The 144,179-nt window shown below is 31.4% G+C and overlaps 2 protein-coding genes across 8 annotated transcripts in view; one reads left to right on the plus strand and one right to left on the minus strand.

Moving 5' to 3' along the window:
- Positions 1–26,048: 26,048 nt before the first annotated feature.
- Positions 26,049–90,304, minus strand: LOC129907742 (NPC intracellular cholesterol transporter 1). 5 transcript variants are annotated; one of them, XM_055984092.1, is made up of 13 exons: positions 89,420–90,304; positions 45,413–45,592; positions 42,035–42,191; positions 41,880–41,956; positions 41,598–41,822; positions 41,338–41,530; positions 38,049–38,174; positions 37,515–37,691; positions 34,567–34,718; positions 32,814–34,503; positions 31,883–32,755; positions 30,433–30,509; positions 28,101–28,231 (listed from the first exon to the last, which is right to left on the minus strand). In XM_055984092.1, exons 1-13 carry the CDS (start codon positions 89,573–89,575, stop codon positions 28,226–28,228), a joined length of 4,089 nt encoding a protein of 1,362 aa, XP_055840067.1. In that variant the 5' UTR covers positions 89,576–90,304; the 3' UTR covers positions 28,101–28,225. The 5 variants fall into 5 exon arrangements, with proteins under 5 accessions (XP_055840064.1, XP_055840063.1, XP_055840066.1 ...); XM_055984090.1 differs by having other exon boundaries at positions 37,515–37,700; XM_055984089.1 differs by lacking the exon at positions 30,433–30,509 and having other exon boundaries at positions 26,049–28,231.
- A 7,569-nt stretch (positions 90,305–97,873) lies between these two features.
- Positions 97,874–144,179, plus strand: part of LOC129916657 (clavesin-2-like) — a 48,081-nt gene continuing 1,775 nt past the window's right edge. Inside the window, exons 1-2 of one of the 3 annotated variants that reach the window (XM_055996756.1) lie at positions 97,874–98,245; positions 142,291–142,901. In XM_055996756.1, the coding sequence (XP_055852731.1) occupies positions 98,224–98,245; positions 142,291–142,901 (633 nt within the window). In that variant the 5' untranslated portion in view covers positions 97,874–98,223. Of the gene's footprint in view, positions 98,246–107,944; positions 108,507–129,571; positions 130,125–142,290; positions 142,902–144,179 lie in introns of those variants that run through there. The other 2 variants (XM_055996763.1, XM_055996771.1) reach the window with 2 other exon arrangements.

Raw genomic sequence — 144,179 nt, forward strand, 5'->3', positions numbered from 1 at the left:
TCCTGCATGTTTTCTTGAAGAGATTTGCACATTTCAAATTTTGATATCCACCTTGTTTTACACTCACTTTTTAATGTTTTATTAAGTAAATTGCACGCACCAGACTTTTTCATATATTTTACTTCAAAAAAATGTTTCATCTGAGGTGTTTCAGCACTCGCTTTCTCCAAAACATTGTTTAACAGATGACCGAAGCAATTGAAACGAAGATTATTTTCCAAAGCTTTGATGACATTGGATCCTCTGTCAGTAATAAAACGAACATAGTTTATGTTCTCTGTGATTCCATATTCCAAAAAAATAGTTTTTATTTTGTCAAAAATATTTTCCCCTGACAATGGTGCTTCAAATAAACTTTCATTAATTACACGGTGTTACAAAAATGAGGTTTTAAAATATACGCGGGCGGAGACCTATCAGGTTTTGTAGAGCTAGTCGCACTGAATACAAAACGGTATTTGAAAATCCCCTAACACCCCCAAAATCTGGAGTTACGGGCAAAAAACGGTTTTTTGGACCTTCACCCATTGAAAAAATTCTAGCTTCGACAATTTTTTACCCATTTTCGATTTTTTTACAGTTTCCGATAGAAGATAAATATACCTTTTTAACAATGTATAAAACATATAACTCGCTTAAACCACTTAGAATTTATAAGATGTCAAAGTTCAAAAATTCAATTTTTTTTGTCATTTGCCTAAATTCGGCATCAATTTAAAGTATATGTTTTCAAAACAATATGCTATTTAAAAAATATATTCTAAAACTATATCTATTTCCCAATTGATCGAGGTATTTTTTATGAAAATCACTTCAAAATTGGCTTAGAAAAAAAAATTTTTCGATTTCAACCCAAAAACAGAAATTCGCACTTTTAGGTATAAAACAAAAATGTTGTTTCGGCACGTAGTAGGATAAGTTGGGCGCCAGGATTTGATGAAGGGTTTTTGTAGAGGAGCTCAATACAAACATTTTTTTTCTTTGGGAGGGGGGTCTATATCCCCCCGTTTAGGTGGGAGGGGCATTTTTCTAAAAAAAAATTATTAAAAAACAACGGCAACACTTACAGTAATAAATGATACCATTTCCAAAAGGCAAAATTGTGCATTTGATTTTAATTTTTAAATCAATATAATATTACTAATAGTTTTTGAAATAATCGATTTCAAAGTTAAAAATAGGGGAACAAAAATTTTTTAAAACTCATTTTATACTATTTTTGTCCAGACTGTGAATTTTAGTAAATAAATTACTTAGACAGAAAACTGCCTCAATTAATTCCTTATCGAACAATGAAAACTATATGTTTCTATGTCTTCTAGTTTTTGAGAAAATTGAAAAATAAAAACAAATAAAAACAAAAAATATTTTGAAAAAAGAAAAATCTGATAAAATAATTTTTCAATTTTCCCAAAAACTAGAAGACATAGAAACATATAGTTTTCATTGTTCGATAAGGAATTAATTGAGGCAGTTTTCTGTCTAAGTAATTTATTTACTAAAATTCACAGTCTGGACAAAAATAGTATAAAATGAGTTTTAAAAATTTTTTTGATTATTTCAAAAACTATTAGTAATATTATATTGATTTAAAAATTAAAATCAAATGCACAATTTTGCCTTTTGGAAATGGTATCATTTATTACTGTAAGTGTTGCCGTTGTTTTTTAATAATTTTTTTTATTTTGATAATTTTTTTTTAGAAAAATGCCCCTCCCACCTAAAAGGGGGGATATAGACCCCCCTCCCAAAGAAAAAAAATGTTTGTATTGAGCTCCTCTACAAAAACCCTTCATCAAATCCTGGCGCCCAACTTATCCTACTACGTGCCGAAACAACATTTTTGTTTTATACCTAAAAGTGCGAATTTCTGTATCTGGGTTGAAATCGAAAAATTTTTTTTTCTAAGCCAATTTTGAAGTGATTTTCATAAAAAATACCTCGATCAATTGGGAAATAGATATAGTTTTAGAATATATTTTTTAAATAGCATATTGTTTTGAAAACATATACTTTAAATTGATGCCGAATTTAGGCAAATGACAAAAAAAATTGAATTTTTGAACTTTGACATCTTATAAATTCTAAGTGGTTTAACCGAGTTATATGTTTTATACATTGTTAAAAAGGTATATTTATCTTCTATCGGAAACTGGAAAAAAATTGAAAATGGGTAAAAAATTGTCGAAGCTAGAATTTTTTCAATGGGTGAAGGTCCAAAAAACCGTTTTTTGCCCGTAACTCCAGATTTCTGGGGTGTTAAGGGATTTTCAAATACCGTTTCGTATTCAGTGCAACTAGCTCTACAAAACCTGATAGGTCTCCGCCCGCGTATATTCTGAGTGTTACACCGTGTTATGTAATGAATAGTAAGCGCCAGGTAGGACCTCATTTTAAAGCTGTCAGTATTTTTAATAAAACCGAGTTCTGTTTTAACTATTTCCACTAATTTGTCTTTAATATTTTTTACATTGTTGCTTATGGTTGTTCCAGTGGGAAGCATGGCTTTCACGTTAACATGTTCTCCGTATTTAGCACCGATTTGTATACACTCTTTAACAAATGCCTGCATTCCAGAGCCTTCTACAGTAGAAAACGGTCTAATATCTTCAATACACAGCTTCACGGACACATCAAAAACTGCTTTCTTATCGGCCATCGACACAATCACTTCTTTGTTTATATTTGGCAAGGTTTATTTAAAACATCTGTGCCTCAAAAGGTTCGTCGTTGTTTTAAAATTTTTCATCATTTTTTTGCACGATCTGCATGCCACAAAGTTTGGTATAGTATCACCGTTTTGATTTTTTATTTCGCCAAAATCCCCCATACTTTACTTCGGCAGTTTCTTTTGTCACAAATAGAAAATATATTATTGTTAAGTATTAAGGTAATACTTTGTTCCGGGTACCTATAGGACGTAGAAATTGGAAGTGGTTGTTTTCATTGTTCAAACTGTTCATGATTTTTCGATCACGCTTTGACTGGCCTTTTTGTATGTTTTGGCTCATTGTCATGCTGACAGACCCATCAAAATGACATTCCATATTTCGTAAAGTGCAACATAGTAACTTTCTGTATTCACAAAAGAAACTTTTAAAGAATCTTGATTTTCAAAATAAGATAATTGCTTTTGCGTCCTTTACGGACACTGTATTTTTGTTCGCGTCCTTTTCGAACAATATGTTCTTGTTCGCGTCCTCTTCGGACACTGGGGTTTGTTTGTTGGATCTATAAAAGATGACGTCTGGTATGGAATAGAAGAGCTGCACAAGCATCTACTTCTATTGATTGCTGAAAGTGCTTTCCATATGCCCAATTCATCCATCTCAAACTCAGTCATGTGACCTGCAAGCTTTGCCATCTCCTTATCTTTCTTATATGTATATTTTGAGCAGGGTTCCCAGGTTGAGGGGAAAATCTCCATTTTTCCGATTTTTTTAAACGAAAGGGATAAAATAGGGGACGGGGATAAAAAAGGGGAAAAAATATCTAAAAGGGGAAAAATCTAAGCTTACAAAAACATTAAACACAATCTTTGAACAATGGAATTTTTTTAAATAAAACTCAATTTCAAAATAACTTATCGTATATTCCACGCTAAGTGGATTTTGAATTCCTCAGCTCTGTTAAAGAATAGGGTGCTTTAATTTTGTATTCACTCCTCAAAATACTTAATACATATTACATTAATTACATTTAATTTTTTTTTGAGTATATCAAACAGATTTGAGCCTGCTGCGCGACGGCAGCCCCAAAAAAGACTAATAAATTGTTACGACACATCGTGGTTGAAGAAACCTGCCTTATACTGTATGTTTCCACCTACCGTAAATCCGAGATTTAGCTAAGTAGATTTAGAACAAATCTCGAGATTTATTTTAAATCTACTTAGCTAAATCTCGGATTTACGGTAGAATTTTTCCTCAAAATAAGATTTATATGTACCTACATTAAAAAGTTTTTTTTATGAATAAATTCATAGGTACAAAATTAGTATTTTTTTAAAAAAGTTTTTAAATGCTTGCATTTTTTTCTTCACAAAAAAAGGTGATTTTTTTTACGAAAAAGGGGAAACAAAAACGTTTTGGTGTTAAAAAAGGGGATTTTTATTTTGAAAACCTGGGAACCCTGATTTTGAGCACAAGGCTGTCAAAACCATACTGGATGACTCCCCCGATTGCCACAACCTCCAGCTTAGCACCTGGCCAGATCTTACCCAAACCATCCACATCAAGCTTATAGAGATGCAACGATCGATAAATCTGAACCCGAGGTGAGCCCTGACGCACAGTGGGACGACCCATAGCAATAAATAAAAAAATCGAATATTATTGCGGTACTTTTGAGTGATTGGTATGTCATCCCAAATATATTTAGGTTCTAACTGCATCAAATTATTTGCGTTGTCCAATTAGTGCAAAAGTTATAGAGTGCTAAGCATTGTCTAGTTTAATTTTTTTTTGGTGGTGAAAAATCAGGTTGTAATTGGTCTTAGTCCCAAAATTTTTTGTGCGGTAAAAAATGAATTTAATAATGGATAATAACACTCATCAAACTATATAAATTAATATTTAACTATAAAAATTTTTTTGTTTTGTTGAATTTTGTTTTTATTAGTGATTTTCCAAGTGTTGGTAGAAAAAAAAAATTTTGACTTTGAGTAAGATTTTCTTTTTTACACCTAAAAGGCTCTCTGCGGTTTTTATTGTTTTATACTCAGGAAAGTGTCCTCTAAAGGAATCAAGAAAAAAATCTTGCCCCAATTTGCCCCAAGTACTTATAATCGCGTTTTTTAGGTTCGACCCCCTATATCAAAAATGGCCAAAATTTAAAAACTTGGCTGGATAGTGCGAAAACAGACCATTTGATGGGTTCTGTTTGAAAATTCAACAACTTCTTGGCTTAGAGGAGTCAACAAGAGATGTAGAAGCTCAAATACAGGAAGTAACTAAATTTTATTGCCTCAAAGTAAAGTAGAAGATGGAGCAGTCTTCTAGAAGACTCAATCGGTTCATGAGCGCTAACGAATAATGGCTGAATTCTAACTGAATATAACTAAAGCTATACATGATTGCGTAAGTGATAACATCAATTTAAAACAAAAAAATGCTCTTTAAACCAATATTATTTATAACATTTTACCATTTTAATCGAAAATGATGGGATCAAATTCTATAAAAATGCAAAAATTCTTAGCAGTTGTCAAATTTCCGGTCAAAAAGTTCACATATATCAAATTATGATCGAGATATATACCAATATTCATCAAAAAATTATATAGATCTTAGTTTTCCCCTAGAATTTAACCCGTACGACTTAAGTTATACTTCCGAAATCTACAATGAATAAAAAGGTTTGTTTCTTTATTTTGTTATTTTCTTATATGTTTGAATATCCAAATTATAGTGTTTTATTATCTATACTATTATTAGTTCTATTTTACATAAATTAAAATTATTTAAAAGAAAAGACAAAAAAATAATAAAAAGAAAATCCTAAAAAAAAGTTCGCTGCTCAACTCTTTTAATTAAATAAAAATGAATTTCCTGGCTAAAACGTTTCCATTTATCTGGTTTTCATGTTTAATTCATAGATTTAGGTGTAAATAGATGTCTTAATGAAACTTTGCGTAGTTTAAGTCACTAAAACACAAGATATTAGAAATGCCGATTTTTCCATACATTCGTCCCACTGTGTGACGTCCGCCAAATGATCAGATGAGATGTTGCCTTCTAAATTGCTCCTGTCGATGACCGCTACAGTAACCTTTTCCCTGACCACATCGCTAATGGTTGACCCAATTCGAAGTGCCGGTGGTTCGCCATCCAACACCGTTGCTTTTTTTTGGTTGAGAATTTTCATCCTCAAAGGACCTTTCACGCTTCGACGTGGAGTCTTCGCTGGTCCTCTCCATTACCTTACGCGCCCACTTGAGCTTGCTGTGTTCCGTACGACTTCTCTCCCCCGTAGCTTTTTCAGCATCGAGTTCGATGATCTTCTTCGCTCGGCGACGCATTAGGATTTGACTCCGTCCTAGTAGACGTTGACAAGGTTGTCGATTCACCTGCTTGCGTAGGCTTGTCAGCTTACTTAGAGCAAGTGGCCGGAAAGTCTTGCATCCCGCCATGTTTTTTTTTTTGTATTGTTTGGTCTCTCTCTTTTGCTCTTAGAGACCAGCTTTCGAATTAAAGATATTGATGATTTTTAATTATTTCTTGTAGAAATATGGAACTTTTGGTACTTAATTTAATCCGTTAAATCGGCGATTCTTTGTTCAGACCAACAAACAACTACACAGTGAAAAAAAAAACATTTTTAGATAACTTTACACTCTACCTTAAATTCAAACATTCGCTGAGTGCTTGATGATTCGGTCTTAGATCTGGCCTATAATTCAGATAATTCTTGATTTCACTGGCAATTTAAAATATATATTAATATTAGCATTGAAACAATTTGAACTTTGTATTTTACTCACATATTTAAGATTGTTAATAATCTTTAAAATCGAAATTAGTATAAGTATTATTTACTCGTTTGCAGTTTCGTTCCTTTCTTCTATAACTCTCTAGCTTCTTATAGGTATTTTCTTTAGCTTCTTACTGATCCGGTTTGTAAAGGGCTGTTACCTTTTGGTCCACGCTGGCATATTTACATCCTTTCAGCTAGCTGATCAGGAGTTCTTGGACTCAATTATGCTCACTACAAAAAAATATGTTTTTTTATGTTATCAGCCAGCCTTGCATCATCAGTAGGAATAGGTGTACTTGAGACCAACCGACCGTTAAACGGTTGAATACATATTTGAATATTTGAAATTTAAAAAAAGGTCAATGTAAGAGGTGCGATCATGTGTTGTATAAATAAATTATTTTATTAGTAAGTCACAAAACCCAACGTACGATGTTGTTTATGGTTGTTTGTAAATGATCGATGCGACACATGGTGTCGTCGTTTGATAGGTATTGCATTGATGTACTGAAATAAGAATATTCTTACTGATGTATAAGTCAACAGGGAATTCTGAATATAAAACTGGTAAGGGGAAAGACAGGTCAAATAATGCACTAAGTGTCAGGAGTGGTAATTCTTCGATTTTTTTTAAATTCATATTAGGGGAAATGACCAAAATATTCGTCAGTCCATACTATAAAAGCAATAGTTGCCTGAGTTTTTGATTCAGTTTTAGTTCTTCAGTGAATACCTACAACCTACAACATGTCAAATTTTTTAAAGAAAATGAAGTCTGCTGTGAGTTTACGCAGGGAGGAGCCGTCAGTTTCAACCCGGAAACCACTCCTGAGCTTATCAAAGATGGTCCAGAAGAGGAAGTTTCCAATAACTTCAGCGAAAAGAATACCTACCAAATACGGCCAGCAAATTTTAGTAGAGCTTGACGACTATGTGGTATGTCTAAATTTTTTTACTTTATTTCGCATTTGCATTTAAAAAATTATAATAAACTTTTTATTCTTAGGTATTTCTACCAAAAAGGTGTAATAGCCAAATGGATGAGGAGGACATCGCGGAGCTACACACGCTCTGCCTGGAGGTCGTGGAGCCTTTAGATCGCTCCTTCGTGATTGATTTCCACGATAAAGAGCAACCAGGACAGTTGCAAAATCATCATCAGCAACAAGCTTATCAACAACAACAACATCAGTTACATCAACAACAACAACAGCAACACCAACAGCAGGAGCAACACCAACAGCAGGAACAACAACATCAACAAGAACTACAAGAACAACAGCAGCATCAACAAGAACAGCAACAACACCACCAGAAACTCCGAAGAGGGAGGAAACAAAAGAATGATGTTATTATCGGTAGAACATATTTTGCCTACACTCTTCTTAAATTCACAAAACGAATTACTTAATTCGCAAATAAACTTTTTTAAATAAAATAAAAATTAAAAAAAAATAATTTTTTGCGGTGTTTTTATTTTTGATTTCAGCGAATTCAAATTTTGACTGATTTTAGTACCAAAATTAAGCGGTTCAATTTAAATGGGCGTAAAATTTCTTTTAAAATCAACACTATTCCAATTCCAAGTCATGAAGAACCAACTTCATGGATAAGAAAGGCGATTGAAGATATGGTACGATTTGCTGTGAAAGGTCTGAATGAATCCGACAAGGTGGGAATAACGTTTTCTGAAAAAAGTTTTGCTCATGAGCGGATGATTTTACGTTATCTATAACATCAGTTCAAATAAGTTAGTAAGCATTCAAAACTTTAACAACAAGGAACTTAAAATGGACTCAGACAAAATAATAAAAGATATTTGTGATTTCTTAAAAAATCATGGATAAATATTTAATGTGTTCATGAAGAGTTTATATGTTCTAGGTATATCTTTTCTTAAAAGATTCGAAAACGGATTTTACGTTGACTCAATTATGGTCACCATTTCTCCAATCGCTTTTGATAATCAAACCAATGTCAACTAGGACCGGATACATGTGCTGTGAATTAACTCCTTACAAATATGAGTAAACGACAGGTTGTGGAAGAGTTGCATAAGCATGCGCGTAGAAATTTGAAACGACGTCATGTTATCATTAAAGGTTATGATGATTTATGGCAGGCTGATCTTGTTGAAATGATTCCCTATAGCTCTCAAAAAAAGGGGTTTAATTATTTAATGACAGTCATCGATACTTTTTCGAAATTCGCATGGGCTATCCCAATGAAAAACCAAATACGAATTACTATTGCAAAAGGAATGGAACAAATATTTATGGATTCTTCTAGAACCACCAAACATTTGCAAACGGACGATGGAAAGGAATTTTTCAACAAAACGTTCAATAGCTTAATGAGAAAATATAAAATTAACTACTTTTAGTTCATTAAAGGCTTCTATTGTTGAAAGATTTAATAGAACTTTAAATGAAAAAAACTAATAAAATCATTTATTTATACAGCACACGATAGCACCTCTTACATTGACCTTTTTTTTGTAATTTCAAATGTTCAAATTTTCAAACCGTTAAACGTTCGGTTGGTCCATAGAGCAGAGTCATAAACAACATCGTACATTAGGTTTTGAGACTTACTAATTAAATCCTTTATTTGTAACATTTTTCAAATTTTAAATATTCAAATATGTATTCAAACGTTTAACAGTCGGTTGGTCTCAAGTACACCTATTCCTACTTGTGTGCGTGGTTTATCCGGTTTTTAGCGTTTTTTGTATTATGAGACATACATAAGACTATAAGACTTGAATTAAAAGTACCATCCAAACCATCCTGTTGATATAAGGTCAGATAAGGGTGTTAAAAATCAATGTAAAGTCGTCCAAATGGATAGTGGAGAGTGGAAAAAACGTGGTCAAATGCATAGAGCACTTTCAACTAGATTACCAACTAATAACAATAGATGTTGGAATAGATGTAGTACCAGTTGCTAACAGTTCCAATAGCCAACTGTGGCAAATTCTTGGGAATATTATTGGTGAAAAAAGTATTTGTATTTCATGCGCACACAAAAACTGACTGTGCAAACAACAACAACTTACAACAAAATGCACCAACTCGAGACCTTATATTGGGTATGTTTTTGTTCTCAATTTATTCTTTTAAAAGGGCAAAGGTAAATAAACATGGATTCAAGAGGATACTACGAAGTCAAGCACGAATTTTCTTCTCATTCCGAATTTGAAAAAAGAGAAACAGAGTTTGAAGTCTCTTCAAGTGATGAATCAACTTCTTGCTTTGGTCTTGAACCAGAAGATGTTTCTTTTGTTGACGTTGAAAATAGTGGAAATAACCTCAACGAACCTGTTTGCAAAGATGTACACTCAGTCACAAAAGTAAGTATATACCCCTAACTTTGTTTAACCAAGACCTCAAAAAAAAGAATCTAACACATTTTCGAAAAAAATTTAAATGTGGTTTTATTTCATTAATCATTGCCTACATATTTACAGAAAAAAATTTGTCAAATAATCAATACTAAATGAAAAAGTGACAAAAAATTAAACACAGTACAAAATTTCGCATTACAAAAGTAAGTATACAGAGAAGAAAAAACTATGAAAATCGATGTTAAAAGTATAAATATCTAAATTTTTTTGGGAATTAATATATTTTAGGCTACCCCCTAGACTTGACGAGGTCAAACTCACTTGAAGGCATTGATTTTACTAGATTTTTTGCAACTTTTGAGCCGAATCTTTTTCACTCTTCCTAAAAGACTCGTTTCAGCTAATCCTTTGAATGCTTCCTTACTTGTCTCACCAAATGGTCTAACAGATGCTAAATAGTATCAAATCGAGTGACTGGGGGACGTTTGGATCTGGTTTTGAAAGTTTTTGATAAAAAATTCACTCAAAAATACCGAGTTTTGCTTAGGGCCGTTACCTTTATTAAAGATAATCAATCCATCTTAGCCTAATTATTCGACACTCTGATGCAGGTTTGTCTATAAAATATCAAAAAAATAATACCCATCCATTGTTTCCTCAAGGAGACCAAATAACCCACACCAAAAGCTATAAGCAAAAACCCCCATACCATAAACGAATCACTGCCGTTTTTACCAGTACCTTCCTTTCTTTTCGGATCTACTTCTTTTATCGGTTTTCTAGAAATATTGCCACATCCATAACTCATATACACGTAAGACGAAGTGTATTGCTCAGATGGACCTGGTAAAATTTGGAGAAAGATACAAAAGTAACAAAATCCCATCAAAAAGCTGGTACTGGTAAAAACGGCAGTGATTCGTTTATGGTATGGGGGTTTTTGCTTATAGCTTTTGGTGTGGGTTATTTGGTCTCCTTGAGGAAACAATGGATGGGTATTATTTTTTTGATATTTTATAGACAAACCTGCATCAGAGTGTCGAATAATTAGGCTAAGATGGATTGATTATCTTTAATAAAGGTAACGGCCCTAAGCAAAACTCGGTATTTTTGAGTGAATTTTTGATCAAAAACTTTCAAAACCAGATCCAAACGTCCCCCAGTCACTCGATTTGATACTATTTAGCATCTGTTAGACCATTTGGTGAGACAAGTAAGGAAGCATTCAAAGGATTAGCTGAAACTAGTCTTTTAGGAAGAGTGAAAAAGATTCGGCTCAAAAGTTGCAAAAAATCTACTAAAATCAATGCCTTCAAGTGAGTTTGACCTCGTCAAGTCTAGGGGGTAGCCTAAAATATATTAATTCCCAAAAAAATTTAGATATTTATACTTTTAACATCGATTTTCATAGTTTTTTCTTCTCTGTATCTATACTTACTTTTGTAATGCGAAATTTTGTACTGTGTTTAATTTTTTGTCACTTTTTCATTTAGTATTGATTATTTGACAAATTTTTTTCGGTAAATATGTAGGCAATGATTAATGAAATAAAACCACATTTAAATTTTTTTCGAAAATGTGTTAGATTCTTTTTTTTGAGGTCTTGGTTAAACAAAGTTAGGGGTATATACTTACTTTTGTGACTGAGTGTATCTTTGATAATGGGAAGTGAAATAGGAAAGTGGTCAGTGGAGCCCAATATAACAAATGAAGCTTCCAATACCCTTATAAAAATAAAATAATGTAAGTACCATCTAAACCTTCCTGTCGATATAAGGTCAGTTAAGGGTGTTAAAATAAAAAGATAGTTGTCCAAATCGATAGTGGAGAGTATTGCCTTGAAGGAATGGACATTCAACCTGATTACCCATTAATAACAATGGATGTTGGATTCGATGGTGTACTAGTATCTAAAAGTCCCAATAGCCAACTGTGGCCAATTCTTGGAAATAATATTGATGATAAGAAAGTGTTTGTTATTGGAGTATTTCATGCGCACAAAACCTGGCTGTGCAAACAACACAACACATCAAAATGATCGGACGTACCAGCTGAAAATACGCTCTTTTCTTGAGAAAATACGCTCAGCTCGAGTCTTAATATAGGCTATTTTTTGTATCAATTTATTTTTTTAAAAGGACAAACGTTAAAAATGTAAAATTTCTTAATGCAAGATATGATTTCATGCAATCTGCCATTTTGTTTTTCAATCTGGAATAGTTAATAATAAAATTTTTTATTTTAATACAATGCAGGAGTGAATCTCTTTCTGGTGACAATAGTTCCACTAAATGCTTTATAAAAGGCGTATATCAGGTGCACAATGACTGTTTGACCCACGCACGGACAGAACTTTTAAAAGGAGGGAAGAAAATTACCAGGGATGTTATTTTAGAAAAAATTAACACTGAGATGTTGTCACAATAGCGCGAATTCTCTTCTCTTTCCGAATTTGAAAGAAGTGAAACAGAGGTTGAGGTCTCTTCAAGTGATGACTCAACTTCTTGCTTTGGTCTTGAACCAAAAGATATTTCTTTTGTTGACGTTGACAATAGTGGAAATAACCCAAACGAACCTGTAGTATGTGAACCTACATAGTTGTTCAAAAAATGTTTTTGTTTGCAAAGATGTATTTTCGATACTTGGAAGTGAAATAGGAAAGTGGCCAGAGGAGCCTAATATATCAAATAAAGCTTCCAATAGCCTTATAAAACTTAAATTAAAAATACCATCCAAACCTTCCTGTTGATATAAGGTCAGTTAAGGGTGTTAAAAATCAAAAGAAAGTCGTCCAAATGGATAGTGGAGAGTGTTGCCATGAAGGAATGGAAAAGAAATGAGGTTAAATACATAGAGCACTTTCAACCATATCGCCCATTAATAACAATGGATGTTTGAATAGATGGTGTACCAGTTACTAACAGATCCAATAGCCAACTGTGGCCAATTCTTGGAAATATTATTGATGAAAAGAAAGTGTTTGTAATTGGAGTATTTCAACACAACACAATGATCGGACGTACAAGCTGAAAATACGCTCTTTTATGTGTAGTGCACCAGCTCGAGCCTTAATATAGGCTATTTTTTGTATCAATTTTTTCTTTTAAAAGGACAAAGCGTATATCAGCTGCACAAAGACTGTTTGACTTACGCACGGACAGAACTTTTAAAAGGAGGAAGACAATAACCAGGGATGTTATTTTAGAAAAAAATAACACTGGGATGTTGTCACAATAGCGCGAACTTTTTTCTCTTTGCGAATTTGAAAGAAGTGAATTCAGTTTTAGTTCTTCAGTGAATACCTACAACCTACAACATGTCAAATTTCTTTAAAAAAAATGAAGTCTGCAGTGAGTGTACGCAGGGAGGAGCCGTCAGTTTCAACCCGGAAACCACTCCTGAGCTTATCAAAGATGGTCCAGAAGAGGAAGTTTCCAATAGCTTCAGCAAAAAGGATACCTGCCAAATACGGCCAGAAAATTTTAGTAGAGCTTGACGACTATGTGGTCTTAATTTTTTACTATATTTCGAATTTTCATTTAAAAAATTATAATAAACTTTTTATTTTTAGGTATTTCTGCCAAAAGGGTGTAATAGCCAAATGGATGAGGAGGACATCGCGGAGCTACACACGCTCTCCCTGGAGGTCGTGGAGCCTGTAGATCACTCCTTCGTGATTGATTTCCACGATAAAGAGCACCCAGGACAGTTGCAAAATCATCAGCAGCAACAACACCAGCACCAACAGAAACTCCAAAGAGGGAAGAAACAAAAGAATGATGTTATTATTGAAGAGGTGGAACATATTTTGCTTACACTCTTCTTAAATTCACAAAACGAATTACTTAATTTGCAAAAAAAGTTTTTTAAATAAAATGAAAATTTTAAAAAATTAATTTTTTCCTGTGATTTTATTTTTGATTTCAGCGAATTCAAATTTTGACTGATTTTTGTACCAAAATTAAGCGGTTCAATTTAAATGGGCGGAAAATTTCTTTTAAAATCAACCCTATTCCAAGTCATGAAGATCCAACTTCATCGATAAGAAAGGCGATTGAAGATATGGTACGATTTGCTGTGAAATGTCTGAATGAATCCGACAAGGTGGGAATAACGTTTTCTTGGAAAAGTTTTGCTCATGAGTGAGGTAGTGGATTCTGATGGCCTAAGCACGGATGATTTTACGTTATCTGTAACATCAGCTCAAATAAGTTAGTTAGCATGTATTCAAACGTTTAACGGTCGGTTGGTCTCAAGTACACCTATTCCTACTTGTGTGCGTGGTTTATCCGGTGTTTGTGCGTTTTTTGTATGTATGAGACATACATAAGACTATAAAACTTAAATTAAAAATACCATCCAAACCTTCCTGTTGATATAAGGTCAGTTAAGGGTGTTAAAAATCAAAATAAAGTCGTCCAAATGGATAGTGGAGAGTGAAAAAAAAACGTGGTTAAATACATAGAACACTTTTAACTAGAATACCAATTAATAACAATGGATGTTGGAATAGATGGTGTACCAATTGCTAACAGTTCCAATAGCCAACTGTGGCACATTCTTGGAAATAATATTGAAGATAAGAAAGTGTTTGTTATTGGAGTATTTCATGCGCACAAAAAAACTGACTGTGCAAACAACAACAACATACAACAAAATAAATTATTACAAAATGATCGGACGTACGATCTGAAAATACGCTCTTTTATTTGTGATGCACCAGCTCAAGCCCTTATATTGGGTATGTTTTTGTTCTCAATTTATTCTTTTAAAGGGCCAAAGGTAAATAAACATGGATTCAAGTGGATACTACGAAGTTTAGCACGAATTTTCTTTTCATTCCAAATTTGAAAGAAGAGAAACAGAGGTTAAAGTCTCTTCAAGTGATGACTCAACTTCTTGCTTTGGTCTTGAACCAGAAGATGTTTCTTTTGCTGACGTTGAAAATAGTGGAAATAATCTAAACGAACCTGTTTGCAAAGATGTATCTTTGATAATGGGAAATAGGAAAGTGGTCAGTGGAGCCCAATATAACAAATGAAGCTTCCACTTCCCTTAAAAAACTTAAAATAAAATAATGTAGGTACCATCCAAACCTTCCTGTCGATATAAGGTCACTTAAGGGTGTTAAAAATCAAAAGAAAGTTGTCCAAATCGATAGTGGAGAGTATTGCCATTTAGGAATGGAAAAAAAATGTGGTTAAATACATAGAGCACTTTCAACCATATCGCCCATTAATAACAATGGATGTTGGAATAGATGGTGTACCAGTTGTTTACAGTTCCAATAGCCAACTGTGGCCAATTCTTGGAAATATTATTGAAGATAAGAAAGTGTTTGTTATTGGAGTATTTCATGCGCACAAAAACCTGACTGTGCAAACAGCAACAATATACAACAAAATAAACCATTATACAGTGATCGGACGTACAAGCCTGCTCGACAAAATGCCAGAAATTTGTACCGAAGAAGTTGCGACACAATGGTGTTTCTAGGGAAAAAACAAACAGGTCTAGTTTGAAATCACACGTTCAATGTTCAGTTTCGTGATTTGTTTTGTGAAGTTTTTTTTTGTAGATAAGCCTGCTCGACAAAATGCACGAATACGAAACTTAAGTCTATCGGAGAAGTTGCGGCCGAATGTTCTTTCTACTGAAAAATAAAATATAAATAAAATAAAATAACATAAAATAAAATAAAATAAAATAAAATAAAATAAAATAAAATAAAATAAAATAAAATAAAATAAAATAAAATAAAATAAAATAAAATAAAATATATTTACACCTAGGTACGATGTTGGCCATGCATTGGACTCCGTATGTCCATATTCTTATGGCCTGCGAATACCAAACAGCAAGCAATGAGAAGCGCCTTAGTTGAATCACAGGCCTATAATAAATTTTCAATATTTTTTTATGATTTAGTAATAGAAGTAGTATTACGTAAAATTGCTTTACGGCATTACGAATATTGACGAAAAACGGTACTTACCACATCTTTTACAAAACCAGATTGGATCCAACGAATGAGCCAAGTGGCAAATGATCTGAAGATGATGAAAATCCAAAACCTATCGTTTACTCCAAAAGAAGACAGGAAAACCATGATGCTGCTGAAAAGCATCCACTTCACCACCAGTGCCATGGAAGTTGAAGAGGAACTTAAAATCGAAGGATTGCTCATCATTAAAGTTTCCCCCTACAGATCAAGAAAGACCTCCAACAAAGAATTCAACAGCTTTGTTGAATTCTTTTAACTTAGCTGGGAACTGGGAGCCCTTCATGGCCAATGATGTAGTCCAGTGTAGGAACTGCCAGCGCTTTGGGCATGTAGCAGTGAACTGCGGAATGAATTACGTCTGCGTTAGGTGCAAGGACAGCCATCTGCCAGGAGAATGCCCATGCAGGGACAACTCTACCCATGATGTTTTGTGCGCCAACTGCAAAACCGAGGGACACCCAGCCAATTACAGAGAATGCCCGAAACTTTAGAAGAAACAAGAAGAGAAAAAAAAGCTCTGACCCAAAAGAAAGCCCAACAAGAGTTCGTCACGAAGTCAGCTTGCACCTTTACCAAACCAGCCATCAGTTTTGCAGCTATTTCAAGAAAAAACCCAGTGCCGCAATCGACAATAAATCCATTTATGAAACCTACTTCCCAGATTCAGCAGCAGTGAGGACCCCAAAGAAGACATCAGTAGCAACACCATCACCTTCTAATGGAGCAAAGAACTCAGGCCAAAACTTAAAGAAGGAGGTTAAACGTCTGTTTGGATCCGATCTCATTACGGTTATGGATAAAGCCCGTAGCGCTGTGCCACCAAATTACAACTATCTAAGCGAAAAACAGAAGTCTGTGGCCCTGGCCATCTTTATCTTTGACTTATACAGCGCTTAATGCGCCTACAAAACCTTTTCCTAAAAAAGAACAACCCGGACATTGCCTTGATCAGCAAAACAAATGTAATGCAGAGGAACAACATTGATTTCGTCAACTACAAGACTTTCAGAACGGAAGAGCGAGGGAAAGAGAGGAACTGCTCTGTAACTTCACAATAAATTTGCCTACTGTTTTGCCCGAAAAGTGACAATTCCCGGCCTAAAATGCTTCGAAGCCACCGCCATCACAATCAAGCTCGAAATGGATGAATCTTCAACCGTTATCAGCACCTACAAGATTGAATGAAATAAGACAGGATCTTCAAATCCTTAACCAAACTGTCAGCAGAAGTACATATGGACTCATTGGTGGCGACTTCAATGCGAGACATCAGCGATGGATGGATACCGAAAACAACAATGATGGAAATACTATTGTCAACTGGCTGGCCGATAACAGTGATCAACATTCCCTAGTCATCATCTCTCAACCTAAGCCCACATTCTCGAGAACACCATCAACGCTAGACTTCTTTCTTGCAACTTCAAACCTAGTATTCAGTCTACCAGAATTGAGAAACTATATCTGCACAACCCTCACTAGTGACTCAGACCACGAAGCAGTTATGCTCTCAATAAATCTACAACACCAGATCCTCACCGCAAACCAGCCAGAAGAAGGATTCATCAACTATTCTAAGCTGTATGTTCCAAGTCTTCAGAAAGTCATCGACAGAGCAATCATTCTACTTGCAGAGAATAGCAATCTTCAAAACAATCAGATCGATGCTGCAATTGACGACTTGGAGAATGCTGTCAGTACTGCTCTAGAAAATCAGAAACAACGAAGAACTTCCATAGATAAATACCAACATCTGCCCATATATATCCAGAACCTCTACCACCATAGACAACGGCTAAGGAAACTGCCCGTAATGAGGCATCTCCTTCATCCTCTATCGGATGGCTACCATTTGAAGTCTCAGGTTTTTTTTTTTTTTTTTTCATCTCGGATGTCAGCCCAGGAGTCTGAGCGTAGGTGCAATTTTAGGACCCTACATCGAAGACTGGTGTTGGCCTTCTTTTGACCACGTCGACGACCAGACATCTTGAAAAGCGGTACGCAGAAGATTTAAGAATTTGAGATGATACGATTAAAATTCAATTTTGCCGTGATTTGAAACACAAAAATTCAATTAAGTTAAAATTAAAGGAGAACTCCAATAAATTGTTCAATTTAAAGAGAACTAGGGTTTTTCAACTTTAAGGTGATTTGAAACACAAAATAATCCAACGGCAAAGAATAAAAAAAATACAGATTTTTGAATTCAGTAAAAATGTGTATTCTCACCCAAAAAAAAAAAAAAAAAAAAAAAAAAAAATATTAAAATAATAAATTCAGAAATAATGAATGCTTAAAAATATATTGAAAATTTCAATTATTTGATTGGCTGTTAAAAAAAATTATTTATACATCAATTTCATAAACATAATACAGTCGAAGCAGAGGAGATGGTTGTGTAGTTGCGGAAGAAACAAGGCGGTTGTCCCCTACTGAAGTACCAGTAGACCACTGCGAACACAATGTAAAGCTTCGATCCTGAACTCGCTTAAGGAGATGAAGATGGCAGTGCACAGTGGCACCTATACCGACTGTCAGTCCAGCTTCAGAGCTCACAAAAATATAGAATAAAATAGTCAAATAACGAATTTCAATTATGGTCGAACAACTAAAGTCGAGTTCACCTCATCTAAGGCTTCGCCAAAAAAAAAATTATTATTTTGAAAAACTCTCATTTAACGGACGATTGTAATATCAAAATAATGTACGAAGATGGAAAATGAAACTTAATTTTGAAAAATTCTACCAATATTCAACTGACGTAAACCGAGACAATTTCTCATTTACCGGACGATTGTAGTGTCAAAATAATGTACGAAGATGTTATTTAAACTAAACAAATCCAGGAAAGAAACTCCGCTCCTGTGTTCTGGATCTACTCTCCTAAGATGAAAAACTAGTATAACTATTTAAGTACATTCGGGCCCCACGTTGGGCGCCACCTGTAACGAAATAGACTGTGCCCCTCTCCACTCCTCGTCTACCACCCTTACAACCTCGTATGTACAGGCACATGAGGTTGGTCCGGGCAGGAGGAGGAAGAGGGGTGTCCAGTACTCCGGCCCCCGTTCGGCATGCTGGCAACCGGCCGTTGCTCGTCGGATGGGGGTGAGTTCTTGGAGCCGAAGCATTGGACAGTTGTTACGAATATCATCATGCCTGTCTATGCTGGAAAAGAGAAATGATGGGAACCCGATGTTTAATATTTAAGGGGCGGGGTGACTCCAGTAGGGCCGAGCGAGGGTCCAGATGTTGTTGGCCCTCGGAGGATTTTCCCACCCATGTATCTTTATGATACCACCATGGCTACCACGACCTCCAGAATTGTGTGGTAGCCCCTAATCCCGAACCACCCTATTCCCTCAATCAACAAAGTTCTTTTAAGTACTTAACCACTAAAACAAAATAATTTAAATTAAAAACACAAAAAAGCCACACCGCCATGTTTGTAGTTTGTTTTCAATTTTTTGTATGGAAAAGTCACATTGTCATACAAAAGCTATACTCTGTCCTATAAAAATTGGCAGCACAGGTCTAATGGGAGAGGTTTTTTTAAATCAGTGGGACCTAACAGTTGCCCAAACGCAATTCACGAAAAATATGCCCCTGAAACACAGAAGAAAACCACAGACGCGGTGTGGAATTGTTGTTGTTATTTCTTTATCAAGCGATGTATGTACATCCCCCTATGACCGATCTGCCACACGATCAGTGGCAGAATTAGGGATGGGAAAAACCGGCCGGTTTAAATCGGTTTCGGTTTTTTTGCTTCGGTCAACCGGTTTTTTTCGGTTTTTATGTCCTTACAGGTTAAACCGGTTTTTACAAAAAAAAAAACCGAAAACCGAAAAGAAACCGAAAGAAAAAAAAACGTCGAACAAAAAAAGACCAGACGAGACAAATAACTGAAAACCGTCAAAACTTTCATTCACTCTCTTAACTAACGATATAAATAAATATAAATTTTCAAATTTTCAAAAATTCTTCAAAACTCCTGCTAAGAGTGAGTTAAGAACTCTTATAACAAAAATCAAACTAATAAAAGCTTTGCTTAGGGATTTTCTTAGAAGAGCTTTTTTTTTGGTTGACAAATTAGGTTAAATTTTTTTTTTACTGTCAAATCAAGCAAGGCGACATGGTGACAAGGCGACATGGCGACAAAGCGAAATGGCCACAAGGCGACAAGGCCTTTCATTCATATTCAGCTTTAAAAATTCTTCAAAACTCCTACAAAGAGTGAGTTAAGGCCCCAGCCCATAGAATCCGTTGCGTCCGTTCCGTCGAAGTTTTTGACTGACAGCTCGATAAAATACACACGTTCTTATGGGAAGCGACCCATAAGCGACGGATCGGACGGAGACGGACGGTTTCGACGGAAGAAGTTGCCCAACTTTCTACTTTTTCATCCGTCGTATGGTTTGACATTGGTTGTCAACAATAGATCTGTTCATTTTTCTGTTTGAGAGTGCACACCGAGGAATTTCAGAACTAAATGAACTGCGTTCTTTTCTTCTCCGATTTTATGAGTTGTGAAATTTCAGTATTCATTAGTGAATTAATTGTAATAAAAGTAACATTTAATGATGTATCTTATAAATTATATCAATTAAATACTCAAATTCTGTTGTAGAGTTCAATTTTACTATGCCAAAGTCATATCTACAAATGATAATCTGTTATTAAAAATTGTTTTTAACTGAAGAGCAAGTAACTACATGAAATCTAGTCGCGCATTTTATTTTATTAAAAAAAAGAACAACAATAATAGTTAAAAATTTCTTGCATCAGAACTTCCTTAGTGCACATTCAGCGATAAAATATCGAACACACCTCGGAATTTGAAGTGAGCTGTCAAAAAGCAATCCGCCGTACGACGTATTCTATGGGTCACCCCTTTCTGTCCCAAACTTCAACTTCAACGGATGTATTGACGGAACGGACGCAACGGATTCTATGGGCTGGGGCCTTTAAGAACTCATATAACAAAAATCAAACTAATAAAAGCTTTGCTTAGGGATTTTCTTCGAAGAACTTTTTTTTTGGTTGACAAATTGGGTTAATTTTTTATTACTGTCAAATCAAGCAAGGCGACAAGGTGAAAAGGCGACATGGCGACAAGGCGATATGGCGACAAGCCGACATGGCGACAAGCCGACATGGCGACATTGTGACAAGGCGACAAGGCAGGCGACACGGCGACAAAGCGACATGGCGACATGCGTGAAGCAGAGTGAGATGCAAATGGCCTATCTTCCCTGTACTGCCAATTTTTATCGAACAGAGTATAGCTAGGTCATCATAAAACAATGATATGTCACCAGCCAGGTGCTTTTTTACTCATGAAACATGAATCTAACAACTAAGTTTCATCAAAGGGGTGCACTTCTCCAAGAAATTTAACATTTTATAGCGCTGAGAATTACTTAACTTATAGCAAAAGCGCTAACAATCCCTCAACAAGGCTGTCACCTCTTAGTAAAAAGGAACACCCTATACCCTTTTATTTTTTTAACCCCTGTAGGTGGGAATGAGATGAAATAAATTTGTTGCTTATGAATTTGTTTACTTATTTGCAGATAAAAAACACATAATTTTAAAGGTGTCGTCGGCGGTCGTGTTGTAGTGGGTCATGTACTTTTTTCTTATTAATTTCTTTTTTTTTGTAGGTAATACTTAAATATTTATAATAAAAAGCCAATTCGGTTACAAAATTAAATCTCAAAAATTTGGTGTTCATCGTTTTTGTTTGTTAAGATTTCAGGAATGATATGAAACTATTATTGACTTACCAGAAAAGTGTAACAAAATCAACTTCTGTATCAGATTTGATTGTGATTGCCAGGGGTGGAATCGGCTAAGGCGGTGGTTGATTGTTGATCATCAAAATATGGTTTTGCTCCACGTAAGGTGATTTTCAAATTGACCATCTATTTAGGTGTCACTTTCATTCATTTTGTTATTTTTTTCTTTTTATTTTGAGAAAGGTAAGTTGTGTCAGAATAAACTCCACTATAAATAGAATAAATTAAAAACAAAAATGTATAAAAATAAAAAACAGAATGTATACTTCAATGCAAATTTTCAATGCCAGAAGGACAAAAAAGTGCAATTGCTCAGAATCAACAAGAAATTATCGGCCCTAGCGTATCCGTCAGAGCAAAAAATTCTCCAATTTCATATGAATCTTGCTTCGAGGAAGCACACTTAAAAACTCTTCGATTTGCATGAAATCGGACAAATTTCCGTTCCGAACCCATTGTATTTAGCTATGAGACTTCCTATAGATATTCATTAAAAAGTTATAATCATTTATTTATGTAAAAAAATTACCGACAGAAATCGAACCTATAGGTTCCCAGCGTGTGAGTCGAATGCTTATAAATTGAATCGTTAGTGATTCCAAGAACCAAACAATTTTTGGTGATCGATTTACTCAGAGCAAATAGTTGATATATGATAATCAAAAACGACAATCAACTATCAACTTAGACGATTCTCTTGACCCTCTTGTCTTTTGGAGCCTGATTAAATTCATTTGAACTCTGTTCGAAATAGGCTGTAGGTTTCCAATAAAAGTTTGATGTAAAAACTTGCATTATATTTCCAAATAAATAAAACAATCATATTTTAAATAACGTTTACCAAAAGAAGAAAAAATAAATTTTATTACCTAAATAGCCACAGTCACACACTTAAAGTATAGTTTTTCACAACTTCCCATTATTTTCCTTCATTTTAAATATTGTTTTAATAACATTTCAATTTATTTAATTTTTTGTTTTTTTTTTTCAATTTACAATAAATCATTTTATAGGTTTGTAATAACATTAACAAAAGAAATTTAACTAATTAATATATCAACCACAGAGAAAAAACCCTTTTACCCACTTTAATTTTTTTTGTGAATATTATTTATAGAATAGGTCAAAAACCAAAAAAAAGAAACTTTTTTGTATTTTGATGAGCAGAAGGGGTTGTTTTTTTGTTTTATCTAATAAATATATATATATTTCTATATCACACAAAATTGTGTAGAAAAAATAGATAGATAATATTTTTATTTTAAATTACTGTGACAATATGCATTTAGCATATTATTAGAAAATAGTGTAAACAATTAAAATGATGCCTAAAAATAAACAAAATACATATTAATTAAATGAATTTTTCTAAGCCATGTTATTTAGACATTTATATAATATCTATCTATCTACACACATACTTAATGTTTTTTTTTTTGTTGTATTTAACATAATGTATTATATAATTTTGTTTTAGTTTAGACTAATAAGATATACAGATATATTTAATTATATTATTTTTATATTTTATTTATTTTGTTTGTTTGTTTTTTTTTTTATTTATTTTTATCAAACATTCGGAATGAGTTGTAGACTTAAAAAAATACACATTTGTAGTTATAATTTTGTTATTTTCACAATTTTTTTCTTAGGTACACTTTGTTTATGTTACTGAATTGTTGCTTCTGTTTAATTTACGTAAAAAAAATATGTTAAATGTATTGTTTGTCCACTTTTTTATATTTTAATTTATTATTATCAATCTTTTGCTGATATATGTATGTTTTTTTTTTTATTTGTTAAAGTGGACAAATGAGTAACTTTGTTGCTTTTGGCTATATATTTAGTAGCTTAGTAGTAGGTTTATGTGTGATTTGTTGTCAAAATGATGTTTTGGTATGTTGGGATTCGTTTTTTTTTATGATTGTACTTTAAAAGGAAACAAACTACCAGGCAAATTATCTTTGAGGAACTAAATTCATTAGATTTCGATGTACTACAACATCTACAGTGGAATTATTGTTTAGAAGCTGAGCTATGCAAAGGTTTTAACAATGAAAATAAACTACCATTTTGATTAATAGAATGCGAAAAAAGGAAATTGATATTGAATTCATGCACAAGATTAATATGTCTATGGAAAATCGGAGGTTTTTATTATTACATTATCAACAATTTTTTTATAAAACGATATGTTTTGACTTTAATAATTTAAAAAAAAGGTCAAATACTAAATATAATATTTTTGACAAGTTCTGACTGTAAATTCTGAATCTTGTAGATTCAAATCACTGTTCCATATAGAAAAACAAAAAAAATAAAATAATAAAAAATAGACTTTAAACAGATAATTTGCCCTTAAGAATATTTTCACTTTAATATATTATTATTTAATTAATTATTCATTTTTTATCCTTACGCAATTATTGTAAAAAACGTTTTATTTTATTATTTTGTTATATGCTTTACATCAATTAATATTTAATTTTAACTAATTTTTTTTTTATGAAGGCCACTTTCATGTTTATTTTGAAATTCGTTATCATCATAAACGCACATTCATTTATTTAAACATTTAAACACTTCTTTAACCTACTTTTTATTTTGTTAAATAATTTTATTTTTCTTTGATTCATTTCGGTAAAAACTGTTACAAGTTTTATTCGCAAAAGTTCATAATTGTTTTGTTTTTCTGCATTTTAACTAAAAATCATATTTTGTTTTAGTAAAAAAAAATCTTTAGTAAGCTTATTTTTATTTCTCTTCACATTTTAATGTTTGTATAAAATATTATAAGCAATAGTTTACTTTTTTTTGTCAGAGACATTTCATTTACGGTTTCAATTTTTGTTTTTCTTTTACAGTCTTGGCGGGTGTGGAGTAAACTTAAAATGAATCATACAAAACAAATTATAATAAATGTTTGAAAAATCATTGAATAAATAATTTGAGGAAATAAAACTAGTTTTCTTGTTATTTCATAAAAATAGGAATGAATATCTTATTGCATTTCTAATCGTATTAGCGCAGATGAAGGAATTGTAATTATTGGTAATTTTATTTAAGCATGTCCTTAAAATTGAACCAATCCTTTGATTTTTATTTAATTTTTGTTTTTAAATTGCAAACAACAGCATTGTACAATTTACTCGTAACGTTTTCGATTTAAAACAAAACATACACAAAAACAATCAAATACAAATATTTTTTGGACCAAACTTTGAGCTGAAATTATGATATTTGTTAAGATAAAAGATGATTTGAAAGATCAGCAAACCCATAGAATCCGTTGCGTCCGTTGCGTCGAAGTTTTAAAATAAAATACACACGTTCTTATGGGAAGCGACCCATAAGCGACGGATCGGACGGAGACGGACTTCCCATAAGAACATGTGTATTTTATCGAGCTGTCAGTCAAAAACTTCGACGCAACGGACGCAACGGATTCTATGGGTTGGGCCCTTTACATTATTCAGAAAGGGTTAACATTCCTTGTGAATACCTCGCTAGAGGCAGAAACCCTGAAAAAATGTTTTTAGTCGGTCGAGGCTGGGATACAAACCCAAAACTCTGACGTCATAGGCCATTGCACGACCCATTGCGCCACGGGGTATACCAAGGGTAAAATAATTTAATAATACATATCACATGTTGAGAAAAATAGTGTCAAAACTAAAAGTGTCCATTTTGAATTAACTCGATATTCGAGTTCACAAGGTTCACAAGTTCTACATTTGTACCAAATGGCGTGACTTTATCTGCAAAACTAACCGCTAAAGAACAGAAGTGTCGTTATCAAATTCATCTGTTTTATATGTAAATTTTGTTTTATGAATTTCTTGGGTTGGGTACGATTGCTCGCATTTTAAAATCTCGTTTTTAAAATCTCGCATCTTAAAATCTCGCATTATGAAATCTCTTATATCGAAAACTCGCAATTACAAAATCTCGCTTAACGAAAGCTCGCAACCTTGAAATCTCGTAAACTAAAATCTCGCAATTTAAAATCTCGCATTGAAATAAAATATTTATTAATTCGCGCGCGCGAATTAATAAATATTTTATTTCAATGAGAAAAAGATAGAAAAGGTAAAAGTTTGTTATATGCATATTAGACTTCTATTTCAGTTGTTCATAGTGTTCAAGATCAACTGGATTTAGGATTAAAAGGACTTAATTCAATCGAATTTGTCGACTTTTACAATGCGAGATTTTTGTGGTGCGAGATTTTGTTATAGCGAGAATTTTATGCAGAAGCGAGATTTTTTCTAAAAATGCGAAATTTTGGTTTGCGGGATTTTGAAAATGCGAGATTTTCTTATGTAAGATTTTAAAAATGCGAAATTTTGTTTTGCGTGAAATTTAAAAAAATGCGAGATTTCGTTATAAGAGATTTAAGTTTGCGATCAATCGTACCGCTCCCGAATTTCTTATTTTACTTCTCCAAAAAAAATCGTGTTTTTTGAGTTGTGACACTATCTTTCTCAACGTACGATGTGTAACTATAATTTTGTTCTAATAAAAAAGAACTTAAAAGAAATTAGGTTAAAAATTAAAAGCCTCTGTGCTAATTGCAAAAACGTATCTTTTTGTTAAAAAAATGATAAATAATGAATAAACTAATGGGATGCTGAATTTTGATTCTTCAGTTTCTAGTAAAGGTGGTCATTAATCGAAATATAAAACCAACTCATTTTATATAGTAGTAAACCGTTTGGATTAGGATGGGGAGTTAGGTCATAGCACCATTTCTCCAAATTACTTAAGAAACATTCGAACCATACAATAGCTATAATTTAAAAGCTATTGTTATAATAAAACTTACATTTTTTATTAAGTTATTATTTTTTAATGTTTACTCAAAGCATTTGTGACAGTATATTTCTTTGTTTTGTAACAAGGAATTTTCTCTTCATACATATATCCCAAGAAATATAATTTATTAATGAAAACCAAACCACGACACAGCCATAGTTGTTTTGTAGGTAAATGTTAACATTCCTAATAATAAATTGATTTATTATTTTTTTTAATTATTATTAATAACTAACTTTCCCCAAGCGTGTTGTTGGTTCAGAAAAGTCTGAAATAAAACCCAAATTTTTAAAGTGTTGCAAGAAGAACAACTTTATGTAAATATATGCCAGCATATATGTATACATTATTTGACACTTTTAACTTAAAATACATTTTGTGTCAGTCTTTTCCAGGTTCAGTTCGACAGACATTCCTCTAGGTAAAATTCAAATTTTAGTTTTTGTTTCAAACTAAAAATATGATTTGTCTTTGGCATCAAACAATGAAAGAACTATTGACATGCACTTGTTCTTTCGGATTTTTGGCAAAAGCACAAAAAAAAAGTTAATCCCAATTGTCTAAAAGTTTAAGGTTTTTTTTTGAAAAATATTGACAATTTACCGGTTTTGTATTCGAAATGAGTTTAAAAAAACGATAAATTAGTTTTGGGCCGGTAGATACAAAGAAAAAGAAGTATGTCAGGAATCGATTTACAAATTATCGAAAATTACACTCAACGGTTCAACGTTCGTGTATTCCGATTCGACAATTCTAAGCCACATGCCATTTCATACTACGATGTCTCGAAAGCACCAGATAAATCGTAGGAATTTAATGAAATCTGGATGCCTTTACATGATAATAAATAATGAAATTGATAACAATCTTGAAAAATGAAAACGAAAAAATAAAAATTAATTCTGTTTAAAACAAAAAAAATTAATCATGTTTGCTAAATTTACAATAAGTTTAAATATTTTTATTTCTTAAGCTATAAAAAAAATGATTGAATGAAATTATCGCAGAAATTGAGAAACAAATTATTCCGGACAGAAACAAAAGTAATGGTAATGGATATGAAAAACAAAATACAACAAAAATATATTAAAAAAAATAATAAAAGAGAGAATGTTTCATGTTTTTTTGTATACTTATTAAATAGGTATCGTTTTTGTTTAACTTACTATTATTGTTTAATACTATAAACGTTAATTCAATATTATTTTAATGCAAAATTACAAAGTTACTTTCAGACATTCTGTGTTCTTGTTTTAGTAGTTGGTTGGTTTACATCCTCAAAGTTCTACTTCGAGGATATATATTTTTTTGTAAATACAGATTTGTTTTATTTTTTTTAACTGTCTTTTCGTTTTTATGTTCAATATAATTAATGTTAGTTTGCTTAATTGTTCTAAATAGTTTTTTTTTGTTTATCATATTTTTACTAATATAAATACTTTTCTTTATATTACATACTTTAAAATACTTCATTCTTATTATTTTCCTGATTGATTTAGTTTTTAGTTTAATTTGCATTATTTTATAATAATTGTAATTTATACACACGCCCTTTTTTGTTAATTTAATATTATATTTATTCTTGAGTGATGGGGGTATACCTTTGGGTTGGATGAAGTATCGTTTCAGAGTTTATACTTCCGTAGGACGATTGCGACGAAGACGGATAAACCGGAGAATAATGGGTAGAAGATGGATTGATTGTGTCGTCTGGATGGTAACTCGTTCTTGGGTTGTTATTGCTGTTTGGCCTGTGTTGAATTCTTCTTCGATTTCTTCGGGGCATCACGCCTATTTGATTTAAAATTAAAAATCACATTAAGTTAATTTATTTTAAATTATTATTTTTTTTTAGAAAATATGTTAACAAGTTATAACATTTCTAAGAAGCCTTTACCAATAAATAAAATAATAGATAAGAAAACATGAGAAACTATCGATTCCGTGAAAGAAAAAATAATAATATTGTATAGTTGTTTGTGTGAATAACACAGGAATCCTGCATCTATTTTTTTTTTGTGTGTAAGAGTCAGTGTGCAAATGTGTGATAACTGTGCAGTAAAATATTCAAAAGTGCAAATTTTAAGCAACTAAAAGGAACATCTATCAAATTTATAACTGAAAATGCTTTCAATTGAAAATAAAAGTGAGATACATTTTAAAATTACCAAATTTATTTCATAGGTTTTTGACAGATTTTTGAAAAATTGGAACTATTCACTTAACTTTAACCTTCTAAGTAGATAAATGATTCCTTACTTGAAAACGTCAGATTTTCTATGGGATTTAGTAGTTTGAGTACTCAAAGTTGTTTTTATTAAATTCAGTTTTTGAAGTGAGCAAGAAGACGTATTTAAATGGTACTTCTACTTGAACATTCTCTTATTTTCATTCTTAATCTTCTCTTTTGACTACTCAAAAATGAACAAAAAATACTCTTTGGCTAGCGAAAAAAAATTAATAAAGACAACCAAAAAATTTTAATCAGCTGCTTATTAAAAGATTAAGGTAGATTAAAAATGCGTTTGCTTGCATTAATTTGTAAAATAAAAAAACATAGAATAAATGCCGAATGATATGAAAATGTAGGCATACGATTTCTGGTGTGGCTCCAGGGATAGTTCCAAATTTCTGTGATGATATGGCCAAATTTTATAAGTATTTTGCAGTCAGCTTTGGGACAGTTGAAAACTGCCATATAAAATCGTTTGCAAATTTCACACAACCTATCGATGCGAGCCTTGTGAAAAAAATAGTAGTAGAGAAGAGATTCCAGGTATCAGGAAGAAAACATTAATATAACCATTCTTTTGGTTTTATAAATCTGTTTTATAAAAAATTCCAGTTTTACTTCTTTTTGCGGTTCATAAATATTTAGATCTCGCTGTTTTGGCCCCTAGTAACCATTGAGTATGACATGTCTGGTTTAGAGTTATTCAATTAATTGTACCTGAGTAAATGAGACTATAACGAACTCGCCTTAAACTACAAGCAATAGCAATTATTGATATAACAATATGGTACTAGCAGATTTGTAGGAGCCAACAACTTGACATGACAATAATAGTATTAATAGCCAGGTTTGGTACTGGTACTCAGTATTTTACTGAGTTAACATTTATTACTGTAAACAGTAACAAACGATTACATTTTTTTATTTTTAATAATTAATAAAAAATTTACAAGTTTAGAAAAAAAATTTCTCTTTAAACCATCAAATAAAAAACTTTTGTTTATCCTTAGCAATAATTTGTTGTTGTTTACCGTGAGTGAAAAAAAAACACGGCTTATAATAGCTTGGTACTTGGGTGAACAAACGAACTGAAATCGATTAAGAATACTTTAGTTAAGTAATCTAAAAAACGACTCGATTTTGAATTCAGAATAAGTTCTCTTTTTGTATTGATAAAAGTAATGATAAAATTGATAATTTATATATGTTGTTGTTTCTACAATAATGTTCTATCACTGAGTGTTCACATTGAGTACAATACACAGGCTCGAAATTATTATCTTACAACAAATATTATTCAAGAAAAACTAAAACTTAAAACATCATAATAAATAAATTATCTAGTTCCAAGTAATGTTTAGCACTTAATTTTACCAGGCAGTATATATGACAATACCAGAAATGAAATAAATTTGGTAAATTAAAATGTGTTCGAGAAGAAAAACTTTGATAATATTATAATTTTGTGTAAAAAAAAAACTAATAAAAAGAAGAAGGGCATTCCATTCCTAATCTAATAAAACATTCAAACACACCAACAAATAAATTAGAAAAATTAAGAAAAAAAAATAATAAAATTAAGTACACAATATTTATGACAGCAAACCAAGACAATGTAGGCATACAGGTAGATTAGGCAGTCATTCCAAGTTTATTTGTTTTTTTTTTATTTATTTTTTTTGTTTTTGTATTTATTGCATTTTCGTGTTTAATTATTTGTTTTGTTTAAATTGGATTTTCGTTTGATTTAAAATCTTACAGTCGAAAGTGATGTTTCTTGCACTTTATAATGCTGACGTCTAAAATTTTCCAGTTTCACTTTATTCATGGGCGCACCTAAAAATATTAATCACAAAAGAGAAAATGGTATGTTTCGAATGAATATGTAAGAAGACAGAGAAATTAAAACACTTTTTTTCTTAAATGAAAGTGTGCTATCAAAAAATCTAAACTAAATTATAAAATGCAATTAATGTAGTCTTGAAAGATATCATATTTCATTAAAATGATGATCGACGATATTATTTCATTTAAAATTATTATATTTTCAATTATTCTAAACTATGCTTTACGGGTTTAAGCCATTTTATGACTAAGAAATTGCTAATAAGCCTTTAAAGCTTTATTGAAATGAATATACAAACAATTTAAACTATTTTTGTTTGATTTTGTTTTTAGAGTAATTAAGTCTAATTGCGTTTTCGTTTGGTAATTCAAAGAACTGTCCGAAACTACCCGATTCGGAATGCCAAACGAATAAATTTTAATTCTTTTTTTGATTCTAAAGTTTCTGTGTCAGTGTATTTGTAATAGAAAAACGACATATGAATGAAGAAAAAATGTATTTGACCCTAATTACACTTTTTTAAATAGGTTACTATTAATTTTTGTACTTTACTTCAGCAAGAAAAAAAACGAATTTACTTCAAAAACAAACAAAAAATATTTAAAGAGATCGTTACTATTTGAAATTTAAATTATGTGAGTGTTTGCGTGTTTCTATTTTCGATTCCTCTGTTGTTCAGAATCAGAACTGTCATTTAGTGCCAAACGAACAGTTTCAGAATCGTTGGGAATAATTCCGGACAGTCCCGGACGAGTAAACGAAAACGCTATAAAAGTGTACAAATTTTATAGGCTTAAAATGTCGCACAAAGTGTGTAATCTGTTTTAGGAATCACTTTATTTAAAAACTTTCCCTTTGCGATTTAATTGATAAATGAGATTACAACATAGGACGGAAATATTAACCACATAGCAATTAATGATGTGGTTGACAACGGATGAACTGCCTTTTTTCTAAATCACAGATGTGGGTTTCTTACAATCATTTATTTTCTAAATTGCCTATTTAGAATTTTTATTCTTCATCTATTTATGTTAAAAATTTCTTATTTTTGATACATGCATGTTATATATCTTACAATACAGTTACTTTTGAATAATAACGCTTAATAAGAAATAAGTATTTAGCACTCTTCAATGAGAGTTCTTACTCATGCGTTATAAAAACTAGGCAAAATGCAATAGAGTGGGAAGTCGTTAAAGGGTCGACATTATTTTGTATGCATTATCGTGACCAATAACGATTTTTTTTTTATTTATTTGGAATGGAAATCCATTGTTAATCGAGCCTTGCGTAAGGGGAATTTAATTAGTTTTAATCGTTATTTAATACCAAACAAAAATTATAAACACAAAATTCTTACCAATATAGCTTAGCAGCACAGGCAGGAAAATGAGTCCATGGGCAGCACCAATCAACACAATTCCCAGGTACATTCTAAAGTAGAATACTTGGAATATCTGACTCTTGGCAAAGGCAAGAACTAAAATTCCTCCAAATTTAGTTAGTGTTATGCCTGAGAAAATTGAACTGCCCATTTTTGTGAGACAATCAGCAGCACGTTTTTCGCGAGTACTTTGCACAGATATAGCAAAACTATGCACCAAATGTGAACAGAATTCAACTGAGATACCAACGGCCATAACAAGATTTACCAACGATACAGCATTTAGAGAAATATTCCAATGGTACATTACGCCACCAAGATTTATCACAATCATTGTTATTGTGATTACTACCACGAGCGATGAGTGAATATCGAAACCCATCAGAAGGTAAGTCACAATAAATATAGCCGTTACAGAGATACTCATGCTTTTTAGAGTATCCGGCCACATGGTCAGGTACTGTTCGTAGAAGACATAAAATACTGAATATGGGAATACTTCTACTTTGAGGGCTTCACTCAAGGGCACACCCTGGGACATCAGTCTGCCTCTAATCATGTTGGTTATGTTGGCTGATATTGTTCGAGCCGATCGAAGTGATAGATAGTAATCAGCTGAAGTTTTTAGAATCGAATGGTAAGCCATAAAGTATGTTGAGCCAACTTCTATAGATTCGTTTGATGTAACTTTGTATTTGACAGCATCACCGTATGCTGGATGGCCACCTTTGGCACAAGAATCATCAGGATTGTCCATTAAGAAGTAGGGTAGATATTTGTTGAAATCATGTACAGTTGGCCGTTTCATATTGCTGATATTTTGCATGGGACATACATCGCATGAAGTATCTGTAACATGAAGAAGGTTTTATTAATTGAAACTTTTTTTTTTTAATTGAAAACTTACCAAAATGTGGACAAAATCCTTTTGTATCTGGATCGACACGACAACACGAACTTGGATTTGTGACCCAATCAAAGAAATCATCAAGCCAGCTTGATGCTGGTCGCGCAATGTATGTTCTATTCGAACGTTTGCTAGCCATGTAGATTTGTGTCAATACACTGTCGTCATTGCAAAATTGTCCCGCACACACCAGGTTCTGTTCTTTAGTTAGAGTGAAATTTAAACCAGATTTGAGTACAAAATATACCGGCGGTCCAATGCCTAAGAATTTTTTCAACGACTGGAAATAATGCAGCACAAAGCTGTCTTCTGGCATTGAAAGTTCTTGATCCAATCCGATATCGATTCGCGGAGCAATCGCAACACTCGAACACAGCCAACCGAAGAAGACAATCATTACCAAAATGCGGATATTCTTCTTCATTAAGAAAGGAACATATACACTTTTGAAGAACTTATAGAGCAAACCTTCAGTGATTGGTGCAGCATCTGTCTTTTTGCCACGTATGCAACAACAAACATCCAGACGATTTTCAGCTTGTCGCTTGGTGTCTAGCGTAAGCAAACTCACGAAACAAGTAATTTGAAGTAAGAAGTCGATAAACAATGCCATACCGGCATAAAGTGCAAACGCCTTTACAGCTGGCATATCGGATAAGCCACCGAGGAAAAAACAGCAACTCTCACTTACCGAAGTGAGAAGCATCGATGGACCAACACGGCCGAGAATACGGCCAATATGTTCCTCATGAGTTTCTGTGGGTTTTCGGGGATCTCGTTGATATGTTTGAACCAAAATAAAGATGTTATCTACTCCAACAGCTAACACTAGGAAGGGAATTACCTCGACGATAATCAGCGTGGCTGGCAATCCAATAAATCCGAAAGCACCAACAGAACAAACAACCGAAGCCAGGACAATTACGACTCCTCCAATACCTAGCGTGATTTTAACATCGATCAATGCACGACTTGTTTCTTGAACATGCCCCAAAGAAATAGCAATATAGAGGAACATTATCAAATATGACACCAAAATTGTTGGCACATCTGACTGTGACTCTCGATTGAGTTCATCTTCAATAGATCGCTCCGATGTAAATGCGATATCCATATGTTTGCTCATATTATATTTGGTATAGTTTTGCATAAGTTTCACGTATTTTTCTTCCCATTCTAGAGCCGGTTGAATCTTGTCTTTGTTGTGGTGATTATTAACAAGGAATGTTAGAATCATAGCATCGGCCGTTTCGTATTTTGTGGATTCAGAAAACTGTTCGCCTTCCTTGAGAAAACCTCCTAATGCAATAGCTGGATCAATTGGACCACCATATTGAGCCAAACAAAGATATGGATTGCCCATGCATTGATATATTGTATCCAAATAGTTTACTTCGTAACCGTTTTCGTTGGAGGTATCATTAAATGTTTCTAAATCATCTTGGAAATAGCCCCACAACGATTGCACAACACAATCCTTTGTCTCTACAGGTCCTGTGTAGGGTGCTGAGAGTGGAGCATAGCAAATCTTTTCCAAACCCTTGCCTTCTTCCTGACCGATGGCTTTAATTGCTTCTTGTAAATAATAAACATCTAAGAGAAATTGCTTATCGAAGACAGGTCCAAAAGTAATTGGACCGTTTGAGGTATTGTGCACGATTTGAGGCATATCAACTGCTTTTATGATTATCTAAAAAGGATTTCAAGTCACATTAGAGGAGTAAATGAAAATTGTTTGGGATTTGTTACTTACTTGTTCGATTCTGTAGAATGGCTGGAATGTTGAGTCGAAGTATTCGCGTTCAATGCGAGATCTGGATTGTGGGGAAGCCCACAATTGGACAGGATCGGTGGTGATGTGCAGGAATTTAATGCCCATTCCAAGGAAGGCAACAAAAAATACACCTAGAAAAGTGAATAGAAAAAAAAGATCATATAAATAAGTAGAATGTTTTTTGATAAATAGAAGTTTGGCAGGTTAAGGTGACTGTTAGGAAAGCAACTGAAACACTTAGGCCAGTAATATGCACATTGTGCATACAATTGCGTGGAAATTCTTTTCCAATTAAACTAGTTGGATGCTTTTTTTAACGATAGAGATTGTTAAACTGTAGATTTTCATCATAATATAATCTTTAAAAAATTCTCTAACGAGTTATCGTCAATATTGTTCTGTTCTGCATGTACGATAGAAATACTCATCGGAGTGACCAGCTTATGGTTATAGTCGAAAAGAAAAAAGCTTTTTTAAATTTTCAGCAAAAAATGCATTTTTGGATATTTTAAGGATGTCTGCTAGGAGGGTTGCTGTAGTCCAGACGTCTGATACATACATTTTTGTAATCAGAAAAAAATAAAGGAATTTCAAAGAGCGGATGGAACTGCGAAGTAAAACTTTTAATTTAACACAAACTAACTTTCCTAGAGCAGTCGTTTTCTTATCGTTTTATTACAAACGGCTTTCTGCAGTGTTACTAGCTTGTGGTTATAGTAGAAAAGAAAAAAAACTGGCGACTGAAGGCAAAACGTGTTACATACATATATTTTTGTAATCAGGAGAATTATTATGATTTTTTTAAATATCATTCGATTGGTTATAGGGTAGAGTTGCCTATTTGCGGCCGTCTCCTTTCGGAAAATCGTTATAACTAGTGATTTCGTAGGCTTTATTCCAAAATTTTGCTCTTATACTGTTCATTTATATGTAAGAACAGCATAAGAGCTTTTGGAATAAAGCCTACGAAATCACTAGTTATAACGATTTTCCTAAGCCTACGAAATCACTAGTTATAACGATTTTCCGAAAGGTGGTCGGAAACTGGAGACGGCCGCAAATAGGCAACTCTACCCCACATTTACGAAAAAAAAGATAAGTTTTGGCATACTTTGGGGCAGGTTGAAAGATGACAACTAAAAGTTTGGCACATATTAATCAGGAAAATTATTCTGATGCTTTGATGTATCACTCATCTGGTTATACCCCTGACAACAAAAGTGGATTTTTCGCTACTTTTGGGGGGAAGTCTGACGAGGGGAAAGCTGAAACTAAGACGTCTGTTAACTATCCATTCGAAATCTATCTAATCTAATCAATAGTTTACATATGAATAAATTGCAGTTGTTATACATTCGACACACAAACATTAAAAATTACAAACGGCAACCTACAGCCCTATCTGAAGAAAATCTGCCAGAATTATCGATTTGATGTATTATCGAGCATATCTACCTACTAGGGCGTTCGTTATTTTTGATTCAAGTTCCTAAGTGGAAAAACTGTTTCTAAATAATAAAAAAAAATCCTCTAATTTTTTCAGATTTTTATTTTGACACTAGATGGCGCCCCAAGAGGGTTAAAGTTTTTTAACATTTGAAATAGGTATGGTATAGGTCTTTTTTTAGATATAGACTTCAATCAAAATTTTTTGATGAGGTCCTTGTCTACGTTAAACAACGTTTTCAAAAAGGTATAAATAATTTTTCTAGGACCAGGGGTTTAGTCAGGGCATGCATGGCTTTTTTGTATGTTTTATGTTTTATTTAAACAAGCATATTAGTAGCATGAAAAATAAAATAAAATCCAACAAAGCCATGCATGCCCTGACTAAACCCCTGGCCCTAGAAAAATGATCTATACCTTTTTGAAAACGTTGTTTAACGTAGACAAGGACCTCATCAAAAAATTTTGATTGCAGTCTATATCTAAAAAAAAACCTATACCAAACCTATTTCAAATGTTAAAAAACTTTAACCCTCTTGGGGCGCCATCTTGTGTCAAAATAAAAATCTGAAAAAATTAGAGGATTTTTTTTTTATTATTTAGAAACAGTTTTTCCACTTAGGAACTATATTCTCAAAAAAAAACCTAAATAACGAACGCCCTACTACCTACGGTTATACCTCAACTATCAAAATCTGCTATGGGTATGGGCTCTTAAACTATAAGTAAGCCTCTTTGTAGAAAATTAAATTTATGGGAAAACAATTAAATATTTTCTGTTTGTTGTTATATTTGTAAATTACCAAAAGTCAGAAGAAACAACTCATTTTTTTTATGAAAAATCGAAAATTCAGAAAAATCATCTAAGAATGCTTTCAAAACCACCTAAAAGTTTTGAAATTAGCTTTAGAATATTCTCAAAAAAAAATATTACGACCGTTGTGAGTTTCCCACGAATAAAACCGAGTAAACCCACAATCCTGCTGAAGGTGGAGGTACAAATCACCAAGGGAAATTTTTTTTGATTCCAAATGGAGCGGGAGTAATAACATCTTCACAAACCATACGAAGACGTTTACAGGAAAATAATCTGCCAAATTCAATGTATTTGAGATAAATGGATAATGATATACTCCATTTCGAGAACTAGATCCCTAATACACAAACAAAAAAAACACCGTCTTGGTGAGACTCCTTCAAACGGGGATTATGCTGTTAATTTGCCTCTAGCCTAGATATTTTTGAAGGATAACGAACGGAAACATTGCTTTCACATTTGAATTCTATTCAAACAAAGTTCTTAAAAAAGCCTGCTCAATTTCACATAAGAAATGTTTGACTCGAAAACCGATGCATAAGAAAAAGATCCAACAGGAGTGGATTAAAATGCTTTTTTTATACGCCTGTTGCATTCCGAGATAGAAAGTATATTTTGTTTTATTGACGAATTTTATAAATTTTACTTAAAATAATCAACTTACCTCCTAAAAGCGTCAGCCATGGATATGTTGCAAAAAATGTTCCCCAAGCAGTAAAGAATGCTTCCAAATATTTTTCAGTTTTTGCACCCAATTGGTCAAAGATACCTGATGGTTCATCATCAATGACATCAATTGTATCTGTTTGCACACCATCGACTTCAGTCTCAACTCCATCACCTGAAATGCCTGTTGTTTTAACAAGGAGTTCATAAAAGTAAGAAAAAAGAACGAACATAAACACCAAAACACAGCACAAACAACAAAAATGATAATGATAAATCATGTCTCAACGAAATAAATTATTGTATTTTAAAAAAAGCAGTAAGAAATCATTGATAAAAATAGTACACAATCCCTGCCACCTTTTTTTTTTTTGAATTAGTAATTTTGCATATCAAACAAAACAATATGAATAACAAATAATATAATAAACCAATAGAATTTATATCAAATACGGCGATAGTGGAGGGACAGATTCATATTCATATGACAAGACATGAGTTTTTTTTTTGTATTTTTGTTTTTAAAACCTACTGGAGCGTTTTGATTGTAGAGGAGAGTCTTCCTGATCGGCTGTCACGTCGTTATTGGTATGTCCTGCCAATCGCCGACCAACAGTTGAATTATAAAGCCGGCTATCCAATACATCACCCATCAAACCTAAATGTGAAAGTGACGATGACGAAAAAGTATTGATAAAGTATTATTTGTGTAAGTACCATTACCAAGTTTAAATAAACAGAAAAAACAGTTTTTATTTAGATCATTTTGATATGTTAAATAATTTAGTAGAAAAGATTGAAAGGTTTATATAATAACACAAATTTTTAATTCACAATAAACTTTTCAGTCTTAACTTTAAAACGATTTACATACTTTGCTACTTATTTTTTTGTTTTCTAATTGCTTTCGTTTGCCTTATATTACAGCATTTGTAGTATTCTTTTAGATATAAATGTTGAAAGCTTGAAACAGCTCTTTGATAAATAAATAAATTTAAGTAGCTTTTTGATACCAATTACCATGCATGAAAACGATTTGCAATTAGTGCGCTTATTGAGAACAGCATGTTGTTAGTTAAAACTCAAACGAACAAAAATCTGAAGTATCATGCGATTCAAATTCTTTTTTCATGGAAATGAGATTCATTCGTAGTGTATATTTTCAAAGGTAGGGAACTCACATTAGGTATTAATTTTTACGAAAAATTGGATGATTGGATTAGATCGGTATTAACAATGTAAACATTAAGTGTTTACATTGTTAAATAAAGAGAAATTCAGAAAATTGACTTATGCATAAGCGTTTGAAAAAGACATTGCCACTTACTGAAAATTCAATTTAATAAACGTTTTATATAAAGAAAAAGCCCTGTAAATTAAATGTAGTTTTAACAAGATGGTGCAAAAAGTCACATAGGAAGGAGGTAAAGATAGCGCCGAATGCTCCATTTTGATACCAAAACTTATGAAATCTGCCCAGAGAGAGTGCTCTATTCTTAGCGAGGCACAGTGTGGTAAATCGCCAATCTAACTGGACAAAATTTAAAAAAAAGTTTAGCCCTTTGATTTGAAATTATGAGTTTAGCTTCTCAATATAATGGGTAACAGTAAAACATGCGTTGTTTTTGGGTCTTTACCTCGGATTTGTGAAAATTATTCTTGAAAATTGGTTCTTTTCAACAGTTGATAGAAATATGAAGTCGTATTTTAATTTTCGTATGAGTTCGGTTGACGATTAAAAACGCTACGTAGCTTTTGATGTCGAAATTTTTTTAAATTATTGTTACTCTATATTTGAAGGTTAAGAACCTCAATTTTGAATTATCACCATTGCAACTATTAAAAAAAAAATAAATTCTATTAGAAGGTTTGAAAATTAAAAAAAATATTGTAGTTTTTCAAATAAAGTTAAAGTTAATTTTTCCGCTTTTTTCCGGCCTAAAACTTCTTAATTATTATTTTTTGGAGTGTCCTTACTGAGATTAGCTATTAACATATTTCCCGTTTTCTCGACCGCCATTCAACTTTTTTCACTTTTCAAAATGAAGTCAAAATTTTCAAAAAAAACAAATTTTCGAAAAATGTGTCAAAACTGCCAAATAAGATCGAAAAGACAGTTTTTTTCATCTTTTAATCTTTGGAACATTTTTGACGATAAAAAAAAATTTAAAAATATAAAAGTTTTGTGCGAAAAAAAAGACAAAAAGGTGGAAGACATATTGCACCGCTCTTTCTACATAAAATTATCTTGCTTGAACAAAATTATGTGGTGACTTAATAAACGAAAACAGTAGATAGTGAAACAAAAGTAGAAAAGAATTTTAAAAAATTAAAAAAAACGGGAAAAATATAACAAACAGATGGTTAAAAATCTCCTAAGTGCAACTATCCATTAGGAGATAGTAAAAACCAGTGAAATCGCTGCCCGCAAAATTGGAAAAGCATATTCGGATAAAACCGTAAAGGATTTATCGAAATTTTCTTTGAGAGAAGGATCAAAATGTATAAAAGATTAAGTTCTGATCCTCTGGAACCACTGAAATTTTTAACTAATGGGGCATTATCATTGATGAATAATGCAAGCAAGCAAGTGCAAAAGGTCAAAAATAGGGTCACGAAGAAATTTTGAGCATTATTTACTTGAAAAACATCGAAGGTAATACAAACACACTTATGTTTCAAGTTTGCATCACACAAAAAGGGGTTACTTTTTTAAATATTCTGCAGATATTTTTAAAGTTGATGCCATTTTGTATGATTGTGAATCATATTTAATTAAAATCATTGCTAAAATTTTAATTTAAAGCACGATATTTAGAAAATAAATCATGCATGTCACCTGTCAAAAACGTGTTTAAAAGTTCTATTTCTTAATAAAAACTGATTATTCTGCCTCTAATTTTTTGTGAAAAACAATAGTTTTTATTTATTGAGATTTTTTCAAGCGTTTTAAAAAATAATTAAATTAAATAATTAAGTATATCCAATCATTTTTTTCTTCACTACTTTTGGCAGAAATTATAGACTTCTTTTTTAAAAAATCTTTCTTTCTTCAAAATGGAAGACCGTTTCTTTTTCTTTCTAGTTCTGCGGTGCTACTAAATTTTTTAGATGTGAATATACATATATATACATATACTGCATTACAAGCTGTCCCATTCCCTCCTACGTAGTTAATCTTATAAACATTATCAGTTCTTTCCATCAGCTTGATTTTGCTCTTGGTGTTGATCAACAATTTATTTCTCGGAGTTTTTTAATAACGTCACTCTAATTGGTGATTTTTCTAACTCATGTATGTTTGTTTATTAATTTTTGTTAATTAAGTCAGAATTACTTCAGTTCAGAAAATGAAATGGAATAAAATCTTTAGTATTTTACAAAAAGATAATGTAAATCTTATGTCTCTCAAAACCAACAATAAATTAAATAATATTAATGCTTTTACTGAAAAAAAAAGTTTTGAGTTATTATGTTTCCCTCCGAAGGAGCACAGAATATCATAAATAAAATTCACATGGCAATTAAATCTTCTTCTGCAACAGTTTGTTATCAGACAATATTTGCAATTTTGGTTCCACGAAATGATTTCGATTATTATACTCATGTTAATGTGTAAAAACATTTCCCCTATTCGAATGCAAACATAATTTGCAATACTTATTCTCAATCTTGAATCGCATGACACTCTTCAGTCTTCTTTTCTCTCTTCTTAACATGCAACTTAGCGTGTTCTTGTAATTTCAAAACCATGCACTTTTTTTTTAAATGGTCAAATTATAAAGTTCACCAATCCATGAAATAAGCTGTATAAAACATACCTTCAGCATTCTTTGATGGAAACAGACAGACACCCATCAAAAAGAGCAAAGAACCAACTAAGAATACTACCAACATTATCACAAAATATGCATCGAAACCGGCAATAGTAAATGGTTGTGGAAGTGGCGGCTGTGGTGGTGGTATCGGACACGATGCTTCACAATCTGAACAGGAACATGGAAGTGTTTTATTCTGAAAATCAAAAAAAAACATAGTCAAACGTTTTACTCAAGTTTTGTGGACGGATGACTTGTCATACATTTAATGGACTGCTGCAAGGAACTGTTAATGGATCAACTGGCGCATAACCGTTAATTATTTGTGACTTATCAGCATGCTGTATATAGTTTATTTGAAATGGTACATAGCCATTGCTTTCGGTATCGCCCAGAAAGTGAAACCACTTTGTTGGACTGCATCTTGAGGCTGGATATTCACCGCACATAAGATCAAATGCTAATTGTCCCGTTGACGGAACAGAAACCTGAAAAAAAATTGATTCGTAAATTATATTCAAGACATCATATTTTGCAAGTCTTACCTGAGAGCAGGATTTGTAAGTAGAATTAAGGTATTCACTGGTTATATGCAAATCCACAGCACTGACATACACTTTACCTGCAAATAAAAATCAACATTATTTTGAAATTCTCTCATACAAAAACAAAAAAAAAATTGTTTTTGAATATAAATTACCACTTTTTGATGTTTGTGTATCATTTACATAAAGGAAATTCGATTGATTGGGCGAACATGTAAAGTCACATATATGACGCACTAAATTACCCATACAGGACGGACATCGATCAAGAAAGGCTCCAGCTTTCGCAATGTTGCTGTTTAGAATTTGTACCTGAAAATAAAACAAAAAAAACAATGAAAAATTCATTTAAGCGAGAGTTAAAAAATAGAATACATAAATAAATAAAACCGTTGGTATTTAAGGATTTAGAGGGTTTTGAATAATTCAGAATGGTTGTACAAGAGTGAAACAATGATTTTCAATGTTTCGCAAATGAATCTTAATTGAAAGATTTTATAAATGCATTTTGATGAAATTTAAATTTTATCAAGTACTTGGTGTCGTAATTGGATTGGTTTTCAGTTAAATGAAGTCACACGTTTTTTTTTTATGTGATGCGATGATTGCTATCGATTTGTGTATGTTTGATTTACTTTTGACAAAAAAACTATTTATTAAATGAAAACGAAAGCATTTTCATGCCTTGACCAAAATAATTATAGATTCTTCCTTGATTATTTTTTGGGATTAAAGATACATTCATTATACAGTAGGTGGCCACATGATTATGACCGATGAAAATTTTCACAAATTTTTTACGCTAAAAACTAATTTTATTTAATTTTTTTATGTACAGTAATTATTATTACGGCTTTCTACTATAACGCTAGAGTATCACGTATTTCCCAAGTAAGAAAAATTAAAGAATAAAAAGGCTTGGTAATTTTCCAGGGATGAATTCCACAAATAACGCTCTTTGGAGGTTCTTAGCGAAATGCTGCAGAAAACCTCATACCAACTGGTGGAAAAGCTTAGAGGTGATTGGCTGAATCATTACAAGCACGGAACAACAACTCATTCAGGTAAAAATGGAGTTCCCGAAAGAATACAGGCAGTTTTGCAACAAAAGGAAAACACACGAAATATTGAAAAAATGGTGGTCTCCTCTATCGTCATCAATTTTTTTGACTTTGCTTCTTTAAACAAAAAATTAGTATTGGCATAATGTTTTATACAACCGTACAACCACAAAGAGCGTTATTTGTGGAATTCATCCCTGGAAAATTACCAAGACTGTTTATTCTTTAATTTTTCTTACTTGGGAAGTACGTGACACTCTAGCGATATAGTAGAAAGCCGTAATAATAATTACTGTACAGAAAAAATTAAATAAAATTAGTTTTTAGCGTAAAAAATTTGTGAAAATTTTCATCGGTCATAATCATGTGGCCACCTACTGTAAAGTTTTCATAAGTTCAGTCAGTGAGAAGTCAAATATTGACTAAGCGAAGGGGATATGAAAAAAGTTGTGACGTCAGTTAAGTTTGGATTTGGATGCAGCATCGTTCTCATTATAAATCTCACTTTGCGTATTGATTGGTTTTGTGGTTTTGTTCGCCATTTTCAAAAAAGCGTATGTCTCAATATATCGAGAACGACTTGTCGCCTAGAAAATGTTCAATGATCTTTCTTATCAGAAATATAACTATGTATCCCAATTTCTCCCATACATTATTTTCTTATAAAAGTTATATCTTCAGAGTTAGATCACCGCAAAGTATCCCATTTTCAGTTCTTTCCCACATAACCTTAGCGGTAATTAAAATCATAAAAAACACACCATTTGCGGTACTGTAACTCGTAAAATTTTACTCCTATAAAAAATGTTCCTTGCAAAATTTCTTTGCGACAAGTCGATCTCGAGATATTGACACCTATGCTATTGAAGCCAAGGCAAAAATGATAATGGGTTGGTTTATGAAAAAATATTAAAAAGTAGGTAATTTCAAAGATTTCAGAGATTTTTCTGCCTTGGAATCTGCTCTAAAGAAAGCATAAGCAAGACAAGGGAAAAATAAGAAACACATTTTCTTTAGAAGCCATTTTACCAGTCTCTCAAAGATTTAGTCCGGTTGGAGCACAGCCATGGATATTTAACAAGTCCATGTCCATCTATCCAGCGGATTGTTTTGAGGAAAAGGTTCTTCGAGTGATGTTCGATAGAGCTTGTATTTTGCAGAGTGTTGAAAATATTTAACAAAGGACTCTTACTTAGGAATAACATCAACAAATTCTATCAAAGGGGTTACAAACAATCTACTCAAGAATATTACTCCATCTATTTGTTTGAGTTATATTAGAGATTTTAATGGAACTCTAATACCAATTTTACCCAACAAAGAAAATATTGGTATACCTATCGCAACGTGCAAACTCATGCTTAAGCAAGAAGCTAAAGAGGCAACAAACATATGATGGATTAAGCAGATCTGGTCTAGGCAGGATCCACAACGTTCAAAAATTTATTGTCTCTAAACAGATTGCATATCAGCTCTATAATAGGTGTACTAACAGGACACTGTCTCATAGGTAGACACGCCATTAGACTTGGCGTAGCCTCTAACGACTTCTGTAGAAGTTGCCTTGATGGGGAAGAATAAGAAATAGTCCAACATCTTCTCTGCTCATGTCCTGTCCTTTCCAGTAGACGTAAAAATACTTGGAAAAATATTTCTTAGAAGATACTAGTGAACTAATTAATACTGACATCTTCAATCTTCACCGCTTCATTAGAAGCTCCAACTGGTATAATTAGTGAGGAATTTCCATGGTATCACAACGGATCAAAAAGTGGTCTAAGTGTGTCAGTTCTACCTAACCTAGTCGAGATTTTAAGTGCCATCATAAATACTTGCTCTTTCAGGTTTTTGGGATGTTAAGCTGATTCCTTATTGCCATAAGTTGTATTTCTGATTCTAATGGATTTAGTATCGAAAGTCTGTTAAAAAAAAATATGTAGGCTGGGGCATCATAAGCAGAATTAAATTTATTAAAAAAAAAAATGCTGTGAAATACATAATATTGTTCGAATAAAAGGTGCACATCCGTGTTTTTTTGGGAGAAGCATGATCCAAAAATTAATATTTTTTATTCAAGAAACTCAAATGTTTTTTAAAACATTGTGAAACAGCTTTTTCAAGCTAAATAATTACATTCACCTCTGAGCTCTCATACTGGATTAGCTTTTGGGTTTCTCCCAGACCCCACAGATATATTATAGAAAAAATTGATTTCTTTATTTTAGCGAACGTTTCTATTCAGGTGACATGCAGTGTACTAAATGTCTATTAGATCAGATAAAACAATAATTTGCAATTAAATGCACACACTGTATTACAAGAGTTTCCACGTTTACTGGTTACATAACAGAAGCTCTAGTTTGAAGTATATTGTAGTTAATAAAACGATTGATAAGATATTGTTAAAAGGGTCTTAAATTGAATATGATTTACATTTGGTATATAGATGAACCAATTGTTATATAAACTTACCTGTTCGGCATCACAGCAAAAGTCTTTTTGGCCATTTTCCAGGAGATGGGGACATCTTTTCCTCAACGCCTCTATGCCATCTGGGGTAATAGTTTTGGGAGGTCCGTTATATTCACAATATTGATTAAGCGAACCCGCTTTTGTGTTACAAACTCCATACCAAACACACTGACCATCCGCCTGTAAGAAAAAAGAAAGAAAATATTATTTTAATCAGTTGAGAAATTAATTTATTGTTTTTTTTTAATTTCATTCTACGCATATCAAATTAATTTTTCGGTTTAAATAAAAACAAAAACAAATGACACTCATTAGTATTTAATTTGTTTGTTTTTCATTTAAAATTGAAATAAAATGAGTAATCTGAGGGTAATGAATAAAACACAACTTAAAATGTATGTACGTGTTTTTATATAGTAAGATCCTACAATTAGTACATACAAATACACCAAAGTGTACAAGTTAACTTTGAATACTTTCGTTATTCATTTAAGTAGAACAAAAACAAAAAAAAAATACTCTAGGTTCGATGGCTTGTTATTAACTTAGAAAAATAAAATCATTTATGTGATACTAGAGAAAGGGATATTTTGTTCGTATTCATTGATTTTGGAAACTGTTGAATCAGCTTGTTTTTTTTTAGCTACAATTTTTTTTTTTTGATAATACTTTGTGCATGTCATCATTTCGCTCTTTGAGTTTTGAAATGAAATTTCTATCTTATCTAAATATATGATCGAAATACTTTACGATTAATATAACACTCTGAGAAAAGGTTGCAAGCCGAAGTTGGCATCTCGTCTAAGGCGTTTGAATGTTCTAGTTAAGACGTAAAGTAGGTACAATTCGAAAACATTTTCAATGTATTCCATAACAGAAAAGATGTTTTTCAAGGGAAGCATTAAAAAATAGAGTTCATGGTTCTAAAAGAGCCCTCACATAGTTTTCAATATGATTGGTGGAATGACATCTGGGCCGGGTTGCTTATCTTTATTGAGACCCTCTGACGTAATGTCAGAAGACAGCAGCCTGACCGCACTGTGGAAATAAACGAAATTTTAATTGTGGCATCGGATCGCTGTTAGGGTTTCAGAGTCTAAAAATGCTATAACTTTGAATTAACGATTGATTTTTTTTTTGCTCTTTTGAAAATGGTGACAAGAAGGAAAAAAATTATAAAATGTCGTGATCCAAGAGCCACACAACGAAAGTTGGTGAACTTTCATGGGAAAGTGTTAACCCATGCATTACGGAGATAAACAAATAAGTTGTAAAATCTCATATAATTTAATGGAAGTCAACAATAAGTAGCTGTTAAATACGTCATTGAAATGCAAAAGACAACAGTATAAGTTGGAACATCAATTAACTTCACTTTGGAAGTTAAAAGGGATATATTGGGGTGCAGGATTATTCTCTTTGCACTATTGAAGGTATAAAGAAGCAAATACGATCAGAGTGTATATCTCATATTTCAAAATAATATAAAAACCTAAAGCGTAGGTATTACAAAATTGTTTTATTTTCTATCACATATACTCGTAATGTAAGACCTTAGCTAGCAAAATTTTGAGTGTTTTTATCTGAAAAAAAACTTGTTGTTATTTAGAGATAACGAGTCAGCAAAGAATTGTAAAGTAAAAAAAAAAAAAAAACACACACACTATGTGAAAAAGGGCAAGGGATTGAATTCTTAATTCAATTTATAACGATTATATTCAAGCAACCACAACTCGTTGAGTTTATTTATTTTTTTTTTCCTGTAAAAAGTACATAATATACAATGTACAAATGTAAATAATATACAAATGTAACAATGAGAAGAGTTACGTCTTGACCTTGTTAAAAAAAAATATGGACGCAGTTGTTTTCGATAATTGTGTTCAAAAAATTCCATCTTGTGGTCAACATTTTGATAAAATGGTCATCTAAGTTCCGGAAAATTATATATTTTTGTTTCCTCCTTTGAACTGCTCTTGTTAAAAGAATTCTATAATATCAATACACAAAATACATTTGTACGTAAACATGTGTATATTACTGTTTACCAGCCTGAAAAATTGTGGATATTGTGGGTGATAAGATCCTGAAAGCAAACATTCGGATTTGCGTTGTGCCGACGATTTCATAAAATCAACTGACAAACAGATAGGCTAACAGATATCAATCATTTACAAAAACAACAAATGTAGTATTCATAGTTAAAATAACAGTTCTAGAAACACCTTAACGATCGATTTCTATAACTCGTCACTTCCCAGGTATGTTATCTTTATTCTCAAATGATAAGACTTATAGTGTGACTGTACCTAGGTTTGCTTACCAATATGTCACCAGTGATTCACATTAATTTTTTTGACTCAGTTTGAAACTTTTATCGATTTAAAGTCATTGCGAACACCTGCGCTAATAATTCCAAATTATTTTCGCAGTGACATCAAATACAAAAAAAGTACCGAAATTGACAAAAAGGCGATAGGAAAGAATGATTGATAAACTATATTCGAACATAATAGGTATGCCGAAATGAACAACTCATTGAAATTTTATGCGATTCGAAGAAATGGCAATAAATTATAACAACTTTGTTGAAAAAATGACGAACTACCTATGATTATTTATGTAGTTTAATTTTTTTGTAGTTGATAAGAGTTTTTTTTTCGTTCATACTTAAACCTTGTTGGTGGATACTTAATTCATTCTAAGGTGAGAATAATGATTCAAAAAAATTAATAATGATTTTAATTCATCACCTGATGAAAGTTTCTTTGAAAAAAGTTGGCTTGTGTTAGTTACCATTCACATTAATTTCAAGTGTTTTGTTGTCATCAATTAAACGGAATTTACGCGTGGTAGCAACTCATTCAGAAGTTATCACGTTGTTTTTTTTTTTCTATTTATGATACTATGTAGGTTAAGATACGTAGAAAAATCGATTTGGAGATAACTTTCGAACCTTACAACGCAATGATAGAGAAGGCGGAAATAATGAATATCATAATTCTGATTAAATGCTTCAAAATCGGATGAGCTAAAGTCCAATTAGAGGAGACATTTTTGTGTAGCTAAAACGGTTAACATTGCTAAAAGATTAATTAAGTTGCAAAGACTATATCAAGTCTAAAAAGGGGTTATGTATTTGACGGGTTTATTTGTATGTATGTTCAACATTAAAGCTTTTAAACTACTAGCCGCAATTTGACAAATGAAGTATAGTTGGGAGCGTTTTGATTTACCACTGATAACATCAGTTCCCTTTAACTGGTTACGTTAAAAAAAAAAAACTGGCGTCAGTTTTTTTTTTTTTATGCGTAAAAGTTATGTACAAGTACGTTTATACGCAAAAAAAGAAAACAAAAATACAAATTTAAATGAATATCAATACAACACTTTTTTTTATTGATTCCGTGAAAACATTTGCTTAGCTGGCTCTAAATGTTTCAAAAAAAAAAAAAAAAAATACTTTTATTGTAAATTTCTTAAAGAAACACAATATGTATTTAGTTATTCATATAGTCCGAGAAAGACAGAGTCTAGGTTCTGACAAATCAATATTGTAACGATGAATTACTGAACTACTTTTAAGATAAAAGTCTGAACACACTACCTACTACTGCAAAGGTAGAAATGTGAACGGACCTTTAGTAATTAAGAAAAATATCTCACTGAACACATCTAAAAATATCCCACTAGACTGGAAGTATGAAGTGCCCCTTCCTGGAAAGGAAGTTTCGAGAGGCAGGGACGAGAGCCTTCGAGGACGTTCTCGAGTCTCGAGATTCCGGTATAAAAGGGCAACGTAGACACCGACCGGGGACAGTTTAATCTTGAAAGTGAAAGAGTACAGTACAAAGTGAAATAAAGTGTTGCGAATTGTTAGTAGTAAATAAAGTGATTTAAAAGTGTGTTTGTTTGAGCGAATAATAAAAGTAAATTGAGTTGAAATAAAGTGTGTTCTTATTTGAACGGAAATATAAGTGGAAATTAAATAAGTTTTATTGGAACCCGGAATAAAACTTTACATTGGTGTCAGAAAAGTGGAATAAAACTTATTTATTTGTGCGAATCAGATAATTTCGCGAATAAAATAAAAAGTGCGCGTGTGTTTTAACAATAAACAAAGTGTAAAACATTTTGAAATAAGTAAAAGTGCTCGCGTTTTAAAAAGTTAAAATGGGTAAAACACTAAATCAGTTAAGTTTGACTGAGTTGAAGGCGGAATTAACTAAGCGAGGTCTTCCTACTGCTGGATCGAAAAATGACCTCATTATTCGCCTGCAGGATTATTTAACCCAGAAGAACGAAAATTTGGATACATTTCAATTCGAAATTGAAATGACAGAAGAACAAGTAAGTAATACTTCCGATATGTCGTCCATGATGGCTGTTCTCCTTGCCAAATTGGAAGAACAACGTAATGAACAGAAGGATGAACAGAAAAATCTTCTCGAAAAATTAGATGAACAGAAAAACATCATCCAAGGTAAGCTTGACGCGATTGAGAACAAGTTCGTTGCTCTTGATGCTTCCATCAAATGCGTTGAAAAGCAATCTCAAGAAAAGTTCGAGAAAGTTGAAGAAAAACTCGAAAAAGTAGAAGGAAAGTTCGAGAAAGTGGATGACAAATTTGAAAAAATGGAAGTTAAAATGCAAAGTATTACTGAAGAACTTGACAAGGTTCGGAAAATTAAGATCCGAGAAAGTTCTGGTGAGTATCCAAAGAAAAAGGAAATGCATCCACCAACCTTTGATGGACAAAGTTCTTGGTCAATCTACAAGAAACAGTTTGAAGCAGCTGCCACAACTAATGGCTGGGATGAAGAAGACAAATGTATAGCGCTGACTCTTGCTCTTAGAGGTCCTGCTGCTGAGTTGTTGCAAACTTTACCACCAGAAAAGAATGGTAACTTTAAAGCTCTTGTCCAGGTCATTGAAAAACGTTTTGGAGATGGGCATATGCAGGAGGTCTTCCGCGTCCAACTCAATACAAGAGTCCAAAAAAGAGGAGAAACTCTGCAACAACTCCAAGCTGATATTGAAAGGTTAGCTCATCTGGCATATCCGACAGCAGGAGACGACATTATCAATCAGTTTGCGACAGAAGCCTTTGTTCGTGCTGTATCTGACATAAATCTTCAGCGAGCGATACGAACAGCTGGAAAACGTTCCCTTCCTGAAGCATTAGCATTTGCACTAACTATGGAAGCAGCAGAACAGGCTTCTCAAGGCGTTCATCGGGTAAGAGAAGTTTCAGTGGAGGAATGCTCTTGTCAAAAACTCGCATTCCAAAGAAACCAGCGAGACGGAGCTGCTCGATGCTGGAACTGTAACAAGACCGGACATCTCCAGCGGCAGTGCAGATTGCCACCAAGAAGAACTGCTTGCGAACACTGTGGAAACAGGAATATTGCCCAACAACAGGTAAGCGATACAACTAACACTCATGCTCATCTTGATTCCCATTCGGGAAAACGAGTAAGAACCAACTTCGAGGGGCAGAAGCTGGTTTCTGGTATCAATGGCTCCAGAACCACAATTCAAGTCTCACAGACTAAACGAGACAACAAAAGTCTGACAGTGGAGGCGACCATAAACAACAAACAACACGTGGCTACAATTGACACCGGTGCCACCGCCTCCATTGTACGAAGAGACTTGGTGAAGATGACATGGCTACATAACACCAACAGCTACCGTCTGAAGACCGCCACAGGAGAAGCAGCAAGAGTGTACGGAGAAGTTCGTCTTACGATCCGTGTAGCTGAACTAGAGTTTTCACATGTGTTTTTGGTGGCAGATATATGTGACGAGTGCATCATTGGAATCGACTTCATGAAGGAGCATGGAATCATTTTGGATATAGGTAATCAAGTCCTGAAATACAGAAATGTAGAGATTCCAATGGTCTATGGCACTGAAAACTCGACAACAATTAGAACTGTCATCAAAGAAGACATGTGCCTGCCTCCTTCTTCAGAAGTTTTTGTGTGGACCAAGTTAAAGGGGAACTTTGGAAGCCATCGATACCTCATGGTTGAACCAGAAGTTGAGCAAAGTTCCGAAAACATCATCATCGGGAAGACTCTTGTGGCACCAAAGAACAACATGGTACCTGTACGGATACTTAACATCAAACCGTACCCAATCAAGCTTAAGAAAGGAGAAGTTGTTGGGCAATGTGAATCTGTGGCCGCAATAACTAAGATCAACGAGGTGGATACACAGATGACTATGAACTCGGAGAAACTAAAGAAACAAATTCTCAATTCAGACAACCTGAGTCAACATCAGCTTAATGTTGCGGGAAGGCTTCTTCATGAATATGCTGATATCTTCTCTTCACCCAGCGGGCAATACGGCCGAACACAACTGGTGCAGCATCGAATCGATACAGGAGATGCTAGGCCGATTCGTCAACCAGCAAGACGTCTCCCCTTAGCCAAACAAGGTGAAGTTGAAGAAATGATAACAACAATGAAGAAAGACGGGCTAATCGAAAATTCCAAAAGCCCTTGGGCATCACCGGTAGTTCTTGTCAAAAAGAAGGATGGAAGCACTCGATTTTGTGTCGACTATCGCAGGCTGAATGATGTGACGAAGAAAGACAGCTACCCACTGCCAAGAATCAGTGATACTCTAGATGCAATGGAAGGAGCACAATGGTTTTCGACTTTGGATTTGAAGAGTGGCTACTGGCAGGTGGAAATCCATCCAGAAGATCGGGAAAAGACGGCTTTCTCCACAGGAAATGGTCTGTGGCAGTTTAATGTCATGCCGTTTGGGCTATGTAATGCCCCAGCTACTTTTGAGCGTTTGATGGAGTGCGTTTTGAATGGATTAACCTGGAAATCTTGCCTAGTCTATTTGGATGATGTCATCGTTTACGGAAAAACATTTGATGACCATTGTGAAAACCTAAAGGCTGTATTCCAGAGGCTACGAGAAGCACATCTTAAGTTGAATCCAAAGAAATGTGCACTTTTCAAGACCGAGGTTAAATATTTGGGGCATATCATCTCATCCCAAGGAGTGAAGACTGATCCTGAAAAAGTTGACACTGTGAAGAACTGGCCAACCCCTCAGGACAAGCATCAACTTCGGAGTTTCCTGGGTCTGGCAACGTACTATCGACGATTTGTGAAGGATTTTGCGAGAATCGCCAAAAGCTTGCACCAACTTACGGAGAAGGGTAAACCCTTTAAATGGTCAGGTGAGTGTGAGAAAAGCTTTCAGGAACTAAAGCTGCGGTTATGTGAAGCTCCTGTGCTGGCCTATCCGACTCCAGGCAAACAATTCATCATTGACGCAGATGCAAGTAATGTTGGAGTTGGTGCTGTTTTATCGCAAGTTCATGACGGAGAAGAAAAGGTCGTTGCCTATTTCAGCAAGGTACTCTCGAAACAAGAAAGAAATTATTGCGTGACCAGAAGGGAACTTCTAGCTCTAGTATTGGCAACAAAGCACTTCCATAAGTACATCTATGGACAGAAGTTCCTTCTTCGCACAGATCATGGTGCGCTTAATTGGCTTTTGAACTTCAAAAATCCAGAGGGTCAAGTAGCAAGATGGATCGAGATACTTCAGACGTATCAATGTCAGATTCAACATCGAAGAGGAAAGCTGCATTCAAATGCAGACGCATTATCTCGGCGCCCGTGCAAGCAAGACTGCAAGCATTGCACACGACTAGAAGAAAAGGAAGTTGTCGCTGTTAGAAGAACGAGAGCTGATCCCATTTGCGGCTGGAGTAATGAAGAACTCAGAATGGCCCAACAAGAAGATTCGGACATCGAACCCATCCTTGCATGGAAGGAACATCAAGAGAAACCAGAATGGGCCGACATCTCCGACCGAAGCCCCACTCTAAAAGCATATTGGGCACAATGGGACTCACTTCATGTGCAAGAAGGGCTACTCAGGCGTAAGTGGGAATCCGCAGATGGTAAATCCTATGTAATGCAGCTAGTCGTACCTCAGTCAAAGGTAAATGATGTTCTCCGAGAGATGCACGGTGGAATTTCTGGAGGCCATTTAGGCATCAACAAGACGCTGGAAAAGCTACGACAGCAATTCTACTGGTTACGTATGAGAGAAGACGTTGAAAAGTGGTGCCGGAAATGTGATACTTGTGCCGCTAGCAAAGGACCAGCTAGAAAAATACAAAGCAAGATGCAGCAGTACAATGTGGGTGCACCTTTTGAGAGAATTGCAATAGACGTAGCAGGTCCTTTTCCCGAAACCAACAACGGAAATCGATACATCCTTGTAGTGATGGACTACTTCAGCAAATGGCCTGAGGCATTTGCCATTCCAAACCAGGAAACCAAAACAGTTGTGGATAAGATTGTCTTTCATTGGGTGAGCAGGTTCGGAGTACCCATGGAACTTCATTCCGACCAAGGAAGGAACTTCGAATCTAAGATCTTTCAAGAGGTTTGCTCACTCCTTGGCATCAAGAAGACGCGAACAACACCGCTTCATCCACAATCTGATGGGATGGTTGAGCGATTTAACAGGACACTTAAGGAACACCTGTCAAAAGTAGTCAATGATAACACTGGTCAACAAGGTTTTTGCCACAAGAACCAAAATATACTTTTCTAGTAGTTTTTGGGGTGCTGAATCCGAATCTGAAGTCAGAAAAATTTGATTGGATTTCGTTTTTGAAATATTACCGTTAGAAAATGTCAAAAAACGTAATTTTGGCTGTTTTCGAGGTTATGTTTTTATGTGGAGTAATTAATTGAGAATAAATTTGTAACGGTGCCTATAAGAGCTAGTTTTATTCATTCAAAAAATGTTTAAATCTTTCCGATATCTCTTTTATTGCCCGAGTTATTTAAAGTTTAAGTAGCGGTCTTTGAATCAGAAACAACACTGGCCAACCAAATTACACTTTTTTTGCCACAAGAATCAAAATATACTTTTCTGAAGGTTTTTGGGTTGCTGAACTCGAATCCACAATCAGAAAAATTCTATTACCCTTCGTTCTTAAAACATTACCGTTATAAAATGCAAAAAAGGTTTTTTTTTATAACGGTTATATTTCAAGAACGGAGGCTAATAGAATTTTTCCGATTGCGGATTTAAGTTCAGCAACTCAAAAACCTTCAGAAAAGTATGTTTTGGTTCTTGTGGCAAAAATTCTGTGGCCAGTGACTTAAACTTTAGATTAAGTTTAGTTTCTCTTTGACTTATTAAATGAAACTAAAGATATCTCGAGCAATAAAAGAGATATCGGGAAAATTTAAACAGTTTTTGAAAGAAGAATATCTGTTCTTATAATAACCATTACAAATTTGTTTATAATGAATTACCCCACATAAAAACAGAACCTCGAAAACAGCCAAAATTACGTTTTTTGACATTTTCTAACGGTAATATTTCAAAAACGAAGGCCAATCAAATTTTTCTGACTTCAGATTCGGATTCAGCACCCCAAAAACTACTAGAAAAGTATATTTGAATTCTTGTGGCAAAAAAAAAGTTAAATTTTGTTGACCAGTGTAATCAACGAGACTGGGACCGACATATTCCATTATTCTTGATGGCCTATAGAAGTGCAACACATAGTTCTACTGGACATACACCATCGGAAGTCCTATTTGGCTCAACAATACGCCTGCCAAGTGAAATAAAATTTGGAAGTGTTCCAAACGAGCCACATGAAATGGATGAGTACGTAGATAACCTGAAAGGAACACTGGCTGACATTCACCAACGGACAAGGACATATATAAAAGCGTCTAGTGACAGGATGAAAACAAGATATGACGCACGAGCGACAGCAACAGGGTTTCAAGAAGGAGAACTTGTGTGGTTTTACAATCCCCACCGACAAAAGGGACTATCACCGAAGCTACAACAAAACTGGGAAGGCCCTTACACAGTAATAACCAGAATTAACGACGTGGTTTACCGTATACAAAGAGGGGTAAGAGGCAAACTAAAGGTAGTTCATTGTGACCGTTTACATCGTTATAATGGTGATAGAAGCAATGGAGTTGTTCGGGACGAACAATCCTAAGAGGGGGGCAATGTAACGATGAATTACTGAACTACTTTTAAGATAAAAGTCTGAACACACTACCTACTACTGCAAAGGTAGAAATGTGAACGGACCTTTAGTAATTAAGAAAAATATCTCACTGAACACATCTAAAAATATCCCACTCAACACATCTAAAAATATCTCACTGAACACATCTAAAAATATCCCACTAGACTGGAAGTATGAAGTGCCCCTTCCTGGAAAGGAAGTTTCGAGAGGCAGGGACGAGAGCCTTCGAGGACGTTCTCGAGTCTCGAGATTCCGGTATAAAAGGGCAACGTAGACACCGACCGGGGACAGTTTAATCTTGAAAGTGAAAGAGTACAGTACAAAGTGAAATAAAGTGTTGCGAATTGTTAGTAGTAAATAAAGTGATTTAAAAGTGTGTTTGTTTGAGCGAATAATAAAAGTAAATTGAGTTGAAATAAAGTGTGTTCTTATTTGAACGGAAATATAAGTGGAAATTAAATAAGTTTTATTGGAACCCGGAATAAAACTTTACAATATATTAATTTTTACCAAAAATCAAATAAGTGTATTCATAGATTTGTGTATGCTAATTCGCATGAGTAGTTTCTGAGATATAGGGATCAAGGAATCAGAAAACTCGCAACTAACTGACTGACCCAATCTATCAGTTATTAGCTTTTCATCAGAACTATGCAGAGCTTCTCTTTACCGATACCGTAAAAACTTGAAATTTATAATGGAAGGTAATTTATAATTTTGCATTCCAGGGGCTTGATAACCGGCCATATTTACTGAATAACCTTAACCTTAGAATTGAATCACCATACCAGTTGATGCAAATCTCATCTTTATACGTAGACCCATCGGTTAGGCCAAAGAAACAAACAAAAACCGTCATTCTAATAGAAATACAGGTGATTTTATAAAACCATAGGTTCAAGTTAAAAAAAAATTGTCACCCGTTACATTTTTGAATTTTTATAAAAACAGTTTTTTATAAATCTCCTTCAAATATAAGCTTTATTCAAACGTAAAGTTGTGAATACTAAATCCACGACTTTTAATTCAAAACCTCTAATATGAGTCCAAAAAGTCACCGGAGACTGAGATTGTGACGTTACAAGACATGTAATATGACAAAATTTAATTTAAAAAATATGCTTGTTAGAAACTAAATACATTACAAATCAGTAACATAAAATAAAATAACTTTGTCATATCCCGTTACCAAAGTTTAGGATTCATACAAAAATCGAACTCGAGATAACAATAAGACATGACATAACGAATAATAATGCGAAAAAAGGGTGTCTCGATTTTAGATAATTTTTTCTTATTGCTTTTTTTGTGTTTCTATTTAATTCAATAAGACATCATTGTACAGGTACACAATGTTGTTACGAAAATATTTAACTTTATTAGCCTCTCACATCAATCCTTTTGTATTTGTTTTCAACTTATTTTATTGTTACCTAAGAGAATTACTATGCTTCAAAATGAGGACAGTCAACATTGCTCGATTGCATACCAATCAACTTCAAATTAACTCATGAGAACAAGTTTTGTTTTCTTTACGCAGAAAGGGAATTGATTTTCAATTCAAGAATACAAAGAATCTTGTTTATAACCAGAACACATTCATCCATCTTCATTTTCGTGTCTGAATCTTAACGCATCTTGATTATGAGAAAAAGTAATCAAGTTTGAAATTCGAAAATAACAACCTCATTTTACTTTTATATGCGTAGCAGGCTTGAATTTGTATTTTATTCTCACTTTTATTTATTTTTTCTTAACAGACAAGAAAAAAAATCAGATTAATTGAATATATTGCGCGTGGTAAGGGCAAGGTCTGGTTAAAAAATTAAAAATAATATAAAAACAAAAACCTTTAGAACCCTAATGCTATTGGAATTTCAAGTTCGGTTTCATTGAAGCAGTTTGAAATGTGTCACATGATTTTTTTTTCACAAGTGATAGATTATAGAGGTTAAGATAACTCCATGTTACATCCGCTGGACACTGACAACGAAAAACTCGATAAAATTGCATTGACATTGAGAAAAAAATGTCGATTAAATTAAGATTGAAAAATGCATGCGGGAAACTTATAGTGTTATCATGGTCATTGAACTGTGTAGATATAATTATCGACTTATTTATTTTTTTTTTCTAAGAGCAAAGTTTTTGGTTTTAATTGTCTTGTTGTTAAAGTTATAAAATAACTTAGATAAGAATGCTAAAAAAATCACATTGAGAGTTATCATTTCAAATAACGTCAGAATAGCTCTCTTTGTTTATTTATTATTGATTTGTATTAATTTGTTTCTATTTAGCAAAATTGTAAAAGGTTTATATTTAATCATTTTTATTTGTTTATTGTATTCATTTGATTCCAGCCAAATTTGAAATTGTATATTTTTCTTATCTTAGACTTAAACACTTACAATTAAGAAAAAAAGGAACTGTTGATTGTAAATGTCGGCTTGATTTTTGTAAAAACAGAATAAAATAGGGAGTCAAAGCTAAAAGGAGTTTAGACCAAAAAACCTGAAAGGCATTCCGGCTTAAACCGGACTTCTTGATGATAAAGCATGATCAGAAAGCATGAGGATCTGCTTGCAATAACAAAAATCGAACGAATTAGCTGAAAACACTTTCCGAAATATTTGCTGAAAAAAATACAACCTAGAATAAGCCGAAGCCCTTCACCACAATGAAACTGAGAATAATATATGCTGGACTCGTTGGACGATTTGCAGGTAATTAAAAGGGCTACAAAATAGGCTAGAAAAATGTTAATCATAATATGTATAAGCTTTTTCCGAAACAACGAAAATGTGACTTAAACTGGCTGCTTTTTTGTAGTTCCACCACGGTTTTTTCAACATTTTGTGTGGTTTCCTTTTGATGCAAAAATTCCTTCATTCTTTCGATAACTCTCTTTTTATTTGAATGAGCTTTTTTTTCGAGCTTGCAATGATGCAGGCAATCAGCACTAAGCTTTTGCACCAGTGGGTATACATTTTTTTTGCAGCTTTTCGCCTAAGAATCTTCCAACGGAAAATTACCAAGCCTGTTTATTCTTTAATTTTTGTTTTACTTAGGAAGGACGTGACACTCTTAGCGTTATGGCAGAAAGCCCCTCTTGCAGTCTCTCGACTTCGAACTCTTGAAAATACTTTCTCTAGCTTCTTTTTGTTTTGGTCCTGCCTTTGGTGTTTTTCTGAGCTCAAAGAAGGCCTAATCACTGCCCTGTGATCACAGAACAACCCAACATTGATTGGACCAGTGCTCAAGAGAACTGACAAAAAAAAATTAAGATCCAATGTTACGGGAATTCATATTTGAGTGTTTGTGCATACTATTTGCTTCTGTGTTTTTTTTTTGATATCCTTAAAGGACTTACTTACTAAAGGACAGGAAATGCAATATCGGGGTCAATGTCAATCAAGGCTTTGTAATTCGGCTAAGAGTATGTTCAGTAGCCTACCAGACAACTACAAGTATGTAAATACATAAAGCACATTAAAAAAGAGCAAAATTGTATCAATGACGCTTTCAGATGGCCAAATGTGAACACATTATCTCATGGCATGGGTCAATTATCGAAATGCTACGGTACGGCACGAAAAATTGTAACACTCACTTATCAGCAATATATTACAGAAAGTATTATAATACCAAATGATAAATTTACTATAACATATCTTTTTTATTCACTAGATATTGGGAATATGTATTAGGTATTGCTTCCCGTAAAATATAAGATCAACTTGTTTTCGTCCATTTGTTTCCATAACAAAACTAAGCAAAAGGTATGAAAATTTTCTTTCTCATAGGTCACGTCAAAGAATTTAATAATATTCAACTTAATGCCTCCTAGGCACGACACATGTGAATTAAAGTAGAGGTCAGGGTAAAAAATCACCTGCACGTTAGATTCCTGTTATAAATATCTTTTGAAAATATTATAATCAATTTCTACGTCAAGCAAGTCCCCTCAGGTGATTGCTTGTTAAGCTATTGTTTTACTAAACATATTTTTTTGATTGTTTAAAAAAATATTTTTCAGTTGAATCATCAATTTTAAACATAATGGTGATATATGTATGTTTGTTTTTGTATGAGCAATTGTCTATTGTGTGAACAGAAAAAAAAATTATAATACGTGTTAGTCTCGTTGATTCAAAATACAAATTGTTGATTTTAATATTCACTTAAAAATTAAATTTTATAAATTTGAATCTAGTCTATGTCTTAGGGAATTTAGTTTATTATGTACTTAAAAATACATGAATACAAACTTACAATAAATCTATATCAAAACTTAGTGAGAGAACCTTAGTAGTTCTAATGAATGCTAGTTAAAGCTTTATTGATATTTCAATTGATATTTCAAATTCTAAAACAAGAGCTTAACCCCTATTAAAATTGTTTGCTTAAAATCGAGATTAGCTAATTAACAGACATGAATGAGCATATTAGATCTGGTTTAAGGTTATGATGAACAAACAAAAAGAAAACAAGGTTGACGGAAAATTTTCATTGAATATAATCTCAAAATGCTTTTTCAGAGATTACGATTTGGAAAATTCATCTCCAAATCTTTAGAATCTACTAGGAGTTGATTGAATACCTTCTTTTAGGTAGATTGTTTTTGTGTATGTACAAACATATTTATATGCTTTAATATCATTTCGTCAGTTGCAGTTAAAAGATTTGTCTGCCAAGTCTTTTAGTTCGGCCCAGACGTTAATTTGTAAAAAGCATCAAATATACTTTAACACATGATGCATTGCCAAAAGGTACCATATATTGATTCAATGATATCGATATCACGTATGTATGTCGAACTGCTTATGATAAAAAAAAACAGTACCTACGTTCATTCTTGCTAACGATAAAAGGTGGCGAAGCGAAAGTTCAAGGTAAAAAAGTATCAAATTTGTTTTTTTTTTTTATGGACACATTTCTAAATTGAATTCACAAGTTATAACTTCAACAAGATAATTGCTTCGTTATACGAGTAAGGTGTTATTGGAATTTAAACTTAAACCCAAATCGTTCAGTGCATTGATATAATCTAAACCCTGCAGTTCAAATTATGGATCTCTGAGATTAAGAATTGTACCAAGATTTTAACCCCGATTTTTCAGTCTAATGAAGTTTGGAATTCCTTGTTTGGAATTCCTTGAGTTTTGAGCTTTTGTAAAATGCATATCTTGTTTCTGTCGGTCATAATAAAAAGTTTGAGATACAGGGAATGTAGAAAGTTAGACTTCCCGTATTTTATGCTGTGAAGAATTTTTTGATATTCATGATGACAACGAAAGGACTAGAACATTTGCTCTTTGTACTGAGCACAGTTTACGAGTTAAGTTAAAGTTTTTGTTAATTTACCGAAGAAAGACCTTGAACCTTTAATATCGCACCCTTCCCGTTAAATTATCGTAAGGGGCAGGCATGAATTGGCGCCTTTGTAGCGTTTCATCCCACGGCAAAAATCGACTCATCTAAAGTCGGCATTAGACTATAAGGTCTTAAACCTGGAGACTTTCAGCTTCAAATTGCTTTTTTATGACTTCAATAAAACTATTTTTAACAAAGATACGGTCATCGCTAAAAAATGATTTTTTTCATATTTTCCCAGCGGTGCTTTTAAATTTGCAGAAATGTAAATATGTGCAAGTTGCCACAAGTTAAAGAAAGGTCGCAAAACAATTTCCAATCTGACTCTTGCAAATGTTCAATGCAAGGTATTCCCAAGAGGTTCATGCGATAAACAAAGAATTGTGACGCATAAACAGCTTCAATATAACGCAAATATTCAGTTAAATTTTTAGGAAATTTAATTTAGTTTGTAATTTTTACATTATATCAATATTTGATTATTTATAATTCCGAAAATTTCAGCATTCAATGTTTCATATTCAACTTTTTTATTGCCAAGGTGATTTTACAGGAAATATTAAAACTACTCTACAGATTTTATTTTAAATATAAACATTTTCATTTAAAAAAAAGCTTAAAGTCCTACCATATATTCAACTATTTCCCTCAACAACTTTAAACAGTGTTAGTTATAAATCACCGAGTTATGTACTTCCCGTTTAAATTGAAAACAAAAAAATCCACTCTCCCAGCCACAAATCAGTTGACTTGCCTTATTGAATAAATTAAGCAACAAAGACATATAACTGGCTGAACCTCAGAACTCCAGAATCAACTCCGCTTCCACGAGGCATGATTCTGAACTAATATCTTAAACGAAACATATGCCATGACGCAACACTCATCAGTAACAGTGTTCTGATGTGTAATGTAATTGAGACAAATTAAACGCCAATTGTGATGCCGTAAAGGTTCAATTGAATTAAGAATTGCCAAGCATGATTGCTGCAGAGGCCAATTGGGTGATGTTGCGTGCCATGCATAAAATACGATCAAGTTGCATTTTCTTTTCTATGTTTTTTAATTTCATGTGACTGCCAAATCGCCAACATGCACCTTAGGTTAATTTCCTGAGAACATTTTTGTCTTTCACCACCAAGAGTCGGCCAGTCTTGATAGTGAACAAAGAAAAAAAAAATCAATTTTTTAAAACAATTTAAACTAATTAATGTCAGTTCAAACAAAGTCCAAACGCTTTGCTAGAAAAAGAAAGAAATGTTGCGTGTCTATGAGCTTGTGGCCAGAAATCAATAAACGATCTTGAAATGAAGTCTTCTTCCCACACACACACACAAATCCTCATACACAGCTCATGTTTCATATTTTATTATTCTTTTCAATTTTTCAAGTAACCTATTGAACCTCTTTTGGCAATGGCTTTGTATAGAACACGCAACACCGGCTATTTGATGCTTTGTTGTTTGTTGACCATTTTCGTGGCATGCAAGGTGAGGGCTGGGAGTTTACTTACACGTTGCCCAGTGCTTGTGAGTAATCTTGACATATGCGCCATGTGCAAAAAGGAAGGGAATATAAATCGATGTCAATGTCCGGAAATTAGTAATGCCTCACTTCATTTTCTATTGGTTTGGTGAGCACTTTGTTGTGGTATTATTTTCCAAGGATGGTCGCATTGTTATTATTTGAAATTAATTGTCAAGGTGTGGTTCCTTGAAATATATAAATAAAATCATCTTCTAAAGGTTTAAAACTTAGGATATCTACGATTTGTCAAAAGTATGAGAATGGGGACAATTAATTCTGAACAAAATAATACAATCAAATGAATTGAAAGAGCTACGTTGTGATTTCATCGAAAAAAACTTCATTTCTTACAACAATTTAAATTATCAAATCTCAAAGGGTTAGCCACTTAAAATATCTTTTTTGTTCTCTTGTAGAGAACCAAAACCTGACAAACTTATAAAAACAACTGGAGAACAGCCTAGAACTTTTTGTTAACGACCTAATATTAAAGCCTCTATCATTGAGGTTTTGGAAGAGGAAAATCTAATATCGACCAAATCTAAAAACTTCGGTAGATTTAAAAGAGATCCGTATTACAATAACTGAACCATTGCTACAACGGTTTTAGATTATTTTGATGTATAGGATTCAAAATATAATAGAGCTTCTTGTCCTTATTTGCATGCCACTGCTAACTCGTTTGCTTCTTTTCAGATGTATGTGATTTAGGCTAAAAGCTATGTAATGCTCGTGGATAGGTTTTAATTCTAAAGTTAATTCGCTGAAAAAAATAACTTAGGAAGTACTCAGATTTTTGGACTGCTTTTTTTTACCAATTTCTGGCAACTATTAATTTGGTGCAAATTAAGTCAGAATAAATTTCTTCTTTGGATTTTTTTAAAGTTATGTTTTTTAACATTTAAACGTAACTTTGAGAAGTTTTACCAACAAATTAATCTGTTTAAAATTTTAATAAAAAATTAAGAAGTCACCACTTTCATATGATGGCTTATATTTGTTTTTATATTCCGAAAAGGTATAAATGGTCTTTGAGCAAGTCTAAAGTAGGTACTATAGAAAATGATATTTCATTTTAAAAAGTACAAGATGATACAACTTTTGATAGCTTTTAGGTTCAAAGTACAAATCAAGTTAAAAGTTTGTTAATTCACAAGAAGACATTATCACATTGATAATGTATTATGTACATACATACAATACTAACATTATTTCTAATTTTATAGTTTTAGAGTATAATTTTTTTTGCACAAACATTTATTATGAATGTAAGTAGAATTAATTTGAAACACTGAACACTTTTCTTAGAAATTACAACAAGTTTTAGAAAAAGTGACAAGTTGACAATCGAAAGATAGCAATGTAATTTATTATTATTTTTTTTTTCTTTCAAAATTGATTCAGTTACTCTATGATCCCTACGTGCTTGTTAACAATAATAAGTAAATAAATATTAGATATTAGTCATAAAATATACACTCAATAGGAATAAGTTTTTATTTTCTCATAATCATTGTGCTATACAACATCGCAACAGTTCAGATATACATAATATAGGACTTATTTATTCAAATGTATATTAAATATTTGAATACTAAGAATTTCCATTTAAAAATTGTATTTTAGACATTGTTACAATTATTTTTTTATGTAAGTAAAACACCAACGCCGCCGTAACGAATTTTCGAAACGATATTTATTTATTTTTTGGTAGCTATAAAAAGATAAAAGTCCAAACCCATTCGTCATTTTAAGTCATTTTAATTCGACTTGTCATTTTCAAGAGAAAATTTTGTGTATTGTAGGGCCACAAAAATAACTTATTCTTAAGAAGTTGCATTAAAGAATTTCTATTATTAACACTTTTTAATTTTCCTGTGCACTAAAAAAAAAATAATCTAATATCTTCAAAGCAGAAGCTTTATTAGAAATTTTTGAATACATAAGAACAGTTTAAATTTTCTCAACACGTATTTAAGTTGTTCACTTTAAGAAAGTAGAAAAATAATTGCCAGTGCAAAACTGAAAGAATAGACAAAATAAAATATTTACCAAAACGAGAACTACACAAAGTACCGTCTGGGGGGTTGTTGGAACGATAAATCGTTAAAACGTGATCATCAGTTTTTTGCTTCACTTAATTGTATCACTATCGTCTAGTCAAATTTGTTTTCTACTTCAGAGTTTGAGAATCTTTAGATTCTGAGAATTTAAAAGTCATTAAGTTGAAAAGCCAATAATTTTGTATTCATATTTGGTTAATTTGATCGTTTTATTTAACAAAATTAATAAATAAATACATTTCTTAGATGACTTAAACAGCTTTTATTTTAATAACCAAAGTAGGTTTTGTTCTTAAATCAAAACCTAATACAAATTACAAAGTGCTTGAAATCTATCTAGGATAATGGCGATCCATATCTATCATGTGAAAGTTTATAATAATAACCCTCAGCTCATTTACTTTAAACATGAGCTTATACTTTGTAATGTCAATTAGTTGAAAAATCTAATAGCATAAAAAATGGTTATCTTAGCAGGTTGACAAATTAAAAAAATGTTGACTCCCTTGAAATAAAAATAGTACAAACCTTTCGATAGGAAAGTGAAATGATTTGTCTTGAGATTTGTTGTCTTGATTTAAACAACATCTTGATGAATTTACGGAGTTGTAGATTCCCATCAAATATGATTGGTAAAGTAGAACTTTAGTTCACAGAGGCTTTACAAAAAAAAAGACTTATTTTTTCCAACCGAATAAATCCATATAAGCGATGCGTCGCTATAATTATGTACATACATACCCAATTGATGATATTTAGGAAAAACAATTCAAATTTCGATTCAATGAGTGTCTTACCTGAAAAGAAAGAAACAAAGTTTAATAAAACAAATTTCAAAATAATTAATAAATGTCTATTGCAAAAAAATCAAAGGGTGCAAGGGTCTGAAACATCACACAGATTTATTGAAACTAGATTCAAATACCATCTCAAAAATAAGACAAACTATACAACAGCTGAGAGATTACAGAAACAAAAAATAGAGAAAATGAATATCACAGTTGTGATATTCAATATGAGAACTTCATTTCTATCATTTGAAATTTAGTAAACATGTTGCACATCTTCTAGTCCATTAATCTTATTGAAACAACAATTTCGAGCTTGTTTTGATAGTGTTTTCTTTAGTTAGTTTGAATCGTTTGAAAAATTTCAAAGAAAATCTCTAAATTGTTGCCTTTAAAAGCTATTATTTTGACTTCTAATGGTCGCATATTCAAGATTGAGGTTTTCAGACTAAAAAAATGACGTAGCAACATACTTCATACTTAAAATAAAAATATAATTTAATTTGTCCTTCGCATACTTCACGATGCATTAACAACCCTAATATTGCAATATCTTTCATTCTAAATGCAATACAACAAAACAGCCATAGTAAAACTTTTTCCTACGTTATAGTTCTTTCATTTGATACCAATTTCATCAATGGCCGCCTAACGTCCAAAATGCTCATTTTCTTTTAACGAAATTTTGTACGCCCCCCTTCCACGCTCTTTACTTTTGATTATGATCGGATTGCACCATTTCAATTAAACTTATCAGTTTTTATTATCTAGGTATGTTGAAAAACACAAAATAGTGTCGACCGTCTCCGCCCCCTCCCACGCCCACTTTTTTAAATGACTATTTAGGTATATCTTAAAAACGTGAATTCAAAAACATAAAAAAATATTGCCGACCCTCTATCCGCCACTTTTACACCCACTTTTGTGGCTAAATGCTAAAAGTTTTGCAAAACTTTCTTTTTTCTTTGGACTTTTTGATACTTCTAAAAAACAGTGCTTGTTGTTCATAAAAAGTCTTTAGTCTTGGGAACTGTTATTATAAAAGCAAGTACGTGCGCCCTTATCGTACATTTTATTTATAAAAATGGTGGGTATCATTAAGCTATACCGTTTTAAATATTTAATATTAATTGTTTTTCTAGCCCTTAACATCTTGTTGCAGTTGAATAATTTATGAAGCGGTAACTCTGTAAATCAAATATACGTACAATGTATACATAAAAACAAGTTCGTGCTTTTTATCTTATACCAACTGTTGATGACGTTCAAAATCTTTAATTATCACTTTTACCAGTACCAAGGCTTTTGTACAGAACAAAATATATGTACTTGTACATTTGTGTGAAACTACAACTTGCCCTCGTCCCCCATTTAACAACCCATTTAAAATTATATACATACCTATATATTTGAAAAGAAAACAATCAATTGATATGAATATTCAATTTCACTTGTATGGTAGTTATAAATGGCTTACAATAAACAAACATCAATATAAATAAAGAAGCAAATAAAATATCCACAATATGATATAATTTTTGTTATTTGTTTCTTTCTCGCAGTCTTTCTTTCTCTCTCAGGTTACACAACAATTGTTTAGCATTTCAATGGACTTTACCTTTATTTTCCCCACAGGGTCAATGAAATGTCAATGAACAATTTAATATAAATGAATCTCTTTGAGAAAAAAATTTCATTTTTGCATTCGTTTACGAAAGTAAAAATTATAAATTTATTTCAGTTACCCAATTGTCACAGTTTTATGAGTTGACCTTTCAAAAAAGTTTAAAATTTGTCACATGCTAATATAAAAAATTATATAAACTGCAAAACCGACTTTATAATAGAGAAACACAAAATTGTATCTTTACGATGCAATTTTAATTATTATTATTTTGATACTCATCGTCAAAGTGCAACAAAGTAGTAACTTTGAATAAAAGTATTTTATTTGAACTATAACATTTAACTTAACTTTACAATCAGGGTTTTAAAAATAGTGTTTTTTTTATGATTTATATTTTAAATTTGAGAGACGGCGAAGAAAAAAAAAATAAAATGCCAAAGCTGCAATCGTATTCATAAAAGAGTTGATTTATCTAATGAAAGCTTTTATTTTTTCTTTGTCAAGTTTAATTAATATAATGAGTAGGGTCAATTGATTCATTACTTCGGTCAGATATCAACAGAAAGTTCTTAAGACAAACAATTTAATTAATTCAAAATCTAAAAATCCAGACATCGTGTTTAAAAATCTTATAAACCAGTCTTTTTTTTGGGTGACACTTCTATATAATGTTGACTAAAGATAAACTTTAATATGAAAAAGCATATACCTACAACTTATAAATGCAAATTAAATTGAAAAAAAAAACGAAAGTTAACGGTCGGGCAATGTGGTTTTTATACCTGATCTTTAAGAGTAGGTTAAGCTAAGAAGCTATTCGAATAATGTCAAAGAAAAACCAGTTCTATCACAAAATGTGCACTTTTATTCCGTGCGTCATCTTAAGCTTTAAGAAAACCAAAGAAGAAATACATAATAAAAAAAAAGAGGAAAAACCTTTTGGAATGGAATTTCTTTTGTCGTGTGTTATGTTTATTTATCGGGAAAATCTTTTTAAATCACAGGGTGATTTGAATAAGATATGACACACACGTGTAAAACATCTGGAAAAAGTTTTAAAGTGGTCAATGCGTAATTGTTTAAAGGGGTTATTCTTCAATTGCAATCAATACTTTGTGGAATGGTTAGTTGTTTAAATGCATGATCTAGTAATTCCTTACATACAAAGAAAAGGTAGAAATAATTTGTACAGAAAAGAAATTTAGTTTTTTTTGTACGATCTTAGTATCTTTTGGTAATTAATAAGTATCTAATTAAGACCTGACAACTTTAAACTTTCACAAACACAATGCAATGAACAATGAAACAATGAAAGCAATGAACAATGTCAATGTAAAGCAGTACTTTTTGATCAGATTAAGTTCTAAAAACGAAAAACGGTCTTAATGAATATTCTTGTTGACTTCAATTATGATGCAAAATTGTCAAAAACAAAATAAAAACAGAATTCAAAACCCATCAGCATTAATAAGCCAATATTTTGGGTTCTATTAGTTGGACATCCAAGATAAAGGTCTTCATACTCAGGGAAAATAACATAGCATCATATTTTGCACTTCAAAAACGTTAAAGTTATAACATTGAAACAATATACATAAAGTGTTAAATGCAAATATGCATTTTATCCGTTTGTGAAGTACTTCAGAAGGACAAAACTTCTGCATAATGTTTGTAAGACTTAATTGCACCAAAAAATAACAAATTCATTTCTGGCCGCGGAACGTTCACATTCCATTCAAATCTGCCCATTCTACGTTTGTAAAACTTTTTCGTATTACATTAACAGGAATTTTTTTTATTGCAAAATCAACTCAGTTTTGGGACATTGATTTTTGTCCATTTGGAGTATCGCTTATTTTAGTCCTAAGAATTAGTGACTCATCTGTTTTCTATTTGATGATAATTTCTATGGAAAATTTGAATTAAGTGAATTTGGTTTGCAAAATGATGATTTTATAAAAGATATATGGTGAAGGGTTATTTACACGTAATGTACCTATTGTTTTTTTAATTTTATTATGTAATTATTTTTTAAACTAAGTATAAGAAATAATGATGATTTTAACGCATATTATATTTTTTTAATCACCCGTAAACGTTTATAATTTTAATTACAAACATCTAAAATGGATGACTATGGATTTACATCATTAATAATAATTGGTTTATTATCAATAGTATTGTCATTTGAATAATTACAATCCATTTAAATTGAATCTACTTAGTGATATAAACAAAAATATATTTAAGATTATAATTATATAAATTACATAAGAACATATGTAATTGCTCTGATTTTGCAATCTAACCATTGTTTCTGTATATATTTCATATATGTAGATTCAAATAATAATTTTAATAATTCTGAAACTACATACATAATTAAGGTAAGTATGTATTTATTTAAACATCAATCATTTCAATCAATGTTATTATGTGTTCTATTTTCATGTAGTTTCAAAAATAAACTACTCGGCAACTTAGATAAAGTTTTCGAAACAAAAACATTGTAATAGGAATAAGTGGTATTTTCCCTCCTGTTTATGTAGAACGAGCAATTTACTCAAAATACTAAAAAAAAAATTAAAAAGAAAAATTTTAAAAATGTGTATTTTAGTTAGTTCTTCTTCTTCATTTTTGTGTATCTATTACATAGAAGAATTTGTATTTCGCTCAACAATAGTTCATCCTGGGTTCGATTCCCAGCCTCAACCAAATAAAAAGTTTTTTTCAGTGGTACTGCCTCTTGCGAGGTGACAAAGCCTCCAAAATTAGCTCTTCGGACTCAGCGTTACACTCCTACTTGATCGGAGACCCATCGCATTTTATAGAACTTGTAGAACTAATTGGCTTTTGTTTTCTAACAAAGTACATAAATGTACCATGCAAACTATATAAATTCCTATTCCATTTCCTATTACCTATTAGTACTACATTTTCTATTACATTTTCGTCAATTTACGTTTTAAAGCAATTTTAGTATAGTATTGTACGATAAGCAAGTCTTTAATATATTTCATTTTGATTGCTTTAACAGTTTGAAAGTTAAATTTCGACTTAGGGCTTTGAAAAACTTATGAAGCGATCATATTACGCTCATAAAATTAGGGCAAAATAGTTGTTTTTGAAACTCTTCACTTGGAATTTATCCAAAGCCAAAGAACATTTTACCTTGGCAAAGAGTTTAAAAGTATTTGAAGGTACATATTATTTTAAAAATAGATAATTTTGTCATTATTGACGCTGTCCGTCATTTCTTTTCAAATTTCTTGATATATTCAGTCTTTAGAACTTTACGACTTACCATTCAAATTGCAAATTTGTAATACCTAACACTTAAAAAATAAAACCTCTACAAACCAAAAATGTATTAAAAAAAAAAAATAAAAAACATTAACAAATTCACGTCAGTGAGAGAAACAGTCATTCGTCAATAATATACAAAATGAATCATTTTCTTTAAAATTTAAATACTGCTTATCTCATTTACCAGCTTCTGGGTTATTTTTCAAAAGTGTACATATACATACATTGTATAATGCACAATCAATTTGTAAACAATACCTTCATACGTTCAAGCGATAATAACAAACAAAAAAAAAACACAACTCAACTCGGTTTGCAAATTTCATTGTCAACTTGGCATGACTTCTAAATAATTATAAAACGATATCAAAGTAAAACATACTATATTTATATTTGTACGTGCATATCAACAATTAGCCGGTTCATCTGCACTTAGTTGAAACGGGCCTCTAGCGCCACTACGCAACTGCAATGCGCACACACATTAATATTTCTAACATCAGTCTAATGCGAAACGAGAGAGTGGGGAGTTGGATTGGCGTTGAAAAATAGAAATAGTAGATACGAACTTTCTTATTCAACATTCGCAGCAATCTTGAATGGCGCAAAAGCTTTATTTTATTTTCGGTTTCATTTGATGTTAATGTTTGTTTAAGTTTTTGCTGTTGTTTATTTATTTGCCTTTTTGTTATTATTTTATTCACCAAGATTGCTATTTCCGAAACAGTATACTAGTTTGCACGGTGTATGGCTACATGGAAAATTGCGAAGTCATTGCAAATTATGCATACGTAATTCTTATTACTTGGTTTAAGTGGTTGCATCTTAATTTGCATTTTTTTTTTTTAGTTTCGTGTCAACGTGTCTATATATTTCTCGGGATTATTACATTACAATAAATGAATCAGCTGTTTTAAGAGACATCACACATGTAGTCAGTTAACGTTTAACAAAAATAACAATACATACATTATAATAAAGTTCTTATGATGTAGTTGCAAAATTGGTTCGCAAGATCCAACCCAACTTAGAAAACTTGAAAGCTTTCCAGGAAGCAAGAATCTCCAGAACACAAAAATTTAAAATGCAATCGACTACTTGGAACTAGCCATTAGCACTGCAATGTGAATCAGAAAGTCCAAAAGACATCAAGACAGAATACCAAGAGCTTCCTGAATATGTGATATTCGGACGTGCAAATAATGAGGAAACGTCTACAAAGAATCATTCACCGTGAACAGCATATTTTGCATCATTACATTAATTGATCCAAAGGACAGCGCTCTATTGTGGAATATGGTCAATTTTTGGCAAAAGAAGTCAACAGATGGAATCTTGAGTTTTTACTTAAACGGGTTCTACAGCTCTTTTTAAACTTCTTGCGATCATTATCATCTTGCTTCGCCAGATGTAAAAAAGAAAAAATCATGGGAATGTTCTAGTGAAATTTAGGATTGAGTCATTCTCGAGTTCTTTATAATTATTATTATAGATTATCATCGCTGAGATATAGTTTGGCCTAGGGAAGTTTGGCCTATAAAAGTGCATCTGTTACTGAAATCACCTCATCACTTAATAGTATACGCGTATAGGATGAATGCTTTCTGGGCGTAGATAAACCATTCGATGGTGTTATCTACATTTATCCTTAGTCCGTTCTTTATTCCAGAAACAGCATTAAAACTTCAAGTCTCAGTCCTTCAAAGTCAAGGTCATTCAAGGATCAAAGCTTGCACCACTCCTTTGCAGTTCAATGACAAGCGATCAACAACTAATTGTCAGATTCAAAGCCAACATCACATCAACTAATATAAACAAATTGGAATCTGAACAATAGATCCGGTACATATGTGCTTCAAAAGACCCATAACTAACAGCAGCTACCAGTAAAAATCTTGTAATGAGTAATAGTAGCCAAAAGTAGTAGGATACAACTTCAACGAGTAGTTGAAATTCTTAGCACTTCGACACTTGAACCAGTAACATGGGTAATTGGCAAAGAAATCATTATAAACACTGCCAATCACCTCAACCCGCTAGTTAGAAATTTAAATGGGTAAATGTTTATAATATAAATTTTGAAAAGATATAGTTTTTATTTCTGACCGACTTGTAGTCTGTAAGAAATATATTTAGCGGCAAATCGGTTTCGAGAAATTGAGAGATGCGTGTTTTTTTTTCAAATGGCGTAAGCACCAAAATGGTCCAATAGGTCACCATGGTCCAATAGGTACCCATGTATGTAACAGCCTCTTTGCTGAGCATGCCCTAACCTAAGCCCCACATCACTTATATTTTTATAAAACCTAACAAGTTCTGGCATCTTTTTTCTGACACATCAGTATCCAAAATTTATTATGATGATTTTCATAAATTTTCATAGAACGCGATTTCTAACACATTTATGGTAATTTCTTTAGTTAAATTAGAGCAAAATGATTTGTTGTTAATGCTATTGTTTTTGTTAATTTTATTTCAAGCCTTTCATTTTTATTTGTGTTGACGTTGTTAATTTTTTAAAATTTTCATTTGAAGGTCACAACTCACAAGTAAAATGAAAACAATTATTTTTTGTTTTTTTTTTTAAATTTAATTTTTGTTCAAGAGCGAAAACTACGAAAAATACGACAGATTAATGGAATTGAGTTAAATATACCACAAAGCACGTACCTACTTAATGATTTATTCAGTCAAGTACATTATATCGGAGACCAGATGTTGGAACTGTTTAATAGGCAATGACTAATTAAGTTCCGATTTCAAGCAAAGGCTATTTATTAATGTGTTCCAATAATATTTTGTGTACAAACATACAAAAAACATTCTCAAACTGTGTGTACTTTTAACTTTACTTATAAATATTTTGTACGAATTGAGGTCGAAATACTGTATGGGTCAATACAGTTTTTCAATACAAAGTCAAAATACTGTATTTAAAAACTCTGTATGTACAAAATACTGTACGACCTAAATACATACTACATTGCAAAATTCTGTATTTCAAAATTCTTACTGGTCAAAACACTGCATTTTAAAAGTGCATTTCAAAATTATGTATTTTAAAATGCTGTAAATTTATCAATTTCATTTCGACAACATCAAAACTTTCTTATTAACTTTGCAATTGCAGTTGCACACTTTTCTTCTTTTTTTCCTTGTCTTTTGTATCCATTTTTCGTAAAATACTTTAATCAGTCCCCAATTCCATCAAACTAGGTCCGTTCTACACTCAGTAATAGTAATTTAGTAATATTTGGTTATTTTTGGTCAGAGTCTGTTCCCAACTTCAAAAATTGTGTAGAAGAGAGCGCTCACGAGAGAGTAAAAAATTCCTGACAAATTTAGCCCAAAGAATTTTTTCCAGCAGAAATATGAGTTCTGTCAAATGAAAAGTTGACGTATGTCAAACAAATAAATAAAGAAGAAAACGAATCAAATTGTAATGATTTTTAAATTGAATCGCGTTTACGTATTTGTTTGCATTAAAAAAGTGTTAATATTTATCAAATTGAGCAAAAAATATGAAATTGTGTTGTATAATGGTGATCAACTTGTTCCAGACTTTTTGGCAGTCTTTCGTTATTTTATTTCCTTCTGAGAGAATTCTTTCCCAACTCTCATTAATTTGACAGACTTCCTAATTTAGTGCACAAAAAGTCTGGAACAGACCTACTATTTGATAATTAAAAGTTTTCACGAGTATTTAAGCATTTCTTTAAAGATTTTTCGAAATATTTCAGTTTTTGTCACAGTATTTCATGATACAGAATTTAAAAAAACAGAATATTGCATTAGTTTATTATAATACACAGGATTTTATTCATACAGAATTTTGCATTTATAGCATTTTAAAAGAAAGAATTTAAGTCATACAGGAGTCCAACTATGTAATTCATTTCTTCGAAACACGTGTTCGCATTTGCAAAAAAGTTGTCTATGAATTTAGTAAAAAAGTAAAAGTTACAAAAAATTGCTAAATTGCAATTTTTGAGTGTTTTTTTTTTTTGCACTTTACTCAAAACCTGGACCTTTCGGATCAAAGGGCTGCGAATTCGGATTCAACGCATGAAGTGCAAAAAAAATCAATAAATTATTTTTTTTTTGTGAAATTTTGCACTTTACTCAAAACCAGGACCTGGGGCCCAATTCCGCAAGATTGAATTCTTCTGTCTACACAAAAAAAACGTGTAAATTGCCTTAAGAACAAGGCAGAGCAAAACTCACACAGAAAAACTCACTCTTGCGGAATTGGGCCTCTGATTCAAAAGTCAGATTGTAATGATATGATTCAGTTGGAGCTCAAAACCACTGATTTAGTCGCTTTAAAATCAACTATAATGTTTTTTTTACTATTTTTTCAAAAATCTTTTAACAAATTTTGAATACAAAACATATTTGACATTATTAAGGTTTTCGGGTAATCCGCGTTAACAAATAATCCCAAAACCCATAAAAATGTCATGTGTTAACAACCACGAAAACCTTAAAAATTACATACAAAACATAATCTTATCAATTTAAGAGAAAGTTCTTGTGATTCAGTCGTGCATTTTATTTTTATTACCATTCTTTAATCAAATTATTGATTTACAAAGTTAACAAGAAATTACATTGTTTTCTTATTTTTTTTCCTATTATCTGTTACTCTATCGATTATATTTTGTTTCAATAAAAACTAAAAGAAAAAAAACACGGAGCTCTTATTAAATAATCAAATTTTTGAATAAAATATGAATATTCATATTAATATTTAAACATCTATCACTAAACAACTTGGTATAGGTATCCATGTCAAAACCATATTTCCACCACTCTCATGTCCAAAAAAAAACACAACATCGCATGCATCCGTTCAGATCTAAAAATAATCTCTAGCACTCTAATTGCATTTTCCAAGTACATATAGGTACCGAAACCCCACTTGTGCGCCTAGACAAAAATCGATTTTTCACAAAAATACCGGCCCACCTCAACTATATACTACAACGAAAGCAGCGCCATTAAAAACAAAATAAAGAGCCGCACCACAGGAAAAACCCCAAAGAGAGTTCAAGTTCTTTGCTTTTCAAATGTTATCCACTGAAAACAAAAACAAAAATAATAAAAAAATATTATTGAGAGTAATGAATGCTCTTGGATTGTGTTTTTGACTTTCCGTTTTGTGTTTGTGTTGTTGAAAAGGCATATGAAATGGAAAATTGAGAGGGAGAATATGAAAACTGTTATGGGTTTTCCTTTTCTCTATAGTGCAAGTTTATACTCTCAACAATAACAAAAGCAAAAGAAAATTAAATGGGACTAATAATCATATAGAGGCTCCTTCCTTTGGATTGCACAAGCACAAGCAATCGTTAAAAAAGAAAATGGGATCGAGAAGGGGTTTCTTTTTCAACATGAACAACTATTTACACCCTTTAAGTTTATTTACTCGTTTGTACTAGTATATGCAAAATAACCTCTATCTCTGGGGGGTTGGTGTCTAGGGAAGGTATACCCAAAGTGCATCCCTCTCAATTTCTTTCAACTTATATCAGCTGCATGTATAACGATAGTTTCTAAGGATGACATTGAAAGCAAGTGCATGCTCTTGTTGGCGGCTGAACGTTGAACGTTGTGCTGCAAAATGTAAACAAAAGAAACAATCTACGGTAGCTATTTATAGCACCGGGGCACACAAGATAAACATATCTACCAAAGCTTACTCGGTACACTACTGTACGTGTACTGTATAGACACTTTATTAGTATTGAAGTCTTCTTGTTTCTTTAAAAATTTTGGTCGCTCTTTTTTTTAAAAGAATTTTTTATTATTGTTTTTTTTTTCTTTTATTCTTATTTGTATTGAAAAGAGAGGAACTAGTTCCGTAACAAATCTCGATTGTATATAATGGATGAGGATGTAGAAATGTTTTTGGGTGATGTCATATATTTTCGAGCAGACGCACAGTGGACACAACAGTATGACTAACAAGATTGAACTTTGAACATTGGGATAATCTTTTTAAGTTCTCTTGGGGGAATGCCGCTAAAGTGAGCTTATTTATGTTTTGATGACAAACACTTTCTAGATAAAAAGTTTTAAATTTTTTTGTGTTTACTTTTTTTTTGTTGTGAAGGAAATTAATTTGTTTGTATGTTTTAAGTTTTGTGAAGGTTTTAACATTCGCATATTAATAATCAAATAATTATTATTACATATTTCAAAAACGGAAATATAAAACTAAGGTTATACACTTCCGTGAAGAGTTAAGAGGTAAAATGGTTTAGTTATTTACAAAATAAATTTTGTCTTAAAGAATTAAGGAATTTAAAATTTAATACAATTTGTGAGATGGCTAGACTGCACATAAGAGAAAAGTAGATCACGTTTTGTTTTTCTTTTCCTCACTTTTCACGGGAATATTCATAACTATTGATGCGTTTGAAATAGTTCTGAGCTCCAAATGTCATTTAATTTTTTTTATTAAAAACTTTTGCTTAATTTTAATAAACCCATTCAGGGCCAAGCGCTTTAAAAATGAATAGAAATACAAATCCTTTGCACATTTCCCACCTTTGTTGGTTAAAAATCTTTTTTGAGAAAACGCAACCTATAGTTTTTGCGTTTCTCAGAACTTCTGTTGATGATCTTTAACGTACAAAATCCTTGCTATGGTCATCAAAAAGGAAAGAAAATTGAGACTTCTTCATCATGTGCGTGATAATTCTATTTTTGGCACCAAACTGTTAACTTATTTAAATATCAGTACTTTCGTGACCTTCGTTAGTACGAATTTAAACACCTAAAGGTCCTTGTTAATTGTTATAAAATTCAGGAGAAAACAAAATATTAGCATGGTTTTGTACAGAGCATTCAACTGAATAAGTTTGAAGTAAATCGCTAGAGTGGTAGAATCACGGTGTCCAATTTTTCACGTTCTCTCTCACTTTATCATAGTTACGTCTGATTGTTATTTCGAGTTTTATTATTTTTGCGAGTCCTCCGATAGTCCTAAAGAACCAATACGATACAAGATGTCTCCATAATTTGGAAAACCTTCTTAATCCATTGATATAAAATAAAATACCAGCCTTAGACAAACAAATTTTTCATATTTAGTTCTGAAGGATCTACTTGATGAGGAAATAATAAACAAAAATGGCAAATAGGATATTCGATTTTATACTGACCCTGGCTAATCATACAACCGTGGTAGAAATAACCTTCTCACCAACAAAAGTATGAAGCCAAGGTTCAAAGTTTAATAATTTGTTTAGGTTATCATGAACTATCAAACTTATTATACAAAACAATATATTTATTTCCGAGTATTTAAAAAAAATACAACAATATTTTTTTCCCAATAGAATTCCAAAACAAAATTAATTTCATGTTGACCATAACATTTTTAACTTGTATTCAAGTTACAACTAAATTATTAGAGTTAAATGTACGTATGTATGTATAATGTACAAATCATTTGGAATTTTTAAAATTCTAAAAAATAAAAAAACAATCAAATAAAAACTTTAATTGCTGATGCAATCATAAATAATTTAAAACCTTCAATGTGGTCGCTATTCGTGTCTGTTACTGACAACTGCGTATATACAAACGAAACGAATATAACCCAACTACATTTAAGCCCATTTATATAAAAAAAAAAAAAAACAATAAATAAGTCACGACTGGTCAGAACCATAACTGAACTTAGCAACACAAAAGCTTTTCCCAATAGAACAAGGCAAAAGAAAATCAATACAACCACCATAACTCATCATCCCTTGACAATAACATTGGTTGAACTATATTAGGGGAGGTTAGAGGCAATAATATGTTAGCTAATTCGAACAAAAAAAAAAACATAATAATAAACATTTTATATTGAGGAAGGAAAGTGATAGTTTTTCAACGTAGGTCAAAACTCTACATTGAAAATACAAAATCGTATAACCATTTGAAAAACTGTTATTAAAGTCTCATTTGAAAAAGAAAGACCAACAATAAAGTAAATCATAAATTATTCGGTGTGCATGCTGTTTGGAATTCTTTTTTTTTTTAATCTAACTTTACATCAAGGATGTATAGTTATATCAAAAGAATATAATAACTATTGTTACTAACTACTATTACGACTATGGTGTCTGTGTCCCTTAAAATAAAAACAACGATATTATACGGGACCTCCATTGCGAGGGTAATGTGAAGGTAAAGGCTATTTAATGGGTAACTGTTACTTTTTTTGTTCGGGTTCGTGCCTGACTAAGGTTAACAAAAAACAAAGTCATTTGGAAGAAATGACGCGGATTTCGGTACATCTATGTACCTATGTAGTTTATTATAAAAATTATAGGATAGCTAGATTATGATATTTTGGAATAAAAAAAAAAAACGATCATATTTCAACATTATTTACATTCAAAAGTAACATAATTACAATTGAAAGTTGATTGGCGGAACTAAACACAAAAATCCTAATGAAGGATTCAGTAAATAGATACTTTTATTGAAAGGTTTTACGGGATTCTCATCGTCTTTCTTGATTTGCGTGTATTTTGTATTATAAGTTTTACAACAATTTAAGGGTCAGCTAGTTGTCGGCTTCACATGATCGATTGGTTGATCTTTATCCGAGACTTCTTGTCCTTAACATCTCTCTTTTTCTGCCCAAGCAGTTAACCCTAAAGCTTTGTATACAGAATCTGTAGTACTATTATGAAGTGGGATTTTTAAGTTTGTTTGTTTGCTGAGTGGTCGCGAGGTCTCTGAAATCACTTTAGTCCATAAGAAGAAAAGAAAGGATTATATTAATTTATTCTGATTCTTTAATTCGTTTTCTTATTACTTTTTTGGTGGCGCTTTTGGTCGTGATGATAGATATTATATACAAAGCCCTAGTGTCAGATAGAACATTGATATGCACGGATGTTCTGATTTCCATTCGAATTTCTTTCCATGTTTTCGAATTTTAGCTGCTCCGAATTCCGTGTTCGAATGAAGGGGGAAAAACGGCATATGCCCACTTTTTGTCAAAAAATAAAGTAATGATGAGGTAGTATTTATTGAGCACTATCTGATGGTATCCTTACTTTTATAAAACAAATTTAAGCCTTGCTGAAAAAAAAACAAATAAATTGTGTGCTTTTAGTACTAAGCTGTATGGAGAGCAACATTTTAAAATGCGTTTTTCTCGAAATGAGTTGGAATGGACTTGTGTTGTTTTTCCGCTTGACCCTTCATATGTGGTTTGAAATAAAGAACGGATCTACAATCCGACAAATTTTTGCCGTTTTCAATTCGGGTAGCAATTTGCTACAGGAAAACAATATTCTTCAACAGAAAAGTTGAATGGAAATCAGAGCAACCGTTTTCAATCCATACGGATTTAATTTTCATTTCCGTTCTCGAACGAATATTAGAACAGCCATGATACTTTTTTTTTTTATTTTCATGCAAATAAAAATCTTTAAGTTTGAGCTTAAGGAATAACTTATAAATCAACAATGAGTCCCATCAATAAACAAAATTTTTTCTTTTTTAATTCTAATATTGCTGAAGACAGCAATATTAGTTGTTTTTTTTTTGTCAAAAGTCTCACAAGAGGTTGTACCTTGGCCCAGATCCTCCGAATTTTCGTTATATTGCACTAAACATTATACTAAGGTATAATTCTAGCAAATTAAAAAAAAACTTTAACAGAGATTTTAGCTTGTAGCAATGCCCAACTAAAGAACTACTGATATTGATAAGCAAACTTAAGCAAAAGAAATCAAATATACAAACAATCCTTGCCTTAAGTTTGTTTGCACACAAGAACTTTTAATTTAATACAAGAAGAACAGAATCATCAAATTGAACTAAAAACACCGTATTTATACGAAAAAAATTCAAGTTCAAATGGGGAATTTACATTTACTAACTACCGGACAGACCGGTCGAACCAACCGCGAATTCAGTCCGGATTTTTTTCACAAATATTGATATTTCGGTGGAAGGACGGTCATGTTACTCATGTGTCACTTGTTTCAACACTTGTCTGTTCTTTCATTTTAATTTTAAAAGAAGATGCATAAGAAACATTGAAGATTAGCTTAAAATCAGTTTTGATGAGAATTGTCTGATAAATAGTCCAAAATCATTCGGCGAAATGACAGTCGGTCTATCCTATAATTTAGTCCATTTTAGCTTCCCCACTAGCATTCAAAAATTAATTAGTTATTTGCACATTCATGGTGTCATAAGTTGTCTAGATCAAAACTATTGGAACAGTTGAGAAGTTTTGAATTTGATCAATAGCAAAGTATGTATTTTGAGATGACATTTCAATACAATTAGAAAGGAGAGGCTGGATTTAGAATATATGTAGTAGTTAAATATCGATTTATATGTCATCTGTTAGCCAAACCTGATATCTACCGTTCCTTAAACTGGGAATCCCCTTAAAGTTCATAGTTTTTATTTTACTAGCAAATTAGAAAATTGCAAATCATACAAATGACTTCAAAACTACGAGGTTTTATTGCTCTACTGTAAAATTGGCTTAAATAGAGTTGCACACTTTTCCGGGGTTCACCGACGATATGTATTTAGTTGGCCTCAGACGGGAAGACCCTTACGCATGGGTCTCATCTAGGTGATTACCAACGTCGATTTCAAATCCCCACTGCTACCAGCGTTTTAGAAAAAAAAATTTAGCCCCGATCCCATCTACCAGTTGGTAGTATTTATGAGAGACTGGCAAGATTAAAAATGTACAATTTTTAAAAGAAAGCAGTACCTACCAGTAGGCGATGATGTTTAAAGTTTTTGCAACTGGTAACAGTGGGAGAATTGTAGTTGCAGTCGATCTTCGAGATTAAAATAAATTGTCGGAAAAAGAATAAATACAAATCTTGTTTTCTAACAAGTCTCTTTTTTGGAGCATCTTTTTTGATAACAGTTTAATCTTAAATTCAAAGTTACAAGAATCACAATACAATTCAACCTCAAAATCCCTTAAAGCTTCAATTATATTTGTAGAGCACACAAAAAAATTTATATCAATGAGATCCAAATTAACCAAAATTATATCACAACTGACCTTGACGCATGGCCTTTTGAATGGAAATTAAAATAGTTTTTATTTTAATTTGATGTGCCTCTTATACATGTGTATATAATATATTTTTTGTTGTTACAAATGAATTTCAAAATAGCCTTTAAGAGGTTTTTACAAAAAAATTCCCATATTACAACAAACAATGTTTTAGGGATAAATACACAAAGATAAAAAAAAATATTGATAACTTATCTAACACAAACTATGAATATTGTACAAGAGAGCAAACATTGAAAACTACCCTCATAACAAAAAAAAATAAAAATAAAATTATAACTAAACTAAAAGAAAAAAAAAATTATTCGTTGAAACTACATATATAAAATGATTTCGCCGCTTCATGTCTGCCGATTGCCTTCGCCTTCACCTTCATTAAAAACAGCCACACCACCTGTCACATACATGCCTAACATGCGCGTTGTCTCGCTATGATTTTGTATGCATCAATTACACCACGTGCACATCGAGCCGTTGACAAAATGAGAAGAAAATAAAAAACGTGACTAGCTAGATATATATTGTTATCATCACATAAAATAAACCCGACAAAGATGACTAATATTTTACAAAAGCAAAAATATTTTGCTCCTACATTTGAAAAACAATTGGGAAGTTGCTGCTGCCCTTCTCTAATTTGCTTCCTCCATTAATCCATTTGAATTTTAGTTTTCTCTGCGAGCACGTCCCAATCAACCCATTCATTTATTTAATATAGAATACCTTAGAATGAGGGGGTTGGGTACGATTGCTCGCATTTTAAAATCTCGTTTTTAAAATCTCGCATCTTAAAATCTCGCATTATGAAATCTCTTATATCGAAAACTCGCAATTACAAAATCTCGCTTAACGAAAGCTCGCAACCTTGAAATCTCGTAAACTAAAATCTCGCAATTTAAAATCTCGCATTGAAATAAAATATTTATTAATTCGCGCGCGCGAATTAATAAATATTTTATTTCAATGAGAAAAAGATAGAAAAGGTAAAAGTTTGTTATATGCATATTAGACTTCTATTTCAGTTGTTCATAGTGTTCAAGATCAACTGGATTTAGGATTAAAAGGACTTAATTCAATCGAATTTGTCGACTTTTACAATGCGAGATTTTTGTGGTGCGAGATTTTGTTATAGCGAGAATTTTATGCAGAAGCGAGATTTTTTCTAAAAATGCGAAATTTTGGTTTGCGGGATTTTGAAAATGCGAGATTTTCTTATGTAAGATTTTAAAAATGCGAAATTTTGTTTTGCGTGAAATTTAAAAAAATGCGAGATTTCGTTATAAGAGATTTAAGTTTGCGATCAATCGTACCGCTCCCAGAATGAGGAATTACCTGATATTTATCATTGAATTTCTTAAAAATTACATAATTAATATTTTTTTAATTTTATTTTTAGGACAGAGTAAAAGACTAACGCTTACAATATTTCGTAAATTAAACGATTAAAATTACTGACGTAGGAAGGCATTGGTTCATAGTTTAATTTTGTTCTGTAGATGGAAATACTACAGGTTTTTCTTTTTAGCAATAGTTGTTCCCTAGTATTTGAATTGTTTGTTGTGAAAACAAAATTTCGGAAGTGTATGGATTCATTGCACACATGGTCATCATTATAGTTGGTTTTATGTGTTTGTGTTTTGTAATAATTTGTTTGTTATTGAGGAATTTTATTATTGCAAAGGTATCTGCTGTGTAATTTGTGTAACTTGGGAGATGATGATTTAGGGATGCCACTGTGAATTTATATTTAACTTTTTATTTTTACAGTATTTTTATGAGTTGCAATTATACTTTAATTAAAAAAAAAAACTGTTAAGTAAAGAGTTAGAAGAATCGGAGCAAAATTGGAAAAAAATATCAGAATCTCTTTATATCTTGTCATTCTATACGAATATATTTCTCCTTTATTCCGAGGGAAAACACATTCGATGACAAAACTTCTTTTATCAAGGAACAAATGTTATTATTCAATATGCATGCCAAACCATCAAAAAATACAACAGCGTTGAACTCAATTCTTAAAGTGTTGACATTGACGTCATCGCGAAACCAAAACGAGCTGTTAGTGGTTAGGTAGGTTAAAGTGGATGTCGTGCGAAGACCCGACTCACTAAGACCTCATGGGTTCATTGTGATACAAAGGACTAGTGAGTTAGGAACCCACTAGTCGAACCACTCGGAGCTTTTTATGAATAGGAATAGTCTTTTCACATTTGTTTTCACTAGATTAGTATTATTTTTATAGTTGGAGAGAGCAGTACAATGAGGATGCTCTTCCTGTTAATTCATGCAGCTTCTGCAGAAGTCATTAGGGAAAACACCAATCTTTTGGCGTGTATTCCTATTAAACAGTCGATTAAAAGTCAACAAACACTTAATACTTCATGTCTATACATGGCTATATTTGTTTGTATGTAATCGTATATATATTTTTATAGGTAAATATGATTTAATTTGTATACCTGTTTTAAAATTCCTATAAATTTCTTGTATTATGATAATTTCTAAATGTGTATTTGCATTAGTCATTCTTTGAATTAAAAAGAAGCTTCGGCTGAAAAAAACCCAACCTGATAACTACGAAGAAGAGGTAAATTCAAACGTGCGTTGATTAGTCAGAACATATGAGAAGAAACAAAAATATCAATCTGCATGAAACTGGAAACAAATGTGCAACATTCAACTCGACTATGAGTTACAATTTTGAGCTTCAATTGTGCCAAATGGCCATTTCAATGCCTTTTAGTCGAATGCTTCATTTGAATCGAATATTTCATCTTTATAATTGTATTCGTTCGTAAGCAATGTCGTTGAATAGTTCTCCAAATAAATCAAAAATCTTTTAATTAGACACAGGCGCTTTTTTCAAATTTTATTTAACTTTACTTTAGTTTAGAAGTCATAACATAATTGCAAATAATAAGTAAATACTATTTTTTGCAACTATGCATTAGGACGATTTTATTGCAAAAATTATCAAAATCTGCAACAAAATAACACAGTTTACGGTTTAGAAACCGTGGCTTAACTATTAGAATCAATTTTTCTTTTATAGTACGTATCTACACCTCATTTGGGATAAAGATATTTAGTTTCACACATTGATTTAAATATATTTTTTAAAACTCAGATAGAGTTAAAGAGTTGATTTTGAGATAAAAATGTGTTGATTTATTAAAAGAGGCCAGAATTGATACGAAGACGAAAAATCTCATATTATTTACGTTTCTACAGGGTGGATACCACCGAAAATCTAAAATCTTTTTCGATTTTATCCTTCTTATGTCTATAACTAAGAAAAAGTTATCCACTCATTTACGGTTTTGCGAATTTTTACTTGAATTTGTTTTCTTTTTTTTTCAACAAAAACCAAAATCACGATTCTTTCAAAATTGTAGTTTTGAGAAAAATGGATAGGAAACTCCTGCAACGGACGGACGCTAGGCAAAAGATGGGGAATTGGGGCCGAAGAATTAAAGTAAAAATGTCCAAAAATACAGATTCGCTGTTTTGGCTTTGTTCCGACGAAATTTTGAAAAACTTTGCAGTGTCATTGATGTAATTTTGGAAATGATTGATATTCGTCTTTATAACTTAAACAATACTTATAATCTGAGACGAGAAGCTCAATTGGGTAAGATGAAACAAATTATTTAAACAACCTCACAGTTTAAAAGCTGAATAACACTTGCTGGAGCGTCAACTGCACTGTTTTATCGGTAAGGAGACGATATGAAGGATCATAAAAATCTCCGGTAAAGAGATGAATCAGAGCTATCGAGACCATTAAGTCAGCAAATTAAACATTAGAAATCAAAAAATGTCGGTTGTTGGATGAGAGTTACAAAAGCAGAAATACAAAAATCAGTTAAAAAACTAAATACATAATAGTAATTGACTTCCAAAAGATGGTAATTTTTTCCAGAGTAGCTAGGTACATACTTTTAGATCAAACGGAACACCGTTCTTCGCTTGTGGTTAAAGCAAGGCAAATGTTATTATTTAGGTTCCTCACCTCTTTTGGAGTTTCTTTGAGTCGCAGATCAATTACAATTACACCCTTTGTGGCAACATAGTTTGGGTCATTGTTTAAATTTAGGCTAATCTATGCGCCAGACCAATAGAAAAATTGGATGTGTGCATCGAAGCCAGATTTGATATTTAAACGATGCCATATAAAATAAAGGTCTTTCAAATAAAATACAAAAAAGTCTCATAAGTTCCAATTGGCATAATACTATCTGGTAATTATAGATATTAAAGAACAAGTAGCGTGCAACCTAGGTACAAATTTCAAACACTTCCATCGATTCGTTTGAGTCCATGGAATCTTGTCCCTTTACAGCAACATTATCACAAAATCAAATCCCATCTAACCTCTTTATTTCATGGCTATTTATTTACTGTTACAAAAAAAAAATAATTGAAATCGATTAATTTTTACACAAAGTAGTTACCTATGTATACACATAAATAAAGGTAAGTAAGATAAAAAAGAACATCCATCAGAGAACATTAACCTAATTTTCCGAAGAATAAAACGTCGTCGTCCCCTAGCAAGGACGAAAATACTCATACAGTCTAGTGTTGTCGGAGTCGGCGAACAAATTCAACTGAGCTGAAATTGACGTTCTCTTAAAAAATATTGTACCTACTATACTATGCGAACAAGGACAACCAACAAATAACAGTTGGTTGCACAGTGACGAGCAAAAGTGGTCAAATGTTCTCGCCTTTTTAAAAAACTTTTATTAAACTTAGAGTTTTGAATACCATTAACAATTTTTGTTATTTCTAATACATTTTTTTTAAGACGTTTGTTGCGGATTATTATCAATATGAAAAAAAAATTAGTAAAAATATCGTGGAGCGTGCTATTTTTTTTTTTTTTTAAGTGGTGAAATATCGAAACTATTAAAAATATCAAAAACTTCTGTGCTCAATATTAGAAAAAGCAAACAAAATCGATGTCCCACCAATGAAAAAAGGACGGAAACGACTTCTTTCAGACTTGAATGCTAGAAGAATGGAAAGGGAGTTGAGAAGTTGTGGATCCAAAACACCTAAGCAGGCAGTCAAAAATATAGACAAGTCAGTTAGTGAATGGACTGCACGCCGGGCACTCAAAAGAATTGGATTAGCCGCTAAAGAGAAACCAAAGAAGACTCTCGTTTCAGCGAAAAACATTAAAGCTAGCTTAGCTTTTGCTAAAAAGCACAAACAATGAAACATAGACCAATGGAAAAAAGTCATTTGGTTCAACGAGACGAAGGTCAATCGAATTGGAACGGATGGTAGAGCTTTTTATTGGTCACGACCTGGAGAACGACTTAAACAACATTAAGTTCAGAAGACTGTGAAACATGGTGGCTCGGTGATGGCTTGATGCTGTTCCTCGTGGAACTCTATCAGGCCACTTGTAAAAATCGATAGCAACATGAACAAAGAGAAATATTTCGATATTTTGAAGACAAATTTGCCATCTTATACTGCATCAATTTACTACAATGAGCGTGAAATAATTTTTCAGCAGGATGGAGATCCCAAACATATCTCGAAGATTGTATACGAATGGTTGAGAAATCAACAGTTTACGACGATGACATGACCAGCACAAAACCCCGACCTCAATCCAACTGAAAATGTATGGTCAATTGTGAAACCACGGTTGGGGCAGTACGAAAATCACCCATCAAATACTCAGGAGCTTTGGCAACAAATGGAATTGGAATGGAGTCATATTCGAGAAGAATTTCTTTATAATTTGGTGGAAACTATGCCTGAGCGTTGCTTACAAGCAATGAAAAATAAAGGATTATGAACCAAATACTAAAATAGAAACATTTTTCTTAAACGTACATAATTGGAAAAGTGGAAAAATGAATGAAATAATTTTTGTTTTGTAAAATACATGTATAATTTTGTGTTAAAAATATTATGAACAATAAAAGTAAAATTAATAATCTAAATAATAATAAAAAAAAATTTTCCACTTTATTTCTAACCACGGTTGCAATTTTTGGTAGAATCTTACCAAGTTTAGTAGGTTTTTTTCGGCTTTGTTAGGTTGGTAGATTTAAACTCTACAGTACCTTGCCATATTATTAGGCCCAAGCGAAAAAAATACAATTTTTCGGTTCAGTTTTTGCTCAGTTTTTAAAGTTTTTGTCGAAATATCTTGAATTTTTTTTGTCCCATTTACTTGCACATATCATGTAGATACGGATTGACTTGAAAAAAGTTTAAACATTCATACTTTTTGATAAAAATAACGTACAAAAGGAGATAAGCTCCAAAAAACGTACCTTATGGAATTCACGCCCGGATAATTACCAGACCGGTCCAATACTTAATTTCTTGTACCGAGAAATAACGTGACATTCTTAACTTTATGACAAGGATCGCAACTTGCATAAATATAGAAGCCCTGATCGTCTGGAAAGTAAAACATGTTCTTAGATTTGGGGTAGTTTTTTTCTTTTTTATAAGACCAGACGAGCACAGCACAGTACATTATTCCAATAAAAAAACATCATCTTGTCATTATTGTACTGTTGTACTATCTCAGGGAAAGGATGAGGTTCTTTTTATATTGTGGAAAACGCCATAACTCCAGACCAACACAAAAAGGAGCTTGGGAACGTTTTGATTCTACGATTTCGGAATAGGCTGGAGGCTCGAAGCTGCTATATTTATGCAAGTTGCGATCCTTGTCATAAAGTTAGGAATGTCACGTTATTCCTCGGTACAAGAAATTAAGTATTGGACCGGTCTGGTAATTATCCGGGCGTGAATTCCATAGGGTACGTTTTTTGGAGCTTACCCCCTTTTGTACGTTATTTTTATCAAAAAGTATGAATTTTTAAACTTTTTTTAAGTCAATCCGTATCTACATGATATATGCAAGTAAATGGGACAAAAAAAATTCAAGATATTTCGACAAAAACTTTAAAAACTGAGCAAAAACTGAACCGAAAAATTGTATTTTTTTCGCTTGGGCCTAATAATATGGCAAGGTACTGTATTTGGTAGGTTTTTTTAAGTCACATTAAAAAACTATTTTATAGTTTTCACAATTACTATTAAACGCTTTATTCTCAAGTCAGTCAATTACATTTATTTCATTTCTTTCTTAAAGGTTACTAAATTCTAACTAGTGCCGTGCAGTATGCATTTAAAAGACCTTAGGTCTTACAGGCATATAGTTAAAATTATTATTCTTATATTAAAAAATCTGTTTCTAAAAGTTGTTCAAAGCATCAGTAAGAAAACATGATTTTTTAGCTTCAAAACTTCAATTAAAAGTTCTAGTGTTCTCTACTTCAAAAAAAGTTTCATCCAGATAACGTAAGAAATCGACCAAAATTTTGCATCTAACTGATGAACCCACTGTGGTACCTACTTAAACAAAACTCATTTTGGAGGAGAGGTCACTATTTAATTTCATTCAATCACTGCGCTTAAATTAAAGCAAACTTCAGAACTTCAGATCTTTGAAATGCCTATTTTTAGTTTTGAAATGATAAAAGCAACGAAATTTTCGGAAGACCATCAGAAAATCTTCGTTAATTTTTTTTTTATCAAAAACTAGAACTTATCTAAAAAACATTTTTAGCAAAAAGTGGCCTTTGTAGTTGTAATGTACGTACTTTAAATGTAGTTACCGTTTTCGAGTTTTGAATCAATTTATCACTTAAAAACAAAACTTAGAGATTTGGTAGTTTTTTGTATAATTTGGTAGGATTTTTGGGGAATTTTGATAGGATTTTTTTTTCACCAGTGGCAATCGTGTTTCTAACTGTTGGTTTTAGACAATTTTTCAAATCATTGAAAACATTTGACCACTTTTGCTCGTCACTGTATGTACTTTCCACGGTTGTACCATCACATCATCATAGGACAACAAATATCACAAAAAGTAAGGATTTTTTCCATGTATGTATTTGTATGTATACAGAGAGATACCACTTGTTTTTCTTATTAGGAGTGTCCCCCAGTTAAATTGAGAGAAGAGTTTGAGGAGACAGAAGATGACGACGATTGTGTGTATTTGTATGACGTAGTCATCGCCCTACTTTGCAATCAAACTCTTCACAAAAGGATATACCTACCACTACCTATAAAGTATTTTTGTATAACGGGACTTTTAGAAATACCTGTTTTCAAATGAATTTTGTATACTCTCTTACCTGAAAACTTTCAGCAATTAAACTTGCAAATATCACAGCTACAAAATACAGTTTTAAACGTTTGCAACGTGCGTTTCTGCATGCGGTTCTTTTTGTTGTTGTTGGTGGTAGTGAAATGCTGCTGCTGCCGTTGTTTTGCCTTGAATTAATCGACATTTTCGCTAGTTTTTTTTTTTCAGCTAGTTTTCCCGTTTTTTTTTTTCAAAGAGTGGCAACTACTCTCACTTCGTTAAAAAAAACGATGCGCCGTAAGGAGAGGAGGCAAAAGCAATTTTACGTACGATTCGATGAATCGATAAATTTTGAGGAAAATTTTTTTTGGGAAAATTTTTAACAACGAACAGGAACAAAAAAAAAAAACAAACTTAAAAATAAGGAAAAATTATATCCGGGGATATTGGGAGAGGAAAATAATAGAGATACACTTTTTTGCTTCCAATTTGAGTGTTTTTATTTTTTTCTTTTACAAAATTTTGTTATTAAAATAATTTTCATCCAACACTTCTTTTTGTAATCAACACTGGGGGAGGTCTCATTATTGAGAATAGTTGTTTAGTAATTTTCTCGTAAAAACGGTCTTTGCTGCGAAAGAAAAAAAATTACGACGTAAACTTTTTTTTTCTCTATATTCGATTTGTATGTTTGCTGCTTCAATTTTTCAGCTTTTTCATTGTTTTTAATTTCTGTAGCTGTTTATTGAGAATTCAATGTGGAAGTTATTTTTTTATAAAGTCGCACTCTTAGGAATTTTTGGTTGGTAATCAATTTTTTTTGGAAGAGAAAACGTTGAAATTTTATATGTATGTATTTTTTTTTTCTTCGAAATGTTCTCCGTTAGAACACACCTTGCTCGTTTAAAGTTGTCGTCTCGACTAAATAAATTTTTGTGGTTTGATTGGTGTTTGTGTGCAAGATGTAATGAACGGGACATAAACAAAAAATACCAAGACTGGAAACTCGGCGGTCAACTGACGTTTGTCTACAAGCTGCGAGGTGCGGTGAATGTCGTGAACCTATCGTTGTGTTCGTGTCCGATGTGTGGTGAATGTCGTGAATCTATAAATGTGTGCGTGTTAACGTCATTTACCAACGTGGTGGCTTTCACATATATTCACAGACAACACTGTACACAAAAGGGTTTTGGGGGGAAAGACGTACGAAATTTTCCAGTCTTGGTATTTTTTGTTTATGGAACGGGATTTTTTTTGATGAAAGAAAATGTCAAATGTATAATAACAGGATAGAAAGAGTAAGATGGAGGTTGCGAAATATGATATGGAAAATAATAATGAGAGAAATAGAGAAAAGGGTATATTTTTTTCTGATTGGAAATTTTAATGGAAAGAGAAATAGATATATGATGGTAATGTAGTGTATTCGTTAGTATTGCTACTTTAAAGTAGTTTCAGTGTATACACTTGTTTGTTTGGTTTTAAGTACTTTTGTACATTTCGTTTTAATTCTTAAAGTCTGGTACGCTGCTCGCGCTAAATTTTAGCTGAGATAAAATTCCCATACAAGTTATCGATAATTTGTATGGGACCTATTTTAGCTCAGATAAAATTTTTCGATAATTTGTATGGGAGCTAAAATTTAGCGCGAGCAGCGTACCAGGCTTAAAGCCTGGGCCCTATTTCATAGATGATACATCACATACATTACATACATCATACATTAAAATTTTTTTCATACATTACATACAATTTTTTGTTTCATAGATTTCATTGGAAATAATGTATAAAATTTATTCTGTTGTAGTTGATGTATTTATTTTGACATTTCGTTTGAATGAATTGTGAGGTTAGGTTTCATTGGAGTTTAGGAAATTTGTTTTACTGACTAACCAAAACGAAAAGTAACAGAAACTTGCGTGTCATGATATTTAAAAATAAAACAAGAAAAGACAATGAATTATTATTTTCTTTGCAAAAATACAAAATATATTATGTGCATATTCCTTATGATTAAATTATGAACACAAAACTGTCATTTTTATACTTCTATTAAGTAAATAAATTTTGTTTACAGCAAAATGACTTGCTGTATGAAATGTATGAAAAATTCACATAAAATGTATTAAAACAATGTATGATAAATTTCTATGAAACAGTATCATACAACATTGGAATACTTCCAGTCGATTCTCCGTTCATACACTGATGTATGACAGTTCTTCATACAAATTTTCTATGAAACACAAATAATACATCAGAACTGACAATATCTGTATTATCTATGAAATAGGCCCCTGGTACGCTGCTCGCGCTAAATTTTAGCCGAGATAAAATTCCCATACAAGTTATCGATAACTTGTATGGGATCCATTTTATCTCGGCTAAAAATTTTCGATAATTTGTATGGGAGCTAAAATTTAGCGCGAGCAGCGTACCAGGCTTTAAAGTCTAGTACGCAGTTCGAGCTAAATTTTAGCTCCCATACAAATTATCGAAAAATGTTATCCAAGCTAAAATGGATCCCATACAAATTATCGATAGCTTGTATGGGAATTTAATCTCGGCTAAGATTTAGCGCGAACAGCGTACCAGGCTTTAGGACGATGAAAGTTAACTATTATTAAAGCAATCCAATCCACAAACAGAACAATTTTTTTCGCTGGGCAAATTTTGTCATGTCGTCTCATTTTATCTTTCGTGTACGTGTAAGGTTTTCCCTTGAATGTAGAGGTAAAATGACTCGTTTTAATAGGGAAGCCCTACTAACAATTTTGCTTCTATAATGCTTTACAGAAGAAACAATTGCATCTGTAAAGCTTAATAGAACCAAAATTGTTTGTCGGGAGTTGTCCTTGTCTTCTCTTTCTTTTTACAGTTACCATTTTGACGTTTTAAACTCGGCGAAAACCAAAACAAACCAGCAACAACAAACCAACAAAACAAAAAAAGCAAAAAGCGGTTTAAGAGATATTTTTTTTAATTTCTTTTGTTCGTTTGGTACTGACAGATGAGCGAAATTCCGAATTCTACACTCAAGAAAAAACCTTACACGTACACGAAACGTCAGAATCATGCCCATGATTTGACCAACGCTCATGTCATGTTGAAAAAACGAGATTCTTCGACGAGATGTCTGTGTGGACATGGATTTTTCTGCATCCATTGGATTTTTCCAAGTCATGTTCATGAACCGGGAATCGTTCATGCCCAGTGGAGGCAGCCTGTAACAATAGTTAAAACTTATCCCATACAAATTATCGATAACTTGCATGGGAGCTTTAGCTCGGTGCTCGGATAAAATTTAGCTCGATCTGCGTTCCAGTGTTGCCAGAATAATTTGGAGGAAAGGAGCCGATTTTGAAAAATCTTGGAGGCAAAAATAATCGCTTTCAAAAATTGTCAAAAAACGCAAACAATTTTTTTGGTCTGAGACTTTTGATTTTTTTAAAATTTTCCTTTGGGAACATTTATCTACTGCTAAAGCCTGGTACGCAGATCGAGCTTAATTTAGGCCGAGATAAAATTCCCATCCAAGTTATCGATAATTTGTATGGGGTCCATTTTAGCTCGGCTAAAATTTTTCGATAATTTGTATGGGAGCTAAAATTTATCTCGAACAGCGTACCAGGCTTAAGTACTTAAAACTACTTTGAACTACTTTTGTTGTATTGTAAAAGTAGTTCAAAGCAGCTTTAAGTACTTAGAAGTAGATAAAAAAGAACGCAGCTCTTATAACCGTATTGCATTGGTAACTGTTTATGTAAATAAATTAATAAAAACAACCAACGATTGCAAAAATAATCGTTTATTATGGTTTGTACAGTACATTTTTTGTTAAAATTATTAATTTTATTTTTATTACTTGCTCTATGTTTAGTATTGGGTTTCGTACCAAAAAACATTTCCAAGAAAACATTAAACAGTTACAGTACGAAAATGGACGATGTAATTACCCGGACATTGGGCTCGTAGGGATGGCGGTTGTTAGTACAAAAACCGGTTTTCGGTTTATACGGTTTTTTTCCTTTCGGTTAAACCGGCCGGTTTTAAACCGGGCAAAAAAAAAACGGTTTTCGGTTTTTTTGCTTGATTTGATAGCCAAAAAACCAACAAAAAAAACCTTTTCGAAGAAAATCTCTAAGCAAAGCTTTTTTAGTTTGATTTCGTTAGTAGGAGTTTTGAGGAATTTTTTAAGCTGAATATGAATGAAAATTTATAATAATATGGTTAGTTGAGAGAGGGAATGAAAGATTTGAGGGTTTTCAGTTTTTTGTCTCGTTTGGTCTTTTTTTTGTTCGACGTTTTTTTTCAGCCAGTTTTTTTTCGGTTTTTCGTATTTTTTTTCGCAAAAACCGGTTTGCGAGGTTTTAGTACAAAAAATTTTTCCGCAACATCAAAGCAAATTAAAGAGCACTAAAGAAATTGACAACTTCAATCAACTGAGTGAAGAAGAACACAATTTGAATGAAGGTAATTATCGACTTAAAGCTGTTTGTTCAAACAAAATTTAATAATTTAATCTCTATATAAAACCTTATTTGACAGTTTATGCTGAGGAAAAAGTAGGGAATAAGTTTAATGTTCTACTTAATTAACTAATATTCGTTTAGGCAAATGGCCCTAAACAAATATTTGAATACAATTAATTTTTCATAATTCTTCATTATATTCTTTTTCTTTACTTTAGATACAATGCACTTGAACTTGATGGTGTTATTTACTGTGTAATCACTCTTGCCACAAGCCAGAATGAGCAAAAAAGGATTATCAATATCAACAATTACACCCACTCAAAAAAAAAATTATTTGGTTAACGATTCAAGGAGATCATTTATAATGATGTGTAAAATAGAAGTAGAATATAAGGTAATGTATGATTGCAGGGTGGTGGCGGAAAAGTCTATAGCACCCTTCATTTCTGCCATTGGACCAATCCAAGACCCAAATTGCTTCATAATAAACTTTGAAAACATAACATACAAATTCTTCCATCTTTCGCAAGCCTTGAACATATGTGAGAGTTTATCGATGGGGCTTTTTTTCAAAATGAAAGGCAACAAGTCAAAGCGAAGTCCAGTGACTGATGCCTTGCTTAAAGATATTGAATGTAAGTACAGCACTTATTGCGAAATATTTTGAATTTAAAATTTTAAATATTTTTTTAGTGGCCTTCAGTGGAACGAATGGAGAATAAATTTGATTAATTTATAAGTTTTTAATATGCAAATAATACAATTTAAAATAATATTTTTTTTTACTTAAAATATATACTATTTTATAATAAAAAAAATATTTTTGTAGAAAGAAAGTAATCATTTCAAATTATTTTTAGTTACTTAATAAACGAATAGAGAATAAATTTGATTAATTTATAAATTTTTAATATGTAAATAATTCAATTTAAAATAATATGTTTTTTACTTAAAATATATACTATTTTATAATAAAAAAAAATATTTTTGTAGAAATTAATCAAATCAAAATATGTACATATATACTTTGATATAATAAAAAAATATTTTTGTAGAAATTAATCAGTTCAAATTAATTTTAGTTACTTAATAAACGAATGGAGAATAAATTTCATAAATTTATAATTTTTTAATATGTAAATCATTCAATTTAAAATATTTTTTTTTACTTAACATATATACTATTTTATGATAAAAAAAAAATTTGTAGAAATTAATCAGTTCAAATTAATTTTAGTTACTTAGTAAAATTCCTAAAATGTTTGTTACTTTGAAAAAATACGTAAATGCATTTTTAATTTATGTGTGTGGACGTGGAGCTTAAACTAAAATTCCTTTTGTTATTATTTCATATAATGAATATTTAAGAAAATGGTAGGATTGATATATGAAGTGTATTTGTTAAAAAAAATATCGTGGTAAAAAATTAAAGAAAATAAAACGTAATAAAACTTAATTGTGATAAAAAAAAACAATAATTTAAAATGGAACAAAAACCCAATTTTTTTCAAAATTGTGGCCACAAGAGAAAATGGCAAATGCCTTTTGTCGGCAGTTCCCCGCTCATGGGAAGAAAACGGGTGTTTAATGTGGCCCCCACGAAAATTAAAGGATAAAGCTATAAAAAATCCATGGGATCCTCCTGGGACTGCTGCTGAGGCTTGGACGCAACACAAATGTACATTAAAAAGATCGTACATACCAACTTATGGGGAGGCTCTAAAAGAAATTAGAGCCATGTCGAACATGAGCGACACTACAGACGGCGAAGGCTCGTCTGTCTATAGGTCATTTTTTCCACTTAAGAACGCTCATGTCCGAAAGCCTGGCCCTTAGTCTAAAAACCCTGACGACGAGAGGTTCAACTTTAATGAGGTAAGTAGCAAACCATTATTAATCTTTAATTATAAGCAAAAATATTTATTATATATTTTTTTAATTGGCAGTATCAACCAACAGCAGTTACCAGCAGCGGTAAAATAAACAAACCATCAAATTTTCAAAATTCATTTGAAAATGATGAGAATCAATGTCTCTGGGAGGGCAAGGGTTGCGATTTGGCGGTAGAAGAGGTTCCAAACGCCAGACGCCATACCTAAATTTCATTCGGAAGGAATGATTTCCTCCTTAGTAAACGAAGTCTCTTAGCTAAAAATAAGACTGGAGCACTGCATAACACTGCAGGAGAGAATGTTCAAAAAAGCCAATGGAACTTGCGGCGTAAGTGACCCAGTCGATGAAGTTTTTGAACCAATAGAAAATCTTCAAGATTTGGAAGATTTCGAACGCAATTTAGCCAATAAAGATTTTGCAGAAAATATGGTAAGTGAATATAGATTTTTTTTAAATTTACTTTGATTTAGACTAAAGGCTTGGCCACACCGGTACAGCATACCCTTCTGGTGTGGCCAAGCCTTAAGATTAAGTTACCACGAGCTCTCCGACAGTATTTTAATACATCTCAGAAACAACTCGAAATCGTATTTTCAGAGCTCGATCAATCTTTTTATCATTTTATAACATTTTTTCTTGAATTTGAACTTTTTTCTTTTCCTGGCCAAGAGTGAAAATCCGAAATACACTTTGGAAATTAATTTTTTTAAATTGTTCTTGGAAGAGGACGTCAAATAGAATATTTTGGTATATAAATCGTATCTGAGACATAAGTATTTTCAGAGCTCAAGTAATCTTTTTATCATTTTTTAACATTTTTTCTTGAATTTGAACTTTTTTTATTTCCTGGCCAAGAGTCACAAATAACTTTTTTTTTTAACTATTTTAATAGTTATCCCGATATTGACTATTCGGTTCTCTGAGTGTACCACCCTCAATGGAACGGGGCTAATGAAATCACCTCAATGATCTATAACATTCTGGGAAAGTCACTTCTCACTCACATAAATTCAATTAGCAGGTTCATATACTGTTTTAGAATTATGAGCACTGGTTGGTGCTAATCTTTGACATTTCTTTTCAAAATGTAAATTTTCATAACCCAACTTCGCAAAAGAAGTTAAGGCCGTGTGCGAATTGCGTTAAAATGTTGGTTAAAATTTGACGTTTGGTTATAATGGGTTAAAATTTACCCAGCTGCGGAGCAGGGTAAAATTTGACACTAGTGGTTAAAATTTTACGTTTCTCAAGATAGTAAGATCAAGATAGATTTGAAATTATTTTTGTTTTGATGCGTTGATATTTAAAGAAATGTAAAACTATTAATACAAAGTACTTCCTCAAATTATTATTTATCTTGAAAAATTGAAAATGTATGTATGTTTGTTTTTTATTTTTATATTTCTTGTTTGTTGGCAGCTGGGCAGCTGGTGAACTATGAATTAGTGTTCGAAGACTGAATTAAACATTTCTTTTTGATCGCAATGAATTTGGAAATTATAGATACAAATAAAAAAAAAGTATCTGAAATTGATAATTTCTTACATTTTCATACTACATACTTTTTGAGGGAAATTTTGTTTTATCTTGAAGGAATTTTTATCAAAATAGTGCAAAAAAACGTCCCATTTAACACATTTTAACCCAATTCGCACAGCAAACAAATAAATTTGATCACTTTTTTAACCAGACGTCAAAATTTAATCTTGGTAAAAAATTTAACCAACATTTTAACCCAATTCGCACACGGCCTAGTTTAAAAACACAAACAAATTCATTTTCTTAAAATAAAATCTGTTTCACTCTTGTGCAATCAGCTTAAGAAACATTTAAATGGATTTAACGAAACTGTGGGTTCGTGTCTTAGGAAACCGAATATTCTGTGTTTGCCAGTAGGTGTCACTTCAACATAGGTAGGCATTACAAATTCATGACCATTTTTATAGCCTGACAGTATGCAACAGGCATTCAGTTTAAATTGTTTAAAAATGGTTCAAACTTTTTTTGTAGGTACTCGTTTTTGTTCTATGTTTTAAATAAGACAAAATTTAAAATTCGATTTTTGTATGTGAATACGAAAATGTTTACTGCACATGGTGCATTAAAGTTTCTATCAACAACATAATATTTTGAGAAGGAATTAATTTATGAGAAATTAAATGCTTCAAACACCTGTGCAGGCTAGAGGCATATATCTAAGTTGGTTGTCCACTTAACCTTATTCAAAGAGACTATATCGATCCATTTGCTTTGCATTGCACTGACGTTCGTAGGCTTTCTTCCTGGTTCTATGTACATTTTACGTAATTATTTCACTTTTAGTTGTTGTGAAAGCAAAAAAACAATTTTTGTTTGGTGGAAACGCAATTTTATATTGCAATAAAGTGATACTGTTTAGTTTGTGATAAATTTAAAAGCATCTCACAATAAAATTTAACTATTTTAGCCGTTATAAAACAAAACTTCAAATTATTTGTGATTAACAATGGAAACGCCTCTTGAAGAAGGTACGGTATCAATATTGCATGAATAAAGGTCAATTTTAAAAGGTGAATTGTTTTTATTTTGTTATTGTTTTGAATTAATGTTAGGTATTGGAATTTGTGAAAAGTTAACATGCTGAGGTAATAACTCATTCAATCATGTATGCATTCTTATTTGTTTTTATTTTGAAATTACAATAGCAAATGCACAGAAACTTGAGCATAGATACCTAAAAGATAAAAAATGTTTTTTAAAACAACAAATAAAACGATTAGTGGTTGGTGGATGTTTGTGTGTGTTGGGTGGGTAGTGGCGGAAAATAATTACGACATTGTTCTAAAGCCTTTTTTTATAAAACTGAAAATCTGTTAGATTAGCCAAACTTAATCTGTTAGTTAGTCCTAAGAACAAAACTTGATTTAGTTTTTACGACACTTTAATATTTGGTTGTTTTTTTGCAATTCTAGATTTAAATTTTTATGTTTGGAATATATCTCTATAGTCCAGTAGGTTTTATCTGCGGAAAAATTCCTACTGGGCTGAAATTTGGTATACACCTTCATTACGGCTTTTTAATGAAAATGTGAAAAATCAAAAGGTCACGAAAAGTTTTTCGAAAATATCCCGCGACCTATTGATCGGAGGTAATCAGAGGTCATTATAAAAATTGTTTGTCGTGAAATTATCTACAACATATGCCTGTAATATTTTAGTTTCCGGCGATAAATTCAGTTCACCATAGATTTTTTTTTAAGTCACACCGAAATTATGACTTGCAATAGATGATGCACTAATTTCATTGTTAAGTTCCACCATTTTGCCCACTTTTTTACAAATCGTAGCCTTATTAACAAGTCTGTCAGTTTTATATGTGCTTGAAACACGTAAAACGCATTACCTTAGCTTACCAACATTGAAAAAAAAAAAACGTTTGTCAAAATACTTTTTTCCCTCAGAAATCAGCACTTGTTTTACAAAAACTGCAGCCTCGAAGCATAATACCAACTATATGACTGACATTAACCATCATGAGATTCGCCATAATATATTAAAAAACCGTCAACTTCCTTATTTTATCCTTAACCGTTATAGATTTATTCTCATCAGATAGAAAAATGTTCATTTTGTCAAAATACCTATTCCGACCGTTAGGTATTTGTTTTTTGTTCGGTTTATATTTATTTTCTTTTGTTTTTGTTATAGTCTATTTAATAGACCCGAGCTCCAGAGCAAAAATAGAACAAATTCGTTCAAGACTTTTTATTGGCGATTATGATTCCTTGGCATACAAGAATACTCCAGCCAAAAGTGCTACTAAATCCGTTGGTGCATTTCTGAGAAAACGGCAACACTGGTCGGTTTTCAGTTTTTTTGATTTAACTCGAAAACCAAGCCTGACTTTGAAATGGTTCAAAGACACTTTTCATAGCCAATTAAATTTTCTGTCAGGTGAAGACGGTTAAAAAATTTTAAAAATTATTTTTGACTAAAATTCTAACCTAAAATCAAAGAAAAAAAAGTTAAAAAATTGACAATTTTATTTTTTTTTTACTAAATCAAGGGGCATTTTGTGTATGTAGCCGGGACGTCCAAACTTTGTACTAATGAAATAAAGTAGAGGTAAAATCCTTTGATAATATGCAATTTTTAATTTTTTTTTGTCAAGAAACAACTTTAATGTACCTATTCAAAAATTAGCACTTTTTCTCAATTTTTGACTTTTTTAGTTAAAAGCAAGTTTTTAAAACTCGATAAAATCGTATTAATTGGTAACTTTTAGACTTTTAAAGTAAACATACTTCGAGGGATTGATTTAATATAAACTAAATATGACAAACAAAAAAATTTATTTGCATCCTTATGGCCTTTTGTGCAATTTTGTGTATGTGCATTTTTATAAATTCGGGTCGAATGGATGGACGGAGAGCCATTAGCTTTGGTCTATTGCATAGAAGAACATTTATTACCAACTCTTTTACTGTTTTCAATGGCCTGAAAACCAATTCTTGTAAAATCCGCGACCAACGAAAAGTTTCTCTTGAAAAACGAAAAAAATACTCTAATGAGTTTGAAACAAAATAGCTCAGGCAAATTAGTAAATCAAATTGCACTTTTCGCGGGACAAATTTTTTTCATGGAACGTGTTTAGGTGAATGTCCTTATCGTAAAAGTGAATTTTTTGGGATGATAAGATATCGGGAACAGCCGCCATCTTGGAAAAGAGGTCGGTGCCGTTTTTATTTTATAACTCCATTTTTACTCATTTAAACCAAAAATGTCCGAGGATAAACTTATTATCAATTAAATTATCTAAAAAATGATATACAAATGAATTCCGTGAGTTAGTGAAATTCAATTTTATAGTCGGTCAAAGTCCGGGTTCTTCTCGCAAGGTTAAGACAATATGACATTTTTTCAAATATCTGAAGAACTTTTGATTTGTTTGGGATTTTCTTAAAGAATGAATTATAGCACTTTTAATTATCTATGAAATGAGCCCTTTATCGTTACTGTAACCAACATAATGTATAAGCCATCTAACGTCGAAGTTCACATTCTACTATCCAAAAGTGAGAAAATAACAAGTTTTCTTCTATTAGACCGAGCAAATTTTTGAAGTGGAGGTATAACCAAAATATAAGTAAACAGTTTTTTAACTATATTCGTCTAAATATTGAATTCAAAGTTTGAAATCTTAAATGTTAACCTTTATATGGTGTTCGAGGTTTTAAATGAAGTGAATTTTCCAATTAATGTGAATAAGCTAAAGTGACACTATTTAAAATTCTAAATATATGAACTGATGCCCTGTCATTTTTCCTAAACATGAACACCTCAATTTCAGCATTACGATAAGTATAACTAAAGATATGAGGTGTGTAAGCCGTTATGTTTTCGAGACTATTGTGTTTAATTTTTGATTGTTTATTTGAACTATTGAAATCCCAAATGTGTTCAGTTTAAAAATCGTATATCATGACTTCGACGTTTGGTTGCTTCTACAATGTGATGGTTACAAAAACAATAAAGGGTTCATTTTATAGATAATTAAAAGTGCTATAATTCATTCTTTAAGAAAATCCCAAACAAATCAAAAGTTCTTCAGATATTTGAAAAAATGTCATATTGTCTTAACCTTGCGAGAAGAACCCGGACTTTGACCGACTATAAAATTGAATTTCACTAACTCACGGAATTCATTTGTATATCATTTTTTAGATAATTTAATTGATAATAAGTTTATCCTCGGACATTTTTGGTTTAAATGAGTAAAAATGGAGTTATAAAATAAAAACGGCACCGACCTCTTTTCCAAGATGGCGGCTGTTCCCGATATCTTATCATCCCAAAAAATTCACTTTTACGATAAGGACATTCACCTAAACACGTTCCATGAAAAAAATTTGTCCCGCGAAAAGTGCAATTTGATTTACTAATTTGCCTGAGCTATTTTGTTTCAAACTCATTAGAGTATTTTTTTCGTTTTTCAAGAGAAACTTTTCGTTGGTCGCGGATTTTACAAGAATTGGTTTTCAGGCCATTGAAAACAGTAAAAGAGTTGGTAATAAATGTTCTTCTATGCAATAGACCAAAGCTAATGGCTCTCCGTCCATCCATTCGACCCGAATTTATAAAAATGCACATACACAAAATTGCACAAAAGGCCATAAGGATGCAAATAAATTTTTTTGTTTGTCATATTTAGTTTATATTAAATCAATCCCTCGAAGTATGTTTACTTTAAAAGTCTAAAAGTTACCAATTAATACGATTTTATCGAGTTTTAAAAACTTGCTTTTAACTAAAAAAGTCAAAAATTGAGAAAAAGTGCTAATTTTTGAATAGGTACATTAAAGTTGTTTCTTGACAAAAAAAAATTAAAAATTGCATATTATCAAAGGATTTTACCTCTACTTTATTTCATTAGTACAAAGTTTGGACGTCCCGGCTACATACACAAAATGCCCCTTGATTTAGTAAAAAAAAATAAAATTGTCAATTTTTTAACTTTTTTTTCTTTGATTTTAGGTTAGAATTTTAGTCAAAAATAATTTTTAAAATTTTTTTACCATCTTAACCTGACAGAAAATTTAATTGGCTATGAAAAGTGTCTTTGAACCATTTCAAAGTCAGGCTTGGTTTTCGAGTTAAATCAAAAAAACTGAAAACCGACCAGTGTTGCCGTTTTCTCAGAAATGCACCAACGGATTTAGTAGCACTTTTGGCTGGAGTATTCTTGTATGCCAAGGAATCATAATCGCCAGTAAAAAGTCTTGAACGAATTTGTTCCTTCCAAAAGGGTCTATTCAATAGACTATTATATTTTAAAAATAAGTACAAAACGAAGCTGAAAAATATTTAAAATTTTGTTTTCATGTTTGTAGCATCTACAGGGAAGTTAGTAAAAAAACAGGCATTTTGTGGAACGAAATACAGGAAGGCTGATTTTTTTAAGTCTGAAAGCGCGGTATTAGAAAAGCTTAATTCCTGGTTTTCGGGACGCCCGCCATCGCCACCGCTCTGGCGAAATCTGTCATTTTGGAAAACACGAATCGATCTATATCTCCAAACCTATTGGTGCTAGAGGAATGGTTATCAAACCAAAGTTCTTGGAAATTTAGTTATCTTTTTGAGTGTGATACATTATTTTTCTGAGGGGGCACTAGTTTTGGGGTTGTGTTGTTTTAATTTTTTTTTTTTTTTTATTTTTATATTATTCCCGGTTATAGCTAGGTACATAATTTTTGAAACAGTAAAAGTTATAGACCATTCAATTTCCAATAATTTGGTATATTTTTGAAAGTCATGCGATGTATGAGTTCAAAGTTATTAATCTGAAAACTTTAGTTTTAGTACAGGAAAAAGAAATTCAAATTATTTCGATACTTCACTTTCAAAGGCGACTGCAAAATATTTTTGAATTATTCAAGCCGTTTTTTATGAATACTTGGAGATCATGAACACCTTTCCGCTATATCCTATACTATAGGTACTACAAGATAAAGAAAAAATTAACACTCTGTTAGCGCTATGTGGAGTGCAAAAAAAACTATTCCAACTTATTTGCAAGATGCAACTGCGCCCAAACAACTATGACACAAATAAAGCAAGTTGATATAAATACACGGAACATTGATGGAGGAAAAAGTCGGTGGGTGTAGTAAAATGTGTTTGTTAATGACACGTTAATCATGTTTAAAATTTAAAACTAGGTCACTCGTGGGCTTATGCGAATGGTTGCTAAAACTATACCTATACCTATTAGAAAAAATTGTAGATGTATATATTGGTTCACATGTCGTCGGCTAACATCGAAAAACACAACTTTTTCCACATTTATACAACAATATAAAGTTATTCTTTTTTCTTTTGATTCTATACTACTAAATGTAAAAGAATTTTAAAGATTCGAAAGCGTTCTATGTTGCCTAACCAATTTTTGAAATCATTTTAATAAAATAATAATATATTCACCTCTGTTTAGCCGAAAGGAGCAATATTCTAAAAATTAGAATTAGCTTGACAAAAAAAACTTATTAAAAATCAACCGTTACACTTACAATAACGTGCTATAAGTGGAGCAACTAAAGCAAATTATTAGCGAACCCGGCCGAACAGCTCTGATTTTGATGATCTTTTTTTCAAACGTCGGTAATTAAAAATACTTTAAAGTCTATAGGTTAAAAATTGCCGATGTTTACGTATTGTTTTTTTTTTTTTTTTAATTAAAATTAAATTTTTTTTTAACAAAATCATTTTGTTTGCCTAAATTTCATAAAATAAATTATACCAAAAGATTCTCTAGGTAATTTAAGGAAGTTAAAGACAATCTTCCATCGTTTAAGCGATAAATGCAATTTTCTCACAAACTGACTTCAAACACAAAAAAAATATTTTGAACACAACGGCAACACCTACAATATTAAAATACACATTTTAAAAAAGCCAAAAGCTCATTCCTATCTATAAAATTTAAATCCTCAAAATTTTATGAATAGTTTTTGAAAAAATGGTCCTTAAACTCAGAATCAAAAAAAAAATGTTATTAAAAAAATTTAAATGACTTTTTTCAAACTTTATCGGAATAAAATATGAATTTATTTTAAAAAATTGAACATTGGACATTGAAATGATAAGTTAAATTTCGAAGAAGAAAAGGGAATATATATCATACTTTTGAAAAAAAATTAAAAATTACTCCAATTTCATTGGATTTTTCGATAAAAACTGAATTTTTGCATTGAAATAATTGATTTAATCAAAGACTTTGGCAAATAAGAATATTAAACTTTTGCTATTTTAGTTTCAACAATAAGGGCTATTGAATGAAAAAAAATAACTTTATATTTAAATGTTGAACTTAAAAAAAATTAGTTAATTTTTTTTTTCAAAACTTCTATTAAAAAAGTTCTTCGAAAATGAAATACTTTTTAATTTTTTTCATAAATTGTAATACATATTGACATTTTTTTTATAATTTCAAATAATAATAAATGTGGCCTATACTAAATTTGAAAAATAAATGCATTTTATGTTACGAAAAAGTTTTAAAAGATCATGTTAGAATTGTTTCAATAATTTTTTTTTTCAAAAATCTGTGTTTAATAACCATTTTTTGAAAAACCCTTTCCTCGATTTACTTAATTATAATTTTACAAAAATGAATAAGCTTTTAGCTTTTTAAAATGTATATTAAAATATTCTAGGTGTTGCCGTTGTGTTGAAATATTTTTTTTTTTGTGTTTGAAGTCAATTTGTGAGAAATTTACATTGATCGCCTAAACGACGGAATATTGTCCTACGTTCCCATAATTGTTTTCCTTTAATTGCCTAGACAATCTTTTGGCATTAAAAAATTTAAACATTTTTTTTTGTTCACAAAAATCTTCAATTAAATTTAAAAAATCAAAACGGCAACAGCGGCACATTTTAATCTATAGACTTTAAAGTCAATAACAAATTTTTAGAATTTTTTTTATAAAGCTGTTTTGAGGTACATTTTTTGAAAAAAAATTGTTTTAAAACTCAAATTTTTGAAATAAAAAAATTGCAAAAACGAGTTTCGAATTAATTTTGTTTAGGTGATAAACTAACTTTGTTTTTAAATTTCAATGATCTCATTAATTTTTAGACAAAAACAGCAATCCAGATATCGAAATGTTTTGTCGTTTTTGACAAACTAAAAGCTAACCAAAACTATTTTTTGTCTAAGAAAAACCTTTGTTTTTATGTGGCTGAACGAATTATGAAACATTAACCTTTCCCCTATTATTATTTTTTTTAATTCAGAGTCGTATGAGTATAGGTACAGTATGGGATAGACCCTGAATTAATCCTTTACTATGAAGGGGGCGCTCGAAGCCTATGGTTTCTACTTGTAAGGGCCTTAAAGCAATTAAATAGCAATTCTTTTAAATGAAAATTAATACGAAATATTCAAGCAAGCAGTTGATAATACAAAAGAACTAAAATCATATTTTCTGATTTAAAAGGTTTCAAGATAAATATTTTTTCTTAGATACCATTGGAATTATCTTCCTAAGTTTTTGTCTTTTCATTCATTTGCTTTACCTTTGGGAAGAACATTGCTCTTTGATTTTTTCTCTATTAATGTTCCATTAATTTTATTATAAGCTAATGTAAAAATTTTCTACTGATCCGATAAGGTATCTTCCGGACTACTTTTAATTTCAATTTTGCCTTTTTAGTACAAATTCTTTCATACTCATGACTCATTGTGATGTTGTACTCATTGTGCATTTTTATTTCGTTCAATAAAAAACGCTCCTCACTTATTGAATTATTATTTATCAATGAAATGATGCCGTCCATAAAAAGAAAAATAATTCTAAAAAAAAAAATTAAAAATGTTACGCATACGCCCGAGTGGCGTCTGAATCAATTCTGTCAATTTTTCAAGTGACATTGTGTTTGATGCAATTAATTAATTAAATGATTAATATTTTGATGATGAATAGCAATATTTTATTTTAACAGAAAAAAAAAATAAATCTTACATTACTTTGCTTGCTATTATTAGATGATAAACGTGCTTTGACTTCCGATGTTGCTCTCATTATACACATCCAAGATTGATCATGGAACAAAAAGCTTTTTAAATCTCCACTTAAAACTCTTCAAATAGAAAAACTCTCTTAGAGATCAGTTTAAAGTCATCATCAGAAATATAATAATAATTACTTTACTTTTAGTGTTTACTTCTGTTAACTTTAGTCGTCGTAAACAGCTGTGAATATCTAAAATTTCCCTTATTTTTTCATATCTCTCTTAGATTATATACATAGATAAAATAAATAGACAAAATGAAACCGCAATCAGGGCCAAATGCCATGAGATAAAGAGTGTCAACTGATAATAAAGTTGCCGTATAGCTGTTTTGAATATCTGTGTCGGTTGTGTTCTTTTTTACCTGCGATACTATATATCAAGTTATGTATTCGTACAAAAAAAAAAGTTGAGATACGATTTTCCATGACATTACGATGATAGAGAATACCACAAAAGTGAGTCCCGGAAGTCCGTCTGTCTGTCTCCCAGAGGGATTTTTGGAATTAATTTTTTTGGACCAAAAATAGCGGTACTTGTCATATACCGATTTTAGTAAAATTAAAATATCTCCAACGATTTTGTTAAAAAAATTCAAATGTAAGTTTTAAAAGAAGGTCTATCTTTCAATAAAAAAAATTTATTTTGAAAATCATTATTAGCTGTACCTGCCATAGAACCGTTTTTTTTTTAATCCGATTTGCTCTATTCTATTTCAACGAAACTTTTTGTATTATATAAATGATAATTTTAATATAAGCCAAAAATAAAATTTGGAAAAAAATAATTTTCGAAAACGGGACATTTAATTTTTTTAAAGTGTTCATCAGTGATTTCTACAAAATGGCATACCAACTTTATTTTAAAACTTTTTTTCCAAACAAATTGTTTATGAAAAAATAGTTTTTGTATTCTGAAAGGTTCTGAAAGGGTACAAAATTTAAATAATATGGAAAAATTACCTAATAAAAAAGTCGGATTTCTCAAGAAAAATTATCTCAGTTATTTATGGAATATTCTCAACAATGTTATACCATTTTGAAAAGCGGCTCAATTCTCTTTTAAGGTAACTTGCCGAAACATCGAAGTGCATTTTTTTTACACTGCGGTTCATTGAATTTGAGTCATGTAAAATTGTTTAGTACTTAGTTGGGCAAAAAAGTAATATTTGCTTTGAAACTGATGCAGCTGAGCTAAAATTTTTGAATGCATTTAAAAGCAGTGTTATTCAAGGTTCCGTAACAAAAGAAAAAAATGAGAAAAATTAAGAGTTTAAAATCAAGATCGAGATGTTTAGAATGTGATCATTTCTATTTCTTATAGCCAAAAGTAGAAAGAAATTTTTTTTGAAAATACAACTACTAAACATTTTAGAGCACCGATTTTTTACTCAAATATTTTAATACCTTTTTGTTTTTTTTTTTTTAAAACCCGAATTAAAATTGCAAAACAACTGCTTTGGCATCTCTAAAACCAAAGCTGAGCTGCACTAAACCAGTGCCAATCTCAATACTTGAATGACTTAACCAAGAGCGTGAGTGACTAGAGAGTATCTTTTGGCCACACCACAATTTGATATTCTTCTTCATACATATTCTCTCTTAAGGTTGAAAAGTTATAAATGTATATAATATACAGGTACTTATTGTTACCTGGCAGTCTTTTACTGCCTGAAGCTTATAGCTTATTTTATGTTCATTAATATCGTCGGATACAAAATTTACTTTGGGGGAACAAAGCTATGCGGTGCACAGTGTTCGGCTCGGTTGATGTGTGTGGCAAACAAAAACCCAACTGGTTTTTGAGTTCTGTTTCGCTGATTCAAACCGTCATTAGCTATTAGTCATCCTCAGACTCGATATCTGGCAACGACTATGAGCTCTTTTGTGCTCTGTGCGGTTAAACAAAAAAATAAAAACACGATTTATCGAAAGAAAAACATACATTAAGCTAGACTAGACAATAATTTCTATTTTGTCCGTGAATTAAAAATCGAATATTAAACAAATAAAAATCGATAACATATAGTAAATATTCTAATCGGTTTTCAAAAGGTTTTGAGAATTTGTGAAATAGTCAAACATATGGTACTAGAGTTAACAATAATTCTGACAAAAAGTGATATTGTTTAGAAAAAAAAAGTGTGCTTTCAAATTGTTTTTTGGGAGATCTTCTATAAAACATCTATCAACACGAGAATATAATATTAACATAAAGGTAACGTTTTGAAACGTGTTTTTTCTTAAACAATCCATGTGCATGTGAATAAAAGTATCGTTTGGAATATTATGTTTTGATTGCTTTTCACTAAATTTAGGAATTATTTTAAAACACATCGTAAAACCCAAAATAACATAATTGTTTATGTTGTTTGGTTACTATTGTGATAGCTCCAACAGAAACAGATTAAACACATTACCTACTCGTATTTCGGAAATCGTTGTTTATTTATAATGACTAACAAAAAAAAAAAGAAAATAACAGTCTTGCCTCTCTTATATTATAGCCCGTTTCGATTAGGGCAAAAATGAGATAATTTCTCATACTAATTTAAAATTTGAAATAGAATGAATTTTGCTCATTTGGTTGAAATAAGAATAGAGGTAAAAATGAAGTGACCTATTCACAATAAAATTTTGGTTTTCAGCTCATTTCCTACAAATGATGTGGAGATTATCTTATTTCAAAATCTTAAATTTGTATTAGAAATTATCTCCTTGGTTAAAGTCGAAACTAGGCTATTAGTGAAAGAACTTAGATCAAATTTTGCAGATATTAGAAAGTTTCTATCTATTGAGGAATCATATTGATAGGTAGTGTTTTCGAAAAAAAAATTCAAACTCTAAACCAGCATTGCAATTATCCAGAAGTTAAAAACTATGTCTTCGGTTTATTTGTGTAAACAAAAAATTTTTGTGAAGTTTCGAAAGCTGTTTCGTTTTTTATTTATTTCTGAAATCTGAATGCTTTGCTTGTAGAGTGGTGGGAGAGTAAATAGTACTTTTATTAAATTTTTTTTTGAAAAAGAGTTTAAATTATTCTTGCATACATTTAAATTTTAAACTTAAGAATATTATAATTTACAACAAATAACAAATTAGGTCTAAAATACAAAATAATAAAGAAACATTCAAAGATTGCTAAATGAATTGAACACCATAAGTTATTTATGGGGAAAAAATTAAGGAAAACAACACCCAAACTGTTTTTGAATTCAAGGGTCGACAACAATCGTAACCTTAACGTATTGCCCATATACGTACCTATATGTCTATAGTTTTTGTCTACTGTCTAATTAGAGACATCAATAGTCAAAACGATAACGTATGATCATAACCGTATGCGGTGATTCGACCCCATTACTTGTTAAAGGTACCCTTTATTTTTCAAAACTGCCTTAAGTTTTCTTGTCAAACTGTCCACAAGATTTTGGCAGCGAATTTTGGGGATTGTCTTCTGAACTGCGATTTATAAGTCGTCCAAATTATCAATTTTTGTTTGTTTTATGGCGGTGTCAACATCATTTCACAGCTTCTCAATAAAATTGGGTCCGGACTCTCTCTCTCAACCAAGTCTGCAATGGCAGTGTGTTTGAGATTATTATCTTCGACAGATTGCCAAGTTAAAAGCATATTTTCAAATGCATGAGTTTCCATGCTGTTTTTTGTTGGTCAATCCTGCCAAATACCTACTCTTCCTGCGCAAACTATATATGTTACTGGCACCGTGTTGTATATTTATAGGCAAGAAGTCTTAATTTTTTTGACGAAGTCGACTTTGCCGGTTGAACTTAGATTCTTCTTTATACAGTACATTTGACCAGAATTGTAACATATTTTCAGATGTTCTTTTGCAAATCCTTAATGCGTTTCTTCAGTTCTTGGTGACACAAGGGCTGCCAGATTAATTTCGGGACAACAGGTCTCAAAAGTCGGAACAAATCGGGACAACAAAAAAATACATGAAATTGAAAATAAAAAAATTAAAAAAAAAAAGAATTACGGAGTTAAGCTTTTCATGCACGACTTGTCTACTTTTAAATCTTTGTGGAGATCTATGAGTTGGTTAAAATTCCATTTTTTTTTATCTTCATTTGAAAATAATAAAATCTTCATCCATAAAATAAATTCACATTATTTATCGTAGATAGATACCCGCTTAAAAACTGCCCTAATTTATGTTTTCAGTTTTATAATTTTGGAGAATGAATGAATTCGACCTAAAAGTTTTTTTCTTGTATCTAAAACAATTTAATTTTAATGCAGGCTTTAAGTCATTTTATTTTATGTTTGACTTTAAGCCTTAAATGTTAAATAGTGAAATTTTAGAAAACCTACGTTTTTGGCATTTACAGATTTAAATTTTCTGAACTCTTACAAGAGTTGTCGTGCTTATTAATTTCAACACATAACAAAATGTCTTTAAAACATTAAGAAACGGAATGTCGGGACAAAACCGGGACATTTTATAAATCGGGACAGGGTCTTAATGTCGGGACTGTCCACACACAAGCGGCTTTTTTCTGGTAACGCAGCGGCAGCCAGTGAGCACTGCTTCTGCTAAGCGAATGCTTGATGCAACCGTTATATTCGTCTTCGATGTGTTGTTAAATGGCCCTAGACGTTTTGAATTTATTTTTTTATTCACGACTACCATTTTCTTCTATCCAAAGCTTTTATTGGTTTTTCTTATGGAGTTTCCAAATTTCTTTTGCTGCTTCACATGCTTAATAGTGTTATGAATCCTTTTTTTAGGAACAACCGAAATCCTTGGCAATGTCAAGAATACGCTTTTAATTTTCAAACATGTTAAACTTGAGCGTCCTTTACTCACGAGTGTTTTCTCAGTAAATAGTAATGAACCCATTTGTTGTTCCGCTCAAATCGACAGCATTTTTTCTTTCAAAGAATCTGAAACAGGTCTTTGAGATTGGCAAGTAATGTTGATGTTGTCCATATAACCAAGTAGGTAGTAGGGAAGTGTAGGATTGATTGTGCCATCCTTACCAAAACATTCCTCACTATCTGTTTCAGAACAAGATTGAGAAAATCTTAAAATTACTTCGAACAAGTGTTTTAGGATCACCTTATACCCCAAGAAATTGTTTGCGTTTTTTTTGTTGTATTTTGGAATATTTTTTTTTATCTTGATGCTTCATTATCTTAATTTATCATATTTGCTCTGAAAAATAAAAAACGAATATAGTCTTTTGTTCAGAAATTTTAATATTTTGATGAATTTATTTACATAATATGAGTACGTCATGATATGAATTTTCATTTTGCGTGTCTATTTAAATTTTTTTACAACACATCTCAAGCATTTTTCTTGCATAACATACATACAAGTAAGTATTTCTATATCTACAATTGGTAATTTATTAAGTGCCCATGTAATTAAAATTGTATCGGTAGATTAGTTAATTGCCTGAGGAAGTCAATTCCATCTGACAAAATAATTTCAAATTGAAATTGCTTCATACCTAATATGTACAATTTCTTAAATCTATGTATAACATTTTGTTCAGTTAGAGAAATAACAAAATAATAACAATAATGTTGAAAGAAAATATATCTACAAGCGTTTTGGTTTGACTTAAATATCTTTAATATAAAAAAAAAACAAAAATTTAATGAAAGCAATTACTCAATGTCTGGGCTTACATACAGACATCAAGGCTAAAGGTAACATCAGGTTAATTATACATTTTTTAATAAAAAGCAATTTTATGAAGTCAATTTTTTAGACCTAATTTTTGGTAGATACAAGTAGTTTTACAATAACGCTGAGAATCATTAAGATATTTGTTAGTCATGTAACTATTAAAATAAGAAATAACGCAAAATCATATAGTTAAGTTATTCTTAAGGGTATTTCCATTGTAACGGGTGTGACACAATTACGTCATTTTTTGTTCCTAGTTTGAGTATCCACTATTCTAAGGTATTTAATAGCTGCAACACCTAATGTATTTAGTTGTTCATATATTTTTAAAATGAAATATTCTTCACCTGTCTTTCAACGTCGTTAACTCTTAAGAATAGCTGTAACGGGTGTGAACCTAGAAAACCGATTCAGTTTGCTTCGGTAACTTTATTGTAGATTTTTGAATGAAAAGTCGTGGATATCGTGTCTTCACATTTGAAATTATGAGACGTCTCAAGAAAACAACATCAACATCATTTAATAGGTTTTCTAAGCAAAACAAAGAACATTTCGATGGATCATAGTATTAGTTTGATGTTTGTTTTTTGCCTATCACAAGTATCTCAACCCGAATTTCTTTTGCTTAAGAATCTTCCCTTTCTAATCTTTGCGAAATTGTTCTTTTCTATTTTTTATTTACATACATTATAAAATGTAATTCACTCTGATTCATTATTATTATGACAACAAATTTATCAAAAATATTAAAATATAAATTAGATGACACAAAAATGAAATTACTTTCCCATTTTAACTTTGAATGTGTAGGTACTTACGTTATTTTTTTTTTCAATCTCACATACTCATTTACAAAATTTGACATTAATCTTGGTTTTAAATATCAGTTTTTCTAGAAAGCACCACCTTTAAAATTTAAATGTATACGTGCGTATGTAGAATTAAATGATAGCTTTCTGAGAACGTAAACCTATGTCTCATTGAAATGAACTTGTACATCAGTTTCGAATGACATAATTATGAATGTCACACATTGTAAATGTAGTAGCAGTATCTACACATATTTGTATATAGTAGAAGGTATAAAAAATAGAACGTTCTTGTCAAAACCAAGATAAAATTGTATTCTAATTAAGTTCACTATTAAAAATATTGGGGGATTTCCATAAAAAATGAAGAAAACAACCTAAAATAAAAACCTGGAATGGAACTGCGGGGCTATCAGATCACACTTTGGATCATTCATTCTTTAAACTATATGACAACTTGAGCTGCATAACTAGTACATTTTACCGCAAATATGTCAGAATTCACTTTTAACAGCAAACCAATAAACAAAAACCAATATTGGACGTTTTAGAGCGGAATTCATAGTCGTTACCCGAGTTATGTCTGATTTACAATATTGCGAGACGACGAGACGAGAGAGAGACGAGATTTTTTCTTGGTCATTTAAATCGTAAGCCATTTGGTAATGTTAAGATTTTTTTTGGAAATTGTCTATTTTTGACTGGAAATAGAAGAATATGTGTAAAATGAAATAAATTATTTGGACAAACATCGAAAACTAGATATCTATTTTACTCTCGCAACGCATTCGTCTCATCGTCTCGCAATATTGTGAATCAGGCATTAAGATTTTTCAAAACTCCAGTAAGTTGAGAAATATTTCAAGCAATTGCTCAAAGGAATCAAAAATAGGGCTGTCACTTGAGTAAAGAAAAATCTTGTCTTGAGGAAAATTTTTTCTTAAACTCGAAAATTTGACTGATTTGAATTAACTGTCATCAAAAAAACATTTTTTTAATAATTTGCCATCGCGAATTTTTTTTTCGTTTGAAAAAAAAAAATAATTTCAATATTTGACATTTGAAATTTCACAAACACAAAATAAAAAAACAGAATTGAGTGGAAGCGACTTGGCCTGTTCCATTCGATTTCAGAATGAGTGAATTTTTGAGTGAAACCAATCGAAAACGACATTAAAAAAAATCTAAAGCGTTTCCTCAATAAAAAAAAGTCTACTCATACGTTCACTTGAGAAAAATTTCGACTCTAATGATGACTATGAATAAGGATTCGCTTGAGCGAATGCTTAAGATATTTCTCAACTTGAGTGACTACTATGAATTCCGCCCCTAATGTCTCCTACTTGTGTCGACTTATGTCGTTTTCGATTGGAATCACTCAAGGATTCACTCATTCTGAAAACCAATAAAACAGTTTGAATCGCTTCCACTTAATTCTGTTTTTTTTTTTGTTTGTGTTTGTTTTTCTTTGAAATTTAAAATGTCAAACTTGAAAAATTTTTAATATTTAAAGAAAATTGTACCTAATTTTTAACCAATTAAGGGGAATTCGTTTTTGAAAATATTTTAAAAGCATAATTTATTTGTTTGAAAATAAATTAACAAATTAATTGCGGAAAACAAAAAAAAATTGAATTTAAAACAGAAAAAAACAATGATTGAGTGTTTCTTTGACATGTAAATGTAAATGTATTAGTGCTTCTTGATTTGATTTTGTTTTGAAATCGAGAAGAGATTCTCTTCTGAGAAGCGTTCTGGCTGTCATTTTCATGCCAACAAAAACGGTATCAGAAGGCTTCTGAATGCTTCCGGACGCTTCTGGACGACCAATCGAAAACGACATTAAATTAATACGTTTTCGATTTTTTTTAAATAAACTGTTTGTGAAGAAAATATGTTTTGTTCAAATAACATCGGTATTTTTTTAATAAATGAAGCAATACATTTTTTTCGCTAGTACAATCAAGCACTAGTAATATTTTCTATTCAAAGCTATTTTCCCTGAGTGACTTTCTACTAATTAATCTAGAACACTTCAAGTAACTACATACATACTCTCAACTTGACTCATGTCTAACAATAATTATAACTATACATATACATACATACATACATAGTTCAAAGTACAATAAACTATAAAATTTAATTGCTATAGGTTTTGAGTAAGGTTAGAAGCACGTCCGTCGACGTCCCAACTTAACTTTTTCCATATTTGTTGCACAGTGCAGTTCAAAAAGAAAGTTATGACTGGTTGTTTATTATATTAATTTTGTTTTAGTTTACCAAATACTTTATATGATCGGCTTAATAGTAGTAGCTATGAATATAAATATTAAAGACTTAGATAAACTCAAGCATTCTTAAAGTAATTGTAATTTAATTTGTTTGTTGTTTTTTTCTTTTATTATTTGTTGACAATAATGATTTGATTTGACTTTTATCTAAAAAATGAAGTATAGGTACTTAAGCTAGCTTTTTGAATAGATTAATTAATATCCCGAAGGTCATATCTATTAATTATAATATTTTTTTAAATATACTTTTTTATAGGAAGTGGGAGCAGATTTAAAAAAAACTGATGGATGTCCCTCATGAAACACACAAACCTGTAATTTTTGTATCTTTTCTGTTTTTTTTCTGAAAGGAACAGATTCATTTCACAGTACACACCTATCATTAAAGGCTATGAAATTCTTTGTAGAAAAACCAAAAGATTCTACAAATTCGAAAAAAATAACCCTGCCAAACACATATAATTACACACGTAACATGTTAAAATAATAATACCACGTGTACTTTTGCAATAAGGAATTCCAAAGAACAGTGGTTTTTGATTTTTTTATATATAAAAAAAACCATGTCTGCCATCAATCGATTTGCAATTCATTGTCGTAAGGAAAAATAGACTGAAATTGAAACAGCGAGTATGTGGAAAATTTAATATTAAAAAAAAATGAAGTGCAATTTAGTGATAGGTAGGCCTAAAAACTCCTGGTCCAAGCAAATGCAAAAACACCAGCATTCAGTTGGCCTCAGAAACAGAACTATACAAAACCGGGAGGCTTGCCGCCGATTTCTGAGGTCAACCCGGCGAACCCCACAGGCGGATCACTAGTGTGAAGCAGTAACGTGGGAAGGTTATGATCCCCTCGACATCGAGATCATAACAGCGCCGAGAAAAAGGAAGAAGAAGGTGTTGGAATTTGTGTTAGGTGCCTCCCTGAACCATACTGAAATTTGGAAAAATTTCACTATGTTTCTCAGTGGCTAGGACGAGACGTCATCTTACTCATCGAAGAAGTAATCTCCTAGAGTTGTTTTCCCTCATTTTTGCTAAACTGGGGCATTCACAAAGGAAGTGGTATGAGCCCTCCTCTGCCTCTTCGTCTTGACACCCTCTACATAAGTCTGATGAGACAATACCCATTCTACTCATGTGGGTTCCCATTGAGTTGTGACATGTTAGGATACCAATCAATAGGGACAACTGAGGCCTGCTTAGCTTAAGTATGGTTTCAGTTTTGTTCTTAGAAAGGATCGGCCACAGATTTCTTGAAACTCGACAGGTTTCAAGAGCTGACCATCTGTCGTTTGAAGAGTTCAAGAAGCTTTGCTTTAGTCTGCTTTTTTCCTCCATTGGCATAAGCACCCATGAAACGGTTTGGCACGGATCGAGTGTTGATCCTGTTTTGGCCAGTTCATCTGCCCTTTCATTCCCCTGTATATCACGATGTCCTGGGACCCATCGAAGTGTAACTATGTTTGTTGTGTTTAGGGACCTGAGTGTATTTTGCTCCTAAGTGTAGTTTAAATACGAGTTTCTGAGATTTCGTTAAGAAAATTGTTCTTGAAAGGTGCTTAGTTTAATTTTGAAAAATGATTAGTGTATGCAACCACTGAAATGCATCTTTAATAAAAGTAGGTAGTCCTTTTTCTTTGGTAAAACAGCGACATTTAAAACCTTCATTTTCTTAACACTTTAACTGCAATACAAAAAAAAAAACAGATTAATTTAAAAAAAAAATTACGTATACGCCATAGTGATCAACTAACAAAACTGCTCATTGTACAAATGCCGGACTTGGGACCAGAAAAAAATTATTTATTTATTATTTAATTTTTATTTATTTTAGTCTTTCTTTTATGTTTTGATAAGGATTATTTTTTTTTTTTTTTGCAAAACGAAATGAAATTTTGTTATAAAGCAAGTGTCGTAACAAAAGTTGTGTTTACATGACAACAGAATGCACTAAATGAACTAGGTTTTAGTCTTACTCTTGCTAGATTCAATACAAAAACCAGCATATTTCAATAAGTTCAGTAGGTACTTTTAATAGTACAGCCCAACTAACAATTTTACTTCCACGAGGTTAGGATCTTTAATTTCTTGCAGCTATTATCTCTACAGGGCTTGTATTTGGTTTGTGAATCGAAAATTCAAACTTCCGAGGCATAACTTTCGTTACCCGCTTCCTAGAAACCTAGTGCAAGTGGAATCTAAAAATTTCTACAAGTATTAATGTAAACATTTCGTTTAAATTTCAATATGGCCACATGAAATTCCATTGTAGAAGCACAAGAAATATAAGCCAAAACTGACTTCTTTTAAATGGCTTTGCAAAAGAAATTGTATTAGAACTGCTTACAAAATCTTTATGAATGCTTTGTATTTTTTTTGTCCAATTCGAAAATTATTAGACTCAAAAATGACTTAGGTAGGTATTTAAGTATGGTAGAAGTACCTACAACTTATACAATTGCCTTAAATGCATTTATTATTATAATTCTATATTACCGAAATTATATCAATAGTATATGAGTCGAGATATTCATTAAAAAAAAAAAACATTACGTCGAATTTCAAATAAACCGCATTAAACGGTTTTGCCTTTTTAAACAAATATTCCACAAAATAGATGTGTTACTGCATTCTAATATTTGAATTAAAAAATTGTTGAATCATTGTTTTTGATTGAAAATATTACAAAGTATGTTTTATATTTCTTTCAAATATAACGACTTACATAAATGTACGTTTTGTATCTCTGTATGAGAAAAAAAGAAGTTAAATTTCAGGCGCATGCGCGAAAAAGCTTTTAGTTTTGTATGTTTGCCTTAGCGAAGTTAGGGGATATTTATTTATATTTGTAGAGGTCCTTTAAGTACAAGCAAAACATTGTAAAAAGCATTTAATTTTATAAGTTTGCCTAAGCGAACTAATTTTATTTCTAGAAGCCCTGTGAAAGTGAGTACAAGCTAAATTTTTTAAACTGTCAGGCAAACTCATGAGAATAAGAAATATGTGGATGAGTGCCGTTATGGTGACCATTTTTGGTTTTTTTTTATTCATTGTTATAAAGAAATAAATTAAAAAGTGAATCTTTTCATATCGGTAATTGGTTTAAAATAGTGATATTAAAAATGGTTTACTGACCAATTTGGAGTTAATATTCAAGTAAGTAGAGAAGAAAGGAAAACAAGATTTTAATCTTCTCCACTTATTTAAATATAAAATAGTGATGGACATTTTAGATTTTTATCTTAGTTCAAAACAAAGTTAATTCTCTAATTTTTAAGAAAAAGCCAAAAGCCTAAAATTATTAAAGATTTTTTTTCTGCTTCGGAAAAATGCGGGTTGCCGGCATCCGGGTGAAACCTCTAAAGTCTATAAAAACCGAATTTTTAAGATATTTTTTTCTGCTCCAGAAAAATTGTTCTTGAGTAAAAAGTTATTCTCTTTCATCTTCTAATAATGATATGGTTTGAGAATCAGAATATAATATTATTAAGTCTTTATTAAATAATTTTTTACAAGATAAAAAAAAACAGAAAATAACCAAAAATAATAACTTTGAAACAAAAACACAAATGGTCACCATATTCTTTAAGATAGTGCAACTCATCAGGAAGTTAAGTCGAAGCCCTTAGGAAGCTCTGGTTTCAAGTAGTCCAAATTTGAAACTCTTCCATTATATACCTGAGTAGCTCGATGGGTAAGGTACCGGACTATCAATCAGGATGTACGAGGTTCAAATCCAGCAAAATGCGTCAAGTGGTAAGAAGTTTTTTTCTCACAATATAATTGTGTTTGGAAATTTAATTTCAGAAGCAAAACTTGTCTGGATGGAAAACAAAGAAGAAAATGAATAAATAAAATGTAATAGGTATACACAAAAAAAAATAAAAATGAAAAAAAACATTTTTTTTTCTTTATTCTATTTGGGATATAGCTCGTTTAGACTTTCACAATCCTTCGACAAGTCTGCTCAGAGCTTCTAAATAAAAATAAAAGCCTGCAACAATAATACACATTTTCAAATTTCAAATGTTGGTTCTTTCTATAAGGCATTAAAGACATGTTATGAGTCTCTCCAATCAACTTGCATATGACTCTTCCAAGGCCTATCAAGCTTCTCGGGTGGGCCAGATGAGCTTCTCTATGGTCGTGTACAAGCAATATTTCTAAAATCGAAACAGCTTCGTTAGACCCTTGTGGAAGTAAAATTGTTAGTTGGGAGGGACGCACTTTTTTTGTGTTCTCGATCTCCCAAATTTAAATGTCAGATTAATATCTCTCGTTTTAATTTACAAAACCTAACTTATGAAAAGGAAGACAAGCACGATACAATAAACAAACCCTTTTTTCGAAATAATTACTTTCGTTATTAAAGTCATTCTTTTCTTTTAGAGCTTAAGGTGAGGCAAAAGTCTACATCGATCACAAGTACCTACCTATGCTTTAATGTCTATAATGCACAGTTGAAGTTGCATGAAAGTCTTATGTGGTCCCTGCCTTTCTAGACCGAAGAGAGTCCAAAAGTTAACTACCCATAACGCATTTATAAAAAATCATGGCATAGGTTCGTAGGGTACTGAATGTTTCTTTTTTTTATTTGATTATTAATATTGTTACAATTTTCGACATTGAAATGGTATTGTAGATCTACACAATGTATAAATGTGTCTGTAGATGCCAACCTCATCCCAGACTTAACCAGTCTTTATGCTTGGCTTCATCGATTGAACCGGCTCTGAAGTGATTTCATTTCCTACTATTTTGTCTGTACTGTGCGATGCTATGTTTATGTTGCTTGGTTCGTGGTCAGATAATTACGATCAGCGAAGTGTAAAGTTTTTAATTTAAAATATCAACGTAGTTGTTTTTCTTTTGTAGTTGCTATAGAATATTTATGTGCGGTTGCATCACTATTTGATTAGTCACAAAAAAAAGTATTTTTGCATTGCAGCGAATTTATTTAGAATATCATTGCTGATACTTGATTGAAGGACTTAAAAAAGAAAACTAATTAAAATTAAAAATTTATTATAAAACAATCGAGATTTTGTTTTTGTGAAAATTTGAAAATATCTGAATTTTAGAAGCTTATTAATTATGGTCAAAATTACTCATTATTTTAAATCATTATTTTAAGCCTTGTTTGTCACAATTTATTTTTGGTCTTCTCCAAATCACACGAAAATTTTAAATAAACAAAACCTGCATTCACAAAGGAAAAATAATTATACGAAGTTTCATGGCTTCCTCTTTGTTAATTGAATTGATCTTTGTTCTCTTTTTGTAAACAAAGAGATTTCATTACTTTTTTGTACAGGGTCGTCAAGTGGTTCTCGAAATTTTAAGTTTAATTTTTTTGCTTGGTGTTTTTACATTGGATGACTTTTCGATTCTACTCAGACATCAAGAGTTTGTCATTGTGTTCATACATATAAACACGATCTTTTGTAAAAGCACATATAAAAATTTAAAAAAAGGCACCATTTTGTTCCATTTCAGGACGAAAATTGGTAAAAGATGAAAATTGATGATCACAGTAGGTAAAACTTTTCGAACAATATTGAAGAAAATGGTGTGGGTTATTGGGCTGGGCAATCCAAATGCTGATGTTCAAGACTTCAATTTGGGCGGTGCACCACCACAGCTTCAATTATGGAGTAAGTTTTTCAGAGTGTGAGTATGGGGAGAGATGGAAACAAAAAAAAAATAAATGCTCAAACGAAGTATGCTGAAAGACCAACCTCTCAGAATTTGGTACTTTGTCAATCCCAAATCTCCTTTGCAACAGTACTTTGCTTTCTCCGCCCGTAATTGATTTTTTTTACAATTCTTTCACTTAAACATTAGCTTATAATAGAGAACAATTAATCAATCAAAATATATTTTAATTTTATTATATTATAATTAGGCTCTTTTTTGGTTTTGGAATTCGAATATATAAAATACTTTATTCCACTCTTTCACCCAACGATTCGTAAGAATTTCTTACTTCTCCAGGGATTCAGATTTTATTCTTTATTATATACTTGTACTTAATCATCATACTATAGTTACTACCCCAGTATTGTATCATCCCGATGGCACTGACACAAAATGAAAATGAATAACAAATAATAATAAATGAAATAAAACAATCAAAAAAATAATAATTTAACTAGATTAGGAAAGGCATTTAAATCACAGCCTAAATTCAGGTACATACTTGATAATAATAAATTGCGGATTCGGTTCTGGGGATTTTAGTTTCAGGGCTAAGGTACCCAGTTATTCTTGGGTATGTGAAGATTTTCGAAGAAAAACTTTCTTCTTGGTGATTTTGTCCACTGATCCCCTTCCCCATGGATATTTTCTTTGAACTAAAATGTTGTTGGGATTTCATCCGAAGAAAATTGGTCTATAGCACTATAGCTAAAAAAAAACTTATTCATTGAAAAAGAAAAAAACAGTAAGTCTACGCCCCAGTAAATACATTATGATATTTACCTAAAACGCTAAACTTCTCCTTTTTACTAATTTTTTATTGGTTTTAAATATTCCTAACCTTTCTGACTCATCGTATTAACTTATAACACTTAAATAGTCAGTCTTAAGAACGGAATAAGTCCATTTTGCAAAATTGTTTGGAAAACGCAAAAACCTTAGCTAACGAAAGTTCTTTCATAAATTAATCAAAAAATACATTGACTAACGAAAAATATCACCGTGGTTAATTAAATTTTACGTTAATCGATGAAAAATTTCGTAAAGTGATGTAAAAATTCATTAACTCTCGATCAAAAATTTTTATGAAAAATTTCATTAAAATACTACAGTTTTCGTTGATTGATGAAGTTCTTCATTAACGTATGAAAGCCATTTCGTTGAGCCAATTAAATTTTTCATCGGCTGAAATTTAATTAAATTTTCGTTGGCTCAACGAATTTTTTTGTTGTATTTACGTAAGGATTTGGTTTAGTGTTGAGTAAAACAAAAAATGGGAAAATAAAGATACAATAAAAAACACTTTTTGAGCCTAGCATTTTGAAGGAAATATAATCTTCTGTTTATATTAAGAGCAATGCATATCTCAGCCCGAAAAAAATACCGTTAAAAAAAAACAAAAAAAAACTAAAAAAAATCGCTTTTCTTGACTTTTTCATGTTTTCTTTGGACTGTTGGATTTTTTTCTCAATTTTTAAAAAAACATTTTCCGATATTAAATTTGATTCTCTACAACAAGTTTTAAAATCAGTTTATCAAAATTATGCTTTGCTTACGAGATATATTGAAAAAAACCCTCCCATTTAATAGCACTCCGCGCTTTTATCTTATAACCAATTCAACGTTTTATGTAATTAAAACCCGTGAACGCCTTAGTTAAGACATATGTAATCAGTATTCAGTAGCCTGAAATCCTGGATTTATTTTGTTCTTCAAACTTATAAAACTGTTCAAGTCTTGTAACTTCGACACCCAAAATATTTTTTTTTTTTCATTTTAGAAGATTTGTTTACGTCTAAGGATAACATTTGCATCAAAAAGTGAATTAAAAAAAGTGGACTTATTCCGTTCTTAAAACTGACGATTCATTTAATTCTTTAAAATGAAGTTTTTTGGCCGTAATCTTCTCAATTAACAAAAAAGAATCAAAATTTTTACATATATTCTACTTCAACACCGGCCACAATATCTTGAGTATTTTGATATTTGATCGTTTTTACCATTATAGACAAAAAACTATGTTTCTTGTAACAGTACGAATGTCCATTTTGGGTATGTTCACAAGCTGTGGCCAACCTTCACTTTGCAGCATAAACAATTTTTGTAGGATTAAGCATGACCTCAAACGCCATTTTTACAGCACTTTAAGCTTGAACTTTTCAACCAGATGAGCAAATACCTGGGAATACTAGCCACAGAATGGGGCGCTGTAATTTTGAAAGCTTATTTCAATTACAAGTTTTTGTTCTCCCATAGAGAGTTTTTTTTTTTCAAAAATCGTTCAATTTGTTAAAAAGAAACTCTTACAACTCTAACATTGCTGCGAAATAATCCAAACTTTAGTTGCACCTTGTTTAATAAGTTACTGGTATTCCGTATTCGTACATTATTTAAATGAAGGTTATATAAAAAGATTATATAACTTCATTAATTCCCGAACCAAGATGTTCACCTTGGACCTTATAACTTATATCTTTGGATGTGTTCATGTTCCCAAGCAAAACATTGACAGGTTATAAAACAATTGTTTGGTTCTGCAATTAATTTTCTTTCTTGACAAAAGTCATTATCAGCAATTAGCTTGTTGACTTCTTGAGACATTATAACTTATAAGCCATTGGTCATCGCAACTAAGCAATTTACTTCCATTTTGGGTGACGAATACATCCTGCCTGACGCCAAATCTGGTTCTGAATGTCTAGCACACTGTCGCCGGCCGTTCGTTGCGTTGACCATACCGAATACCGGGCGGGCGGTCGGCCGACTGGTAAGATAATTTATGTAGGTACTTTCTGACAAAATTATTATTCTTTCTTTTGTTTGTTCATTTTAAATATAATTTATTATTTCTACTCATGTTCAAGTTCCTGTCTTTTAAGAATATTATACCTAAGTCGCACATAAAGTGTGGTAAATAAATATAATGGTAACTTCCCGTCTTAAAGTAAATTCGATGCGATCAAATCAATTCAAACCTTAATCCATAAATGTATTTTTGGAATTGAATAATACCGAAGAATAGAGTGTTGAGGGATTTCCGGCAACACACCGCCACCGTGATAAAGGTAGTTATACCTATACATTTTAAATGTCAGTGGTAGAGCTGCATTGGCTTCTTAATCTTCTAAAACAAGAGAATCCAAAAATATTATGCAATCTACAGGAAGTTCAATTATTGAAACCATGATGAAAATTAAAACGAAGCAATGATCTCTGTAAAAAAAAGGTGTAGGTAGGTACCCAAGCCCACTTTATTCTCTTAGCTTTAGGGTAATGATACGGTTTATAATTGAATTAATATAGGTAGCTTCATCGGTTGTACACTCTCAAGTTTGATTGTTGGTATGATTACTTACGAAATTGTAATAAAAAAGTTTAAGGTTGAGAAATTGGTTTAAAATTCAAGACTGAATCATAAGTATCTTCCTACTAAATCTCAGAAAAAAAAGTCTTATAACTAATTTTAAGTAAAAATTTCGAGTATGAACAAGAACATAAGAAATCGGTAAAAATGTAATAAAAAAAAATTTTTTCTTATACTCAGTAGCTACTTATTTTATATTTTATTCATAAAAGACAAACAATTTTTTATTTTTCGAATAAAATCAAAAAATGAGTTACTACTAATTTTTAGCAAAAACAGGGCTAGTAATGAATAATTTTTGTTTTGAGATATAAAGATTAAAATTTTATTCTTTTGGTGTTATTCTGATCGAGGCCAAAACAATCAAACATCGATCTCAAAAAAATTTCGTTTTACACACTGAGATAAAAAATTAAAAAAACGTCATTTCCGGGAACGCGTTAAGGTTCTCAATAAATAATAGCCGTGTTTTATTTTCACCAAAATGCAGATCAGATCATTGTATTTATTTGTGTTACAACAAAAGAAGATTTCGCTTTGTTGTTGCTAAGCAAAATAAAACATGACTAATATAGGTAGTCTTATCGACATAATTTTGCTTGGTAATTTTAATTAGCTGGAAGGAAAAGAATGACCAAAAAAACTCAACAAACATCACTTATGACACAGTTATTTCGGGCATGCATAAAACGGATTTTTTTATGCAATTGGTCCTTGCATTACGAAATTAGGTTATATTATATTTATTTAAGGTCTATCTACTCACTTAAAATAATTATGCATCCTTGATCGATCTCTTTCAAACGACGCGCGGCGTTTAAACGAATGGGACCCAATTTTCTGAGGTATTCGACACAAAAATCGAAAAAAATATATTTTTGACACCCCAACAACATAGGCCTACATAAATTTATACGTATAGATTGCTTTTAGTTATACCTCAAAACCCAAATTTTGCTTTAAGACTATTAGATCCAGCATGATCTACCTTAAATCATGTGTCATAAGCTAATAATTGCCTTTCATTCTAGACACTGTCATTTAAACAGGCAATTTTATATTTATTAACCATCTTTATCCGTTATTACCTGATGAAGAAAAAATAAAAACAAGTATCCGAAACGAATAAGGAAAGCAATCAATTTTTTTAACAGTAAAAGTGGGTGTTATGGATAACATTGCAGTCACATCGTTCCTTGTTATTATTATTTTAAAGAAAAAGATAAATTTTATTACTTTGAGAGACGCCTACATTCTTATCCGTAACCAGTTGCAGTAATAAGTTTTGCAACGAAACGTAAGAAATCCAAAACCCAAAGAAAAAGTAAGTTCTCAATCGTACGTACAAAAAAACATGTAGGCACACCGGACAGACAATCAAGTTCAATGGAACATGTTTAAAAGAAAAAAACAAGCATGTGAGTACATCTCAAGTCCGAATCAAGCTTGATGTGGAACTGCAAAAAATAAAACAACACACATGTAATCGGTGGCTTAAGATATCTCGTCAAACTTATTTTCTATGGGGATTCTAAAGTAGCTCAATGTTGTTCTTTTTTTTTTTTTTTGCGCGCCTTTTTTCTGTGATGGTTTTATTGAAGCCATTTTTGTTGGCATAAGTTGACAGTATGCAATCCGTATTGCGCATATGTAGGTACATCAAAGCCACACAATTTGAGCTCTTTATTAAAATTCGAGTTTGAATTTCCTCGGAAACCGCAAATGTTGGCGCAAAATCTGTGTTTGTATGTGCGCAGTTAGCGGTACGCCATGACGCGTCAGATAGATTGACTTTTTATGTACGAATGCAGCGGATTTTCTTGCCACATGCACGTTTCATAGATCAGAGATTTGAAATGACATAGCTTTAACAGAAATACGTCATTAGGTAATTCATCATAAAAACTCCTGCTAATATTATTGGTTTTGCTTCGGTTGATTGCAATCTGGTGAACTGGATTATAGAACATGTAAAAAATGAGCTATCATCAAATGCAGGAAAAAAGATGCAATTTGTTTGTTGTTTAACGGTAATTGCATAGATAAATGTAGGTGCTCAATATAGAGTGATATTTTGCAAATAAGATGAATGTTCTGTTGAAGTCTCTGTTTATATGTATCTATGTTTATGCTACCTAATAATTAGTTATTAGGTTGCCCTTACCTCTTCAGGTAATTGTCTAACACTAAAGATAAATAAAATTGTATCTGGTATATTATGTATTTTTAATAACGCCTTCGAAATCCAAGATGGAACTAAATAAATTATATTAAGACCTGCGGTATCAAGCTTAAGTTCTGCAACTTATCTTTCAATCTCAATGTTGAGGCCCTAATTATGATTTAATCTACATTTAGAATTATTGATGTTTGCTTGAAATTCCCTTGATTACGTGATTTTTCTAGAGATTTGATTTTTAAATCTCGTACCTCCAAATCATGTACACATAATAAAAATAAATCTCATAGGTACTATAAATTTCTTGCTCCTAGACACACTCTTTTGATGAATCACAAACGACAAGAAGAAATGTCAAAATGAAAAAAAAATAATCAAATTCAGTCTTCTTGTTCTTGCACTTTTGTGAAATACTAGACACTTTTTCCATTTTGTTATTTTTGTTATTGTTTATTTAAATACCAAATTATTCAAAGTACTAACTTACCCTGCTGAAAATTGAGAACCATTTGGATTATTTTCATTCAAAATTACATAGGGGAAGTGGGGGAAAGACCGCCCTTTTAGTGTTTAATTGTCTTAAAAACCAATAAAAAATATCTTTAAATTGAAATAAAGTGTTTATTCTTTAATTTTAATGTTTTTTGTAGGAAATCTCATCATGAAAAAAAAAAAAAATTTGAAAAAACATCTAACAAAAAAAAACCGCCCTATCAATACTTTCAATAAAAACAAAAAAAAAAAAAAAAATCAGTTACTATCAATACTTTTATTGATAATAAAACCGTTTCTATCTTAAAATATGGAATCTATTTGCGATAATGACAACCGTATATTTTCATCGGTTCCCAACTTTTATTACAAAAAAAAGAAAAAAATTAAAACTTTTAAATATTTCATTTAAAAAAGTACAAACTCCTCATCACATGAAACATGACGATTTGATGAAGAATCACAAAATTTACTATAACTTTTCTTTTTCTTTTATATAAGGAAAATTGATTGAGCATATTTAGTAACGGTTTTAATAAGAACTATTTTTCACATTTTTAAATCTTTCCGATATCTTTTTTACTGCCCGAGATATCATTGGTTGTTTGGCATATTTTATAAATTCATTATCTCCTTTATGATAAATGAAGCCTAACCTACTTACTTCATTTTAAGATATCTCGGGCAATGCAAACGATACTGAAAAGATTTAAACAGGTAAAGATGAAAAACAGTTCTTATAGAAACCGTTACTAAATATGCTCTAACAATTTTCCTTATACAAAAGAACAAGGTCCGAAGAACTCAAAAAAACGTTTTTTTGCATTTTCTAACGGTAATATCGGGAGCTGATTAGTTGTTTCTGACTTCGGATTCGAGTTCAGCACACCGAAAACCTTCAGAAAAGTATATTTTTTGTTTCGGCAACAAAACCCTTGTAAACCAGTGTTATATATGTAACTTCTTGATGTAGCTATTTTTTTTTTCAAAAGTGTTTAAAAATTAATAGTTTTTAACTATGTATCTTTTGCACGCAACTTTCTTAATATCCATAATGTCTTTAAATTTGTCAATTAAAAATTTAGCAAATTTAATTTACCTATTGCATATATTTTGTTTAAGCAATTTAATTAAAATAATTATTTAGGTACCCTCTTCAAAATGATAACAAAAAATAAAACTCAACTTTACCTTCACTAGAGGGGCTTACTTCACGATTTGTATTCCCTTTTTTATCACGCAGCACATAGGTGTATTTGACCCAAAAAGGTGATTAAAATAAAAAAAAAATAATTCCATATGAAAAAAGTTACGCATACGCCACAGTGACCCGAAGTTAGGACGCAAACAAAATAACTAAAGCACCAGTTCATCTCTTTTAACCATTCAATAAATATCACAATTTAACATATGGGTTGCTGAGATATTTCGGAGCTAATATCTAAGTATAGCAAGCGGAAATGGGTAAAGTATTTTTTACCCACTTACTTATTTTTTACCCACCATGCAGAAAACAAATCATAAAACAAAATGGCGGCAGTTGGTGGAACTTTTTATTTTTTTACCTGATAGGAATAAATACTGTGAAAATTATGTAGAACTAAGTTTTTGGGTACCAAGCGCTACTATAATACTATTTTGTTAATTATTCTTTTTCAGCTCTCGTGAAAAAAAAGTTTTATTTCTTGTCTCGACCCAACCTACACGCTCTAGCTTTTTGGCACATTCCTGGTGAATTAACCTGTATAAATCTTACTGAAAAGTATAAGAAAATCAAAACTTATTTTAAGAAAGTTCTCTGTGTGACGAGGCCTTTAGACTAATCTCTTCTTACCATTTATAGCCTTCAAGAAGAACGTGCGACTCATATTGTGTTTTGCTTTTGTATCCACGTTTATTTGAATAATTTTATTATACAAACCGCTGTAACGCAATTTGTAGATCAAATTTCATTTAACCCCATCGAAAGGCAACTTGATTCATTATTTTGTGGTTTAGCACAATAAACAAAAAACATTTATTTCAATTCAAATCATGATTACAAAATATTTTTGCTGTTTACGATAAAGAGACTTTAGTTTCCGGACCCGCACGTGGATTAAGAGGCAGGTAGGTAAGTGCATTGAACTCTTTTTGTTGTAAAGGGTGCTTTAAAATGCATATTATGTTAAATTTAACAATGAATCCTTATCATTTTTATGTACATTTGGTGACTGTACCTCTTAATGTTTTTCCATTCCACCATTAGATCGATTAATTGCAATAAAATATCTATAGAGTAACACACAAAAGATAACGACTTCTATGGTGAGTCGTACGGAACTACAATTTTGGCGGCACACCTTGAAGAAAATTAAAACTTTTTTGATAGGTAATTATTAATGTTAAGTACTCGATCTGAAATTTTCTTATCAACATTTTTAATGCAAACACAAGTTGATAAGAGAAATGCCCCTATTTTAGAAAGGAAATTGTTCGTAATTCATCAATCATCAAACAATACCAAATCATACAAAATTTTGTTTACCTAAGCTTTTGTAAAAATAGATGGATTCTTATGTACCTACTTTTATTTCTTATTATTTTTTTCGAAAAAAGAAAAACATTCAACAAGACTTCGCTTAGTTTAGTTTAGTTTTTCATTCGTCATGTTGGGAGTATATGAGGGTAAATATTTCAATTCCTATAAATTCACTATGGGTTTCGGAGTGTACCTATACATTTTTTGGTCAAATGTTCTTATTTAATTTAAAGAACTAGTTAACAACCCCAAATTATTCTCGAAAATTGTTGATAGTGTCAGTGTATTTTGAGCTACAAGAACAAGTTCAAGCGACCCAGCCGACAAAATATCGAACCAGTGTTTTCAAACCCCAATTTTATTGTATTACTATGTACATTGTTACTAAGGACCAATTATATATTCACATATTGTATATAATATAATGTACCTATAACAACTCTAACATATATGTATTATGAATATGATTCCCTGCAGAAACATAAGAATACCCAACTAGCGTAGCGTTGCCCTTCAATAAAATTGAACACATTTTCACTACTAACTTTAAATGAAAGTGAGCTATCGTTAATGTGGAAAATATCATATCAATATCAATAGTGTGTGCAACGTGCACCTGCCAAGGACTACATGTACAAGTGCCTAGTAGTAGTGTATACACCACAACAAAACAAAACAACGTTACCCTGACAACAGACATTAATACTCCTTAAAGATAAATATAAGGGTTTTCCCCCCATCAAGGACTAAGTTCGCGTCCTTTTAGATTTATATGGGTACGCATTTATCGTCGACATTTTACGGTGATAGGTACGTATGCAGTTATTTAAAAGAAAAAAGATTTATTATTGTTTTGTATACCTTATTCTCACTAATTATAGGGCAAACTATTAGTTTCAATTAGTTCGTTGAAGTGCAGGTATTGTTCGGAAATTGTTGGAGTTTTTATTTCAATGCAATTCTTATAAAGTGCATTTTGTTTATATAAAAGTACCTACTTTAATAATGAGACCAAGTGTGTTAATAAATTCATCTATAATAACATCAAACAATATTGTTTTTTTTTATGAAGTGAGTGTACCTTCCTTTATTTTTGAATAATTTTATAATTAACGTGACCGTCGTTAAAAAACAACTAAAAAAAATGCACAAAAAATAAAAAAAAATAACAAACAAACAATATTTTATGTTGTAGACATAACCAATTTAGAAGATTTATCTGCAGAAAAAATAAAAAATGTTTCTTTTTAAACTTTAATTTGGAAAACATATATGAAGTTACATAGGTGTTTCATTCAAATGTTGTGACAAAGATTTAGAAATTCCATAGTTAAAATTTTTTTTATTCAGGAAAAATAAAATGCACGACTGGGGTCGCACGTACTTGCTCTTGCAGTTTAAAACACTTTTATGTTAGTTTACTTGAAGATTTTAATAGCTGCCTCCATATAAATTTAAAGAAATTTTGTTGATGTTGGGAAAGAGCCGACATTTAGGGCAAAATTTTGAAAAATTTGTATGGGAGGTACACTTTTTCGACTTTTTTGAGAAAAAACTAAAAATGCAGTTTTATTGCAATTGTTTTAAATATTACGTCTGCAAAGTTTAATCAAAATCGTTAGAGCCGTTTTTGAGTTATTTGGTTTGAAATGAAAAATTTGTATGGGAGGTACACTTTCTAAGCGAGATATAAAAAAACAAAAAAAAACCAACTTTCAGAATTCCATAAAAATCATCTGTACCATTTGAAGAAAATCCGTCCACCCGTTTAGGCTGTGGAAATGTGTACAGATGGACGTACAGACGCACAGACGCACGGACGGAATTGCGAGACCCACTTTTTGGAATTCTCTATCATCGTAATGTTGGTTTTGATTAAAACCTCAATTTTTTTACGACACGAAACCAATACTTGTGTGGATTAGAATCAAAACCCATTTTATCCACTTTTTTTGATTTCGAGTAAATCGAGAAAAACTTGTATCTCGTAAACGAAACATTTTTTAGTACTTTTTTAAATGCAGGATGGATTCAATTAGGATTCCCTACAGTTTAAGTCCAGAAATCGTGATCTGAGGGTTTTAGTTTTAGAGTTATACCCAAAACAAATATGGATAGAATGGATTTTGAAAATCACCTCTGAATTTCAGACCAAAATAAGAAAATATGGCATGAAAAAAATTCAATTAAAAACGAGAAGACTTTATTTCCATTTTTTTAACTACGCCTGCTTTCTTGAACAAATAAATTCAATCCTAAATGCCGAAAATTTTTTTTTCAAAAATCCGTATAAGTTTTCGGATATTCCCATCTAATCTCATCCCATGGATAAAATGGTTTTTGAATTTCAAATTTATTTTAGAAATAATATTTTGAATGGATATAATGGATTTTGATGCGAATAAAATTGTTTGGATATAATGGGTTTGGAAACAAAAACTCAAGTGGATAAAATGGGTTTTGAACTTAACCTCTAACTTTGGGGTCTGATTTCTATGCCAACAAATGTAACTAGAGACTCAAACTTGGGCGCAACGTATGTATTTGAATAATAGAAACAAAACCTCATACCTAAGTCATTTTTTTTGAAAAGTGGATATAATGGGTTTTGATTCTGATCCACACACTTGCCCTATAGAGCAAGTAAAAATTTATTTTCTTTTAGTTTTTGTCATCTAATAAAAATTATTTTTACTTTCCCATAACGTAAGAAAATATTTTTGTGATCAAAGTTTTGAAAAATATATTTGCTTGAATGTCTAAACTGTGTAAATAACATAGAAGCGGATGTTCCAAAGTTTACCATCGCTGATGAAAAAAAAAAGATGACCGGCAATGAAGAAACCATACACAAGAAATTTTATTTCTATTTTAAAATGGCTTCCTTTGTCATTTCCATTTTTAATAAAGTTTAACATAAATTTTATATTCTTGTATTAAAAAACAAACGAGTACTATTTTAATTCCAATCCTTACCAAGTCTTGTGTAAGCTTTCTCCCAGAGCGGACGTATGTTAATTAGTGTCGTGGGGTGCGCTCTTTTTTGCATTTCACAGAAGTTCTTAAGTTTAAAATTACATAAGTAAATAATAGAATCAATTATTTTTCCGCAATGATTTGTTTTACCTGTAAGGAAAAAATAGAGCGTAATGATTCTCTTCAATTATCCTGTATGGTCTGTCAACATTTCTTTCATGGGCCTTGTGTAAATATGTTGAAAGCTGACATTGATTATTTGTATTCCATCAAACAACAATTCAAATGTGAAAAGTGTCTCGCTCTCAGACGCTCATCATCACAACAACAACTAATTGGTAGCAATTCGGTCGCATTAACTGCATCGTCTTCGACCAAAGCTGATGAATCATTTAGGCAACCTGTGCTTAAATCGTCGACAACAACAACTCCTCTTGCATCTGCATTGTTAGATCAGCACCAACAGAGTGGATTTACGAGTCCAAAAGCATTGGATAACGGCTCCGACGGTTCAATCACCTTAAAGCTACTCTATGATGAAATTCTTGCCATAAAAAAAATGAATACTGATTTCCTACACAAAATAGAACAATTGAGTGAGGAAAATATTGCACTGAGATCGAGAATTACTAGTTTGGAAAGTAAATTGAATTGGAGGGAGCAGAAGGAAATGGAAAGTGTCATCGAAATTGTTGGTGTGCCTGAGGCAAACACTCAAAATGCATTAGACACCGTAAATAAAATCTTTGGTGAAGCGTTAAATGTTTCTGTTTCTGAGGAAGAGATAGTAAAATGCTTTGTCAAACGTTTGCCTGCAGCAAAGAAAAATAATCATCATTTAATACAAACCAATATGAACACCATATGCATTCATCTTTCGTCACCTGATGTCAAACTGCGTATAATGAAAAGCAAGCGTTCTGCTAAGAAGTCTCTAAACACATCACTTTTTGGTGAGGATAAGAGACATAGTATTTTCATCAATGATTATTTTACTAAGTACACTAGGGCTTTATTTATGGAGGCAAGAAAAGTAAAAAATGAAAATAATTATAAATACTTATGGTTTAGAAAGTCTAACATTTTTATGAGAAAGGTTGATAATGGTAGAGTTGTTATTATAAGATCATTTGATGATTTAAAGAAACTTGATTAATTAATTACATAGCAATGGTTAATAATAATGATCCTTTAATATATGACTCTACCAACGAAACCATACATGATTGTCATGATACTATCTTTTATTCTGATATAAATGAAAAAAAACCTGTTTATGTAGTGCATCAAAATGTGAGAAGTTTGCGTCAAAATTTCGATTTTCTTTTATGCAACCTTCAAAGTTTTATAAATTTGCCAGACTTGATTTTTGTAACTGAAATTTGGATTTATTCCTATGAAAAAGAAGATTTCAATATCCCAAATTATGTGTTTTACGCTAATACTAACGATTCGTATATGGCAGGGGGTGTAGGTGTATTCATCAAAGACATTTATGAGTGTAAAGTTGTAAATTTAAATTTTTCGAGTGCTGATGCTTTAAAAATCACTTGCGTTATATGTAATGTATCTTTTGTTTTTGTGTGTGTTTATAGAATTCATAATGTTGCTTCGAATATTTTCTTAGATGAATTTTCAGTCTTTTTAACGTCAGAAACGGGAGCAAATGTCATTATTCTTGGCGATGTAAATTTAGATTTACTTAAATCTTGTAAAACAATAGAAACATATGAATCTCTTATGGCTGCTCAAGGGATGACATCTTTCATTAATGAACCAACTCGTGGAGAATCTGGCACTTGTCTTGATCATGTTTTTGGTCGGTTTTTAGCGCTTGGAATTAATCAATGTATTGCTCTTAATTTTGATCTTCGGATTACAGACCATAGCATGACTGGTTTACTTTTCAGCAGTCTAAGTAGTGAAAACACGTCTAAAAGAGATTTTTCTTCGAATTTATTAAAAATTGACTATAACCTTTTAAAAACTAAACTGCTTAGAGAGAATTGGAACGATGTATACTTTGAGGTAGACGCGTCGCGAGCATTCCAACATTTTGTTGTAATCCTTAAAAATCACATCAATGATTCGAGCAGAACTTTAGTTCTTAGAAGATCGGAAGTAATGTTAAAACCTTGGATGAATAAATCTCTTCTAAATCGAATAAAATCTAAGCACAGACTTCGTAAGAAATGTTGCAAACATCCACATAATCATGCCCTAAAAACTCGCTACACTCAAATATGCAAAAAAATAAAAAAAGACATTAAGTTATGCAAGGATAACTTTTTTATTAACAAAATTGAGAATTCTCACGGTAACCTTAGAAAAGAATGGGAAGTTGTTAATACAATTATTGATCGCAAGTCTAAATACCGTAATGATACAATTGCGTTAACAAATGAAAATGATAATGTCACAGATCCTACTGCAGTTGCAAACATTTTTAACAACTATTTTACATCTATTGCACATATGTCATTTCCTCGTGATTTTTCGTTGTCTTGTGACATTTGTTCGGAATCAGTAACTCTTCCTGAGCTTAATTATAATAGAAATAGTTTCTTTTATACAAATATTACAGGACTTGAAGTTTTGAAATTAATAAATTCTCTCAAAAATTCGAATTCTTTTGGAGACGATGGCATTTCAAACAACGTTTTGAAAAAAATTGGTCTGTATGCAGGCGCGGATCTAGAAAATTGGTTTGGGGGGGGTCACAGGATTAAAAAAACTTACTTCCAAAATAATTTTTAAAAAATGGTCAAGTGCTCAAAATATATGCTAAATATTAGCTAACATAAAAAATTCTTTCCAAAATCTTATATCAAATTCATTTTCGAAAGGATTTTGTTTCGCAGCTTAAATTAAGCTAAATTTTTGACAATACCTACATTTTTTTTAAAAAAAAGTTTTCAGCTGTCAAACATTTAGGTACCTTGCTCTGGGACCCGGTTAAACTTTTATCTTCAGAGTAAAACTTGTTTGAAGAAGGATTGATGTATTTTTTTAATAAAAATAATCAAAAACTGAAAATAAAGAAAGAAAATTGGGAAAGTAATTCCGACTTTTCACGAGTCAATTTAAGCCGCACGATAGATTACAATAAAAGCGGGATTTTGTTTTGTTATTGTTTCGCAAATAAATATAATGATCTGATCTGTATCACAAGAAAAATAAAACACAGCTTTTATTGATGATGAAAAAAAATTTTAAGGTAATGTAAACGCAAAAATGAAATTCATAGGTCAACGCTTGTTTGTAAATTGTTAATATTTATAAATGTTTCATACACCATTAATTCTTTTGTTTTGCAACTAAGAGAGTATTTAGCCACTTCAAAAATGTATCCCAATTCTCACAACTAAATAAAGCTAAGAAAATTCTTTATTCAACAGACATAGATGTTACACACTACCTAAAACTAAGACTTGAAATATATGTCCCGTTTTCGAAAAATTGATATTTAAAAAATATATGTTTATATTTTTCTTAATCCAAAAAATTAATTTTTCTATATTTAATTTTTAATTAGTTCAATCAAAGCTTTTGTTTAAAAAAATCTGTTGAAGTTAATGAGGTTGTCATTTTAAACAAATTTAGAAGTTAATTACCGTTCTACACTGTGTGTATCTTGAACCTAGTTAAACCACTTTGATTAAACTGTTTTTCGGAATGATTTTTTGTTTTTTCAAAATTGAATCAATGTTGACCATACCACATTTTACATTGCGATTGCAGTTGAATGTTTTTATCAAAATCGCAGGGACCGGTTTGGAGAAAATTACCTATATTTTTACAAAATTCTTAAGTGAAAGGTACCTTAATTTATGGTTCAACTATACTAAAAGTACGAAAAAATTCAGAAATGTTTTTCTTCCACATTCGTGTTTTAGGTAGAACTCGCCTGGTGCGCTTCACTTAAAAAAAAACTGAAGTTTCGATTACATCGATGTTTGAAAGAGCGATGTTTTCAGCATCATTATTTTTTTGCGGAAACATCAAACCATAAATATTTTTTTTCTATGAAAAAGTACCGAGTAAAAATAGTATAATTATTATAATTATAACATAATTATTATGTTTAATACGCATTTTAAGAAATGTGATCTCTGAAAGAAAAAGTTAGCTTTAAAAAGAAAAAAATGTACAAATTAAAAACTACATAGGTATTTTGAGGATGAAATAAATTTCCTCCACACAGATTTGTTACAAAGAAAAGTGTATATCTTCTTAAACCAAAATATCAAATTAAGTTATTGCGATTAGTTATGATTAGGGCCCGCATTTTTATGCCCTAAAAAACACGAAATATGCACTTGAAATTACATAATATGCCATCAAAAATCTAAAATATGCCTTAATAAATCCAAAAATATGCTGCAAAAATACTCAGTACAATACAAAAGTAAACAAAAAAAAAATTAAATAAAATAAAAAATAATTCAGTCTTTTATTAATGGAAAGTTTTCACAGCAAATAGTAAATAAAATTGACATTAAATTCAGGTAGGTTTAATAAAAAATATATCATTTATATAATATCTTAGTACATTAGTTTCGTAAAAAGGTTTTGTTAGCATGAATCATGAAATGCTTCCTGAAGTTTTCAAAACTAAACCGTTGGGATTTGGTTTTAATAAACTTTTATACATGGAAAATGACCTCTCCAAATCCACAGACGTTACTTAGCGAGTTCCAACCCTCTAGTTTTACTATAGCCTCACTGAGAAACCCATAGTTTAAACTTATGAAAGTCAGCTGGAATTGTGTTTAGTACTGCCAAGTTCTCAACAGTTTTCATTTCCAGATGAAGATAGAAATGTTTTATCGGAGAAATTAGTTTAAGGTCCTTAAAATTTATTTTTCTTAAAATATGCTCGAAAAATATGCATTTATTGTGAAAATATGGTCACTAAGCCAGAATATACATTTATACCAAAATATGCAAAAATATGCAGTTGAATGCCACTTTAAAGCAAATCTCTTGATTCGAAAAACTATCTGTTTCATTTGTTTTTAAGGCTGTCCAAAAAAAAATATGCATTTGCATAAAAATCCGGGCCCTGGTTATGATATAGCGTTCGTGGATCGGAATACATGTAATCATGTAATAGTTATTATATCATGGAAAATTATATGATTATTCAGGTTTTAAAAGTTTTCATTAAAAAAATGTGTAAGTAATCAAAATTTTTTTTTCATGGTCTCATTATATTTACAACTAAAAACCACTTCTTGCTAATATGCCCATGAATCATTTCCTAAAGCATAGTCATAACAGTAAAGAAACCCTTCTTATAGTTTAAAAGCTCGTTTCCACCTTTTTGCCTTATAATTTTCTATTTTTCATCTGAGGTTTTGGGGGGGGTCATGACCCCCACGACCCCCCCCCTAGATCCGCCACTGTCTGTATGTTGTTGATGTTCTTGCATATCTTTTCAATTTAAGTGTTTTGAAGGGTTCTTTTCCTGAGTCACTTAAAAAGGCTCATGTTATTCCTGTTTTCAAGAAAGGAAATCGTAAAGATAAAACCAATTATCGACCGATCTCTTTATTGTCTACCTTGTCAAAAATTTTTGAAAAGGCTATGAAGAGCAGGATTTTGAAATATCTCACTAAACTTAATTATTTCAGTACAAAGCAATTTGGTTTCAGAGAAAACTGTTCTACTGAAGATGCTTTGCTCGATTTTTGTGAAAACATTTACAAAGGTCTTGATGACAAAAAATGTTGTGCCGGACTTTTCGTGGACATAACCAAAGCCTTTGATACGATTGATCATGAAATTCTGTTGAACAAACTGTATAGCGTGGGTTTTCGTGGCTTCGTTCTAGACTGGTTTTATTCGTTCCTCAATAACAGAGTTCAAAAAGTTAAAATTGGAAACAGTTTAAGTAACTCCAAGACTGTAAGTCTCGGTGTTCCACAAGGATCTGTGCTTGGACCGATTTTGTTCCTAATTTATGTGAACTCGATTTTTGAACTTCCTTTTGTTGGCAAGGTCAAGGCTTTTGCGGATGACCTAGCGTTTGCTTATGTTTCAACTAACCTTTTTGAATTAGTTGCTAATATAAATAGTGATATACATTTACTCCGGCTTTGGTTTGCTAAACACAAGTTGGTAGTTAGCCAAAAAACTAAACTCATGTGCTTCACTTTTCACACGACGGGATCCCCTGAGTTCAACATTATTTTTCATGCGGCTAATTGTCACAGAGCAAGCTTGCTGTCTTGTGAATGTTATTTATTACACAATAAAGATTTTGACTGTAATGAACATTGTTTCAAAGTTGATATAGTAACTAACTACAAATATCTAGGTGTCTTAATTGACCAAAATCTGTCTTGGAATGACCATATTATGTGCTTGAAACAGTATCTTTTATCAACTTTGCGCTGTTTTTACCGTCTTTCGAAATGCTGCTCTTCAAAAGTTTTGAAAAATATTTATTTTGGCATTTTTCATTCAAAATTGCAGTACGGTATTAGCTGCTGGGGGGGAGCATATTTTAATAAAATTCATCAATTGGCCATATTACAAAAATTTGTTATAAGAAAAATCTGTAAATTGTCTCGTTTAGCACACACTATGGAACTGTTCAAAAGGCTGAAAATTCTACCAATCAGACACTTATATTATTTTAAAGTCCTAAAAATTTTTTTCATAAGAGGTGGCTACTTACAAAGCCCCATATCTGACTTATATAATCTTCGAAGTAATATTGGATCCACTGTAACCATTCCTCGCTTTCGAACTTCTAGATTTAGAAACTTTTTTTCTATCGTATCTCATAAATTGTTTAATGCCCTCCCTGAAAATATTCGAATCGTTAGAATTTTATTAATTTTTCTGAAGGAAGTTAAGCTATGGCTTTTAAGCATTGATCACACTGAAGTTGAAAATTTGATGCGCTATATAGTTTAATTTAATTGTAAATTTGATTTATTATTTTGTTTTTGTATCTTTTGAATTAATTTAAAAACAAATTTGAAATGCAATTTTCTTTTTTATACTCACCCCACACTAAAAAACATATAGGTACGTAACTATCAATTTATAAAGTGGCATTAAGCTCTATTTTGAATTAATTTAACTAATGCCTCAAACTATTCCCTTTCATTTCATCTTATAGATATAATTATTTATAATATTTTATTTACTTTGTAATTAATTGAATTTTGTATGATGTAATGGAGTTGGAGAATAAAGAAAAAAAAAAAAAAAAAAAAAAAAAAAAAAAAAAAAAAAAAAGAAAAAGTTTTTATTAAGGTGGCTAGGAATATTTTTTTTTTAATATAATTTCTTATATCGTATTACTTTTGATTTCATGTTATTGTTTTTTTTTTGTATTTAAAGTAAGGTTTTTTAATAAGTACAAAAATATTTTTAATTAATAAAAAAAAATATTTTAAAACTGTTCTACACAGTTTTATGATAATTTTTTTTATTAATTTTAAATATATCGCAATATTAAAAATTAATTTTGTTTGTATAAAAAAAAAACCTAATCGCAAAGGTTATTCTCAAAACTACGACTGAATTTTTAACCGTGCGTTGTTTGTTTTTAACTGGGCATATTCATAATTGTTGTTGAATTTAAACTGGGGATTTATCCACTGTTTTTCAAATACGATATACTCTAGTACTTTCTTTAAAAGCAGCTTAAAAAGTTTATATAAGTACGCCCAAATAATTTAATTGGATAAATGAATTTAAAAGAAAACAATACATTTTGCGTCCTTTATCTTTAAAGTTCCATAAACATAATACTTGGAAAACTTACAAAAAACGTTTTTGTTCTAATATTTTTTTGTAATTCAAAATCATTTTTCACACATATTATAGAAAAAGAAAATTTGAATTAAAACAAATAGTTTATTACAGTAATTCTTAATATTTTCAGATGTAACAAAGTTTGATCAATTATGGCCTTATCTCATAAGAATTTATTTTCAATAGTTGTATTTTTTTCTATTATGAGGACAAACAGGATACAATTTGTATACTTGAAAACTAACAATATTTAATAAGCATTGATATGGGGTTTTCTATCTGTATGTTATCATATTTACTGTTCGTTTTTCTATTCTAGGAATAATGTACCTACTTTGTTGAATAAAATAATTTGTGACTCAAAACTGCTACTGCCAATTTTACAATACATCATTAGTTTTTATTTTCCCAGAACACTCTACATTTCAAGAGGTTAAGTGTTTGCCTTTATAAGATAGCCCTAAATAAAAGTTCATTATAAACAAATATAATTTAAATAAATAAATTTTAACCATACATTAGAGAAACTTTAGGTCTTTTACGACAGGTAGAGTAAATTGAAAATAAGCTGATAGCTTCTTATAGTGTGGTTCCCAGTTGAACCTATAGTTACATAAATACTCCACCTCTAGCTTAGCAATCAATCTTAAATCACAATGTACTATTGCCACCCGCCAAATATTATTATTTTCTATTATATCATAAAAATAACAATTTAATTTTTTGGCGAAGATACATACATACATATATTTATGAAAATTCAATAAGATAACCTCAAAATAAATGTAAAACTTCGCATGACAGAATATTATTTAACTATATATCACAATAGAACAGTTTGCATTACCCTCTTTGTCTTTGATTGATCTATAAAATGTTCCACATACGCCATAGTGACCCTCTTATTTAAACCGAAAAAAAAAATTACAAAAATTGAATTCCTTAACAAAATGGCTTAGATTTATCAAGGGCAAAAATATTGTCAAAATTGAGAATGTCCAAAAATATATGAGTTAAAGCCCCAACATCGACTAAAATGAAAGGACTTCCATATATCGTACAAAAAATATGATCTTTTATCTTAAAAGAAAGATATTAATCTTTTGAAAGATGTAAATACATCATACAAACTTAGGGCCAATTTTTCAATAGTCAGATAAACCTCAGATAGAGCTCATTCCTAGGAATAAATTTTTTTTATATTGACATTTATTCTTCTGATATTCAAACTGACGATTGAAAAATCAGGGCTTAATAAAATAATGCTTTCTGAATAATAACACGTTGAAAACCAGACCCAGAATCGCTAGTGGGATAATTCCTAATAGTGTAGTTTGTTAAATAAGAATAACACAAGAAAGAAAATGTTGGCACAAGAACTTCAAAACATTTAAATGACTGCCAATTTAAAATATAACTTAGCAGGCTTTATACCAGTTTGAAGCAAAATGACCCCTCTGTTTACTATGAAGCTCTTTCTTTAACTAACCATAACCACTGCCTTGAATATCTTATCAAAGACTTTATTATAGACTGGGTATTAATTTATAGTTAAAGGTATGTACTTAAAAAAATATTCATTGCATTCGGAAAATAAGTAAAATAACTTTGATTTTTACATAAAAAATATAAAACACGATAACGTTGCCATAAACATTTGACAAGTTATTTAAGAGGTTTTTTTTTTTCTTTCATTATTGATTTAAACCCTCACATGCTAATCACTAACTGATTCATTGATTCTGTACCGCGATGTACAGTGTTGCTAAAATTTTTTTAAGAGCCTCTTAAGTGCAACAATTTCTTTTTGAAAACGAACAAATTGGGTCGTTCCTAAATGACCCAATTTTCTAATGTAATAAAAATTAATCTATAATTTTATGTATATTTTATGTTTAAACCCACTTATTCGTTCATTCACTTTTACTATTGAATTTTCTATATACTTGTTGCGGAATTAGATATAGGTAGATATTGGGTGTGTTTGATAAGGAATTAATTTATTGAACCTTAATTCTTATCAGTTGTTGTATTTGTTATCAATTTGAATCATTTTTTGATTTTAAAACTGGTTGCGGTTATCTAGTATTAAAATTATTCTCCTACAAAACGCATTGAAATTACAATTAATTCGTTTTGAATCCTTTATATAAAAACATTATATTTATTCCTGACAAAATGGTAATCACTTATCAAATTATATATATAATTTTATTTATTTCAGACAAAATGTCGGAATATTTTGAATTCCAGATGAATAAACGTTACTTAGACACAGGTTCCCTTTCATATTTAAGTCGACAGCAACAACCATTTAATAAGAATGAGGCACGTGATCGGCGAAAGGCGTTAATAGCTCTCAAGGATATGATTGGAGCTAGCATGAATTTTGCTTTAAAAGACAAGTCGTGCTGCACAGATGATGACTTTCTGAATAGATTTCTTTATGCTAGAAAATTTCGGTGCAACGAAGCCTTCGAATTGATCATCAACTATCATTCGTATAAACAACGAAATAAAGTTCTATTACAAAAATTAAATATTTTTGACGAGACCATTCAGATGGCATTGAGAGACGGAAATCCGTGTATATTAAAAGAACGTGATCGTCGAGGAAGGAAAGTTATTCTATTTAACACAGTGAATTGGGAACCAACAAAATACACAGCTGAAGATGTTTATAGAGCTTTTTTGCTAACATTGGATAAACTATTGGAAGAAAAGCAGAATCAAGCACTAGGATTTGTAGTGATTGTGGATTGGACAAATTTCACATTACGACAGTCATCTCACATGCAGCCAAAGATTTTGAAACTAATGATAGAAGGATTGCAAGTGAGTTATTACTTATTAATTTAATTGAAAGATTAGATTAAAATATTATTTAACTAAAATATTTATTAATCATTAATTTAATAATTTAATTAATTAGGTACTTTAAAATATTAATTAAATAATTCAAAAAAACTAACATAGGTAGGGTAAGCGGGGGTACATTTGACACCGGGGCACATTTGACTGCGTTTTACGGTATGATCGTGCCCTTAATAAAGAATAGTTTAGATGAAGAAAGAAGCTGAGTTTGATTTAAAGAAACTTTGTGAAATTTCGCAGTCTTTCATTAACTTTTCGAGGAGTACCACGTGTTTTTTGACCACCGGTATGTAAGCGATTTCTGAACCTTATAAAAATATTTTTTTTAATGGTGAATCAATATTTTGATAGCACTATGCTTAAAGTTTAGTAAAGTTTAGTTAATTAAAACCAGCTTTGTAATAAAATAGTATTAATTATTGAAAAAAAAGAAAAACACTTTTGCGGCTTCTTCGGGACACCTTTGACTTTTGCCATGGGGGCACAGTTTTACGTTGATTTTGGGGAGATTTTGGGGAATTATATATTAAATAAATTATTAAAAAATAAATCGACATCGTTTAATTTTGATTACGATTTAAATGGATGGATTTTTTTTAAATATTTTATAATTTCTTGTTTTTTCTTCTTCTTTTTAGAAAATGAATTTTTTAACTTTTGGATTTATTTATTTTTTTCGTTTAAAACCGAAAAACAAATTTTTTCTGATAGTTATAAAAATAAAATGCACATGATGTGGGGTTTAATCCACCATTGTCAAATGTACCCCTTTCAAAGTCAAATGTGTCCTGGTCCCGGGGCACTTTTGACAAAATGACGTTTTTTTAGAAAACATTATTTTAAATGTTGAAATGTTGTAAAACAAAAAAATTTACTGTAGGTAAGTATAATCTTGAATAGGCAATAAATCAAATACAAAACAAAACATTGGAATACATTAACAGTTTTCGAAAATACAGACCTTTGAAAACTAAATGTCAAATGTACCCCCTTTTCCCCTACAACGGCACTATAAGTATTGAACAATTTTTTGAGTGGATTGTGTAGATTATTTTATTTACATTATTAATGGCTTTTAATTTGTTTTGAAATTCTTCCATATTTTTAATGAAATATCGCGGGGTAAGAATAATGGGGTTTTGTTAATGAAAAAGATTGTTCAAAATTCCGAAAAAGGTTTCTGTGTTAAACATACAGTTTTATAGTTCTTAAGAGCTTATATGATATGAAACGATTTTA

This window comes from Episyrphus balteatus, chromosome 1 (assembly GCF_945859705.1).
Source record: "Episyrphus balteatus chromosome 1, idEpiBalt1.1, whole genome shotgun sequence".
Taxonomy (NCBI): Eukaryota; Metazoa; Arthropoda; class Insecta; order Diptera; family Syrphidae; genus Episyrphus; species Episyrphus balteatus.

Excerpts from the sequence above, each read along its gene's own strand:
- LOC129907742 (XM_055984088.1), bottom strand. The coding sequence starts at position 89,575 with ATGTCGATTAATTCAAGGCAAAACAACGGCAGCAGCAGCATTTCACTA. Across the intron at positions 37,701-38,048 it reads TCTACAATCAAAACGCTCCA|GCATTTCAGGTGATGGAGTT; the intron begins GTAGGTTTTAAA and ends TTAAAACAACAG. Across the intron at positions 28,232-31,882 it reads TGTGCTGCTAAGCTATATTG|GCGTGATGCCCCGAAGAAAT; the intron begins GTAAGAATTTTG and ends TAAATCAAATAG.